The sequence below is a fragment of the Sabethes cyaneus genome, chromosome 2, assembly GCF_943734655.1.
Source record: "Sabethes cyaneus chromosome 2, idSabCyanKW18_F2, whole genome shotgun sequence".
NCBI classification, from domain to species: Eukaryota; Metazoa; Arthropoda; class Insecta; order Diptera; family Culicidae; genus Sabethes; species Sabethes cyaneus.
The window spans coordinates 136,510,642-136,638,046 of record NC_071354.1 but is presented as its reverse complement, the minus strand read 5'-3'; the positions used below and the strand labels follow the sequence as shown (position 1 = coordinate 136,638,046).

The window sequence follows — 127,405 nt, the reverse complement described above, 5'->3', positions numbered from 1 at the left end:
TCAAACGCAAGAATCATCTCGAGGGACATATTACATCGCATGGAGGGGATGTAAAGCGCTATTCTTGTGAAGAATGCGGTGCAAACTATGCAAAAGGAAAGTCATTGCGGGCCCATCGTCAACAAATGCATGGTTTACCACCTGTTGCACCTGCTAAAAAGTGTGGTGAGCTTACTAATGTATACGGACCGTATTCTTGCACCTACTGCTCCAAAACGTTCAAGCATCGCCCGTCGTTAAACTTTCATATAAAATCTCATTATGAAATGTTACCAGAAGCATGCGAGTTCTGTAATGCCCGATTTGACAACGAGAGAGGTAAGCTCATTCATATGGGTAAATATCACCCTTCAGATATGTATAAGAAAGTGCTAGCTCCCAAGGAAACGTTCCAGTGTGCCTTCTGTCCACGAAGTTTTGACCAGCGAAATTATTTGACACAGCACACTAAATACATGCATTTACAAAAGATTGATGAAGCTGAGGAGGGATCGGATGGCGATGAATTAAATGAGCCGATGAATAGCACAGAACCTCCTGTAACAATCAAATTTGAAGTAGAGGAGGACTCCTCGCTACAGTCTGATTGGAATTAATTTATTTTAATACTCCTAGTGAACCTCGAAGTCAGCGTAGATTAAGTAGGCTGGGAAGTCTATCGAACTAAAATTCCGAAATACGGCATGTAGCGCTATTAGGACTTGGACTCACGAGGGAGTAATGATTCGTTAATTTTAAATATTTCGTCTTTCAATAAAGGCTTATAGCTACTAAACATATAAAACTGTTTTTTTTATTATGTAAGGAACGGGGAGCTTCCCAGTTTGCTTCGAGGTATGATGATGGTGGCCTACTAACCCGAGCAAAGTTTTAGAGCAAATTGAAAACAAAATTGAAAAAAAATGATACCTTGATGTAACTGATTTTGATTATTCGGTCTGATTTCATTTTGGTCGACTTAGTGGTTAAAATATCAAAATTGATAGCAAAAATTCTAAAACCATGAAATGAAATTGAATACTACTTTTGCTATCAAAAATATCAAACGGAATACTAATTTTGCTGTTATACAATAGTAATGGGAAAGCTGAATTAGTTGTCATTTTGCTATCATATCATCAGGATATTGCTATCAGAAGATACTTTGAACTGACATTTTACTAGAAAAAAATTTATGTGAAAATAGATTAATTTAAATATTGTAGGTTTATTTACATCATAAATAGAATATGTGCACATTTTTTTCATTAAGAATGAAAACAAAATGAAAGCAAAATCTGATACATCACAAGTGCCACTTGGACTCGGTATCAAAACATGATTGCTAGTTGATAGCAACAGCATAATATGTAATAATTTTGATATACTTTTGTTGCCAAATCTTGTTCGGGTATCCAGTGACTCCACTACGTAAAAGACGTTTGATCAAAATGTTTGTCTTAATATTTGAAAGAAGTAACCGTAACTGCGTATTACAATGGTCATAGATAGGCACTGTGAAATAGAAATGATTATTGATTTTATGAATTTGCAGATCAGATTATTACATCGTGTAAATTATAAGCAATCTGGCACATGCTAAACCGTTATTTAGAGCAGCATGAGGTCGAAATCAGACATCATGATAATGCTGTTTATTTAAGTTTTCTGTTTGGACACTGTGAATTAAAGTAATGTGTGGTATATAATCTTAAATGACATTCTTTTTCTTACATCTGATGCTCGGTGGCAACATTATTGAGTTGGTGTCGCTTGTCCGAATATTTCAACTGGTTTGTTTAAAGGGTTGAAGGGAAGAACTCACATTGTCTCTGGTTAAGATAGTGGTGAATTAACACTACAGAGTAACAATTATTAAAAAAACCCGAATTAATCCACCTAGCGGTGTGACCTAGCCTTTCTACTGCCGCAATAATTATTTTTTAATTTCTCAGAAACATCTATAATTAGCTTGACTATATTTTTAAATATCCGTTCCCTATTTTTCAAAATCCTTATCCAAAAAAGGTAATATATGAATTTGAAAAAATAACTGAGTAGAGCATTAGATATGAAAAACGAAAAAGAGAAATTTTTTTTAGTTGGCGCTCTTGCAGGTAATTATTTTTGCATGAAAATCAAAACTTGAGCTTTTTTTGAATAAACTTTAATGAAAAAATAGTCTTTAGCTTGATCGTATCGTTTATACGATATTGCCCGTTAGATATTTTAGGCAACGATGAGATCAAAGAAACAAAAGCAGCGCCATAAACATGCTTGAGGATGGCCATATGATCGATATAATTTTTGGCGCTTGTTAATTTTTGCTGGTATGAGTGGATCCATATTTATTTATTTATTAAAAATGATACATGATACAGTGGACCCCCGTTCGTTTGAACGATTCCTCATGCAAACTAACGGGGTTCGTTTTTAATTTGAACAACTAGCAACCCTAAATATGCTGAAACTTATATGAACTGGTCGCCCTGCTTTTTGTTATTGTTTTGGTGGTTTGATTTAGTCTCGTTTAGTTGGTAATTGCAAACAGCGAATATGTTATTCTCCGATCGGATTTCTATCGTAATCGTTGGGAAACGAAATGTGAAACTGATTAAACTAGAATTAAACACGCTAGATCAGTACAAACAAATCGTGTTTATGTGCATTGTCTGCGAAGGCAAATGATACCATATTGAGAATGACATTTGAACCATTTTTAATTTGCACATCGTGCAAACCAGCGGGGTTCAAATTAAAAAGTGTTCAGATTAAAAACGGTCAAACGAACGGGGGTCCACGGTATATGATATTATCTTTTAAAATGTCACTAGCGAAAACAAATCGTACAGAATTATTAGTAACCTTTCTTCCTCTTTTTCATATAAAATTTCGAAGCTCTAGCATCTATTGATTGGAAAAGCATTTATTGATGCGCAAAATTTGTTTGAAATTGGTATAAATTTATTTGGGAAAATCAACTCATTAGTATTTTCAATACTATACGCCACTATACCTATATGATTAAATCAAATACTTTTCTTCGCTTTTTGCTTTGCTCGTCCGATTGCGAGTAACAGCAAGTAAAGAAAATAAAAGTTGAAATGTTTCTCACTCTTCTTGTATTTCTATGCAAATTTTAAAATTGCAAATCGCATGTACATACATACACAAATACACGTATACATACATACATACATACATACATACATACATACATACATACATACATACATACATACATACATACATACATACATACATACATACATACATACATACATACATACATGCATACACACATACACGCATACATCTATACGTTGGGGCGAACCAACCAACGGTTGAAAGCCCCATCAAATAGTAATAAATAAATAAATTCATACATACATACATACATACATACATACATACATACACACATACATACATACATACATACATACATACATACATACATACATACATACATACATACATACATACATACATACATACATACATACATACATACATACATACATACATACATACATACATACATACATACATACATACATACATACACGCATGCCTACACGCATGCCTACATACATACACATACATACATTGAATACAATCGACCATTGATTAATTTATGTCGATTTTATACTTTTTAACGGTTTAATATACGGCGCTGTGTTAATGTTTGAATAAATTTTGAATCAATCGTCCAATTTTCAGTAACTTGGTTTCGTTTTATAGATCTCAACAGTAACTTTTAAATGATAATAAATTGTAGGATGTTTCCTATTGAATTAATGCTTATATGCAACAAAAAGCAGTTTTAAATACATTTTTTCCACATTTCTTTATGTAACTTTCAAACCACAAGCCCATTCGTCATGAAATCTTTAAGTTAAGGATTTGAAAGACTCCCCTTTCATATGCAATCAATTTTGTTCAAATCGGTTAAGGGACCTATGAGATAATGAAGTCCCATATTTTTCGTATTTTTATACATAAGTTTTGAACTAAAAGTCCAATCAATATGAAATTAAATGGCGAACAATGGGACACCTAGACCTTTCATTTGACAAGATCATTAAAATCGGTCCAGCCATCTCCGAGAAATGTTGGCTCAATCAAAAGCGTTCCACACACACACACACACACACACACACACACACACACACACACACACACACACACACACACACACACACACACACACACACACACACACACACACACACACACACACACACACACACACACACACACACACACACACACACACACACACACACACACACACACACACACACACACACACACACACACACACACACACACACACACACACACACACACACACACACACACACACACACACACACACACACACACGCACACACACAGAAAATGCTCAGTTTTCGAAACTGAGTCGAATAGTATATGACATTCGTCCCGCTAGGCTTTCTTTGGATTTTCGGTTTTTCGAGTGATTCCTATACCTTTATACTATATTTTCATATAGTAGAAAGGCAAAAATTGATTTGGCTAATCAGAAACTTACTAACTGATCAAATCAGGTACATGGCACTAATGTCGATATGGAAATAACTTCATTACTGTCCATCCTTGTTTCGCTGAGCGCAAGGATATCTGCCTGTCTGAGAACCGCATCGGTTGAAATATCTGCTGAATGTGCGTTTAGACTCTGTACATTCAGGCTCAGCAGCACAGCAAAATGGCTTACGTTAGATTTAAATTCTAGAAGTCCAGTACCTAAAGTAACCAATTTGTGGTTTTCCAGGCACCTAAGTGCCGTCCGTAATTCCTGGATTCTCGGTGATGGGAACTGCATGGTAAAACTGAAATATGCCTCTATTATTCGTCAAGTACAATCCTTCAATCGATGTAACTCTTGGACATTCCCACGTACACCAACTGCTGTTCCTGTCCCTTGCCATACTCGTACACGATTTCAGGAAATATGCCGCCTTGACTCTTGTGTACAGTAAGAGCATTCGCACCTACTAAAAGCAATTGTATACGTTTGCACTTAATGCTACTACTTAGCTTAATATTTGCAGATCGCTTTTCAATAGGTGTCCAATCGAGCTGAAGAACGTCAGGCTTAGAGTACACAGCGGGCCTCGATTTGACCCGCAAGACCTTTCCAATGGAGTCGTTTTCAAATTTGAGCCAAATCTTGACAATGTGTTGCCGTGGATCATCTTCGCTGTATTCAACATAGTTTAACTCACCCATCGCGCCATTTACGATACCATCTTCTACGTCTACGTTGCTTCCCAAGTAACAATCCAAAAGCCAATTGGTCTTATTCATTTCTTATAGTAGTTTTATCAAAGCATTGCTAGGTGTATCAGATTTTATAATGTTTTTCCCCAAGTGAATTTTATATTATTTGATTAATATTTCTGAAGTATGACTGAAGGAGACTTGAAGAAACACGCATAAAACTGTATTATCAATAAGTGTAATTCACCTTATAAGCAGTTTTAAGGGATACTTGATTTATGCTTAAAAACGACGCTCCTTAAAGTTTAGCAATAGATTTGACAAAAATTTATGACATTCTTCTGCAAGATTGGTTTATCTCAACAATACTGCCATAAAACTCTCTTAAAACCGTGTATTCTTGAAAGAGAAATCATACTCTTAAGAAAGAACATTCTAGCGTAAACAACTGATCTGTCAAAACGGATGGCTGAACTAGAAGAAAATTGAAGAAATATGGATCTTTCAAACGGAAATTAAGCAAAAATCGGCCCAATATTTTGAAAACTCTTTCATATAAACAATCAGCGGAGTCACAAAATGAATGACGAGAGCAGCAGAGCTGGGGAACGGTGCCGGTGATGATTTATCAGTGGTAGATTTGTACGTAATTAAATAAATTTGTGTTTTGCCGGAGACGGTGCGGGTTTCCTTTAGAGTTGTTTGTGTTTTTTAAACTGAATGACCTCTATATCACTAGTTAGTATCTTTGTTTGGAAAATGATTCAAGGGATCGAAGCAATTGAAGCGTATTTTGTAAAAGCGATGATAACGATAAAGTGTATAAAACATTCTGTAGAATAAATTTTCCTCATGGTACTGTCGTGCAGTCCTCTTTTAATTTTGAAAATCACTTTATATTGACAATCAACATGTCTGCTGTAGGGGAACTGGGGGGAAAATGAACGCCCTTAGCAATGTCGCCATTTGCTTCCCCAGGAACCAACCAAATGCTGAACGCACTACATGAATTGAAAGCTGGATTCATATTACACGTAGCAAAATATAAAGATGTTTGAAAAAGGACGATTTGTCATGAAAAATTCCTTATTTTCGAAAGTGTCACATTCGAGCCTGATTTTTTTCGTGTGGGTAAAATGAACATGCAATGAGGGCAAAATGAACATGTCATAGAAAACTAAAGTTAACATGTAGTTTGGATAAATTAAACATTATTTTACCTTATCATTGTTCTACATAAGCTGTAGATATTCAACAAGGCTGCTAAAATTAAAATAGGACTCCACAAAGTTAACATAATGTATCTTCGCCACGTTCATATAATGCTTGACTTTCAACTCGCTTCATCGGTCATTTTCTGTTATTTTTCGAGAGACTCGATCATTTTTATTGATTGAATTGTAATTAGGTTCTGGCTGCTGATATATGGAAAATAAAACATCATTGTACACATAGTTCATTTTGCCCCCATAGTGAAGTGTTCATTTTGCCCCCAAAACACCAATTGTTTTCTAGTGTTTATTATAAACAAACAGTTGATAAAAATATTTGGAACTTTCGACAGATCCGCAGGACAGTGATAAGCAAACAACACTAAATGATACCAATAGTCGAAATTTAATTTGTTTCGCCAAAAAAGCTTATATACTATTAGTGGAAATTACCATCAGCGTCAGATTTCAACAAATATTTTCTCCTTTTTCAATTTTTTTCACATTAGAAAACTTATGCTCACCACGTATTGTCTCAAACAGCTTGAAATACTTCTAGGAGAAGATACCTATTAATCTGGTACAGATTTTAAGCGGTTTACTGGCAATTTGGCTACCTGTTCATTTTACCCACAGTTCCCCTACTTTGAAATTATCGCGCTAAAGGGCTAAGTATATGCATCTCCAGCACAAACATCGACACGTTGACGTTTTCTTTGTTTATACTAGAATGGTTGTGAAAAGCTTGGTTCCCTTAAGTAATACTAACAATTCTTATGCAAGCGCAGCTTGTCTTCTTCAAGAATGCAATAAGTATAGATGAACTTATTGCCCTCTTGGAAAAGTTTTCTTTGTCTTATGCAAGAAATGTTAGTCTAAGAATCGCTTTCTGGTTGACTTAGATAAAACCATTGAAAAAATGGCGAACAGGACTGTTTTGACTGCTTTTGAAATTGTAGCCTATTGAATATGGGCGTTTATAAATATAGTGTTTTGCAATACCATAAGTGATCTTATCTTTTTAAATAAATGTTTGAACATATAAAAGGCTTTTCGCCGCAATTTGTTAAAAATTTGGTAGCTATCAACTTTTTAATGAAACTATTGAATTTTTTTTATTAATTATATTTTTTAAAAATCTAGCAAAAATAACCGGCGCGTTAAAATTTTATAACTTTCATGTCACAAAAGATCGACAAACTGAGCGTGGCATGAATTTTTTTTTATTTATGGGCAACAAAGCAGTTGCTTTTGTTACCATTTTTATTTTCAATTTTCATTTATATCCATTTTGGAAAAGTAATATCCGTGAATGCTTTTTTCTCTTAAAGCTCTCAGTCAATTAAAAACTTTACGGCTGCGAAAAGTGTATGTTGTCTTGCAAGCGTTCTTTGAGAAGACAACCATAAAATCAGCAACACTTGTGGTGGTTTTCTTTTAGTTTCAAGCGACTCTTGAAAGTCACTATAAATAGGTATCGATAAAAATTACAAGTTTTAAAAGGACCTTTGGAATTATTCTTAAGAACCTTCTTTAGTGTGGGCCTCCCTAGTTTTATAAGGGTTTTATGACAGTTTTATCGCAATTTTGTAGAATTATAAGATTTATGATCGGTTTTAAGAAGAAAATGCTGGAAACCTCTTCAAGTGCACCTTAAAATGAATTTTGTTACTTGGGAATTGTTATCATATATGGCATCCCTACTGCAAAATTCAACAAATAGTAAGTCACCGGTCTCTATAACGCTCATTTTATGAACCTTCGAGCGCGCGCTCGCCAACTGCTGGTTGTCCCTGTATCCGGAATATATGATTTGTTTATTTGTTTATTTGTAAAAAAAATCATCGGACACAAGGTGGTCTTCATGATTTAAATACATATGACAGTAAATACATACAATAGTACAATTACAAATTTATCGTCTACGAGAGAGTCGTCGTTGAAAATTATTAGGCGTCATGTTGAAATCGAACCAATCGTAGAGTTCGTTGAACCGCATTGCCATAAATCGGATAGGGTCGTACAGTCCCTAGTTTGCATTCCGTCCCTGCAGGTGCAGGAAATACCTGGTTCTGAGGGGTCGTACAGGAGCATACAGATTTAGTTGACTCAGAAGAGTGGGGCTGTCAATATCTCCTAGTAGCAATCTAGCCAGGAACGTGGCTTGAGCGTTGGCACGTATTCTTTCAAGAGTCTCCAAGTTAAGCAGACGGCAGCGTTCGCGTTCCTCATATGGCGGAAGGTTTCTGGGATCGCGCCATTGAAGACTGCGCAAAGAATTCCGTTGAAATTTTTTCTGCACTGCTTCGATTCTAGTGATCCAAATTTGTTGATATGGACACCAGATCACTGATCCGAATTCCAAAACAAACCTTACAAGTGCATAGTACAAAGATCGAAACCAGTACGGGTCACGGAACTCCTTGGCGATTTTAAAAGTAAATCCAAGTGGCTTATTGGCTCTGGAGATAATGTCGTTGTAGTGTATACGGAAAGTTAGTGCGCTATCCAGGACGACACCAAGATCACGAATGTGATAGACGCGTTGTAACAAATGTCCTGCCATGTTGTAGCTAAAAGCTATGGGCTTATTTTATCGATGAAAGGAGATGGCGAAACACTTTGAGATGCTGACGGTAAGCATGTTATTCGAGCACCAATCTTCAAATTTATCCACAAGGTATTGCAGTTCAATGCAGTCGCAGTCCCTTTTAATTGCTTTAAAGAATTTTACATCGTCAGCATCGAAAGATCGACAGCCAGGTGGCAGAAGAGCTGATAGTTCGTTTATAAAAAGAGAAAAGAGCAAGGGTCCAAGGTTGCTCCCCTGTGGCACGCCAGAGATGTTGTTGAACGAGTCGGAGATCTCTGATCCGATCTTCACACTTAGCCTACGGTGTGTTAGGTACGAACGTAGCCACTTGCAGAACGGTGCGGAAACTCCCAGCTTCTCCAGCCTAGCAAGGAGGATGCCGTGATCCACCCGATCAAACGCATCTTTCAGGTCCGTATACACTGCATCAATTTGCACCCCTTCATTCATGTTGCGCAGGCAGAACGAGACGAAATCGACGAGATTCGTGGAGACTGAACGTTTTGGAAAAAACCATGCTGGTCTGAGGAAATGTAGTGTTGGCAGCTAGCGAACAAAGCGTCGTTCACGATTATCTCGAGCACTTTAGAACTTGAGCATAACGATGTAATCCCTCGATAGTTTTGTACGTTGCGCTTATCACCCTTCTTGTGTACAGGGAACATTACTGATTCTTTCCATAGAGTAGGGAACTTACACTGCTGAACTGAAGCATTAAACAACAGTGAGAGAGGTCTAGCGAGAACAGTAGAACACTTTTTCAGGGTGCAAGATGGAATACCGTCAGGTCCGGCCACTAACGAATATTTTAATTTTTCGATGGCAGTTTTCACAATCTCCTCCGTTACACGAAAGACGTTGAGGTTGATGACTTCGTTAGGTGTGTTTCTCACAGCATAAGCAATTTGTTCTGAGGAAGCAGGAGCACGATTAAAAGCCTGCTTGAAGTGAGTAGCAAAGAGGTTGCATTTATCGCGAGCAACATTGGCTTTACGATCGTCCAGAAACAGATCAACAGGTAGGCCGCCTACCCTCCACTTTATAATCAACTGCTGAGGTTACATTAGCGGCTGGTTCAAGTTTAGAATTTAAAAATCAACTAATGTTCGATTAGTTAAAGTCTTTACGTTGTACCGCTCTACATCGGCGTTTCGATGAAATAGACGCACTGCGCCTGGTAGGTTCTGCTTACACCATTCTGCTGTGCGGAACCTATCCTCTATGAGCTTAGTTTCATCAGGATCGAGTTGCTCTCCATTCTCAATTTTGGTTAAAATAGCGGAAAATTGTTCGTTGGTCTGACGCATTATTCATTATCTCATATGTCGTCGCAAGCATTGAAAATACATCCAAAACGTCCACGCAAGAACTCGCGTTGAAAAATCCTTTGATTTGATGCCCCATTTGCCATATTACTGAAGAGATTTCCAAACAGTCAATTTTCAGTTCCGGTAGAACCGATACCGGATGTTCCGGAGTGTGGGATAGAAACTTACGCTCTACAGGATAGTGCAAGATTCATTCTTATTGGCTTCAAATGAAATGGATAACTTTCGCGCACTCTGTTAAGGGGGCATAGTACTTTTTCAATTCTAAAAATCGATGTTTTTATTGTTTATATCAAAAGATTAACATTTTTAGCATATGTATTTGAAACCGTTTCGATGAATTCCAAAAAATGACAAAGTTACAGTTATTTGTACCGCGCATGTCTAGAACGATTGCACAGCGCATAAAAACTTCAATGTCGTTTTTCTCGGAACCAGGTTTTCAAAGTCGGTACCATAAATATCTCAAGAACGGCTCAAGCACTTTTCATGATTCTTGTTTTGTTTTAAAACCAACAAAATTATCTAGTGTTTGACCCATCCTTTTTTCGATATTGCAATTTTTGTATTTTTTAGAAATGTTTAAAGTTAATTTTTTCGACGAAACCCCTTACTTTTATATTTGAATGTCCGCCATTTTGTTATACTTTCGAATTTTAAAAAAAGGATAGGTCAAACACGAGATAATTTAGTATACTTTCATGTAGTTTTGGAATTTTTCAATTCGGATAAGCCCCCGAGCGCCAATCCATGGTAACGCAATTCATGTTTTTTTTCCGAATGATCATGTTCAAGGAGCCATAGGGGAGGGGGGAAGAGGTCCCCATATGTAAACAAAATTGTAAATATTAGTCTAAAATACAATGTTTAGAATGCAAAAAACCCGAATCGATTCGCCTTCTGCGTTATCGAGAAAAAAATATTTGAAATAAGGCCAAAAATATGGTGTAAAAAGTACTATGCCCCCTTAAGCACATTTCTAGTTTTATTTCACATGTTACTTTATTAACTTATTTTTTTTATTAAAGGCCAATCTATTGTGGTTCTTTCAAGATGTATTGCATAAAAATCGAATGAAAATAAGTGGAGATAGAGCCAAAAGTGTAACTTCAAGTACCATCATTTTTTAACTCCGCCAGTGACGGACCTTCGCTGATGAACCGCCACGGGTGGCTCCCTAAAAAGAGTGAACAAGTGATGGGGAAATTGGATCGGGACCCGAGCTGTCTGTCACAAGCCAGGATAAAGGAGGAGTGTTGAGATTTGTCGCTCGGTGTGCAGCTCCGGATGGCTCCATGGTAAGTTTATGGTGGATCCATCCGGAACTGCACATCGAGTCTCTTCCGCGGCAAATCTTGTAAAAATCTTTTGCTCTCAATGTAGCAAGTAGTCAAGGAGCATGCTACATTCTGAGCAAAGTGCGGAGGAGGACCCCAATCCTCGGTGTAACGCGACCCGTGCCTAGGGATGAATGCTTGGGGGGGTCTAATAAAGTTTCCCAAGGTCGAACGGAGCCTGCATGGTACCAGAGCACCCTGTGCAGTATATTGCTCCCTCTGTTCCAAGCTGGTAAAGAACCGTTGATTTTCTCCCCAGCAGAGTACAACCATCGCCATGGATAACCTTGAAACAATAATTGATGGGGCAACCAACGACCCCCAAGAGTTGGTGATAAACACCGGAGTAGGTGTAGAGGTGGCGCACGACGGTAGACCGGAAGTGCGCAGTCCGATCGGCACGGACAATACTGGCGAAGTAATGGATACAGGGATGGAAGAGGACTTTAACCTCGACAGCATGTCGCTGGAAGGAGGACTCTCGGCTTCATCTCTGATCCTGAATTCACCATCAGGGAATGCGGAGAGCGACGCGGATAACCTTCCCGATCCGGTGACGCTACCTGAAGTCAAGGGGCAACCTGGGACTTCCGGAGTTGTAGCCAAGCGTCTCTCCAAAGCGCAACGGCGACGGCAGAAGTGGTATCGGAGCAAGGGCTACTCAAAGGACGAAGCGGAGGAACTTGCCCTTCTGCCGGCCGGCCAGCCTAGCCAGCGGGACCTTGTCGTTACCAAAAGGCAACGATCCGCTGATACGGCGTCGCCGAACATCAGCAGCAAAGGTCCCACTAAAAAGAGACCACGCAGTCGAGCCTGCGCGGGTCCTTCGGCACCAAAACCATCCTCGGGGTGCACCTACAGGGAAATGGTGGATGCTTTCAGTGTAGCCATAACTACGGCTGATTATCCCGTTTCCCTGCTCACTACGGATCAGCTCCAGACTGTCCGCGCCGTTCTTCTGGATCAAATAGCTGACCAGGAGACTCCAGCCATTAGACCCAAGTTCAGGAGCTGCCAGTTCAAGAACGGCTACTTGATACTGGCTTGCTCTGACCAGAACACGGTCAAATGGCTGGAGCAAACGGCATCTACTCTCGTCCCGTGGGAAGGAGCACAACTACGGGCCTACGACACGAAGGACCTGCCGAAGGCTCACACCTTCATAGGGTACTTCCAGGACAGTGTCGGTACCACGGACGAGAAAATCCTGAGATTCCTCCAGAATCAGAACGACGGCTTTTCAACGCAAGCGTGGCAGATACGCCGTCGCATTGTGCGTGGAAATACCGTGGAACTGTTAATGGAGGTTGACCAAAAGTCGGCAAGTCAGATCACTGAGCAGCGCTTTACGCTAAATTTTATGTTTGGCAAAGCACGCATGCGACAGGTTGGTAGAGGTCTGATCAACACAGGCGCAACAGTCTCTGCTGCAAAGTCGAGGAAGGTACGAGCGGAACTCCCTTCTGGGAGCGCCCCGCCACCACCAAGACAATGCAATCCTGCAACGTTGAAGGTGGAAAGTGCAGAACTTCCCACTGGAAGTGCCCCGCCGCCACCTAAACAATGCAATCCTGCGAAGACTAGGCGAGCGCCGCGAAAACCTCGCAAGAGGCGTACGCAGCAATCACCAGTCGATAGCAGACCTCAGAGGCTCAATCCGCCGTTAAGTGCGGGTCGGACATCTGTGGCCTGTCGCCTGCGGCAACCGAAGCCTGCCGGTGTGAGCGACCCAGCCGCTCAACTCAGCGAAAACGCTGCTGGTACCCGTTCGCCAAGGCTCGATCCAGTACTGGATCAAGCTGAAAACGGCAATCCTGCCTCCAAATGAGCAGCTTTCGCTGCATTCAGGTGAACCTCCACCATGCCAAGGGCGCGTCTAGTGTCCTATGCCGGAGGTTCACCAAAGAGCAGCTGAGTGCTGCTCTGATCCAGGAGCCATGGATCAACGATACCACGATCCTCGGTCTATCCGGCGCTAATGGTAAGTTGATCTATTGTAATACACAGTCCAAGCCTAGGACTGCCATTCTGTTAAATAAGAGAATAACATTTTCTCCAATTACAGAATTCATCCAACGCGACGTCGTTGCCATTACGGTGGTAGTCCCGACGACTAGAGGGAAGCAGGAGATAGTCGTTGCGTCCGCCTACTTTCCAGGGGACAAGGACGAAATACCACCGCCCGAGGTTGCTGAACTTGTGCGGTACTGCAGAGCAGTCAACAAGCCGTACGTGATAGGCTGCGACGCAAATGCGCACCACACGATATGGGGCAGCTCGGACACAAACAACAGGGGTGAGTACCTACTTGAATATCTTACTTCTAACGATGTCAATGTAATCAATGTAGGGAATGACCCCACCTTTATAAACGCTATCAGACAAGAGGTCCTAGACCTTACTCTATGTAGCGCCTCTATAGCTGAGAAAGTCAAAAATTGGCATGTCTCTGATGAACCAAGTTTATCAGACCACAGACATATCATTTTCGACATCGAGGCTAATCCTCTAAAGAGAGAACAATTCAGGAATCCGAGGAAAACCAATTGGAGTTCCTTTAGGGATCATCTGATTGCCTCACGTAATTCCTGTCACAATAATATACGAACTCCAGTTGAGCTGGATATCGCCGCTAGTGACCTGCAATGTAGGATCACAGACGCGTATAACACAAACTGTCCCGTAAACACGCGAACAGTTTGCCGTGATGTGCCCTGGTGGAATGAGACGCTTAGCAATCTCCGTAGGAAGGCAAGGCGTCTGTTCAACAGGGCCAAAATCACGTCTAACTGGGAAGACTACAGAGCTTCCCTCACCAAATACAACGCTGAGCTACGCAAAGCCAAAAGGAAATCTCGAGTTAAATTTTGCGAAAGCATTCAAACTCTGCCAGAGGCTACGCGTCTGCAGAAAGCGATGTCCAAGGACCATTGCAATGGTCTAGGGCAATTGAAAAAAGAGGATGGGAGTCTCACTGTTACCACCAGGGAAACTCTGGAAGTTCTGATGAACACGCACTTCCCTGGTTCGACAGTGACCACTGGGCAAAACATAGGCGGGCAACAGTGGAATGGGTCATTACACAATGTGCCAAATGATTCGGTTCTACTTGCACGCCGATTGTTTACGGAGGCCTCGATCAATTGGGCACTCAGCTCTTTTGAACCAATGAAATCTCCAGGTCCGGATGGTATTCTACCCATTTTCTTACAAAAAACGGACGGTGTTATAATGTCCGAGCTCATCAACCTCTTTCGAGCCAGTTTCACTTTGGGGTATATCCCAGAGAATTGGCGGAAAGTAAGGGTTGTGTTCATACCTAAGGCTGGCAAAAAAGACAAAACCATGCCTAAGGCTTTCAGACCGATAAGTCTGACTTCAACGCTTCTTAAGCTGATGGAGAAAATCACGGATAACTATATCCGCAATGAGTTTTTAAAAAACTCTCCGTTACATGTAAATCAACATGCATACCAACACGGTAAATCTACGGAAACCGCACTGCACTGCTTAGTGACGTTAATTGAGAAATCGCTCAAATATCAAGAGACGGCACTTTGTGCTTTTCTTGATATTGAAGGCGCTTTCGATAACACGTCCTTTGCGTCAATTAATACGGCTCTCTGTCAAAAGAGAATCGACCACACTACAATGAGCTGGATTCAAGCAATGCTCTCGAGCAGACAAATTACAGCATCATTGGGAGATACGTCGGTCACGATTTCGGTGATCAAAGGATGTCCACAGGGAGGAGTTCTCTCCCCCCTGCTCTGGTCACTGGTGGCCGACGCACTCCTTCACAAGCTGTCACAGCTTGGTTATGAGACCATTGCTTACGCCGACGACGTTGTACTTATCGTCAGAGGAAAGTTTGACGCAGTACTGTCAAGTCGCTTGCAAGGAGCTCTAAACACCACCATGTTATGGTGCTCACAAGAGGGACTTAATGTAAATCCCACCAAAACAGTCGTTATACCATTCACTAGGCGAAGGAAACATACCATTACTCCGCCTATACTGAATGGTGTCAGACTGGGCTTCAGTAATGAAGTCAAACACCTCGGAATAATTCTCGATAAAAAACTGAACTGGGCTGCCCACCTAGATTATGCTGTTAAGAAAGCAACTTTGGCTATCTGGGCATGCAGGTCACTGTTTGGCAAAACCTGGGGATTGAAACCTCAACTAGCCTTCTGGTCATATACTACTATTGCACGGCCTAGAATAACCTATGCTGCAGTCGTATGGTGGCCAAAGGTGAATGAGGTGACAGCCCAAGCCAAACTAAACAAAGTTCAGCGCCTGGCCTGTCTTACAGTTACCAGTGCCATGCGTACAACACCTACTGCAGCCATGGAGGCAATGCTATGCTTACTGCCTTTGCATCTTCATGTGAAGAAGGAAGCAGAGCTCGGCGCACTACGGTTGCAAAGGAGTAAAACCATACTCGAAGGTGACCAAATCGGTCATCTTCGCATACTTCGGGAATTCAATCTGACACCCTTAGTAACTTCAGTCTCTGACTGCATGGAAGCCAGGCCCAATATGGACGTTCCATATGAGGTGATTGAAACAGATCGCTCAATGTGGAATAATGGAGGGCCAGATCTTCCATCTGGAACTATCTGTTTTTTTACAGATGGTTCAAAAATGGGGGCCTGCACAGGCTCCGGAGTCTACGGACCCGGCATCAGGGAAACTATCTCATTAGGAAAGTGGCCCACCGTTTTTCAAGCAGAAGTATATGCCATATACATCTGTGCGACAATATGCTTGAAACGAAAGTACAGGCATGCGAAAATCGGTATCTTCACGGACAGCCAAGCAGCACTACTGGCTCTCAAGTCCGCCAAATGCGTGTCCAAATTAGTTTGGGAGTGCAGCACAGCATTGAGGGAACTCTCCCGCCAAAACAAAGTTTTATTACTTTGGGTGCCCGGTCACTGCGGAATCGAGGGCAATGAATTTGCTGACAACCTAGCAAGACAAGGATCAGCTCAGCAATTTATTGGTCCTGAACCGTTTCTGGGCACCTCCACATCCGCCGTGAAAGGCGAACTGATGACATGGGAAAAGCTAGAAATAGCATCCCGTTGGAATCAAACACAGGGTTGTAGACAAGCTAAACAGTTTATCTACCCAAACCCTGCAGTAGCTAAAAAACTACTCCATTTAACTCGTAGTGAACTACGCACGATCACGGGACTTCTAACAGGACACAGCCCCGCTCTTTATCATTTAAAGAATATCGGCAAGGTATCATCTGACACCTGCCGCTTTTGTAACTCTGAACCTGAAAGTTCAGCGCATCTGCTCTGCTATTGCGGAGCTCTTGCATTATCAAGGCACAACTTCTTAGGAAGTTTCCTTCTTACTCCATATCAGGTATGGAGCCTAAATCCCAAAACGGTCATTGGCTTTATAAACCATGTAGTACCGAATTGGGGCACAGGATTACAACTATTCCGCTCAACTCCATCAATGGGTATGAGCGATCCGTAAACTGTGTACAGCAATCGGGGCCTGCCACAAAAGACGATCATTAAGACTGTCGCAGTGGCCTTTTAACCCAATGCCCTTCTGGCATACAAAAAAAAAAAAAAAAAACCATCATTTTTAAAGTCGGGGACGTAAAGGTTAATATGTAGAATGTCGTGGTTCGAACCAAGAAAATAAGAAGTGCCGTATTAAGAAGTAAGAAGTATTTAGGTTCAAACACGCGGCATTGATTTCTGCGATTTCAAAAGCAGTTTTTATGCTCAAAATAAGAATTATATTCGTGAAACACTTTTCACCTCATTCTTTGCGTCTGTCAGAACACAATGACAAATTTTTGTGTACATATCTTTTGTGTTGAGCATAAAAACTGCTTTTGAAGTCCCAGAAATCAATAATGACTGTTTGAACTTTAAGGGGAAATAAGCCATGTCATTAACTTTTCGTCGGAAATCCCAATTTCGGAAGCAGTTTTTGGGCCCAAACCAGGGGCCTTGTTTTTAGCCATGCTTTCACTGAACACAGAGAATATATTTTCATGAACAGAGTTTTTGTTTTAAATAAACAAACTGCTTTTGAAATTTGGAACATTGTCAGAGTGATTCTCGCAAATGACAACACGAAAGAAAAAGTCAATGGCGGAACGCGAAACTAGGGGGCTAAATCTCTCCTGGGCAGGAGGAGGATCTCCCTAGGCCCTTATACGAAAGTAGAAACATACGGAAAGAAAGAAAATGTATTATAAAATCATTTTATATTACAATCATGTTTTAATCTACGAGTTTTAAAATAAAATCGACAATGAATATTTTGAATTGTGCCAAAAACATTCCGCCAAAAATAGCACTCGGATTAGAGAAACCTAGTGACCGCATAATAGAAAATAGGTTCCCTTAGTGCCATAACAAATTTATTTAGAGGCAACATAATACTAGACTGCATATATTTTTCAGTAGAATGTACTTGTTTTTAGAACTCTGCTCAGAGCAAACTAGCAAACTGCAACTCCAGCTAATGCCATCGTCATTACCGACGGCATCATGGATTACTGTTGTTAATGCGAAAGCGAACCTGGAGAGAGCTTTTATCAAAACAAGTTTGCCATGAGATTGGTGAAAACTTTCTAGTGTCGGTTTATCCAATAGCTAGAAAGCTTCGGTTTGGTCGATAAATATCCGAGAATGAATATGAATCATACAGTGGCAGATTTCCTAATTGTATGCAAGATTTAGCTACTTTTAAATAAAATGTTTTAACATTATTGACGTTTTTTCTTGCTTCAAACTATAGGTAAATATAATGATACATTTTTGCTTCAGATTTGGTGCAGGTAACAAGTTAAGGCGTTAATCTTTTTTTATGAAACAATGCGTGTAGCAGAATATTGTCTACTGCTCCCACTCTTCTAGGGTATTTGAACCAAAACAAAGTATGTGTGTATGCGAGATGTTCGAGGTGTAACCAATATAATGGCACTCTAGGAGAAAGTAAAGCAAATAGAAAGGAGAAACGGGGAAAAGCAGTTTTCGACTTATGCGAACCGAGGTATGAAACCGGGACAGAGGCCACAGCCGAGTTAGTGTATATTTTCGTTTCAAGTTGAATAGACATTTTAGGTTTCTGCGTATTAGAAACGGATGCTCGCAGGTTATTTTGCTATTGCTACTGTCATTGTTGTGTGGTGTTTGTGAATGTGTTTCTATGTCGAGAGGATAATAACCAAAAATAACGTAGAGAAGGAATTCTGACAAAAAGGGACACGGTAAAGCGAAGGAAAAAGGGATCGAGTCGTAGTAAAGTTTTAGGGCCCGATGATACATTTTATGTTGTCCCTTCCTCGGTGATGCAGATGTTGACGAGCATATATTCAGAAGCTAAAATACGAGCCAGATCGACTGAAAAAAAATATATTTGTTTTTACTTTAATGAACAGTGAGTGTCAAACTAAATTAAGACAGTATTCTGAATTATGAGATAACGTTAATCTTGTGCGCTAGCAATAGATTGAGAGAAGATATCTGTAAGTAAATCTATCTTCCTCTGGTAAAATAAGCAAAGTGAAAGTGTGGTCTTTGTTGGATAAAATCTTTGACTGAAAGATAAGACTGTAACGTATCGAGGCTTGAGCGGGTGATAAGGTAAGTAACGAATTTCATTTCCAACAATGATAGTTACATAAAATTAAAGTCTGTTTTAGGCTTACAAAAAATCGTTTCAAACGAGAAAATGTACAGTTCCCAGTAGTTCTTTATCTGTAATTTTATGTTTCTCTCTTCATTCGTGGTCCGTCTATTCTACTGTGTGCTATTCTTCTATGAATGTATCACGAGCCGTATATCTACACTCGCTTTCCGCTCTACCGTACCCACAAAACTATGTTTTCCTTCGTTTAAGGCACTTTGCTTGCTTTTTCCACTCTCTCACCACGCACTTTTATAGTGTAAACACACACTCACAAACCTTCGTATACATAAATGATTAAAGCGGAAAAAGTCAGATGAAAAAAAAACTATCATGTAGGCAGTTCAAAGAAGAGGTACCTACTTTTATCATGACACGGCGTAGAAAATGGTAGGATGCGTTTAGTACCTTTTCGTTTGCAAGCTTTATGCCTACGATGCAGTACACCAGAGCTAATCGACATAATTCGATCTAATGTTAAATCATAAATAGTCTGCAGTTAGCTGATCTACACAATTATCACTGTTGTTTTTTTGCTTATATTTAAAATATTTACTTATATAAAATATTTAGCTTATGAATGAAAATTTGTCATGTTTCGTGATCCAGTTTTCACCACGCATCGACTATTTTATTCAAATAGCAACTTATTCAACTCTTATAAAGCTGATAGTCGGGAAATAAGCGCTTGATGAATTTATATACAACAAAAATGTTTATTAAGCATGACTATTGCATGATAGTTTTTACTCGTTAATTTGTAAACACTCACCTCTCGATCAAATCACGCATAACTTTTCAAAAGGACCAATACATATATAATACAGTCCGGACTCGATTATCCGGGTGTTCACTTTTATTTTCAGGATTATTTTCCGGATAATCGAATCATATTTTTGGTACAGTTGGATTTCGATTTTGGCATGCCTCGATTTTGGCAACAAAAGTATTTGTTTTTGGCAACACAAGATATGTGGTTTCCAAAAATATGCTTAAATATCAATCAGTTTCTGCATAAATGCTTTAAATGACGAAGAAATGATGCCCTTAGTATGTTTGTGAAAAAAAGCTATGTGGGTTTGAACAATAATATTTTTATTGCCGTAGAACTACGTCTTAGCGCAGCGTATCAATAACTTATTTGCATCGGATGCACAGTGGCGTCAGTCAGAACAAAACTGAGACAAAACTAATAAAATTGGTAAAGTAGCATGGAACTTACATATTTTGTATATAACTGTGAACCAAATTGACTAATAAAACTTAAAGTTTTCAAATATTTAAAAAAATCAATAATAAGGGTGTCTCTAAAATAATTTTATAAGAAAAGTTTTATAATATGAATATGAATATATGGTACTACCACCTGCCTTAGCAGAAAATCCGTTCATAGCAATGAGCCTATCATGTCAAAAAGAGTTGAGCATATTCAACGATTGGTCATGCTTCCCAACTCTTGTATGAAGGGCCAAAAGGGAATTGGTCGATAAGCAACCTCACTTACACGTACCAGGGATTTAGAGAATCTCCTTCCAAGGGCTAAGTCACCTGAGTCAATCGTTGAATAAACCGTCTTAATGCAGAATGACTCCAGCAGGTGGGGAGAAGAGCCCGCTCATTATCCACGATGTGTTGTTAATCGGGCCAAGATTAACCCTAGAAAGTTGACTGTTTCACTCTCCCTAGGCCCACCGCTTCAAACAAGTGCTCTGATGGTCCCTCCCTCTTCCCGATTCTAGTTTATTTATGAAATGTGGTATATATGCGTAAAAATAGAACAATCTCACCAGCAGTCCTTCGAGTGGAATAGAGTTGCGTCCTTTTAGTTTCCATAAATGCTTCTAATAATTAATTTGATTTTTCTTCTGGTATCCAATATCCATGTGCAGTATTAACACTCGTATTGGCCAAAGTTTTCACTATAAAGCAGTAAATGCTTCATAAGCTAAAACGAAAAAAATAATTAAAATAACTTATATTATGCTTACCAGATCGTGTGGCTCCACCTTCTGCCCAAAACCTCGATTATGAGATCAGGCAGCCGGGAACCACACAGTATCGCACCTCCTAGCTTGGCTACTCAATAGAGCATTACCGGGTATGGCCACGTGGAGGCGCTAGGTAGGGGCTTGGGATAGCTAGAGCTATATTGGACGCTCCTCATTTGCCTTCCCCATTTCATCCCCAATTTTATAAGAAAAGTTTTATAACTGCTTGAACTATTATTTTTATTTTGTATTATTTGCATTGGGTAATTAGTAGTAATGACCTTGTAACACTCAGCAATCCATAACATTGAGCCTCATTTAAAAATAAATTTTGAATTTTAAAAATAGCACTTTCTCCAGTCAATAACCACGTTTATTTACTAAAATTTGAATATTAAAGTGTCACTTCTGCTCTGCTGACCTGGCACTAACCTTTAGCTGCTAAATGCTCAAAGATTTACTTTAAAAATATCTATAATAGTATTGCTAGAAGTAATTACAAAGCGGAGTTGCCTAAAAACATGGTTCTGTAAATTTCAATATTTTAGTCTTTGCGCAAATCTGCGCAAAATGCGGAAATGATTTTTGGAAAGTAGACTAAATTCTACATAAAATATGAAAAAATGACGGTTACCTTCCGTTCCCAAAAAAAGATGCTCAACTGATGCTTGAAAATGCGAAGTCACATGTGTGTTACTATTTTGAGATTTGAAGTAAATATATTTTAGAGTGTACTTGATTTTCGTCAATCTGCAAAATGAGTTGCTAATCTATAACCATTTCTATACCAAATCACGGTTTCTTTGGTTGCAAATACCTAATAGGATACGATTGAAAACAGTTTTTAGAAACTTGCGTTGAATGAAAAATATGGGAAGTTGTCACACAAACCTCAGATATAAAAAATTCTTCAAAAAGCTGTATCATTCCCAGTGCTCTTAAATTTTGCAATATAGTTATACTGTCTGTATACTTTCACAGAAAAATTATACTTAATGAAAAACTTCAACTCCATTTTGGGTGTTTTGTCCCAGTATTTTCCACGTATTTTCTTAGCGGACTTTTTAAACATAAAATGGTTGAAATCGATGATTAATGATACTTAGTTAATTTCTAAAGCATTTACATTAAATTTTTTCATATCGAAAAAGGGTCTCGATTTTGGCAACATAGGCGACACGCATTTGTTGCCAAATTCGAAATCCTACTGTATTTTTATCAGTGAGTAATGCAGACTTGACTTAAGTGAACATTTGAAATGATCGTTTTTATTGGCGATGAAATGAGGCTTCAGTATTACGTCTGTTAGTCTGTGCTTTCTTATTTCGCTAATCAGCACTTTTAGTATTGTGCCACTTCGAATCTCATTTACTCTAAGTATCATCAACATAGTCAGCAAATGCAAAGACATATGTATCTCCTCATCAGCCCCCCTTTTTCTCCCCGGACGACTGACGAGGCAAGGCGTGTATTTGATAGGCTGATGAAACAGGAACCGATCTGCATAGTAGGATCGCTGGAATGGGTCCTATATCTCCAGGCTTCCGTCACCAAACTTCCCTCTAAATTGTGATTGAGTTATATTATTTCAGATTGATTCCGAGCTCACGAAGTTTTTAACGAACTACCTATTTAGTTTACTATATTGGGGTGCACTTTAGAAATATGGAAAATGAACATGTAATGAAAAGTGGTTACCCAATATACAGCCAGCCAGTAACAGCCTTTTGCTTCCTAGGCCCGGTACGATAATATTATACACCTGCGATTTCATTTACTTCGATTCTGGAAAAACGTAACAACAGGTCAGGAATCATTTTTATTTCGGTAAAACCTTAACCAAGTTAATATCCTGGAAGTAAACCAACTTGTAAAAGTGTAAAACGATTTCTTTCCTTCGATCGATTTTTTTGTTTAGATTATAGACTTTTTAACCAGTTTTGCGTCATTCGTGACTTCTGCGGGGTTGGGATTTGAACCCTGGTCCTCGGCGTGAAATCTAGCGACTACGCCGGGACTTCGATCGATTTTATCATCCAAATATTGAACCTAGACGAACTTGATGTCTTAAAAGTAATCAAAAGAGCGCATCCACTCCTTCCCTTCAACCGATTATATCATGTTCGTGATCGTCGTTAGGGTAGTCCGGTTACTAACGGGACTGGCTTCTTCACACAGTAAAATAAAACACTAGATTTTCTGATGGCAACCATCCGCCAGCGGCGGTGGTTGCTAGTGCACTGAAGGCGATACTGTATCTGTATCGAAAAAATCGATATTTTTGAGCCCATACATCGATATTTTGGATCGATACTGAGCGTCCCGATACCGGCCAGTATCGATGCTAAAACGACGATATTTGTATCGATACCTTTATAGTAAATGCTAGAGAAACTAAAATACTTTACTTATCCTAATGCGATGTCCATTAGGATTTCACCTGCATAACAATGTTCCGCCAACAAACTCGATCCATGGCTGTCCGCCTCCAATTTCTCGAATGTCCCACACTTTCCAGGACTTGCTCCATTTGGTCTAATCGTCAAGCACGCTGCATACCTCTGCGCCTGGTACCAACCGAATTCGAGGCAAACATCATTTTTACGGGATTGTTTTCCGGCATTCAACATGTCCCGGCCATTGTACTCTTCCAGCCTCAGCAACTTTCTGAATACTGGGTTGGCCGAAAAGCTGCGCCAGCTTGTGGTTCATGTTGTTCCTCCATAGACCGTACTCACATACACCACCAAAGATGATCCTAAGCACACGACGTCCAAAAGTGGCCAGTCTCCGTCGAGCATTGTCCACGATTCGTGCCCGTAGACTATCGGTCTTATTTGCGCTTTGTACATGGTACATTTGGTACAGGGATAAAGCTTGCCAAATTTTAGGGTGTTGTAGAATCCGTAGTAAGCACGACTTCCGGCAAGAATACCTCTGCGTATTTCTCTGCTGCAGATATTATCCGACCACCTCGAACTCGTAGAAATTAAAATAAGAGGTGTACCTAATTAATGCGGCAGCTAATTTTTTTTTCGATAAACTCTGCAAAAATAGATGCATTCCTAGTTCCAGTTGTAAATCAAATTTTAAGTAAAACTTCAATTTCAATTTGAAATCTAATTTAAAGTCGGATTTCTTGGGCGATGTAAAAAAATCAAATTCAATTTCAAATCCTATTTCAAGTCCAATTATAAGTCCGATTTAACTCCAATTTCTGGCAAAGTTGTAAGTATAATTTCTAGTCAAATTTTACATCCAAATCACTATTAGTTACTAGTAAAATTTCAAGTTCTTTATTATGTCCTATTTCAAGTTCAATTTCATGTCTCATTATCCTATTTCATGTGTAATTCCAAGTCCAATTTATATATTCTAGTCTGAATTGGTCCAAACTTGAGTTTAACTTCGCGTCCAATTTTAAGTGTGATTTGAAGTCCAAATTCAAGTACCCTCCCATGGGTAGGTGGTTTGACGCGTACTTCGGCCAAACGACCTAAAAATTCTTAGTTCCGCATGTAGAATGTTTATAGTTTAAGTTGGATATATGTGTAGTATGTAGTATTGCATAATTTAGCTTTATGTGTAGCATGTGTCTCGTAAAGCGGAATGGAGCGAAATCGAACGGATTTGATTTTAAATTCAATCCGTTTGGGCCGAAGCACCGGGAGGGCTTACTCGGTTCCCTAGATGAATTGCTGGTATGCACAGAAATTTCTCTAGAAAACTGAAACCAAATCCTACCCACCATTCATGAGATTTTGACTTACTCATGAAAATTAAAATGTATCGCTAGTTAGAACGAACGAGTGTTCAAAAATGATGTGATGTCTTTATTTGCGTAATCGAGACATTTTCTATGAGATTGCCATAGAATTTGTGGCTGTTATGCGATTATGGACAGCACAGCACTGAAAAATATACACACACGTACATGTATACATGTGTATGCATGTATGAGTGTGCATGGGTGTATAGGTACGAATGAATATATGTTTGAGTGTTCTATGATGAGTCGGAAATTCTTCTTATACCTATGCTGCCAAATTACAATTATTAATGGGCAGGAAGTTATAGTCAGTAGCTGTGTTTCCTGTATCAGTTTCCTATGCTATTACTATTATTACTAATATTGCTATCGTTGCTGTTACTATCACCTCTATTGTATTGTTTTGGATTATAAATTTTTTTTTTTTTTTTTTTTTTATTTCCCTCCTGTATTAGAATGATTTGCATGTCTTGTGACTAACCGCGTTAACGGTATTCAACTAACAACATAAAATGATCATGTATGACGCTGTTTGTCTCCCAAGGGCCTTCCTAATGCTGATGAGCCTCTGTCGGAGAGTCCATCAAGTCGAACGGTGGCAACTCACCGGCGGCCTGCTCCTCTCCATTCTTGCGGCTGTCGTCGCGGTCGGACTTAGTGGATCACTCGAAAAGATTTATAGCCTCGATATATATCTTGTTCTGTCCATTGCCCAATGCTGGCAGACTTCAACTAAAATTCCATTTCTAACTAAATCTTTTTAGAGTTAAAACTTCTTCAAGTAAAAACAGGTATTCGATTCTCTGGCTGATTCAAGCGATAGCGAAGGGCTGTCCTCAATCATTTCCACTTCCTAAAATGGGGTCATAGTACATAATATATGGCCGTGGTATGAGGATTTATTTTTCGATTCAATACCATCCTCACAGAATTATCAACGTCGTTAACATCTTATTAAGTCTTGCTTTAGTGACAGCTTGCACTTAAGACCTAACACGGCATATATACATATCTCCAAGTGAAGTTCTTTTTGATCCACCTCATCCCTTCTTAGTTACAGAATCATTTCAATTGACCACGGTCTGAAGAGCATACCGACAAATCGGTTGACTACCGCTACAAATATGCAATTAATGCCACCGGGAATAATACGAGCGAGTACCATTCCCCATTATATCGCATCTGCTCTATTTTTCGGAAGTTCAAGTAGTTTTTCGATAGTTCTGAGCGATAATATTGCTCTTGAATAATATTCCGCACAAAATATTCGAAAATTTACGCCATCAGCTACAATACTGCAAAGATGGTAGATAAAGAGGCGGCTGTGGCTTTTAATGAGCATAGGTTGTGGAACAGCGCTGGGTCAATCGTGATGACATGGGTATTTGGGAGATGAGTAGCGTCCAGCCTAGCGAGTAGTTAGTCGGTAGTAGCATAGGTGATGGACAGACATAGAATTCTCGTGATATTACTAACTTGAAAATTGCAATCAACATGTTGACTAAAAAATTCCTCTTTTCTTTTCTTTTCTTTTCTGCCTGATCTCTATCGCTTCTTCTCACGGCAACAATAATGTTGCCGTGAGGGGAGGCAAGAGACCAGCCACAGATGACCACACTGGTGACAACGATGGAGAGGACGGCCGGCGTGGAGCCTGCTTCAGGTTTAATCAAGATTGACTACGAACAAGACGAGGAAACAAACAAAGGAAGGAGAAAACAAGATAAGTACAAGCTATCTTATGCTATATTGACCAAGCACACAATTATATCAAGCCAAGTTCTGTCACTCTTCTTCCGCCCATTAATCCATAATCACCAATACATTATGGAGCTAGCGTAATCCGCACGGATTCTTTTAACATTATCACAACCACCTTATCTCAGCCCTGGACAGACTTGGCTCTAACTGCCCCACCTTGTGCTGCAAACAGAAACAGAAACAGAAACAGATTTGAAGTCCAAATTCAAGTTCCACTTCAAGTTTAATTTTAAGTTAAATTTAAAGTCTTACTTCCAGCTCAATTTAAAGTAAAGATTCAAGTTGAAATTGATTCAAACTGAAGTCCAATATCATTTGATCACCAATATCAATTTGAAGTTCAATTTTAAGCATAATGCCATGCTCAATTCTAAGTTAAATTTCAGTTCCCATTTCAAGTTCTATATCAAGTTTAATTTCAGGTTCAATTTTAAGCAAAATTTCAAGTGCAATTCCAGCTCCGATTTTAAAATTAATTTCAAATGCGATCAATTAGACAAATCGCAAGTTGCTGAGTGAAGCTCTGCTTTCCTCAATGGAGGTAGCTGTCTTGGCACTCGAAGATGGATGTGGTTGGATACGCTTGACCGTCAATGAAGCCGCAACTGCGTTGTTAAGTGAAGAAACCCTGAGTGCATGAAATGACTTTTGACGGAGATGAACTGGAAGGGGTTGATAAATTCATAAATTAGGGATCTCTGGCAACCGCCGTCAATCATACGAGTAAGCAGATTCAACGACGCATTCTAGCTAAGTCAGGTCTACTTTTCCCTTCGTAAGTCATTTCTATCAAGAAGCATAAACCGTACGCAAAATATAAAAGCATTTGCTAGCGCTTGGCTGAGTGGTCGATTTCTGGTCGGCCCGGCCGGTTTTTCACTTGCAAAGCCGCTGACCGATCAATGTTTCAATGGCAAAAAGTCGGTTTACCGACTTAAGAAAACGGATTTGTACTTTTTGTCCGATTTTTAAAATTTATTTTTCATTTCCATCATTCCACTAGATTTTCTAATAAATTTTGTAGCAATCCTGAGCAATTCGTTCCAGTTTCCGGTCAAAAGAGTTTAAAACCGCAGGCCTGACCAGTCCGACATCAGCCATTATTTCGTTCCTAACGAGATTTCGTATGAGAACGAAAGCACACGCATATAATTTTCTAAAAAATTAAGCTAAATAATAAACAAAAGTGTGGTTTTCGTTACACCCTGTCAGTGTATCGATATCGATACCATTGGTATCGATACTTGCCGCCCGATATTTCAACGGGATCGATACCTTTACAAAAATTGTATCGATATTCGAATATCGATGCTTTTCGCAGTATCGCCCAATGCTAGCACTGATACTGATTGCTATTTATTGATCACCTTTTATACACTTGTAGTAGATTTCTTCCACGTTCAGAACAATAGCTCCTGCATATCACGTTCGGTCGAACGGACAATAGTCTTTTGTGACTAGATTCGGTTGGACGATAGAAGCTGACTGCGAGTGCGAGGGAATATTACAATGCGACTTTCTGCCGCAACATATCAATATACTGCAAGAGTTTATTCGAAACTGAAGTCTTGTATGAAAACTTGACAGACGAAATATTTGAGCATGTGACGTGATGCAGGACCTTTCAAAGTGGAGAACTGCACTCAGAGACTAGTGACGAAATTCTTTGTATACTGTCGTTTGTATCGCTGTCAAGTATAAAAATAACTGAAAAGCAGAGTGCCAAGAGCTTGCAAGGTACAGATAACTATAACTATGGTTGATAAACTTTTAATCAGCATAATTTTTGACTGGCATTCCACATGTTAGTTGCAAGACGAGCATGTCTGAAATCAATCTGTCATGATCATTTATTGGTACTATCAGCTATTGTCGAAGAAATTGACGGGAGTCAAGTTTAACCAAAATTTGTGCGTTTATTGACAAACATTTTATGTTTTAACAAGTTTCTTAAACCAATAAACATACAATTTCAAGTCAATTTGAATGTCCCATCTTAAAGCTAACTTGTAGTTCAAGTCCAGTTTTATGTCCAATTCCCAATCTAATTTCAAAGACCAATTTAGGTCTAATTTCATGTACAATTGAATATCCCATTCTAAGTCAAATCCTGAGTCTAATTTAATTTCATTTTCACCTCCGATCTCAAGTCTAATTTTGTCTCTCCAGTTTAATGTCCCATTTCAAATCCAATTTTCAGTCTAATTCAGTTCCAATTTTATCTCCGATTTTGGATCAATTTTCAAGTGCTATTCAATGTCCGATTTTAAGGCTAAATACAATTCTAAATTCAATTCAGGTCTAATTTCAATGCCCTGTTTTAAATCCTATTTCTAAATAGACTAGAACTTGTTTGTAGCTTCGAAGTCATGTTATATCTCTGAACTCTGGCGGTTTGCAAAATTCATGTAATATGAATAGAGTAAAATGTAGTTTAGGAAATTGTTGATCGCTGTTATTCACCCATATTCTGCGAGGCGAGTGACGTGACCATTTTGGATTCACCGCGACTGAAGTGACAATTGTGACCTAGGTGACTCGCTTTGTCACCTAGATGACTCGTGCGACACCTAGGTGACTTATTCGATTCTGTCTTACATTCGATTCGCATAATAAGGGTGATTGACTCACTTTTTTAAATTTTGCGAGTTGATCCGGTCTGACTTAACACCGACCATTTAAATTTTTATTACAACACCGATTTCGAGTCCAATTTCAAGTGCATTTTCAGATTCCATTGAGGTGCAATTTCATGCCCAGTTGCAAGCCTAATTTCAAATCAAATTTCAAATTCAATTTCACCTCCGATTTCAAGTTCAATTTGAGTCTAATTCCAAAGTAATGTCCGATTTTAAGTCCAATTTCATGTCTTATTTAAATACAATTTTCACTCCAATTAGAAGTGTAACACCAATTTTAAGTGCAAATTCAAGCCCAATTTAAAGTGCAATTTGAAGTTCCATTGTGGTTTTCAAGCCCAATATAATGTTCCGTTTTAAAGCTAATCCCAAGTCGAATTTAATTCCAATTTGAGTTTCGATTTAAAGTCTTATTTCAAGTTCAATTTTATGTCCGATGTCTAGTCCAATTTTAAGTCAAATTCAATCCTGATTTCAAGTCTGCTTTCAAGTCCAATTGCAAACCCAAGTTGAGCTCAACATCTAGTCTAAATTAATTTCAATATGCTCGACTCAAAGGTCTATTGCAACTTCCAACTCAAGTTCAATTTAAAGTCCGATTTTTGGTTCAATTTTGATCCAATTTTGAATAAAACGTAATGTCCGAATTCAAAAAGTATCATCCGCTATCTTACGATTACCTACTTAATTTTCTGTCCAAAATTTACTTTTGAAAGTTTGCTTAGGCCTGGGCACATTAGTGTGTAAAACATAGATTAGATATCTCGCGTAACTTTTCAAAAGGACTAAGTAACAATGAGAGATTCCCTTCGCGCTTCTTCTCTTTCGCTTCTCGCAGCGATGCAAAAACAGCAGCCAAATTGCATGAAACGGTTGCTTGTGTTGCGTCATTATTTAGTTAAACGTTAAGAAAAGTTTCGTCGAAATGCATTTGTCGCTGAAATAATCGAAAGAGAGGGGCAATAAAGAGTGTCTCTTAATGTTACTTAGGTCCTTTTGAAAAGTTACCTTAGATATGGCATTTTGGGTAATCAGATTTACCATTACGGCCATGTAGATTTTACAAATCGAAACTTGAGAATAAAACTCATGCCGTCGGCGTTGCATTGTTACCTATAGAGCTTCTTCTGTAGACAGGCCGTTCTGAAGAGAAGAAGCATGTGTGCAAGCAACTGATATCTACCTACAGTGAGGTTTTGTTCTTTTTCACAAACAGCTACATAGTTTGCTGCGAGTGCTCGTTCAGTAGGCTACTATGTTGTAATGATTTTATGTTGTCAATATGCTTTGGAAATGTCTGCTTGGTGTGATACAGCATAAAGCAGAGAACCAATGAATTTCTAAAGAATCAAAAAAAAAAAGAAAAAAAATTACGCAGCGTAGAAATGCTAACGTACAGTATAGAAAAAAGCTTCGCAGGCGGATGAATGCTGCACACCATCTGTTGTTTACGCTATTTGTTAGTTTCTCGTATCGTGTTCCTTCGTATTTTCACTCTGCATTGAAAGAATAATTAGCATTTTCCTTTAACTTGTCATTCGTTAGTAAAGATAGTGTGTTACTTTGGAAGTTTTATCATCTATAAGATTACATTTATTACATAAGTCGATGCTAAAACTAGAGGGCCAAAAATTAAAAATATTAAATAAGTATTCACCTAAATTTGTTATTTTAAAAATATGTTTGTTTCTCTAATTTACTGTAATATAAAAGTTGAACTTCATTTGAGATATAAATTGTGCGTAATTTTTCAGCTAAATATTAAAAAGGGCATTTTGAAATTATCAACTCTGTGACAGGCGGACAAGTTTTGCTACCAACTTGCTTAGGGTGTGCATAAATAGTTTTATTTACTGGTTAGTACTGTCACGCTTGTTTTCACTAACGTACATTTGGCTCCTATTTGCTCATAAATTAATTTGGCCCAAGGGTCTATTTTAATTCACCATTTTTGGTGTAGAAATGTCAAAGGGCAGGAAATCGTAAAGCGCGTTTACGAGACTAGGGGTACTGGTGCCATGTTCCAATACATCGAAGCGAATTGGTTTCACAAACGGAGTAGAACTAGAAAGGCAGATGCCGGACAAAACGTTGGAAAAGGTGGAAAGGTTGATGAATAGGATAGAAACGTTTGAAAAATGGATGCTGTTGTCATCGCTGGAAAACATGACACAGCCTTGCAGTGCGCGTTGCAACACTGTGTAGTAATACTGAACTTTGCAAAAAGTTATCGAAGGGAATTAAAATCCTATGATCTTGGCGTATTTGTCCAAAATTAGGCACGATTTAAAGGAAACACCGCGCTAGAATTGCTGTCAGAATGTTGTTAACAAACGTGTTGTTCATATAACGGTGTTGTCAAAAGCAACTAAAATACTTCTCAAATTACCTAGTTTATGTTGTTAGTCGCACCTAGTACATTATAAAAATATATTAAAAATCTTTCTAACACCCTGAAAAGCTTATAGGACAAGCTTTCTGGATATGTACACATTCACGATAGTTCTACAAAAGTCAGAAGAGATTCTTTAATTTAAATATAAAATTTAACTAAAAAAAATGAAATTTTTCTCGCTTTAGGGGTCCTTAAAGCCACCTTAAAAATTACCCACATTCTTCAATCCTGAGGCTTTGGCCAAAGTTTTAGCCAAATCGATCAACATTTGCAAATTTAAAACCATTTTTAAGAGTTGTAGTTTTTTTTGTTTGTCATATTGTGCCTTGCAGCAATTTTACGAGTTCTACGAAATTCATGTTTTAATAATGATTATCCTGTACTCGCCAAATACATTGAAAATATATTTTTCAAGCAAGGAGGGGTACTGTGGGGAGGCAATAATGAAAAATTGATAATTCAAATTGCTAAATTGCAAACATGTTTGGGGCACGCAGAAAATAAACACGTTAATAATTTTCGCGTGGGAGTCTAAAAAGGTGGAATTTCCGCAATATATCACCCGCCTAATCTTACAACTGAGCATCTTGTACACGATTCCTACCTAGATACCTAGTTGTAAGATTGCATTAGAAAAAATCAGAGGAGTAGTGTACAAGACACGACCGCATATATAGGTGACGCAGAAGCACGTAAGTCTCTTTGTAGTGATCTGATAGTAGCATGTATCCATGCATGTAATAATTCGATTCTTCATGTATACATGTTATATGCAACATACATATATGCTACATGGGTTGTATCTAACATTTATCAACGTAGTAACATTGCATACGTTCAATCCTCAAAAGATTTCAGAGTTATTTCTATGTGCATTTGGAAATAATTTAACAAAATCATGAACACAAACTATTGCTTTCCTGTTACCTTACAGAAATTAAAGATTGTTTTTATTACCCATGGTTTTTATTACCCCATACAAAGAGGCGAACCAGCCGCAGGCTGAAAACCTCTCTAATATAGAATAAAAAAAATTACCCCATACCCATTATTACCCAAATTCGCCTAGGTTTAATCGTCTCGAAGTAAAGAATTTGCGAACTGTTGGTACAATGAGCTTGTGTCATTTTTTCTGACATACTTCCCTTACACAGACTTCAAATCGGACTAGGTTTAATCGCGTTCGTAAGAAATCTGTTGGCACGAGGCGCATTCCAAGATTTCCAAATTTGGAAAAGCAAGGAAGTAGATATTTCCGGTTCGTCTTTGTAACGACTCCAGAAATTGCCACTTTTTCAGACAGCAAACAAGAAAACCGAAGTTTTTTGCCACAAAGTTCCATATCGATGAGAATTGTTTAGCCTACATTAAACAGAAACATTTTTGTTACGTTTTCAGCATAAAACTTAAGCCCAAATATTTGATAAAGTCGTTGTTAATGTCAAGTTTGAGATGCATGTTGAGGCACCAGTTTTCGACCCCCGAGACCCAGTTTTCGCCATTTCTGTGCTCCAGTTTTCGCCACCTCCAGAAGCAACGTTTGTATCTTGTACTAGTCTAAAAATTCATTAATATTTATATTTTTTACGAAAAATAGAATTAATTTTCAGTTGAACAGAATGGATTTCCGTTGAGAAACAACCCGTGGAACGATCCATTGAAATTCGCCAATGGCGAAAAGTGGATCATGTTTAAATCATTTCAATATGACGACGCCAACTAAAAATAATGCCAATTTGAGTTATAGAACCATTAAGGGTTTGGAGTCATATTATGTTGGTTCAGTACATAACTATGTTTCTATTATTGAATATTTTGTGCTAATTATGGCATTCCAAATTAACACTTTTGAACTCCTGGGGTGGCGAAAACTTCTGCCCCGGCGGAAATTGGTGCCGTTACCCTATATCTTAACCCTCTAACGGGTAAGACCGTCTGTAGACGGCCTTCGCTTTTGCAGCTCTAGAGCCACATACGAAATTTGTCCTGAATTGACAATATGAGAAATATGTTCAGAACAAATTTCCAGACATGTTGATACTAATATCACAACATTCTTCAAAAGTTATCATCTTTCAAAAACAAGAATTGCGAAAAATTCCGAAAAATATTATGGTGCGAATATATCCTTTTTTACGTTTTAAGAAAAAGAACATCCAAAACAAAATGTTCGATCTCAAATTTTTCCTATGAGTAATTTACATGTTTTTTTCAATTTTGTGTTATATTTGAACTAAAAAAATATTTGGGTAGAGCGTTAGGCATGAAAAGCTAAAAGAGAAATTGGACTATTTCAAACCTAGCAGTCCTCCAGATAAATATTTTCCCATGAAAATCAACACTCGAGCTTCTTTTGAGTGTACTTTCATGATAAAGTAATCATTTGATCGATCGCAACGTTTTTACGATGTTGCCCGTTAGAGAGTTAAACAATAAATATATCTCTGTCGACATTTCATTGCAGACAAAAACCAACACGTCTCCATTTTATTCTTGCACATTTATTTCTATAAAAAGTATTCTGCACTGTGGTCTACATAGCATGAATACGCAAAAAAAAACAAATGTTTTTATTGTTTTGGCAGCCACTGAAAACCTTGTGCTTCAGCCTCATATTTTTCTAAAAAGTTCATTTGGTACCAAAATAATAAAAATCAATACAACGGATCAAAATTATGAATTTTTAAAAATGGAAAGCTTGGCAAAACCGGCGATTTTTGGGATCACCCTTACTCCTAGGCGCTAAATGAAAAAACTACGCGTGCAAAGTTTGCTAAAAAGCTGTAAGTGCACAATACTTAAACAAAATTAGAGAGCTTTTAAATTTCGATACATATTTTTGGAATAGAGGTTTTCCGTCAAAAATTCGTTTTTTTTTTCGTTAAATGTTCGGTTTTGACTCTTAGAAATGATACCCATATAAAATTTTAATAGAGCCTCTAACTACTGTGAAAATAAAAATACGTGTATTTCAACCCGTCACTTCTCCTATGTATTACATGCCTTTTTGTACCAGTGTCCTCTATTTTCACCACTTCGGAACCATTTGTGCCACTTTTTACTCTTGGGGCAAGCAACACCCGAAACAAAAAAGAAGGTAAGCATTAGTTCTTCATTCGTTTTGCCCACCTCCTCGACATCGCTATCTTGGTCTACAGAGTTTGACAGTACCCCCATTAAGTTGGACCCCTCTGTATTGTACCCCAAACAACAATGGCCGTCGCATTGATTTTCTATTAAGTGATTTCCCGCCCAGTGTTTTTGACGTTTCAGATTCAGTCACAGAAAAATGGCGACGTGCCGGGGGGTCGGTTTTGCCCTTTTCACTCATCCGCTGATAAACATATGTCAAAATCTATTGTGCAATACTGCCAGAAAACCTGAAAATTTTGATAAACAGTGCAGCCGAAACGCAATTTTTAAAACTCAACATTCGTGATTTGGTGAAAAGAAATTCAAGAAATTGCCATTTTGCATTATTTAAAAAATCGTATTAAATTCTAGAGTCAATGAAAAAAAATATAGTTTTGAACCATTGAGTGAGTACTTTCGAGAAAAAATAAGAAAAGGAGGGATATGATCTGACGGAAAACCTCTATTGCTGTTTTTTCATATGAAAATAGTTTTCTCGTTTAATACTAAAATTATTGAAATAGGTAGTAGGTCGGTTAAAATCAAACTAATGCAACTTTAAATGTTTTTTTTACGAGATTGCTCATAATTTTCTAATTGAATGTCCAATATAAAAATTAATCAACCGCCCAGTTAGCTTCGAGGTACGATGCTAGTCTAACAAGCCAGTCGTCGTACGTTCTAATCTCGGCTAGGCGTTGCTGCTCGATAGAGTTAGTAAGATTGTTGCACTAGCCTTGTAATTGTTCTGTACTCTAGCAGCCGGTCGATAAAGAAGGATCAAGTCTTAGAAAGACGTTGACTGGTCACGGCAGACTAAATTATCATATGGCTACGACTCAGCGAGCTGAATCGTTTCATAGTAATTTATGTGAATCCAACTACGGTACACCATATCACGTAATTTGCAATGTTTCTTACCGAAAGCGGTATTGAGCTATAAGCTCTTATTTATCATGAGTATACCCCCAGGGGGTGTACTATTGATAAGTTAACTACCAAGGATTGCAGTACCCCCTCGGGAGTACAAAAAACTCTCGGTATGTATGTGTTTGTGTTTGTCCAAATTCCTCATCAACGCCTTCCTATTCCTCCTGTTTTCCTTCCCGCCCACATCAGGTAAATGATGACACGGGCAAGATGGGCATGGCACAAATCTTCCACATGATTGTAAGGAACGTGCTGCTCGAGCCAAAGATGCTGATACCTGATAGAAAGACGTTTAAGCCCAAGGCTAGTTTACCGAAAGTTACAAAAAATGCGTCAAAGTATTATGTATCAGTGTACCTAATTCCGATCATCAATTTTAAGGGGTGATCCTAATTCCGATCACAGGTGTATCTAATTCCGATCACGACTTGAAGAGTCGTTAAAGTATAAAACTATTGTCAACTTGTACCAAATGAGTCTGAAATGTTTTGCGTTTATATAGTCTGAGACAATCCCCCTACCAGTCATCTTCTGGTTGCGTTAATGATCATTATTATCATTAGATTAATATTCATAAAATTTGTGTACTCGAGAACGGATTATGAGACATTCCCCTTCTTTTATCTTTGTTCAACTGTTACAATTACAATAAAATTTGACGCCGCATTTGACGTTTTCATAAAGTTTTGATCATAAATAATAGTAAAAATCAAACCAGAAATCTTGTGTTCCAGACATGACCGCATAGTTAGCGTAGTACTACGTTAGGCTGGTTTTCGCGAAAACTCGAATATTAAAGAAAACTTTTTACACCATATTGATATATGTGTAGTGTAAATAGCTCAAAGTGAGATAAAACAAGTAGCATAATAGTAATATTATCTTGCTTAATAAAGTGTATCGTATTTTTGGTAGGTGAGCTATTTTTTTTTGATATCGAAAACGAATATTTTTATCAGTGCCAAAATCGGAGTACATTTCAGTATAGAAATCTGCCTCACGCATCTAGTTATTAACAAAGTTCTAGGAGAAAATTTAAGTCCTCAAAATAATATGTTATTGTTATAATAAAAGAACAGGCACTAATGAGATATTCCATAACTGTACTGTCGCTATTAGGATTGGGCAAAATTCTCGAAAGTATCGATAATTGAATATCAATATCAAATCCGCCGCTTTATCGATACCGTCGATATATCATTCGCGAAGCATCGATATTAGATTTATCGATACTATTTAAGGCGGCATTCTGGGATTAGGAAATGCTGCACAAAAACAGGGATTCATAAAAATTAATCAATAATAAAACATGTTGAGCAAAGAGAGTGCCCCCAAAACACGCACGTAACACATCACTCGCTCCATGGCAGCTCTATTTCGGACACGTTGCTTTGTACGGAAAACCGCACCACCTGCCAGAGCTGTTCGCATCCGACTGAATTGTATGTTGCCCCAGAATCCACAAAAATATGATGGGTTGTACTTTCGACACATCTGGATGACCTGCCGAAGAGTAAAAATTTGATCCGTAGTAGCACGGGCCTCCATAAAGCCCACATGGTACTACCCTACGAACTTTCCTGCCACTGGGGACAGACGACGCAACAAAATCTGATGATGGCTTTGACCATCGTTATGCTACGGTAATTACAGCAATCTATTCGATCGCCTTTTCTGTAGATAGGACAAACTACACCCTCAATCCACTCGTCCGGCAGCCCTCTCCCAAACCCCTGAAACCATCCAGTGATGTGTCGTTGCTGGCGGTTCTTGGCTATTCCTGCAGAGTTCCGCTGGGAGTTGCTTCTTTCCAGTTCTAGTTCTTCTCGATCTCTGTCCCACCTCTGCCACTTTCACTACTATTATGGCGCTAAAAAGCTGGAAAGTCTTTGTTAATGCCGCCAACGCCCAATACTACTCTCTGTGCTCTCTGGTCAGTTCTAAATTGCTGAAAATCGCGTATCGTACACTGAAACAAGGATCATGGTAATTGTTACCATATTAGAGGGTAAAATTAAGAGGACACACCAGTGAATTTTTGCAGAAAAGAATTCTGTTTAGCTTAAGCAGTGTTCTGGTCAAAATTACTATGTGTTACCTTCGGCGTTACCCCGAACACAAAAAATAACAGAATCGTAGTCAAAATTACTAGACATTACCAGGAAATGTGGTAAAATTATCTGAGAACATGTTACTTGTACAAGAATCATGGTAAATTTCAATACTTTTTCATGGTACTTACAAAAAGCAAGCGTTTTCTGCAAAATGGTGCGAAATACCATGGTTCTTGTTTCAGTGTATGCACTTACCGTTCAATAAGCGTTAAACATGTAGGTGACATTGTTCAAGGTTTTGCATAAGAGTCAATTCCAATAAAGTAAATTTGAGAATTAAGCTTAGTAGATACCTGAAAAGAACACAGCGCGAGAAAAAATGCTTAAAATATTGCTTTCTTGAGCATTTCCTGGCCTAGTTTTAGTCTATATTTTTTCAGCATGCATATCCCGCTTTATCAAAACAGTATCGGGATTAAATTATCGATTTAGCATAATATCGACGCCGTAAGTATCGATGAAATTTATGGAAATATCGGCCTTCGAGTATCGATATCGCGGGTATCGATACGGTATCGCCCAATCCTAGTCGCTATCGCTTGTGTTCAGCGTTAGAAAAGCAAAAAGTCTGAGCCTTTCAGTTGGCCTCAAAACACGGCACTAGTCTAATAAGCTAGACGTCGCATGTTCGAATCTCGACTAAAAGAGGCTGTATGAGTCGAAGGATTTGTAGCACTAGTCCTACAATTGTCCTGTTCTCTTTCAGCTGGCTGCGAGGTCTGTCGTATAAAAACAGAAGGTCAAAATTCCAAATCGTAAAGTAGCACCTAGACCTTACTGTGCTTTGTAATAAGCAAAAAAACACGCATGTTTATTTTGCTTCTCTGTCTTGAAGTAGCAGCAGCCATAGCTGCCACAGCTTGGTGTGTGTAATGGTTGTCCGTGCCTGGGAAGCAAGAATCCTACAGAAAATGTATGGAAAAATTTTAGCTTGAAAGTTTTCGTTAATTTTCAACATTTAGCGATTGGTAAATAGTCTTTTATAGAAAGCCATACAATTGCTGCATCTTTTATGATTAAAATCCGTTTTAAATTGGAAGAGCTATAAGCGTTCAAAATCTTTCATTCTTTCGTGACGCTGGCTTGACTGCAAATTTCGGATTGACACCCTGTCGTAAAACGTAGTTCTACGACAAAAAATTTGAATAATCCTACCATGTTATCATGTTGCGAATAATCCCAAAATCCAAATAGCAACTTCGTTAGCATGCATTTTGCGAGTTTATAACCTTGGATCGGAATTAAAAGTAGAAAAAAGGTCACGTTCATAATTCCGACCAGGGAATTAAAAATCACTAACGTACAAGAAACTAAGATATTTTCTCTAATTCAAAATGTTGCGACAATGTATGATGAAAGTTTGTCCCTATTGCATGGAAGTTAGGACAAAGACAAATTATCGTAGCTGTTTATCGTGGATACAGATGTTTCATGACAATTATGTTGTTGCCTGCGAAAAAGGCACACTGCTTTATGCAATACGTATTATACGCAACAAAAGCAATCCTAATCATGTGTCGGCAACGGCAGTGTTTACTAGTTACCAAGATAACGTTGGTAACTTTTGTACGCCAGACTTTAGGTCAAAGCAAGCTAGTCTTTTTCTTAACCTTCCGTTGCTCGTGCCAACTTTTGTAACACGGATACTCGCGCGTTGTATTTTGGACAACACTCTTTATCTCGGAATATCTCGGAATCCTGGCTATATAGAAAGTTACAGTCTTCAGCCAAGTTAATCAGTAGGTTAAGACCTTTCGTTTGGGGGAAAGAATTTTATTGTCACCAGGCCGCGCCAAAACCCGCTGTAAATTGTACATCTTACAATTGCGGCCATATACAAGTTGCTGCATTCGGAAAGATCCTTTTATCGTTCCTAAATGATGTAGCATTCTATTGATTAAATTTTTTTAGCAGTTATCATGTTTTCTTAGTTATTTTTCACATAAAACATCTCATCATATATACATAAAATATGATAACATGTCTGCTGTTGGCAGAAAGAAGGGCATCTGTGGTTAGAAAGTAGGGTTGATGTGGCGTTTTGATTTACTTGGGCAGGATGTTATCAAGTTTTTTGCACAGTGATGATACATAGTGTGAATATTGGATACTTCCATTCATCGGCTTAGCATTTTTGGTCCACTAAAACATTTTCTGAAAACAGGATCTTACAAATAAACAGATTCCGTAGATAGAACACATTCAGAAAACTAGCCCATACACTAGCGTCGTGAAGTCGCGAAATTATGAACTTTTGCACACCTGCGGAATGACCATCAACTGCTGAATAACTTTGCGGTATACATAAACCATTTTCTCTTATGAAGAAATAAGAGAAAATTCCAGTAGGGACCAAGTGCGGTACCCCTCACACGCCGTTGCATCGGTTCTGCGATTTCGGTTTATGCTCATCTACTTTGCTGAACAGTTTAAAGCATTAATGTATTGAATAATTATGTCATTTTGTTCATAATAAGTTTATTTAAGAATACATTTTGGTTTGGCATCGATCTGTTACTTTAAAACAAAATGGCATCCAAAAATCTACAAGTGTTGTACAAAATACAACAGCGCTAATAACGGAAGGTTAAGGTTTTTGCTGTTCGTCCCTTTCGTGCAAGTTGCTGATAAAGTATTGTCTTTAACCAGTCGATTGGCGACAAAGACATATTTTATTGTATACCTGAATCACCAACAACAAGCGCTTGTGAGAGCGAGTTTGTATCAAAATATAATCTCATCGAAAGTTGTCCTGCTTGCTGGTTTGAAGGGACATTTGTCCTAATATTTTGTTATCGTGATACATTCTGGTTGCTACGTATGTTTGTTTTATAATGCTGCTATAATCTTAGCAAATATGATCGTGCGCTTAGCACTTCGGCTAAGAAAATACATTTTGATGGCGTTTTTTGCTACTGCCTGTCGAATTTAATAACAATAACTGAGCATGCTCATTTACTACAGGTTTTGGCTCAATTTTTAAAAGTCGACTATTTAGTTTAAGTGATCGGAATTAGGAGCTAATCGCAATTATGTGCGGTCAGGTGTTCGTTTTTGGCAACACGAAATATTTCACTTGCTAAAATATGCTTGAACATCAATCAGTTCTCGCATACATGTTGTAAATGATGAGTTTGTAATTATCGAATGTTTCGAAAGATAATTTTTTTTATTGTCGTAGTATTACGTCTTACTGCAGGGTGTCAACAACTTACTTTCATCGACCGGACAGCTCATGCCGGGCTTTTCTAATATAATATGTTTACATTCGAATTTTTCATATCAAAAAAGGATCTCGATTCTGGCAACATGGGTGACACGAATTTGTTGTCAAATTCGAAATCTTACTGTATTATTATTGTTATAAGGTTATAAGGTGAAAGTGTTATCCGGAATACAATCTGCCTGCAGATTTTTTTTACTACTTTTGTGTTACAGTCTCTGCCGAAATATCGTCTCTTCGCAAAATTTAAGAAGAGTTGTTCGTCCAAGCAAAAAAATCTAGGGTGTAAAATATTCTCCTATATTTTTATATATACTCTCTTATATAAGTTTTCCATGATGTTTTCATCAAGAATAGATTTTTTAGATTCTTTATTTCAGAGGCTTTCAGCTTGCGGCTGGTTTCCTCTTTACATTTTTCAAGAATTTTTTTTGAATGTTTTATCTATCAGCATCTTTGGCTTTGGCTTTTTATCTAGTTTATTCAACACTAAATTATATTTTTCTCAATAGCTTTTCGGTTTCACGCGCGCGGTTATACGATTTACTCGTGCACGATGCATTTATGTAATAGACGCAATTACAAAGATATGGGAAACAAGTGAAAGTAGTATCTTGATGAGCAGTTTCTAAAGCTAGCTTTAGGCATTGAATACACTGGTAACAATACTGTTCTTCTAGAGGTTACATGTAAATGTTGCGGCATCCAATAACTTTCCTGCATTCTACAACCCGTAACGATTTTGGTATTCTCCTGTTATGAGCTATTCGCCTTAGGGTGATGACAAGGCAACAGGAAGAAATCGAATTGTAGAGGTGCGACGCATGCGCTTCTTATCAGCCAGAGGTTCTTGAACTCTGCAGAACAGCAGAAGATTCCAGGATTCATTGACCCCGGTATGTTTCTTCGAACGACTTTCTGCGATTTGCCGAAATGGCTAGTACCAATATTGAGTGCACGAGCCGCAACTCTGCCAGCGGCTAATATCGTCACTGTGCCCCTTTTTCGGAGCACACTTTTTCTTATTTTCCCTTCGTACGCACTTTGGCAGGATTCCTAAGTTTTATTCATCGTCCCGTCACCCCAAATTTACCAGGCCCTACGTTGGATATTAAAGTTTTAGGGAATATATGCTTGACGTTCGGATTATAACTTCTTCACGACGTGTGTTGGTGCCACTGGTGGTTTATTTTTTGATTCAATAAAGGAAAAGGCTAGCTGTTTTCCAGTTGAAAGCAGTAGCTGATATGAGCAAATAATTATTTCTGTTGAATACCTCGAAATTTCTGATTTTTTTTTGAAAATACATTGAAATAATAAATGCCCTTTTAAATAAATGCCTTTTATATTTTTAATTTGATGGTTTTAATTTACGGGTGGACTGTGCAAGTTTGATTGATCAAATGATAGAGGATAACTTATTGTACGTCGACAGGATATTTCTACGAACATTCATTCTATTTTATTTTTTGTAATTCGGGGATGATGTTTATATTTTTGATTGGCTTTTTTAAAGGTATTATTCGATTCCAGTCGGTTATCACGATAAATCAAAGTGCTGCTATCGACACACTCAGCGAAAATAACTGCTGAAAGAGCAGTGCGTTTCGAATACGTATATTCGCGATTAACTTGTTCGTTAACTCAATTGATGACAATAACAATTGTGTGAATTTTTCGATACAATATTGCCTGCATCCAAATAATCAAATACCTAGTTCCAAATAATAATAGTTCAAGAAAGTTGGTGCGAGTCGCAGCAGTAGTTGCTTAGATGCATACCTTAATAGAGCAAGTTTATTTTCATATAAGTTTTTTCTTCAATTTTTTTTACTTCATGGTCGTAGTGTATCTACATATATATGAGTAAACACAAAGAAAATTTCGTGCCAATCTGCTAATATACTAGCAATTTTTTTTCCAAAGTTAACACAAAATCGATTTTCGCATCGAGCCAGCATTTTGTCAAAAATTATTATTTTACTTATTCTTTCGATCAATCGCCAAATAATAAATCTATACTTATAAAAATGGATTTCTGTCTGTCTGTCTATCTGTCTGTCTGTCGGGATGTTCCTTAAAAAATCGAAAACTATTCAATTGGCGTGAAAATTTGCATGTAGAGGGTTTTGGGGCCAGGAAAGGTTCTTATGATGGTTAGAGACCCTCATAAGAGGGGGGGCTCCCATACAAATGAAACACAAATTTCTGCATAACTCGAGAACTAATCAAGCAAATTTAATAAAATTTGGCATGTGGGTGTTTTTGGAGACAAGAATTTTGTCTATGGTAATTTGAGCACCTCCCCTCTTTAGTAAGGGAATTATGACTCCTCTCCCCTTTAAGAGGGGGGCCTTCCGTACAAATGAAATACAAATTTCCTCATAACTCGAGAACTAAACAAACAAATGGGACCAAATTTGGCATGTGAAGGTTTTTGCAGGCAAGAATTTTTTCTATGGTGAATTTGGACCCCTCCCCACTTTAGGAGGGGGGAGGGGCTTCTGTACAAATGAAATACAAATTTCCTCATAATTCGAGAACTAATCAATCAATTGGAACCATATTTGGCATGTGGGTGTTTTTGGAGGCATGAATTTTTTCTATGATTAATTAGGACCCCTTACCTTTTTGGGAGGGGGGCTCCCATACAAATGAAATACAAATTTCTTCATAACTCCAGAACTAATCAAGCAAATGGAACCAAATTTAGCATGTGGGTGTTTTTGCAGGCAATTTTTTTTTCTATGGTGAATTGAAACCCCTCCCCTCTTTAGGAGAGGAATTATGACCCCTCCCCCTTCAATTGTGTGGGGGGGACTCCTATACAAATGAAATACAAATATCCTCATAACCATGGAACCATATTTGGCATTGAAGGCGGAAATTTTTTTTATGATGGTTTGGGACCCCTCACCCCTGTGGTAGGGGGAGAAGGACTCTCAAACAAATTAAACAAAATTTTTTGCATAACTCAAAAACTAATCGAACTCGAGAAATTTTAGACTTTTTCTTAAAACAATAGTTAATAACAAGACCACCAGAAGCTATCAACAGTAACCAGGGATGGTTCGATCACTTTGACTCAATTTTGATTCATTTGACAGTACCGTCTTAACGGGGTCAAATATGACAAAGTTATATATGAGACATTTGTAGAACAGGTTATTATCTATAATTTGGCTGAATAAAGTTTTGCTGTATCTTTTGTAGTTACGGTGCTACAATGCTAGTATCTTATTAGTGACTAAATGAACGTTCATTTAGTCACTGATGAGTTACTAGCCTTGTAGCACCGTAATTACAAATGATACAGCAAAACTTTGTTCAGAAAAGTTGTAGATTAGAACTAGTTCTACAAATGCCCCATACATAACATTGTCATATCTGGCTCTGCTGAGACGGTACTGTCAAATGAATCAAAATTGAGTCAAAGTGATCGAACCATCCCTGACAGTAACATTAGATGATTCAGGGCGAGACGGACACAGGCCGCGAATGTTGCCGGCAACCTGCCGTCAGAAGCGTCGGCCGCTGCGGGGGGCAGCCCCCCGTAGAGATAACCTCTGTCTAGGTTTATTAATTTTCCTAGATCTACTGACTTCTATTCCTTCGCTTCAGTTGGGTCACTCCAGCGAAATGGTACATTCTACGAAAAGATTTTCCGTGACAGGTTGTTCGCGAAATGGTTTTCTGCGAAACTCTATATTTCGCGTTATGGTCAACCAAGAATTGGTGTTCCGCAAAATGGTATTCGGCGAAATGGTTTGTAATGATGGCGAATATTTAAATGCGATCCGGTTTATTTTATCAGGCTAAGCAATGGGAAGAGTTGTTTTCTATTTTACTGTGAGGAAAATTTGTATATTAAAACACCCACGAACTCCGAAACTTGCAATACTTGAGATTGTGACAAAGGTCATCCGAGATTCAGGATTTATGTACAACACAGTTTAATTTGAGGCAATACGAAGTTTATCGGATAGTATACATATATTTACATAGTAGAATTGAATTGGAAAGCTTTCTTTTTTATTTAATTTCAGATTAAAGGGTGTCCACGGTAAAATTACAAAACATTCAAATTGTTCCAACTTTTAAACCATTTGGTAAAATCAACTGAAAATTTGCCTGGAGAAAGTTCAAAGTGCATTGTTTGTGCTCTGTGTGTCTTTTTATTAGGTGCGCAAAGATATGAAAAATGCCGTCGAAAGAACAGCTCGAAAAAGTTCTGCACAAGTTAATCGAAAATCAGAATCCGTGCCATCGGTAAAAAGTTGGGAATCTCAAATTCTATCTACTGCAAAGGATAAGTTTGATTTTCCAGAGAACCTCCGAAAACAGAAAATGTCGAACTTTGCCAAAAAATTCTTGATTTGGCGATCAATTTGTTAACATTTTTTTTTATATATGCCTGACCGCATTTCAAGGTCAAGACTAATACGCGAAGTTGGTCTATAAGTAATTTGTTTATGTGGAAAGCGGAGTACACCTTTCGCGACCCCAGGTACCATGAACATAGACAGGTGTGTTTGAAAGAGTGTCTCCAAAAGCGATTTATTCTTCTTCTTCTGAAGTCTCACAACTGTCCTACGATCTTCTGGTAGAATTTGACTTCATTCCATTGTGCAAAGGCCGAGCCGGAGTGGCATAAGGCATATAATGTCGATTTCGTGCCGTAAGGTTATAACCCCTCAAATACACCGGTGGGTGCTGCGACCAATCGACAAATACTAGGCTATTATGAAGCAGAATCTTCTGAAACATCCTAAAGTAGTCGAAACAGTTGAAGTATGGGTAAATATGCAAACCATATCGATTTTGAGGTTGTGCAAGATTTCATGGATGGGGTTAAGGCCAAATTATGGGTATTCGGATACGGAGGCGAGGTTTAATAAAATAAAAACGCTAAAACTAAGTTTATTTGTTTCCTTTGATGCCCTGAAAGTTTGATGACAATCGGATAAAAACTCAAATTTTGGGAATTTATTTTGTGTGTTGCAATTTTACCATGGACACCCTTTATATACGATTGAAAATCAACTTGGGCGCAGGGATGGTTTGATCGTTTCAGACGAGCAAAATTTAACAAAGTTGTATATGGAACATTTGTAGAAGTAGTTATTATTTACAATTTTGCTGAATAAAGTTTTTCTGCATGTTTTGTAGTTACCATCCCTGCTTGGTCGCACTTTGTTAAGCTTTAGTTACGATTCCGAATTTGTTAATAGTTATTTACGATAATTTTCATATACATTGTTGCTAGCTGGGTTCTATATTGCATGGTTTCAGGTCAGGTAACAGCTGCATTAAAAAACTGTTTGTTTTAAAATTCTTCGATGGTTAAATTTAATTTTCTAATGTTGCCGTAACAAATATTTTCGAGTGTTGCAGCATACTGAAAAGATCATTCTTATTTTCTTACTTTGTTGTACTCACACAAGCTCAAAGTATACATGGCGATGCAGGATATCGTCCACAAAGGTGGGTTGCGATAAACCGATCGTGGAAGAGGAAATAAAATTGTTGAGGCAGTCCCTACATTATTCCCAGTGCTGTTCTATCGGCTTCTTCAAGCCCGCATTTAGTTTCACGAAGGTTGCATATGTGATGTAGAGAGAAGGATCAAAGTTATGCTATGCAGCGAAAAGTTCATTTTAATGTGTATGGTTCTTTGTTGGTACATATATAACGGCAAGGCATATTTCAACGAATGTCCGTAATGAAGAGAAAATAAATAGGCATTTGGGGTTTGCAGTGTTTGAAGAGAACTAAGAAATGTCCATAATTTGTGTTCCACTAAATTTCTCAGCTGTAAATCGTAATAGTTAAATGCAGCTTTGCTTTGCTTGACGTAATCAGTAACTATGTATGTATGTACAGGCAAAAATCGATTTTTTTTGTTTATTCAAAATTTTCCAATATCTAGAATTCAATATTTATGCTGATTTGGGATTTTATTTTATGCTATTACTATTACATTTATTACGAAGCACATTCTGTTTATGTAACAACAATACAACGTATGGTGTTAGTTAAACTTTGATTACTTTTCTTTGGGAGAATATAACATTTATTATAACCCTTATTTCTATTTGTATGTGTCATCGGAATTGTTAATTTGCATTGTATTTGATATTGTAGAGAAAGAATTAATTTTTTTTTTCAAATAATTCTTTATTTCACAGTTTTTATTTTATTCAGAAAAGTTGTAGATAATAACTAGTTCTTCAATCGTCTTATATATAACTTAGTCAAATTTTGCTTGGTTGAGACGGTACTGTCAAATGAATGTGAATTGAGTCAAAGTGATCGTGCCATCCCTGGTGACCATAATTTAGGTTAAAAAACAAAAATGCATCTTGGAAAGTGACACTCAACAGACTGCATCGGCTTTCATAGAATTGTTATTGCATTTCTTTTCATTATACTGCAATCCAGCTTTTGATATGTAATGCTAGAAGCTTCTAAGGGGACTCTTAGTTAATGCTATGTGATATAACAGGAAAAGGATGTTTAATGTCGATAGGAAAAAGAATAATGATGGGGTAAATTTGATGAAATAATACAACCATAGAGGAATTATAAACGAGATGCAATCTGTTTCGCTTACTGGCTTTTTCGTTTTTCTCTTCTACTGCGCATATCTAGTTCTTCTTTCGTGTATTGTTCCGAACTCTAATTCATGCAGTTTGGTACCAGTGCCCTTTGTTTTGTTCTTGGAGCGGATGTAGTAAATTGAATGTATTATTGATCTTCTGTCAAGTTTACTGCAATATTTCATGTTTAATAATACAAAGGACAGCAAGGTCACCAAAGTCACAATCGCATGATCTTTTTTCGCAAAAGCTTTGTTTATAACAATATGGTTTTATGAGGCAATAGAGGAAATATCAATATTTAACTTTAAGTATTTTAACTTTTACCTACTCAATTTTATAGTCTCTTTTAAGGGGAAATAAGCAGTGATTAACTTTTTTTCGGAAACCCCAATTTTGGAAGCAGTTTTGTGCCCAACTCAGGGGCTCTGTTGTTGAAATGTTCACTGCGTTGTTCTTGCCAATCTGAATACAGAGAATATATTTTCATGTACTAAATTTTGGTTTCAAACCAATAAATTGCAGAATCAATGACGACTTATTTCTACCTAAAGCACTAAATTGTTGAATTTTCAATTTGTTGAATACACAGTTGATTCACTAAATCATTAGCAAATCCATTGAATCAATAAATTGTTAGATAATTAAACCCTTAAATCAAGAAATCATAAATCATACACCATTAAACCATATTATTAAATCATAAAATCATTAATTTTTTATGCCAAAAACTTGAATTATAATAAAAATTTAGAATATGTTTATGGCAATATAGTTCAATTCAATACAGTGCATTGGAATCCATTGAAACTCTAAATCTCCAGACTTCATTGTTTTTATTTGTCTTTCAGAACCGCTATGGCACTTTTATCAAATGGTGCTTCATCAATGCAGATAACACCAGCGTCTGGTAACGCAGCGCCAGCAAAAAGTGATAACAACACTGACTTTAAATCCAATGACCATATATTCTTCTCGAACCTGTTTGGTGGATTACCACGTTGGGATGCGTCAGGAAAAGTTAGTACAGGACCGGTAACGGTGCCACACAGGTATTTATTAATTTGCTAGAAGTTTCTAGAAGTATTTATCACTTATTTAAACATATATTTTTAGTGGTAGTAGCAGCAATCCTAGTTTTAGTCACAATCTTTCATTGGATCGTGATAGTATTAGTATGTCCGATAATGTACTATTTTCTAACGTGCTTGGTGCGATCGGAACTACCACTGGGACCATCCCAGGCAATGATATTCTAGGTGCAATAGGAACTCAGATAACACCGAGTACTTCACCTCACACGAATTCTTCCAATGAAAGCTCTCATACGCCTGGTGTAGCATGTGGTCGCTGTGACACGCACGCAATCAGCCGTTGTTTGGACTGCAATGATGTACTGTGTGAAGATTGCGCTCATATTCACAGCAAAAATAATTTTGCTAAAGATCACTGTGTGATCCCAATTCACACGATCTCGCCGCTAGGATCGACCGCGGGAGCACTAAGTGTTTCAATGGCAAACGAGCCACATTGTGACGTGCATGGAGAAGTATTACGCTATCTTTGCGAAACTTGCAAAAAGATTGTTTGCCAGGAATGCACACTATGGGATCACAAGGATCATTCCTGTATTCCAGTATCCAACATCTCACAAGGTGCATCGGAGAAAATAATTTCTATTTTGGAGAGTGGAAAGCTTGGAACTAAATATATCAAAGCTAGTATTGATCGAGCTGTAGCCTATTCGCAAGCAGTTGAAAGAGATGCAATGGAAGCTTCGGCAAGAATTCGTAAAGCAATGCGTCATTTTGTTTTGGCAGCCGAGGATCGCGAGCGAACACTGTTAGAGCGGGTAGAAAAGTTTCGCCAACAAAAGTCTACCTCGCTTTCCGACCAGATGGCGGGTCTGCGAACCGCATTGGCAGGTCTTGCTCAGACATCAGATATGTTATCCAAAGCTCTTGACTCAGTAGGCAACATGAGTACTATGGACATAGCCAAAACCCTTACAAGCGGTGAAAGTCAGATGGAACAATTTGCTGCCATGTACAAAAACCTTCAACCAAAGGAGGAGTTTATCACTTTTGTCCCACCGAATTTCGAACTTCTTCAAGATATACGCATGCAAGGTGAAGTATTGCTAGTAAATCAACGAAGCAATCCAATTTCCAATGTTTCAAATATGTGTATTCAACCACCAAGTGGTAATATTTTAACTCGACGTCCCATCGTTAGAAGCACGACGCCTGCACAACGCCCCAATTCATCTTCTTCTTGGGATCAAATTCCGCCAACGAAACCTGTTCTTGGAACAACATCTGGACCTATTGGGATTGGTCCTATTCCAGGAATGCCAATCTTTGGACAATGTATTCCTGGTTGTACATCCCATGTATCAACTAAACCAGCTGTCGGGCCCAGCCTGACATTCGGATTTGACGGTCATGAAGATGGCCAAGTTTCACGTCCATGGGGTATTGCCGTCGATAAAGAAGGGCATATCTTAGTTGCTGACCGTCGAAATAATCGCGTACAAGTTTATTATCCAGACGGTACATTTAAACTTAAGTTCGGTTCTAAGGGCACCGCCAATGGTCAGTTCGATCTGCCTGCTGGTATTTGCACCGATGCCCAAAATCGTATAATTGTCGTTGATAAGGATAACCATCGTGTTCAAATTTTTTCTCCAAATGGTCTATTCCTGTTGAAATTTGGTGTTTATGGTAAAGAATGTGGCCAGTTCCAGTATCCGTGGGATGTGGCAGTTAACGTAAAAGGAGAAATACTTGTTACGGATTCTAGAAATCATCGAATCCAACTGTTCAACTCGGAAGGACAATTCATTTCACGCTTTAGCTTCGACGGAGTTAATCATAGCCGTTATTTGAAAGGCTTAACTACACCACGTGGTGCCTGTTTCACGCCACAAGGAGATATTATAGTATCGGATTTCGAAAATCATCGGCTACTTTTGGTAGATTCTACTTTGACAAAGGTATTTTTAAATGTATTTAACAAATTATTAAAAAATTAATATTTTTCGTAAATACAGACACTCGCTACAAAGGGTCATGAAGGTTCAGCAGTACACGAATTCAGTCGTCCATCGGGAATTTGCTGCGACGATGATGGCAGAGTAATAGTGGCAGATTCTAAAAATCAAAGAGTACTCATCTTTTCGGCACAGCTGGAGTTTTTGTGGGCCGTAAGTTTATTTATTTTTCATTTCAACGTTGTAAATTGTCGCGATACATGCTCCGAACCATTGTATTGTACCAACCTTGAATTTGCGTTGCATGTCAATAAATAGATCTTTCTGTGTTGCTAATTGTCGCGAAAATCGGTTCTATTATTGTTTCGAATCAAATACTTTCAATAGATTAATGTGACTTTGATACATGTGATAGGTTAACGTTTGTGAAAGTTACTTTAAGAATTATACAAAATAGTCTCGTTTTCGATTTAGTTTCAGTTTTTGAACAAAAATTATGAATGCACAGCCATAGCAAGCAGAATCGCTTAAACAGTAACTTAGAATTAATTAGCACTTTTCTTGTTACTTCTTTCAATTTACACTTCTTCATGACTTAATTGCTTTTCTTATTTTCAGGTTGAAATACGCCCTTCATCGCATAATCTACTTGCAATAGGCATGGATGAGAAGGATCGACCAAGTGATGTTGCCTTGTTACCTGATGGCCGTCTTGTGGTGATGGTCGAAACTTCGCCGGATGCTCGTGATCAGTGCAGTCCACAAAAAACTTTTATTCAAATTTACTAGAAAAATCTAACTGTTTATTATGTTCTGTTTCTCTATTTTATTTGCCAGCGTTCGCTTTCGAACGAAGTGGCTTCCATTTTAAAATTTTTTTAATGACTAGACCAATTTTACACGGATTAACGTTGCTACCTCTCGCAGAATGAAAATCATATTTTTTGTGCTGAGCGTTTTGACACAAGTATAGTGATATTGAGCAAGCACTCACATTTTATACACTTTTATCACGATATAGACAAGGAACCAGTTTTGGTAGGTAATCCTAATAGTACAAGGACACGAGCATGATTGACTAAACCATAGTACAAGTTAGTAAGTAACGAGTTGTGACTGATAGATATGGTTTAGCAGCTGGAATAGTAATTTCCGACGTGCAACCAAAAGCTAGGAAAATGTTTTCCACGAAGACTTTGCAGCACAAAAGACTGAAAAGAGAGGAAGAAGCCAGTTCACGTCACTTACTCCTAATTTTAAAATACTGCAATCGTATCCTATAACGGAGTGAATTTTCTGTTTTCCGTCACATTGTTTTTGTTTCCATTTTCTTTATTCATCACATCGTAAAAATAGCAGATCTAAGAGATTAAGACGATTATTGGTATAATGTTATTTAAATCAGATATTTTCCAAGAAAATTACTAGTTTGCATGATGCAGGCATTTAAATATCGCTTTTATATCCAATGAATTGTAACATAACTATTACTATGGATGCTGTTCATCTAATTGTATGTTTTGCAGCTAGTGAGCAATATTTTTAATTTTATGAGTATTATGCCAAGCAGGTTGGTGATTTAGTTTAATTTTAAGCTGAAAAATTTACTTAGTAAAACACTGTGAATGTAACCGTTGCATGTTAAAACATGTCCCAGTCAAAATTTATTCAAAGCAGAGCATTAAAAATGACTTAATTTGATTTTTCATTCACACACACACCTATACATCACACACACCATTAGTCGCATCCATTTTCTTAAGTATAATTACTTTTGATCCAGTAACACTGAAGATACTTCAATAGAAGATTCCTCATTGGTGCAATGAAATGTCACAGTTGTTGTTATCAATGCAGGAGCATTCTCTAAAAACACCCAGTAGATAATAACGATTATGAAAAGCAAATTATAAGCAGCAAAGCCCGCTTTTTAACAAAAAGCCGCTGAACTTGTGATTCTGTATGCGAAGCAAAGTTAAACTGACAACAACAAAAAAACGTGAAACGAAAGCGAAAAAGGAAGTGAAGCTAGTGCCAGTAGAACAGGTGAAAAGTTTTCTTGAAAAGAAAGAAAAAAGGAAGGATGTTTCGATTTACAATCGATTCAACTGCTGCTTGAAACGTACCTATAACGATGAATACAATTCGCTGTAAAATGGAACAAATCAAACATGCAAGCAAACATGCAAGTGTTGCCATAAAATCTCAAAGACAAGAAATGCATTAAAAAAGGCAATTTGATAATATATCGGATCGCGGAAAATAATGAACTAATCTCAAACAAAAGCGAAGTGGAAACAAACGAGCAGACATAAAAAATTAGCATAACATCATGTTTCGTTCGAGTACCGTAATTTAATCAAATTAACACATTGGCTCTGGAACAGCCAGATCTGCGATTTCCACTTTACTGAATATTATTTAAAAAATAATACAAAATATACTTTAGTGTAAATTATACTTAGCGCATAAACATTGATAACCACCATTCGACATGTTGAAGCGAAATGTATGTGTTCCCGTGCTTTGATGTGCTTTTTAAAATTCCAAAATAGTATAAATTAGTTTGATTCTAGCCGAAGCCAATTCAGTAAACAAACGGATAAGTGCGTGAAATTTTGTTTAAATATAAGATCAAAATTATTTCTACCATTTGATTGGATAATTTAGATTGGATGCAGTAGATTCAAAATGCAATTGAAATGCAATTTAGATATGTAATGAATGTTAACATAACAGCAGAACGTAAAATTTTCGCTCTTATGGACGGCTAAAAAAAAATAACTGATATATTAATGAGAATGAAAAAATCGAAAATTTAATTTTAAGTTGACTGATCGAAACCAGTAAGACTGAGAAGTTCGACTGAGGATGTAAACGGATGATACAAAGAAAATGAAAAAATCTCCAAATTGTCTAGCATCAAATTTATTGTGTTCGTAAAATGTAACTAGATTCGATTAGAGCAGAATAAATCATCGACAAAACAGCGTGCAAATATGGAGCAATACTAAAGTTAAATAAGCGCGAACTATTATTTTACGGTTGGATATTTAGTACTTTTCGTAAAGCTCTATAACAAGTTGATAAACTAATCCGAATCCTCACCGAAATAAATTTACCCAAAGAAGAGAGGAGTGCAACTGTAATCCATAGTTTATGATAAACTCAACAGAAAACAAGCAAAATAGATATTCGGTCTGACCTGGATGAAAGTTCCTGCTTGGAAAAAACTATAATTCACTTAATTGTGCTATTAATTTCACTAATATACGTATAGTATGAAAAATCTTTTTATTTTTATTTTTCTCTTTAGTGTAAGAATGGCTTCTACTTTTGAAACGCCAAAATGTGTTCGACGAAAATATACACACCGAATTCACAATTTAGATCAAATATACACAATAGCGTAGATAATAAAATATATTAAAAACAACACGAAAGTACAACATTTTCATTAATATCGATGAATATATACATGAAGAGGAAAGAATAATGCAAATTATACCTAGAACACTACAATGGAACATAGTTGAATAATTGCAAATAGTTACCATAGAAGAATAATTTTTTAAGAAATATTTTAAAATTTACAACATAAAACAACAATTATTTGATGAAAACTCTAAAACGCACTTTATACACATGGAAATATGCTACTATACTCTAATAAATAAAAATGGGTTTCAACCAAAAAAAGCACGTCTTGTAATATGTCGTTTCTTTAAAATCTATTATAACACACAGCAAAGTGCTCAGAAAAATTAAAATTTTTGTTGTTGTTGGTAAGCGAAATGATGTCTGTAACCCAGTGCTAATCGATAAAAAAATCCACGACAAAAAGTTCTTTGACCTGATACTAGCCTGATTATTAGTTGTTGATCCGATGATCTGACAATTTTATATTGACCCGTTGAGACAAGGTAAGGCTCATCTTGCATGCTTTTCAACATCATTCTTGAGGGGGTGTTCCGACGAGCGGACAGCAAAGGTAGTCAATTTCTAGGCTTCCCAGATGACTTCGATGTTATAGCCAGAAATTTGCAGAGAATGTCATTAACTACCTGACCGATTTGAAAAAAATAAAATAAAAACACGCACAAGTGAACGAATACAGAATACTTCATTATCTGTTTGTAGAATATTCAAAGAATTACCGGCGCTATTTTCGATATTCATGCATACTTTTATTAAGGTTCAAACGCATGTCATTGAAACAGGTTTTTATTAGAATAATCAAGGCTGTAATTTTGCAGCACGGCAACACGGCTAAGTACAAACGGAAAACGGGGAATGGTATAGGCGTATGAACCATGAGCTGCAGGCACTACTTGGATAGTTTCCCATATCGATATCTGGTAAAAGTCAAGAGGCTACAGTGAACCGGTCACGCTGCAAGAATGACGGACAACTGTGCAGTGAAATCTGTTCTCTTCAAGAGCCCCACCGGCACTAGGAATAGAGGGGCCCAACGCGTTAGATGGCTTGACCAGGTTGAAGCCGACTTGCGTGTGTCGAGACGGTCAACGAATTAGCGGCGAGTAGCCCAGGATCGTGTCAGTGGAGAGTAACTCTAAATACAGCTCGTGCCATCCCGGCCCTATGCCGCTAAAGGAGGAAAGTGTTATGTTAATCACTTATTTATTTAATATTCAAAAGCAAAGCCTTAGGTATAACCGTCTTTAGATATTATCCTTCTTTATCGACAGACTTCGCAGCCGGTTGTTAGAGTACAGGACAATTACGGGGCTAGTGTAACGATCCTACTGACTCTAGCAGCACCGCCCAGCCGAGATTCGAACATAAGACGTCTGGTTTATTAGACCAGTATCGAACCTCGAAGCGAACTAACCGGTTCACATTTAATACTCTAGTTTTTTAATGTAGCCGTAATGCCGCCCACCTTAATGTGGCGTTCCAAGCAGTTTCTTGTTTTGCTTAAGGGAAGCGCCGGCCGTGCGCATAACAGTCCCATTTATATAGGAAACTCCATAGAAAATGGGACTGTTGTGCGAGTAGCGGCAGTCTTGTGCGTTGAAAGAGAAATGCGAGCGTCATGTCAGTTCATCAGTGACTTGTTCTCCTGATTTCTTGGTCGACAGACTTCGCAGCCAGAGTAATTCCTAGATCCTATATGTTAGATAGCGACCGGCTTGTTTGACCAGTCTCGTACGTCGTGGCCAACTGGAAGGAAACAGTTAGCAATTAATGGAACTCTCATCTTCTGTTGCGAACCTATCATTTATTAAGTAAGGCTGGCAACTACAGCGAGACAGATGCTATTCGGGATCACTTAGTTTATAGCACTAGTTACCGTGAACCCAGGTAATTCCGATCAGTACCTAATTCCGATCACTCAACCAAAGTAGCCGACTTTTAAAAGATTGAACTAAAATTCATAGTTCAAGGGCTATGGGGATTCTCATTAACTATGGTTTTTGATTCAATTTTCAGAAAATCGACTACTTTAGTTGAGTGATCGCAATTAAGAGCTGATCGGAATTACCTGCGTTCACGGCACCCTTCGGCGACGAAAATTAGATGTTCTTGGACAGCATGCTTTTTTTAAGATTGTTCCGTTTAAGATTGTTGTTTAATGTTCCGAGATTTTACTTTCCGCCTTACAGAAGTGGCAAATATCATTTTGTACAAAACGGAGAACTCGGAGGTAACAGGCCCTATGAATAAAAGAGTTAAATACCCGTCTATTTTTGAATATCAATAGGGTAAGAACCCCACAATTCGCCCCCTCCCCAGAATTCGCCCTCCCATTGGTATTCCCGTGATTTAACTCAATATATAGTTGAAATATAAGTTGTTAGTTTAATTTATATTCATTTTAACTCAGTTTTCAGTTATTTGAATAGAATTCGTTGTGTTGTTTTATGTATTTTAATGATTTAATGTGGTTTGAAAAATAGGTAATGTATTTAAGAGATTTAAGAGTTTTCGCCCTCATCTATCAAGTTCAAATTCAAAAAATCAAATTCAAAATCAAATCTATGCAAATATGCCACACATAAGCAAATGCAAGTCACAATCGATTAGTTTGTTCGCTGATTTATGTTTATCAAAATGGTGAGTAAAAAGTAAAGAATAAATAATATTTTGATGCAGAAAGCACATCATATCTTCATTTGAATTCGTCTAACAAAAGAATTATCTGCTAAACATGGGCTAATGGGGTTTCTACCAAACGAACTGTTGAATTAGCAATAATCGACATCGAAATTGATAATAAGATTAAAACCGCACGAATTAATAAGACGCGCATAATATTCTCAAAAATCACAATTTTTCTTGTCATGAGAATAAATCTGTCATGAATAAAACTTTGAAAAGTATTTAATGTGCAATGCAGACAACAAAGAAATAATCGTGTTGATAAAATAGAATATTTCGATAATATCATGAAAATTCTAATAGCTTAGCATTACAAACCCGGTCTAACCAAAAATGCTAGTTAAGAATTCCAAGTTATGTCAAAAAATATCCTAGTTGAGTAGGTAAGATGGGTATGCTTACCAGTTACCAGGAATATTTAATACTGTAAACCGACATACCCATTTACAGACAGTGATTTACTAAACAATTTTTTTTCTTCATCTTTTTATTGACTATATTAAGCAGTTAAGCTTAGTTATTTCTTGGGGAAGAGGTTAGGTTGTGGACTCGAGTCTCACCTTCGATTAGTCAATATATATAGCCGAATATCAAGATTTTCCAGTTCAACTAATTTTTTATTGTTCACAGTAAACATTTACTCTTTCCCAAAAAATTACTAAACAATGATATAAGTAATCAACAAAGGACCAGAAAAAGCACTATTCATTTTAAATATCTTTGACGAGTGTCAAAAGCCTTATTTTACTGCAATGAAAATAAACATTTAGTAAAAACCCACCTTCTCTGTGTTTTTTAGTTTTACTGAATCAGGTATCAGGAGGTGATGATGATCAGTTTATTTCAATTTAGATTAACATTTAACGAATTCCTGATACAAATTGATTGCCATATTAAGCACTGGATAGACATCATCTTAAAGTTAAATAATAGTAACAACAATTCTAACAAAATAATTGAGGTTATTTGGGAAATTTGCAACAAATAACAAGTGGGCGAAATCTGGGTCACATGGGGGACGAATTTTGGATCGCTATGGACGAAATGTGGTACTAGAGGTTCCTGCACAAAATTGGCTTTTTTGCTATCAAATTTCAATTTTCGCGATTCCTAATAGCCAAAATAGATAGAATATTAATATATAGTCCTACTTGTCTGAGTTCAGGGCTGATTTTATAATAATATGGCGATTTATTCATTTTACAGCATAAAAACCTGATAAAAGGGGCGAATTCTGGGGTCGTTACCCTATACCGGTGCACAGTGGCGCTCCTCCATACAAAGCTTGGCCAAAAGTTACTTCAAATCGGCTGAATATAACATCTTTAACTAATTTTGGATCACTGATTTCAAATTTGGGATCAGAGATCGAAAAAACTGATTGGTCATTAGGGTGGTTCACAAAATTAAAAAAAAAAATAGTTTCGTTTTTACTTGTTTCATTGTGGTTTTTGTTTTTGAGATGGCAAATTTTGTATTTGCCGTTGAAAGCATAAAAAACTTGTATCATAATGCATTAGGATGGTTCACAAACCATAAAAAAAACTATTAAAAGATGTGGCTTTTCGGTCTCGGGTTTCTTACGAAAACTTTATTTTACGTTTTCGGCTGACGTTTTGAAGGTCTATGCCTTCATCCTCGGAGCAACTATTGTTATAAAACATTACAATTATTTAAACAATCTTCGTCATTACAAATTACTGACCAACTTACAATTAATTTTAGAACTGATACGAACAATTTAAATGTGGCATATTCGGGTATTTTGCATTCACTTGCTCAGTAACCGTCTAATTTTTGCTCTCTTTCTCTCCGTCTCTCAAATTAAATACAGTATAAACTTCGTTTACAGCAGCATATTAGAAAGTTCATATTGGATTAATCGGTCTGGTTGTGATTTGCGTGGAAGGTTATAGTGTAAGTTAGAATTTTAAATTATCTTATACAATAGTTAGTTGTAAAAAGTCCGTTTCCGTTCATTTTGTTATACTTTCAGTATAGAGGGTTAAACAAAATCAACATTCTCACGTTTAAATGTAAACACTTGACTAAGAAAACATTTGTTAACGTTGTAAGTAATTGTATGTGTAATGACGAAGATTGTTTAAATAATTGTAATGTTTTATAACAATAGTTGCTCCGAGGATGAAGGCATAGACCTTCGAAACGTCAGCCGAAAACGTAAAATAAAGTTTTCGTAAGAAACTCGAGACCGAAAATCCACATCTTTTAATACAAATACAACGGTCTATTATAATTATCATAAAAAAATTATTACAAAAAAAAAAACTTTGGTAAATTGCGATATCTACTAAGCCCGTTCAAACTATAGAATTAGCTCTTCGAAGCGCCATCGTAAGGTATCTTCACTATATAAAAATAAATTCAAATCGGTTCAGTAATTCAACAGTTACGAATTTTTAAAGAAAGAAAATTGGTCAAAAATGATGATTTTTGGCATCACCCTAACTCAGAAAAAGACACCCTAAGCGCCAACTAAAAAGTCAGGGGTCTAAAATTTTCCGAAAAGAAACAACTACACAAAATTTGATGCCCCCGAGCATTTCTAATTAGGACTTTCGTGGAATTCTCCTATGGAAGAGAAAATCATTCCTTCATGTAAGAAATCACTTCTAATATACCCGTCAAAAAGTCGACATTACTTCCTTAGCTCAGCAAAGCGCAGAAAGCCACCTTGATTTCCAAAAAGTAGAGAAAATTTCCTATAAGATACATTTAACGTGATCGTTTTCTGACGTTTCCCGCCATACTTTCTTGATCGCTGAATATTGGTGTTGAGTTTCCCATACATTTTGTATGGAAGAACAAAATATCATTCTTCAACATGTTCAACTTCAGACATTTGTCAAACATTCATTTTAACTTCAAATTGGCTAGAATTTTCAGGTTAACCTCCCAAAGTATTCCAGAAAATGATAAAAATATAATAATGGAAAAAGCTTGAAATTGGATTTTTGACTTTTGGCCAGCCTTGCGCCATAGTGCGGTGGTATACTGTAAAAGGGCAAAAAATATATTTTTTCGGGAATAGTTTTAGCTTCAAAAATATGTTGGCTCCAATATCGGAAAATAACCAAGATTGAAAATTCGTAGAAAAACAGCTTGCAATTAGTGCTGATTTTTTTTAATTGAATGGATTGCTTGATTTGAATTGTAACGCGAAATACAACGAGCGAGGACGAGTTTGAAGTGGCCAATCAAACAATTGTGGCACTTGAATTTTTATTCGCAAAAAATTTGCAGACATAATGCTTCAATTCATGTTGGAACAACTTGATACTCGAAGCTTTGATATTGTTATCGGATTATTAAAAGCTATCAAAGAATGAATTGAGGGAAAACGATCGAAAGACGAGGAGCTTTTCGTTTTCTGGATCAATTATGCTTTCAAAAGATCTGATAGCAGGAAAGCTTTTGGTTGTTGGCCAGTTGATTATTAAGTTCAACTTAGAACTGTTGACTTACAGCTATTAATTATTAATTTTGAACTTTTAGTTCGTAGCTTTTTGTGCCTTCACACGTCGACTGTTAGATCTAGAAAATTTGATCCGGTTCCTTAGCTGCTCAGTGTGGCATCCTGGTATTTATACCCATTGGTAAAAATACAGGGGGCTAAACCTAGAAGAGATCGACTAAGTTTTTTTTTGAACTTAAAATTATCTTACAGATAATTCCAACTAATTGCTAATTTGCAGTTAATTACCGACACGAAGAATTTGAATAGAATTTTGGATGCTAACTTACAACACCTATGCAGTTAAAAAGCTAATATACAACAACGTGCAATATAAAATGCCAGATATGCTGATTTGCTGGTTATGTTAATGCTTATGCTTATTTTTTTCACAGTAAAGTAGAAAACAACTCCCCTCATTGCTTAGCCAGAAAGCGGATAGCAATATTCGCCGTGATTGTATTGCTGTTGCAGTTGAAACCGTAATAATCGACTTGCGACTTTCGGTTTTATTCTTGTTCTGTGTGTCGCAACTATGTCGCACGTGGTGCGCTGTATACCGCATCAATGTGCGAACACAGCGCAGCACGTGCGACGTAGTTGCGACACATAGAACAAGAACGTCGTCGCACGTCGATTATTACAGTTTTCAACTGCAACATCAATACCACATTTCGCCGAATACCATTTCGCGAAAAACCTTAAGTGGAATGAATATTTTTTTGGAATGGAGAAGAAAGAGCGGGAAGGTGAGGGGGGGAGCTTTTTGGTAGCTACACTTAACAAGTAGTCGTTGTGATTCCTACCTTTTGTCCAATGCTGGACATGCGCATGACGGGTGTTGTGGGTTCAAATCCGGTTATAATCTTAGATTATAACTTGGTTCGACCCATGAACCTTCTAGCAAAGGTGGGAGTCACAACGACTACTTGTTAAGCGTAGCTACCAATAATCCCCCCCCCCCTCACCATCCCGCTCTTTGTCACCCATTCCAAAAAATTTTCATTGCTTTCCCCTACCGTTCCTCAATCAATTGTAGAACCACCGTTTCAAAAGAAATCTTTTTGTTTATATGCTTTAAAAATGGTTGAACTGTTAATTAGAGCAGGCAACAGCATCTAGATACGGCCATTGGAATGTGTAATTATTGGAAATTTTGCTTTTTATTTTACAAACGCATTTTCAAATATTGTATAGGGGAGAGTAGTCAACAGTGAGACAACAGGAACAGTGAGACATCGGGAATAGCTTCGCCATAAAACATACAAGATCCATGATATTTTCCTGCAAAGTAAAGTTTGTGAATCTATATCACATAATACAGTTTGAGAAAAACTTGGTAATTTTTTAGTATATTTTTTAACAAAAGTCGTTTTTGGGGGGGTCAAAGTAAATTTTATTGCGATCATTTTCAGGTGATTTTTAACGGCAAATCGCATAACTACTCCAAATTAAATTTACTACATGGCATCTCATAGGAATGAGAGATTAAAATAAAAAAATATAAGACCATCGAATTGTTTGCGAACACCACTATTTCACTATTTCTTATAAAACATTCCTATTGGGAACAGTGAGACAAACAGATGTGGGTAATTTGCAAAAAAAAAATTTGTGTTGAATTGTAAATCAATCCATATAAATTGATTGTAAATGAGTTCTGAAGTGTAAGTTGAAGGTCAGATAACCAGGTTTTGACCTTTATATGAATATTAATGTAGATGTGAGAAAAATCAGAATTTTCAATAATGCACAACAATAATGTATCCTTTATGCACAAAATAAACAGTACGACCTCTAAACTATTTTTTGTAACCAAAAAATATGGTTTAAGTTTAATTCTAATATGTGTCTCAGTATTCAATACTCGTTGTCTCACTCTTCCCACCTACTGGGGAACAGTGAGCCAAAAACACACCTTCACATTTGCGTTTGTAACTATTTTATCTTTCAACCAAAAGGGCTGAAACTTTTTTTCAGACAACTAGAAGGATATACCTTTCAAATGGATTGAAGACCTCGTTGGTAACTATCACCAAAAAAATTTTAAAATTTTTGGAAAAAAAGTGTCTCACTGTAGACGTCTCTCCCCTATGCGTAAATTGTCACATTTTGTGACATTGATTAAGTATTAAAATTAAAATAAGTAATTGTAAAGTAAAATTTAATTGTTAATAAAATTTTGAAATGTACACATTTGAAAAATACACAAAATACTGAGGCATTATCGTGCCTGCACGATTGTTTCAAAGTTTAAATTAGACTTCTTTAAGTAAGTGTAAAAACAAACCGAAAATGACCTAACAATCTTTATTTTTAAACCTTCAAAAAGCAATTGATAGGTATTGATAGAGATAGAAACCTGATCACAAAAGGCAAATGTTCACACGGTCCACTTTTTGCAGAAAGAACATGGGAAAGAACAGATGGAATTTTCATTTTACTTTGAAGTTTAGTTTTTGCTTGGTTCGTTGGTAACAATTAAAGATGTTGAATAATAAAACATATCGATTGATGGTACCCTTGACAAGAACTTTGCTTTCAATTATGCATCAAGCTTTTACACTTTTAGTAACAGGATTTCACCTTTTCGACTGTTAACTTTGATCAATGATAGACGAACGGCTCACAGGTTATGCAAATGCACCGATTCGCAAGAAAGAAAGCTTGAGCGAATGATTCTCGAAGAATAAACACGTGGTTTGAGCTACGTGGCGGAAACTACCGAACAAGCTTCGGTCGTCTAAATTTTTTTGAAAAAATCATTAGTTTTTATTTCAGGCTTCAATTCTGCAGTCTTTTACGCTTATTTTGATATTAATTTTGTAATGATCCGACCACGCGAAGTTGCCCGAAAACGATTACATACAGAAGCGTTCCGGTGCAGCGTGGAACAACCTCTTCGGAATAAAACGCCGCACTGTGGGATGAAACCCAAATCTAGGTGGACAAAAGTAATTACGCTAAAACCGTTAGTCCTAGGTATATAATATGTTCGGAGTAAATTTGTTATTTTAACGCCGCACTGAAACGCTCTGTATACGATCGTTTTTCGGCCACTTCCCGTGGTTGGATCATTACAAAATTAGTATCAAAATAAGCGGAAAAGACTGCAGAATTGAAACCCGAAATAAAAAAATAATGATTTTTTCAAAAATTTTAGACGGTTTATGTCCCCTTAATGAGAAGGCAAGGCTGGCACACGCTATGTCCGAAAGCAATTATTATTTAACTTCCATGCACCTCAGATTTTTCTTCACAGGATGTTAGTATTGGCCAAAACAATTAATTTAGAGAAGGTCTTAAAATATTCTACCTTGGGTTTTTAACAAAATTCAATTTTCAAGGTTATATAGGGGTCATTCCCTCTCAAATGAGCATATTCGTTGTAATCGACCACCTCCGATTTCAACCAAATTTGGTATAATTGCTCATTCCGACCCCACATTCAATTTCTCAAAGTTTTGTACAGATTGATCAATCCCCCTTGCAGTGACGCTTCTCTATTTTTCTTAGATTTTCGAAAAAACTCATTTTTCATTGGATGTCACTGCAAGGGGGATTGATCAATCCCTACAAAACTTTGGGAAATTGACTGTGGGGTCGGAATGAGTTATTATACCAAATTTGGTTGAAATCGGAGGTGGTCGTTTACAACGGATATGATCACTTGAGAGGAAATGGCCCCTATATAACCTTGAAAATTGAATTTTATAAAAAAACCCAAGATAGAATAATTTAAGACCTTCTCTAAATTAATTGTTTTGACTAATACTAACATCCTGTGAAGAAAAATCTGAGGTGCATGAAAGTTAAATAATAATTGTCTTCGGACCTAGCGTGTGGCATCTTCTATATATTTGGAGCATAAGTAATATCTTTAGCATTGGATTTCGAAAAGTTCAATTAAGAGTTCTTAACTCTATTGATTGTTATCTCGTAATATATTATTTTTTCAAAAAATGTTATTTTGCTGTGATTTTTTTTATTGTACCTACGCATTTATTTACAAATTCGTTTGAAACGTTATTGATATTGATATAATATTTGAAAAAATAGAGCGTATAACAGTTCTATACTGCAGAACTAAATTGTAGAATTAAAACGGCGTGTTGGGGTTGTTGATTTGATAGAGTTGTCTCGAACTTACGTTTAGATACACTAATGCGACATTATTTAAATAGATAAACAATGTAAACACAATAGAATAATAAAACAACTTTTGATGGCATAAGTGACTGAAAAAATGCAATAATATTAAATTGAACTGCAAAGACAATTTTAACTGTTGTATGATTATATTCTATTTTGATAGGTTATAAATTTTCGAATTGTCATAAAATTTGGATTTGAACAGACATTTTCATTCAAGAAAATCGATAAATTTCAACAACCGAAGAAAAGAAACATTCTTGAACAGAACGATGGGCACGCTTGATACAGTAGTACGAATGAAGCATACGCAGATTATAAACCATTAATATTTTTTTCTCGGTACATACCGCTCAATTGCTGAGGTGTCATAAGGTTAATCACTTTGAGAGATTAGTTACTCTTAAACAAGTATGTGGGAGCTATTATTAAGCACGTTTGATTATCCCACAAGTATAAAAACCATTCATTTACTCATTGGCATACTTGCATATCTGAAGTACCACCATCTAACAATTGTCTAAATTGTACAATGCAAAAGAGTCAAGGAAGATTTTACTAAGCAGATTATGAACATATTTATACGGTTTATGTGGAATGATGCGATACAGCATTGCCATATTGAGTTTGCTTGTTTAAGTTTTTTTCTTATCCACTGGAATTTTAATTAACCTACATTGATGCACTTAAGGGTGGTTTTATGAGAGACTGGCTTTCATTTTCTAATACAATACACAAAAATTGCAAATAGTACATGAACCGATTTGCCATGAACCATTTGATTCGATAAATTGGTGTCTGTCATTTATTTTGAGATAATATTATCCAAATGTTGGCTGTGACTACGCTTGAGGTGGTCCAGTTTTGCATCACATTGCCGAGCGTTTAGAGCCTCTCACAAGTGATCCGTGTAATATTGTATTCCAAGGCCTGTACCGTTATTGGTTGGGGGACTGGGGGTATAATGCCCACGTTAAGAAAAATATCGTATTATTCGTCAATGCAGAATGCATTCAAAGAAATTAAAAAATAAGCCCTAAGGTAAAACACATGCTACAACATGCTCCTCCTAAAGCATAAAAATCAATAAAGCACGTTTAAATCGTGAAATTTTATAAGGCATTTGAAAATTTGTTTCAAAATTTGAATTAACGTCCTCTCATTTTACGTCCGAAATTTGAATTAGCGTCCTCTTGTTTTACGTTCAAAATTTGAATTAACGTCGTCGTCAAAAATCATTAGGCGGTTTTAGAAAATTCGAAATATTATCTTTTCTTTCTACGTCTAAAATTCGAATTAACGTCCACTTTTTTACGTCCAAAATTTGAATTAATGTCCTCTCGTTTGACGTCCAAAATTTGAATTAACGTCTTCTCGTTTTACGTCCAAAATTTGAATTAAAGTCCTCTCGTTTTACGTTCAAAATTTGAATTAACGTCCTCTCGTTTTACGTGCAAAATTTTAATTAACGTCCACTTTTTTACGACCGATTTTTTACGTCCCCCCAATAGTGGACGTAAAACGAGATTTGAGTGTATCTAAAAGTTATAAAAATCGGTCAGCACTGAGCTTTTAGAATACGTTAAAACTTGTTCTTGCAATCAAAGCCTTATCTAAATATTTTTTTTAATCTCTTCTTTTATTCTCATATTTTGTATTGTCAATTGCAAGGAAAATTGTACCATCCAAAGTGCGATATCGCTCATAAAAGTGCTATTTTGCTTTAAATCGTCTCGGTATCTTCGGCGCACTTTGTCGTTATCTTCCAACCAATAAGTGCGCCGAAGATACCGAAACGATTTAATGCAAAATAGCACTTTCATGAGCGATATCGCACTTTGGATGGTACAATTTTCCTTGCAATTGACAATATAGTCTTCATATATTACATTCTTGAAGAATTCTCCGCTACTGAATAGGAGATTCCGTTTCATATGCCGGTCAATTTCTATCATTAGTCCACTATCTATTCATGATGCATGTTACACGCATACGTACATACGAAATAAGTGCTTATTAGTGAAAAAAATAAACACTGAACAATATTTTTTAAAGTTTAACGTCTCGTGGGCTTGGCAGAACTTCTGCCGTTTCTCTCATTATTAAAATTTCTCCTTCAGGGCTGCTAATGCAACTCTACACTCTTAAATGATTCTACCCGTAAATAAGTCAGATTTAGCACTGACAAACTGACATGACACATAGAAGAAAATCCTTTAAAAACCATCGTCCTATACATTTTGCTTGCACACTAGCACCCTAGAGTAGCTTGCATTTGCACGCTTTTATGCTGTAGGGTTTTTACATTTGTATGGTTTTATACTGAAATTGTATACTACGGTAAATAAACTCGCGGAAAGTTAAAGTGTTTAACAGAACGGTTTTTAAACGAATATGAACGCGTGATTTTAATGAGGTCCTCGCTATCATTACCTTGAATCTGCGAGAAAATATCAAATCAAATTAAACCACTATGAGTACCCAGTGACTTTGCGGACGCTTTCATTATCTATCGTGATAAATCGACAAACTTATTTAACAAGACCGACGAAATCGTTTCCGCTTTCGGTACAATGGATTCGCGCGGAACTAGCTTGTTTTGTTTGAAGAATAACTGGCGGTAGCATAATATTTTTACCCGATACAGTTGCGATATAGTTTATATGTGCCGAATTAAGGCCCAGCTATGCTCGACGGATTTTGTTTTTTTTTTGCTGACATATCGCGTTGGGTCGACGGATAGTGGACATCAAACGTATTTCGATATCAGGGACTTGCCGTGCGCGATTTTAAGTCGATCAAATGGACTGAAAGCGTTTTTCGTCGGTAAACTGAGTGCTCGTGTATCGATGCATCAGAATTTCACTGTCTTGCGATGACTAGTCAAATCCGTTCTGACACCGTTCGCGTGTTCAAGAAATAATGATCGCACCTCCTACCTCGGTGGATCCAGATCAGTACCTTTTCACTAACATCAACTCCTTCCTGTGACACTTGTGGACGATGCAGAGGATTCCTCGGTCTCTAGTAGCAACAAGTGCCCGATTAACATTCCTTCCCTTCCTTAATTGACCTGCATGGACGTGGCCAGCTTTGCTATTGATCACTATAAAGGCTTGGATCACCAGTAGTTGCACATTGAGAATGATTCGCTATTCCTGAGCATCATTTTGATGGTTCTTTGTGCAATTTCAGCTGATCTAGATCAATCGCGGGCAACACACGGGCGGTCAAACTATGCTATGCTTGTATGGTTTTATACTGAAATCTCGAAGCAACACTCGCGCGCCGCGGTGTGGTCATGTTGCGAAACATGCTTTTTTGAAAAATGAGTGGTTTTTGAATGGACGATGGAATTTACGCGAGTGTCTCGTCTGTTTGTCTGTGGATTTAGCTAAAGGTAGGTTGAAACTACTCAAAATGTCCTTAAAGTGTACAAACTCAAATTTTGGGTGAAAAATTCAACCAATTTTGGCTACTTGCTACCGATAATTGAATTATTCTCTGTGACAAATAACGCACTTTCAAGTTCCTACTACAAATTATTTGGTTGAAAAACTACTCAAAATCTGAGTTTGTACACTTTAAGGGCATTTTGAGTAGTTTTAACCAAGTTTTAGCTAAATTCAACCAATTTACGGGTAAACTCATTTAAGAGTGTAGATCTAGAGAATTAAAGTCATCATAAGGATGGTCAACATCGACTGTCCTAGAAAGTATGGATGCAGGATCTATTCCATTTTTGTGGCTGCGTCCTCTCAGCAATTGTGCAGTGGACTTTCAACAGAAGAATGTCAAAAAATTGTGCACAAATTATGTACAGAACCCCGATTGTCACTGAGAAACTAAAGTGAAATGGACAAAAATGGAAGGTGTAAGTAAGAAAGCAATGCGAACAACGATCGTTTCACAACAAGGCGAACAAGGTTCGTTTGGGATCGTATAATGAAGACGTTTGACGAGCAAAATAAGAAGGTATCAGTACGGAATGTGGCCACAAAGATGGAGAAAACAAACGCTTAACGCGCAAGAGAACGTCTGATTCGGCGAACCCATGAGGCGCAGCAGTACATTGTTATACGATTTGGTACCTGTCGATAGATAGCAGAAATTGACAACACTGAATTGTTGTACTAATCTTATTTTAACGGTAAATAAATAGCAAAACCTAGGTGCTACATTCCGTTTTCGAAACTTGAGCTTCGGTTTTTATACGACAGGCTTAAGAGACAGACAGCTGTAAGAGTACAGCATAATTGTGGGGCTAGTGCTATGATCCTATTGCCTCTAACAGCCTTTCCCAGCTGAGATTCAAACATACATTTTAATCATATAGGGTAGTCGTACCAGTAATAATAAGTGTACCAGTAATGGTGAAAATTCGAGCCGTTTCATTATTTTGTGATCCCGACGTGAAATCTTCCTTAGAATCAATACTATGTGTTGATAAGACATTCGACAACGTCATGAAACGAATTCAAGTGAAAAAGAGCACTGATGCTGGACTTTTTGTCTTGATGAATCCGCTGTTCCAGCGGCTATTGATCCCGTAATCTCTATCTACTCAGATTTAATAGACTGATATTACAAATATTGAAGCTACAGAGGTGATAAAAGTGAATTAAAATAAATCTCACTACCGAAATTACGCTAGCTATTAGAGCAAATGTATGTTATCTCATATACCTGTACGACGGAATGTCATGAAGGTATTTAATCATTGATACTCAGGTGTGTTTTAAAAGAATCCTACGACACATCACGTGGATTAAGCTAGGTACGTCTATTTCTAAACATTAATGCACGCAGAATAGCGCTACACGATGTGTTATATTTGTGATTTGCAAATATTACTACTCGTTGTTTCTAATTAACAACGTCACAAAATGTAAATTCCACAGGACTTGTCTCAAGTCGTTATTATTGACAGCTCCTCTCTCAAAGTCCCTGGTCAAAAAGCCATTTGTTGTGGCGATATGTGGTGAGGGGTGCAACGTGAAGTCAACAAGCGTGCGAATAACATTGGACTTGAATTTTCTTTCCTCATACGCCTGCTCGCAGCCAATAGACATCAGTATCAGTCTCATAGTGAAGTGACTAGCTGAACCGTGCCGTTTTAGTATCAGCTATGGTCTCGATTGAGGCGGTCTTTTGTCAGGTTGTCCCCATGCGCGAAGAAAGGCGAATCAGAATCGCGTTCGTGTGAAGCTTTCTGTTATGGATTAATTTTTTTATTGTCTTTCGGTTGTTGTTCAGCTTGTTGGCGAATTGCGGTTTTGGTGGTGAATTACATTGTTCTGATAGTTGGAGGGAGAAAAACAATTTTGGCAAACGAACGACAAGTCAGTTTGGTGTTTGTGAAACAACAGTCAATTTCGGTTGAATCTTTAGAGTAAATCAGTTGAATAAATCGAGTGTTTGAATTCTCAGACGAAGTTAATAGTGATTTGTGGGGAAGAATATTATTTTGTTAATCCGGTATTTTGAGCTTCTGTTGAGCTAAATCGCTCTTAGTATTTAATTTACACGGAAGCAGTGTATATACTACAAAGGAGTGTAGCAATCCATACCATTCTAAAACATAAAAAATACAATTAATTTATCAACAGTAAAAGTGATATCCGTCTGCTGCTTATAATGTCAGTCCACAAAGTGGAACACGCCGGTTAGGTTGTGCAACACGTACACAGTGCGTAAAGCCGATTTATAGGCCAATACGGTGACGATTCGCTGTGCTGGTTTCAGACAACAATACATTTAAATTTAACGCACCTTGGTTTAGCTGATTTGGAAAGAAAGGACCAGTAGCATCAACGTAAGTCGTGCAGTTAGTTTACACTTTATTTTTAAGTTGGCTATTTGATATAATATAATGTATTTTATTTAAATTAACCACCTTAACCGGTTCACATGAAGAATTCGGAAATGGGTTGGTGTGAGGAACAACCATGTTTTAAATACCAGTTTATTTTGACGACTAATCAATGCCATCCCGTTTGTATGGTCCAAAGCTGATAATAAGGTCGAATAAAAAACAGGTTTTTGATACCTTATTTTCTGTGATTGGAATCAGTAATTCGGCTAGGCTAGCGCGGCTTTGAAAACATTTCACTCTAAAACAACAGCATGTTATTCACATGCGTGGTGTAGTGTTTAGTTGATATATTTTACGACGACGCTAATTTTAAGTTGCTTTTGATATGTTTCATACAATTGGAATTGGTCGTTCAGTCAATAGATAAATGATGTAGAAGACGTTTGGTATTGATTTTCACAATAACCTGTCGATCCCGGGTTTGGAACTCCTTCATGGGTTTTCAAAATGTCTTTATAGACTGTTGTGATATGAAGAACAATATGTTTACAAAGTGCTGATAGTCTTTGTCTCAATATTTTAGCCAATACATATTGTTGTCTTGTTGTTATAAGTAATATTATTGGATTAGACGAAAGTAATGATTCAGGTTCTTTGCCCGCAAGGGAAAATTATCATTGTTTTTTATAGAACAAGGATCTACTATTAGATAATAGCGAAGACCTCTATAACAAGAGGGGTCTTCGATAATAGTTGAATATAATAGAAAAATTCTTTTACTCATATTTGAGATTCTACTAAGCACTCAAAGATGACTTTAAATTATTTTCATAAATTCATTTTCAAAAACGGCCGGCCAACCGATAAATAGATATTATGATATGGGAGGGTATTTTCAGCCTGGTTCTAAATTCAACCTACATTCTTTTTCTTTTTTTACTGCGCTTTCCCAAAATAAAAACTTTGCCGCCATATAACAATACTGAAACGATTGTAGCGCCCTTACGCTTTAATGCGTTATAACTATTTTCACACAATTTCACTAATTTGGCAGGTTTTTATTAAATGAACATTAACCACTGTTTCTCCACTAGCACTGAATTAGGCTGAAGAAATAGAAGCAATCGCTTATGTGTAACCGTTCTCGATGATACGATAAATACAGTATCACAGAACAATTTTTCTTCTTTTCATCAAGGAAGAACGGAAAAATTACAACGCTTCTACCATATTGACTAAAAATCCATAGTAAATTAATTATTTTGCTGGACAGCACTTGAAAATACCAACACATACCCTATGTGTATACCCTATTTTCCGGCAAATCGCTTGGTGCCTACTCCTTTTCCGTTTGTCAAGCCAAAACCAAACAAAATTTTAAGCGAACAAAACTTAAAGATCTAATTATTTCGTTTAAGGAAATCTGTAGAATCGAATAGGGTTTATACCATTCAGTTTAAACCACCTTAACTTTGTTTGGCTGAGTTCCCGTTATCAAACCAATCATACTAATTGATCTGTTACACGCCGGTAATCCACTATTCAAAATATAAAATAGCGTTTCGTAAGGGACGGAGTTGTAAGTTCATTGAAATCTGCCTAAGTTCACAGTGATCACTTTCGAACTAAGGAGTAATTCTCGTTGAAACGGGGCTACTACGATTTTTTGATAAAATTCAATATGGCGACTAAATCTAAGATGGTCGCAAAAAATTTTTTACTCCATTTGAAAGCTTAATTCTTCTTATTTACAGAACTGTTCCTGTTGGTTGTTTCATTGCAAATTTAGCAAATATCACATGATATAGATCTCGAGGTTTGCTAAAATTTCCATATTTTTGTAAACTGTTGGGCCCCTTGGCGAACGAGGGGTCCACTGTTTCGAGGTATTAAAAGTGTAATTATCATTTTTTTACCATTTTCAACAATCAAGTGCAAAAGTTCCAATATTTAAAGACCTCGTGTCAGTTTAGGCTCATCAAAATAAAGAAAAGCTCTAATTCACACTCACTATCATTAAGGTGCGTTTAAACTGGGCAATTGTTTGACAACATGTGGAATGCAACATGTGGTATGCGATATGTTGCTAGTTGTTGCTCAATGTTGCTTCTATCGCCACCTGAAAATTTGTGATACGTCGCCATAGTTGCTTGGAAACATCGGGTAACAGTTTGGAAAACGTTGGATGCTACATGTTGCCAATCTAAACGCACATTTAGGCTCATAAAAATAAAAATAAAAATATTATGCAACTTTTTCTTACCTCATTTGTTATACCGCATTTGCAAAAGTGAATGTAATCTACAATTTTTCTATATTGATTGCTGCATTATTTTTTCCATTTATGCCAGGAAAGGTTATTAAACGTTGTTATATAAATTGGACATTTGTTTGCTAATGATAAAGTTATTCAGCGTACGTACAAAAAAATAATGCAGTACTCAATTCAGCAAGATAGTAGATTGCATTCAGTTCTACAAATGTTTCATACATAACTATTAACGAATTTGCTTCTTTGAGGCAACACAGTCAAATGAGCGTGGGTGAGTGAATTCAAGCGCATCAACTCTGCCTTAAAATTATATTCTTCATATTTTCGGCATCACATATATTACCGCTATTCGCATAACAGTTCCATTTATATAGAGAACTCCATAGAAAATGGAACTATAATGCGAGTAGCGGCAGTATAGTTTTTTTTTTGCAAAACATGGGAGGGTTCACATTATTAAACACAATTGAGATAAAAAAATTGATATTTCAATGTAAACTACCATTCGAAAATTTCTACTGCTGTATGCCTATGTTCAAGTTTCAAGATTATTCAATGGTTTTTGTAAGAAAAATGGACGTGATGGTCATTTTTTGTCATGTTTTCTGAATTCAGTGGACAAAAATCTATATGAATCAGTCGAAAAATCTTGTGCAGTTTTTTTTGCAAAATGTATCAACAAGATATGGTTTAGGACAGAATTTTTTATGTTGTGAGCTGAAAAGAATTTTTTCGATATTTATGTCTCCTATAAAATTCACTTCATCGTTCATTGACAATTTTGTTGCGAAACGGTTTAAATACAAACAGCTACATTACAGACAGGGTTTCAAGATCTTAAAAAATGTATGCGATTGAAAAAATAACAAAGCAGCAATATGTTATCCTGCAAGCTTCACTAGTCATACCTTTTCGATATTGAAAACCACCTGTTTGTCACTTATGGTAGCGGTCAAAGTCAGACCGACAAATCAGATAGCCTGAACGAGCTATAAAAAATGTAAGGGTGCTTACAGGGTTAACGCGACTGTGACGCGACTTTCATTACAGTAATTAAACATGCAACTTTTTCCGCCGACAGCAATTTAAGTTGTGTCGTAGTTTAGCTTTAGACAACTTCACAGTAATCACAGTAATTAGAGTTCCAAAAACGTATTATAACTGAAAAATAGTTCAGAGGCATTGGTACATATCAATACAAAGCTGGCGAACATCGTATTTTGTGTTGTCAGGAACTACTGACTTATATTTCTCGGCTGTTGAATCGATTTCAACAGGTTTACTCTTTTCCGTGACATTTTTATCGTGAGCTGAATGTGCCAACTGGCAAATTTTAGTTGTTGCTTTAATTTTTTTAAGCAAACAAAATTAATCCAATTAGCCTTCTTCTATCAAGATTCTGCAAAAATATCGTCATGAATAGTTATTTGGCGTGCACCCGAACATCCTCTATATATCCGACATTTCCAATCCAAACATCGACTTAAAACCGGACCATCCATGGTAGCAAAAATTTGGTAAAAACGGTGATTTTTCATTGTTGTGTCACCGAACGCCACTATAGCAAGTATGGAAGCACTTCCAACCAAAATCAAATGTAAGATGCTGGTTGAACAATCCAGTCATCGTATGTTCGAATCTCGGCTGGGCGATGCGGCTAGAGTAAAGTGATTAGATTTTTTTGGATGAATGCGGGACATATTGTACGGCTTATTTGCTAAATCGGTTAATTTAGATTGGATCATTTAGAAATTGAGCACTTCATTTTAGCGATAGTGGCGCTCCCAGTGGTCGTGGATGCTAGCTTTTGGTAGCGTTGTGTTATTTGTAAACAGTTCTGCTCGGTATATTTTTTTCGCAGTTTAAAGGTAACGTGGTTTCGAGATATTCATCATGCAGGAGGAGAAATGAAAGTAATTATGTGCGGTCACCTGCAGAATCCATCAGCGTCGGTTCGGGAGCTGGTGGGACTGACTGATTATCCTAAAAGAGCTGTGGTGTGAGTAATTGAGGGTTGCAAGGAAACTCTCAGTGCTGCCCGCAAGGTGCAGACCGGACATTGAACTTGATCTCTTGATCGTCAACTGGCTGAAGGTCATTCGGAAAGTCAAGGCTGATCTCAGCATCACGGAATGACCGCTGTACTGTATGGCGAATCCGTCTCGGAATGACGACAAGTGTTACCGAGCAACTGGGGAGCCCAACAGAAGCCTCAAACAATCAACAAAGGCTAGAATCCGGTTTCGTGGGCTGTGCGGCCGGGTGGTGACGAAATGCGATGCATGTGTCTGACTCGATGATGGATAAGCTTCAGAGAAGGCCGATTTCAGCCAAACCCACGGGTTGCATTCTTCATACTCCAGCTCGCGGCTGGGGTTGTAGCAATCGTGGCGAAAATAGCGATTTTTTGATAAAATCCAACATGGCGGACAAAACCGTCAATTTTTTTTCGCTTCATTTGAAAGTCCACCTTCTTCTTAATAAAACCGTGTCGTATGTTTTTTATTTCATAGCAAATTTTGGAAATGTCACAATAATTATGTAAAATTATGAGCCTTGCTACAGATTATTGGTTGCTTCATTTAGTTAATGCAAATGCACACTTGATTTTATAAATGTTTCTTGTACCTTTTTTCAGTTTTCCAATGGTAAAATCCAATATGGCGTTCAAATCCAAGGTGGTCGACAAATTTTTTTTACTCTATTAGAATGCCCTGTTTTTTTTCTTCACAGAACCATGCCATTTGTTAGTTGTTTCATTGCAGATATAAGGAATATCACATTATATAGATCTCCAGGTTTGCTGAAAATTAATTTTTTTTGAAACTTTCGGACCCATTGGCGAACGAGGGACTTACTGTTTCGAGGTGCATGTGCATAAGTTCAAATATTGGAAGACTTTGTGTCAGTGGTGGCCCCGTTTCAGCGAGAATTACGCAACGGTAGTTTTCCACAACGTCTGGAGGGAACGTCCGGAGGGGAGCTTTACCCCTAGCTTGGGTAAAGAGGAACGGTATCCAACTTCTTAAGTGTTGCTTCAATAATTCTCCCTTACCTAATTTTACGCTCTTTCCCCTTCACGCCTTGTCCCATTCTATCTCGATACTATAATCTGTAGAACAAATATCTGTTATGAAAAAGGATCGGGAAATCGCTCAGTTATTAGCGCACAAAACCTAAATAATTTTTAGTGAATGTATTAGGTAGCTCAATAAATGTTTCATCGTAACTTTCAACGAATTTGCCTCTATGTAGCAGTACTGACGAATGAGCATAAGTGAGCGTATTTGAGTGAACCATTTCCGCTTTAATTGCTCTGCTTCTTCCATCATGTATAGTTTGGGCAATGGGCATTTTTCATTATTTTTTCTACATTCAGAGAACAAAAATCTGCAAGAATTAGTCGAAAAATGTTATACAATTTTTTATGCAAACTATAATTTTAACACGCACAGCATGTACACAATTTGATTCATGACAGTTTTTTTATCTCACTGCTATTAAGGTTATTCACGCTAACATGCTAGAGAAAGAAGTTTTCTAAAATTTTAAAGCTTCAAACAATAAACCTAGTAAATGATTTCAAAACTTATACAGCATGTCGAGTCGTGTGCCGCACGATTGAGCATTCAATTGAGCATTCAAGTATAATCACTGAATCGATTATTAAAAGCTTTTCTTCTCACTGGCTGCTTTGGCCTTAATTTATGCTGCAGTTATGTGAGAATAGCGATAAGATGATGAATGTAATTGTAAAATGCCAAATTTTGCATCATATGGTTCATTTGGAGTGCTTTGCAAACAAGAAAGTGTTGTGAATCGATGAAAAATAAATTTATACCGTTCTGATTCCAACTTCGAACACTTAAGCTATGCTGAAACTTTCTTCAAAGAAAAATGTTCGAAAACATCTATATTCTACTCCCATAAATGGTTTAATAGCATGACAATTTAATTATTTTCGTGTTAAAATTTTAAAACTGAGGATAAAATGTTAATTTACATTGAGAAACACTAAAAAACTGCTGTACGGTTTTGATTCAAACTTCGAACACTTTCATGGTCGACATTCAAAGCTCGAATATTTCAGTCTCAGACATCGAACACTTGTATTACTTTGAAAAGTATTAATATTTTTAGTGTCATTCATGTTAAATAAGTGAAATTTCATCCTTTTTCTAAACACTGTCTTTTTAAATCCACCTAACAGTATGATTTAAATTTTTCACACAATAATTAGTTTCAATCCGTACTTCTGCAGTCATTTGCTAATATTTTTAAACTCTATGTACCACATCTAAAGCAAGTTAACTTTGTACAGCCTTACAATGCAGATAATTCATGTTCCCGAAGGAAAATCCGGAAAAACCGGATATTATTCATGGGTATTAATCCGGATATCAATCACGTTTTGAGGTGTGATTCAAACTTCGAACACTTTTTATTTATCTAATATCTTGGAAATAATGTATGAAATATTGTATTTTAACTATGCTTTAGTACGTATATATCTTGCACTCCCACTCGCGAAGTGGGAAGGTAAATGACCTAAAATTGGTAAAATAATGCAAACGAAAAAACAGCTACTTTTGCACCAAGCGCTAAGAGTATGCGAACGAAGTTAAAATCTGAGTTCTCACTTTTTTCCAGTGCCTGCTGATTTCTTACAATGAGTCCTACAGTTCAATGTCATACCTCAACGGATAGAGGACATTCTAACGAACACGGTGGTGTACAATAAGCATAATATTTTATCATATTAGCGACACTACGAGCATTTTATTCTGAAGTATTCGAAGTTTGAGACTGTTCTAAGTTTGAATCAGAACGGTATTTTCGTTTCTATAAAAACTGTTCCATCCTATGGAGTACATAATTTCACAACAAACGCTACTTGTTTGATTTGATTCACTTCACATTCATGCTTTTAATATTAATTTTTATTAGTTACGAGTTAGTAATCTAAATAGGTTTCATTCCTGTTTTCTACCAAAAACACGGTACTCAGAAAGTCACACAATATTTGTTGATTAGGTACGTTACTTTGCATTTACTGCATTTACTTTGTATTTACTGATATACTGAACAATAGTGTCAACTATTAAAAAAATACAAAAAGCACTGCAATAATACTGAATTACATATATTTTCAGATATTTTATTCTAAAATATGGTAGAATCTTCAGCACCTGCAGCTGCGAAATCGGCGGATTTGAATGAAACGCGCCTCTTCGGAGAAGTTCCCGTCGGGGACGTATGCCAAAATTCGACCCCTATTGGTGGATCTGTGCATGAGGTTTCACAGGAAATATCAAAGCTCAGTTTGCGATCGTCTTCTCCAGAAGACGACAACGATAAAAGTTCCGGATTTGGAAGTATTATGAGTAGCATCGTGAACATCGATAGCGAACAAGCGAGCGGCAAGAATGATAACTCAAACGGCGACTTTTTCGTTCCACCTCGTAAGGCAGCGGACTTTGCCAGCGAGGTCAATGAATCCGAACAACACCAGAACACCAACTACCAACCAGTTGTGATCGACATCGAAAATGGGGCAGGTAAGTTTCGATAGCAATAAGTGGCAAAATCAGCACCCAAAATTATTCTTTGAAGTTGATAGCCGATAACGTGTTTTAATCAAATGCCATTTTCTTGCTGTTAGTTACCTTAACATAGTATACAACAAACATGCCGGCTGTCTAATATATAATGTAAGTATAAAGCAGCGCGAGCTTCAAATTTGTGAGATTTATAAAGTACTGAGCAGACGTTAGAAAGCTTAATACATATGTACCATGGAGCCAATAACATGTGCTTTTTACCGTGGAGCATGAGCTTTTCAGCGTGTGTTACCACAAGCTAATGAAAAACTTTTATGTTACTGATACGAGGCTTTATGTTACTGATTATTTCAGTCAAATAGTCACATCTTTAAAATTTCAAAATATCTGTTTGCAATAATTGTACTAACACTGGTATGAATTTGCATATTCGCTGTGTTCAGATTGGCAAGAAGAATGTACTGAATGCATTTCGATAAACAGAACCTCGCATTTGGGCCCAAAAACTGCTCCCGAAATTGGGCTTTCCGACGAAAAGTAAATGGCTGCTAGTTTCCCGTTAACTAACAAAATAAGCATTCAGTAATCGAAACTTGACCTTCTATTTTTATACGACAGACTTCGCAGCCAGCTGTTAGAGTGCAGGACAATTGCATGGCCAGTTGTTACGATCCTATTGGCTCTAACAAACTCTAATAAAAAACATAGCACATAAAGGGTGTTACGTTCAAAATTCGATCCAGCAAGATTGTGTGTTGTGAAATTATTTAAATTTTCTATTAAAGTTATTTAGCTTTTTACAGTACAATTGGAATAAAATCCAGAAAAAATATTCAGTTACGAGATTGGCTGAAGTTGAGCTAATCTGGATTGCCGGACCTTGGGTTTAATCCCTGTCATCGGATCTTGACAGCCGCCTCGTCCATGTTGTTCGCCGCATAATGCCAGTTTGCCTTAAACTGCTTTTCGGTTCCAACAGGTTTTGGGGTCTTCTTTAGATACCGCTTGACGATGGTCCAATATTTTTCAAGCCACATATACATTCAACCTTCCAATCAGATACTTCTTAGCGAACTTAGACCAATAGGTTGCCAATAGATTTTCCTTGAAACCTGGCAAACACGAATGAAAGTGCCTGGAAATAGATTTCGTCACCTATCACCACACAATTGACCCTCATCAGTGATCGTCATATATAGCTTCCGGAATCGTGTTACGGTTTTATTTATCGTCGCGATTTTGTGTCACTACCTTTTTAGAGGTGCACAATTCTACATAGCACTCCCAATTTGTTTGCGAAATTTCGGATGGAAAGTTTCGGGTTCTGCTTGAAAGCGCTGACTTGCTCTTTTTGTCGTCGTTGTGGCTTTCGACTTTTGATTTCCTTACGATCCAGGGTTCCGACAGGGCTGTCGACAAATGTTTCTCCGACACGTTTATTATGGTGGTATAGTCGTTTTGGCTGCTTTTAACAATTTAATTTTAGCGCAATACGCAAGCAAAATTTGCGTTAGGAGTTATTCCTAGTGGACTCTACCAAGGAGCCATACTACGTTGACAGGAAAATACCAATAATTCTGAAAACGTAGTGAATAAATAAATTTTCAACAACCCTTTCCCCTGTGTGGACAATCGCAGGCATTAGTTCAACTCCCACTTCCCCTCCCATTTTGTCCTCGTGGACATTTTTTTATATAAGACTAGCTGACCCAACAAACTTCGTATTGCCACAAATTAAACTGTGTTGTACATAAATTGTGAATCTCGCATGACCTTTGTCACACTCTCGAGTTTTGCAAGTTTCTGAGGAGTTCATGGGCGGTTTAATATACAAATTTTCCTCACAGTAAAGTAGAAAACAACCCTCCTGCCCTACATTGCTTAGCCAGATAAAATAAAGCGGATAGCATTTAAGTATTCGCTCTGATTATATAACATTTCACCGAATACCATTTTACGGAACACAACTTCTCGGTTGATCATAACACGGAATATGGAGTTTCGCGGAATACCATTTCGCGGAAAACCTTACGCAGGATGTACCATCTTTTCGTGGTCCTTCCACGGCCCCAAAAACCCCTACATGCAAATTTTCACGCCGATCGGTTTAGTATTTTTCGATTCTATAAGGAACGTACAGACAGACAGAAATATCTTTTTATAGGTAGGTATAGATTCAGCAAATGTGCATGCATACACACTTCGAAAAAGTTTTGTATATTTACGTCCTTTGACATGGCTTTTGCCGTATCAAGATTTCCTTTCCATTGCACTCGGTCCTGGGCTACTTGTCGCCAATTCGTAGCGCTTCTCGACACATGCAAATCGGCTTCAACCTGGTCGAACTATCTAGCACGTTGGGCCGCTCTATTCCTGGTGCCGGTGGGGTTCTTGAAGATAACGGATTTCACTGCACAGCCGTCCGGCATTCTTGCGACGTGGCCGGCCCACGGTTGAAAAATTACATACTCTTACTGTGACAGCATATTACTAGAAGATTTGCCTGGAATGTGTAATGTGCGTTAATTATTATTTAGGTAGTCGTCGAAATCGAAACCACAACGAACATTGCATGGATTATTGAAGATACTAGAAGACAACTAGTTGCTTCTGGTGCTGGTGGACAATTTAATGTATATTACCGCCAGAAGCAAAATATTGTCACTGCAAAACTGGCAATCTTCAATGATCCACTGCTCAGGATTGCTAATAAATTTTTCAGAAAATTTAAGAATTTTAAAAAAATAGATACTACATAATGCACTTTTATTGCGTTTTAATAGAAATATTCCTCCCAGTTGGCTCCGAGGTATGACGCTGGCCTAATAAGCCAGTCGTCGTATGTTCGAATCTCGACTGGGAGAGTCAATAGGATCGTAGCAACTGGCCCTGCAATTGTCCTGCACTCTAACAGCTGGTTGCGAAGTCTGTCGTATAAAAAAACAGAAGGTCAAGTTTCGATAACGGAATGTAGTACCTAGGCTTTGCTTTTTAATAGAAATATTCCAAGCTTTTTAATTCGAAGGTTTAAATAGAACTTGTTAAGTCGTACTCATCGCACGATCTGTTTAAGGATCGACTTCCCTTGCGAGTTGAAGAAGCAAGAATGAGCGTATTCTGCGGTTGCGCATAGAAACAACATTATTTCTCCCAAGGCGTCTGCTTCGCTCAATTTGTACTTTGCGCACACTGCTGCGAACGGTAAATGTATGAACGAAAATTGAAAATAATTGATTATATAGTACACAAATACAAAACTATGAATATGGACAACGCAGCAAACCGGAGACGCAGCAGTTGAGTATCGAAAGCTGAGTAAATCGCATGTCGGCGGGAATTGTTTAGCTTGTAATTTCAAATCGTATTTAACAGACTTACTCGACGAGATATCAAAACTTTCGTTGGCTCAAATAAGTCTCAGAATAAGTATCAGTGCACATTTTGGAGCAGAATATTAGGTATGCGCGCAAGTTTATAATGAAAAAAGCTGTGTTGTTATGTCAGAGTTTAATGTGATTCTAGTATTTGGTTGGAATATTTTCATGTGATATCAGTCGTAGGTATACACTACGCTATTCCACTCGTTATGTATATAGCCTCGCCAATAACGTACAAGTGTAGAAAAAGTGAAGAAACATAGCCAGTGCTGTATATGCCATGAACACAATAATCCATTAGAGGTCAATTGCCAAAATATCCATGACGTTTGTACGTGAACAATGATGTTTATTGACACTCAATAATTTGCTATAAAAACAGAGCTGACGGGTATGAATTGTCAGTTTAACAAAGTTTATACTCAAACACAATAGTGATTTCGTAGTTTTTATAACTTTGAGAAATTATCATGTTCGCAATAACAATTAGTTTAAATAGGGTAAAGCATCGCAAAGCGTGTCACCGGCAAAGGGGTGACCGGACGAAATGGCAGTCGTCGGACGTTTGTCATACCGACAGTTGCCATAAAGACGATTACCATAATAGATGAAAGTCGTAATGTTTGGAAATATTCAATTAAAAAGCGTGTGATGATTTTTAATTTATGTTATAACACGGTAATATGAATCTTAACGATAAACGGTCTTCAGATAAAATGTGTACTTTAACATCCTGAGTAAATTTGTAGAATAGGAAAACGGCACCAGGTTTTTTTTATTCTATATTAGAGAGGTTTCCAGCCTGCGGCTGGTTCGCCTCTTAGGGCACCAGGTTTTGTCACCCTAGCAGTTCACATATGGCGAAAACTGGAGTCTGGGAGTGGCGAAAACTGGAAGTTGGGGGTTGAAACCTGGTGCCTCAACATTCATCACAAATTTTACGTTTTCAAAATGTCCTTTTTTAATATTTAGTCTTAGTTTTTGTACTGAAAACGAACAGTCCAGTCGAGCAGTTGAATCGAACAGTAGATAGATAGATAGATAGATAGATAGATAGATAGATAGATAGATAGATAGATAGATAGATAGATAGATAGATAGATAGATAGATAGATAGATAGATAGATAGATAGATAGATAGATAGATAGATAGATAGATAGATAGATAGATAGATAGATAGATAGATAGATAGATAGATAGATAGATAGATAGATAGATAGATAGATAGATAGATAGATAGATAGATAGATAGATAGATAGATAGATAGATAGATAGATAGATAGATAGATAGATAGATAGATAGATAGATAGATAGATAGATAGATAGATAGATAGATAGATAGATAGATAGATAGATAGATAGATAGATAGATAGATAGATAGATAGATAGATAGATAGATAGATAGATAGATAGATAGATAGATAGATAGATAGATAGATAGATAGATAGATAGATAGATAGATAGATAGATAGATAGATAGATAGATAGATAGATAGATAGATAGATAGATAGATAGATAGATAGATAGATAGATAGATAGATAGATAGATAGATAGATAGATAGATAGATAGATAGATAGATAGATAGATAGATAGATAGATAGATAGATAGATAGATAGATAGATAGATAGATAGATAGATAGATAGATAGATAGATAGATAGATAGATAGATAGATAGATAGATAGATAGATAGATAGATAGATAGATAGATAGATAGATAGATAGATAGATAGATAGATAGATAGATAGATAGATAGATAGATAGATAGATAGATAGATAGATAGATAGATAGATAGATAGATAGATAGATAGATAGATAGATAGATAGATAGATAGATAGATAGATAGATAGATAGATAGATAGATAGATAGATAGATAGATAGATAGATAGATAGATAGATAGATAGATAGATAGATAGATAGATAGATAGATAGATAGATAGATAGATAGATAGATAGATAGATAGATAGATAGATAGATAGATAGATAGATAGATAGATAGATAGATAGATAGATAGATAGATAGATAGATAGATAGATAGATAGATAGATAGATAGATAGATAGATAGATAGATAGATAGATAGATAGATAGATAGATAGATAGATAGATAGATAGATAGATAGATAGATAGATAGATAGATAGATAGATAGATAGATAGATAGATAGATAGATAGATAGATAGATAGATAGATAGATAGATAGATAGATAGATAGATAGATAGATAGATAGATAGATAGATAGATAGATAGATAGATAGATAGATAGATAGATAGATAGATAGATAGATAGATAGATAGATAGATAGATAGATAGATAGATAGATAGATAGATAGATAGATAGATAGATAGATAGATAGATAGATAGATAGATAGATAGATAGATAGATAGATAGATAGATAGATAGATAGATAGATAGATAGATAGATAGATAGATAGATAGATAGATAGATAGATAGATAGATAGATAGATAGATAGATAGATAGATAGATAGATAGATAGCTTTACAATTTCCTTACTAAACATATTTCAAATTCCACTAACAGTAATACTAAGAAGGCCGAACATTTGATGCAAAAATGCTTCAAATAAAACTCTCTCATCTCCAAACTTATATAAAATTTGTATCTCTAAATTATTGCTTCGAAATTTTCGATATGTTGTCTCGTGCTTTCAGAAAAAATTATAAAAACTGCAAACTTTTTGAAAACATCAAAATTGAATGATTTTGAAATTATGCAAGGGTTTAGTTTTACTTACTTTTCATTTGTTATTAACATTAGTTACTAAACTAAATCAAAAGGAAACTCTAAACGCCAAATAAGCAAATACACAATGTTTGAAAAAAGTCGGAACACTTTTTATTATGGAACTAGCTGACCCGACAAACTTCGTATTGCCACAAATTAAACTGTGTTGTACATAAATCGTGAAGTTCGCATGACTTTAGTCACACTCTCGAGTTTTGCAAGTTTCTGAGGAGTTCATGGGGTTTTAATATGCAAATTTTCCTCACAGTAAAGTAGAAAACAACTTCCCCCATTGCTTAGCCTGATAAAATAAAGCGGATAGCATTTAAATATTCGCCATCATTACAAAATGGTATATGAAAACTCATAACTTCTAGAGTTTTCATTTTTCCATTTCCAAATTTTGCATGCTTCTTCGAGAAAGATCAGCAAATATTTTAAAATAAAAAAACCGAGAAAAAAAAGTTCCGACTTTGAAAAAAATGCAATTGTTTATAAAAATGCTCTATTTAACTATTGAAAAACAATCGAGAGGAGGTATGGCATACCAATTTTGAAAGCTTGTGAAATAGTGAACACATCTGATAGAAAGTTATTTTTTGATAATACAAACTATGTTTACAATCAGCATTTAAAAAAAATGCTGTAAAATCGAAATAAAAAAAATACGTGTCGTTTTTTTTAACAAAGAATGTAAAAAAAATATTTCTAAGAGAAAAAAAATTTTGACCGTAAATTTCCCGTGGAATGACCCACATATGCTATACGTCGTTAAAAGAAAAAAAAAATTAAAAATTATTGTCTGTTCCATTTGGAAATAGATATAATATGTAATTTATTTTCAGTCAAAATAATATACTCCTATTTATCTACACTTCGACTGAAGCGAAATAAAGAAAGACTGATGAAACATTTATCTCTGATCACTTTCCACCATATAGTTATATAATAAACCTTATATTTTATTTATGTTGCTAAACAAGAAAACATTTAAACGCGATCTTGGCATTGGAATCGGTTTCAAAATACATTTTTTAATAAAGTTGCATAGCTTGTGGAATATGTCATACATTTATTTTCCCAATTTAAATGACGTATACAAATCTTTAAGTTGATTGTTCCTGTTCCATCACGCGTTTTCATACGGTGTTTGCGAATATTGAGACATACTAAAATTAAAATATGTATTTTACTATGTAAATCATAAAGCTTGCATTTTATAAGCAGAACATTTTTGTAAACTTTATCGAAGAATGTCTTTCTAAATCTAAAATTTAATAATATAGGTAGTCAACTCCGAGTGTCTGAACCTCATGATAATCTACCGACCGACAAATCTACCGTTTTTGTCAAATCCCCTCATTTTCCTTTGTTTGATCACCTCACATAGAATAACCGGTATTCATATACCTAGAAATCTAAAAAAAATGCTTGGCAGATAGGCAAAGTCACACCGCTAGGTGGATTAATTCAGGTTTTCGAGTAATCAATTCTAGATAGAATTAACAAAAGGGCGAATGTCGCAAATGTAAACAAAACGGGTGAGAGTTATTTTTTGCTGGGCCAGCATAGGAAAATCAACCCTCACTCGGTTTGTTTACACTTGCGACATTCGCCCTTTTGTTAATTCTATCTTCAATTGAGGGTTAAAAAGCGCACTGTTAAAAATTAAGTTTTCTGTAAAGGTGCGTAGAATATTGTTGTATGAATATTGAAAATCAAGCATGCAATCGGTGATCAAAACCTAAGTACTTTTCAAGACCGTCGCATTTTTAGATTATTTAGAATGATTCGCGTTGACGAACGTAATCTGCTGCCACCTCCAAAAGTTTACTGTAGGGGTGAAGCAAAATAGGAATTTGTTAAAGAGCGTAACATTTTGGCAGATTTTCACCCGCACTCACTTATGGGACTTTTTATGCGTGTGCAAGAGATCGATTAATGCTGTCAACGCGAATATCCTACCTCCCTGTTAGATGTAGTTCTACGTCAAAAATGTTCTAGCTTAGTATCGTATAGCTTAAAATAAAATAAAGCCACTGTTTTTCGTTTCACCCAATAATTACATTCCAAAAGATGATGAAGTTTTTGTACTGAAGCTTTATGCTGGACCAGCTTTAGGACGACCTTTCAAAACTGCTGACAAGCTGTACAATGTTTGTCATTTTTTGTGATTATTTTTGTATTGTATTGTATATAACGCTAGATGGAGAAATTGTAGATCCAGCCGCAAAGCAGGCACAGCAAAAAGGCAAAACACCAAGTGAAGTGTATTTACAAAAATTACTCATTGGATTACTTAATTCATTTCTGCTGGTATCCAGCAACTCGTCTAGATTGTAGTCTGCGCCATGCGCCCGCCGCACTGTTGTGTATATCATCGTCATATGGTGGAAGGTGGAACTCCTAGTTTGGACCGATCAAGCACGTTCCACAGCAGTGTGTGCATGTGTTGCGTGTTGCTTTGACTTCATGTAGGTACTTGCGAAGAGCCGCTTGTACTCTCGTACATCGCCGGGCAGACGGCAGAATTACATTCAGTTGCGGTTGAGAATTTGTTCAGTGCGCATGTTCCCGTTTCACTTTCATATTGTGCAGTGGTTGTGTTGTCGTGATACAGTGTCAGCTTAAGGCATAAATGAGTGAAGGTTGAATTTTGTGAATTGTTTCGGACGATATTACTTATTAGCAAGTTTTTTCGAAGGTGAGACGATAATTTAGTTTCGAACATCGTATTATACATAACAAAAATAATGTATGTAAAACAGTGATATACTTATTCTAACAGAAAAAAAAACTTGATTAGCCAATCGAAGCTTGCGTTCATCGTAGGGAAATTATTGTCTCGGTTCAATAAAAACAGACAGGCAATAATGTAAAAGATCATAGTATTTTACGTAACGAAGTAATTGCAATCCATATATACAATCTTGGCTCTGGCCGTAGCCGTGTTGTCGACATTGCTGCATATGAACGGAGCTAATAAGTGTACTGAAAGTGACGAAATAAGCACGCAATCACGTCTTCTGTCCGGTGGTTATAGCTATAAATAATGAGGCTGCAGTTGTATGTAGTGAGTGTAGCGAAGTAGCATTACAGTATAGTCGAATGCGGTTTGTTTATGTTGCTTTGTTTATTTTATGAACTAGAAGCATTAATGCGTGTTTGATTTTTTCCCTAGTTGAAACATGTTTAAAGAAAAATATAACTTCCGGACGAAATTTTGATTGAGTTGCAAAGTTTTTTATTACAAAATTTGTAATGATTTTATTTAGTAGAACCGGTTACTACGGAAGGAAATGGCAACCAGCAAATTAAATTTCTTTGGGAAACAATCCCAAATAAATTCAGTTTGCTGATTAGACAGATTTAACAGATTTGAAAGTGTTGAATAGGAATGTGTAAATTATAAAACAAGATTTCTGATTTATGAGATCATAATTTTCACTAGTAGCCAGCCACTAGACTGAAGAACAACATTATACCGTTAAGATGCAAGTCATCGCACATTTAAATGTTGCGTTGAATAAACTTTGTGGCATATATTTGAACCGTTGACATTGGTACAAACCGGGGCAGTGCCATATCTATTGAGTATTAACGGACATCAACGGCTAACATTTTTGAAAAAATCACAAACTGCTTCTTACGATACAAATTTTGTAATGATCCAACCACGGGAAGTAGGTGAAAACGATCATACACATAATCCTTCCTGTGCGGTACACGCTATGTCCGAAGGCAATTATTATTTAACTTCCATGCACCTCAGATTTTTCTTCACAGGATGTTAGTATTGGACAAAACAATTAATTTAGAGAAGCTCTTAAAATATTCTATCTTGGGTTTTTTACAAAATTCAAATTTCAAGGTTATATAGGGGTCATTTCCTCTCAAGTGATCATATCCGTTGTAATCGACCACTTCCAATGTCAACCAAATTTGGTATAATTACTCATTCCGACTCCATATTCAATTTCCCAAAGTTTTGTACGGATTGATCAAACCCTTTCAGGCGGAAGTAAGGTGGGTACTGACTTCCTGAAGGTGACTGAAGCAGTCGGTGCCCAACAAACCTTTTATTTGAAGAGCAATTTATTCAACCATTATACAGCTAAGATCCACTAACCAAGCGTTTGATCAGCAATTATGCAACAAAAATGTTTGTTGGGTGTACCTTAACACGTTGACCTTCGGCGACCAATGTTACGTCTACTAAATCGTCTGTTTGAATTTGCATCTGGAAGGAATACATTAGAATCACTTAGAATCTCAGAAATATTATTACAGAATTACGTTCCTTGGTTTTAACCTTCGTCAAACAAAACAAGCATTTCACTATCGATCAGCCAAATGATTTGTTGCTGCAGCTAGCAAACACTAAGTAGCAACGCATCGTTGCTAGGGTGGCTGTCTATAAAGCCAAAGTAACGAGAAAAGCTACGAATTCGCTACGTCACAGAACACCGTCCTGCCCTGCTCAACAAAAGCTTTTACTCCACATCGCCTACTGTTTGTCATATTCGTTTCAACATGTCTATACTCACCATGATTCTAATAGGATTTCTTAGGTCCACGATAAACCTAGTTCAATTTGATGTCCTGAAAGTGAACAGTTATAAAAAAGTGAGCGACCAACCGCTTTCGCGCAGCTGTACCCATATATTGCAAGAATTTATTCAAAACTGATATGACATGATGCAGCAATTTTCAAAGTGATGAAGAATTACCAATTGTTTGATCCGAAAATAGGTTTTGGACAATTTATTTGTGCCTCTACAATTAGTTGCATGCAATTGCTTACATATGTACTTTCGCTTGTACCAGAGTATATCCGGAATTTAGCAAATTTGAAGTTGTCTTTTTGTATCAAATTTATAGGAAAGTATTTATTATAATGCAGTCAATTAAAGATCTGCGTGAAAAACGCAATTTCTTTTCGGTGAGACGATTACGGTTAGACGAACTTGTTATCTGTGTTCCAAAGGTGCGGAGCAGCTGTAGTGTTCAATTATAATATGATTCTGTGTGGAGGCGTATGTCTGCCGTTTCATTAGAAATAACTCTGAAATCTATTGAAGTTTGAACGTATACAATGTTGTTACTTTGATAAATGTGCGCATACAGCAAGTATATATGAAGGATCGTATTATTACATGCATGGATACATGCTACTATCACTTTAAAGAGGATAGTCACTGTCACAGTCACTGTAGTCACGTCATCTATGCGGTCGTGTCTTGTACATAACCGCTCTTTTTTATTTTTGGTAGCTTTTTATGAACTTTATGAACTTTATACTTTATGTATTTGAAATAAAAATTTCAGAGAAAGGGTCCTTGAGTCTGTTATTCGCCTCGATTCTATATTCCGATCGGGCGCGTTTCGATCAGAAACGTTCCGATCGACGCGTGTTATAGCATACGTTGTATTCCGATCGAAGCGCAATTTATGATCGGATCCGGTACCGATCGTTATGTAGAATAGAGGCGATTATTATTTGTAGCATCGCATAATTCAAAATCTCTAATGGTTCCAAAAAGAATTAGCAATAAAACGACAACACCTGCATAACTATTTACATTACAACCATTAACTACAGTAAAATGATCAAGATAAGGAATTTTATATCTAGATTCTATAAAGGTAATTTATTCCAAATGTCTGTTGATCACAGAACAATCCGTGCATGTGACAACATTGTAGCAGCTGCATTGTTACTAGGTTATTTTTTCAGTTGACGACTCTCTAAGTCTCTCTAGCCGGTCTAATAGCAGTGGACAATCGTTGATTGTTTACATTGAAAAAGTGGAAGTAAATAAAACAGTTTCTAGAAGCGTCGCGCAGTTTCGGATTATTTTATCAAATCAAATAAGAATTACAGGTAACATTTCTTTATTAAAATTGTAAAACCTGCGTAAAAATACTACCGGTGTTCATGTTGATGAACGGTAAAACTTATAGCGAATTTGTTCTTTCAATCTGGGTTGGAACTGGATGAATTTTTTGTGTTCATTTGCTCTTACCTGACAGATAAAATTCATCCGGTTCCAACCCAGATTGAATAAACAAATTCGCTTTTAGACAAACGTTAGTAAATCAATTTAATTATCTACTTTAAGTTAGTGAATACTGAAAGCCAACACAAACAGATTCCTTAAAGTTCCTTAAAGAAGTAACTAGAATTGTGGATATAGGTCATGACTAGAATTGTAAGCAGTTCACATGCACAATTTTACATGCAAGCTAGAAATACCTACATAATATGCGTATTTTGAAACATATTAGGGGTATTCACGCAGCGCTTTCTATGTTGTGTTTTGCGTATTTATACTGCCGCTACTCACATTACAGTTCCATCTCCATAAAAACCAAAACTGTAATGCGAATAGCGGCAGTTTATACACGGAATACACCGTTTACGCAACATAGTAAGCGCTACGTGAATACCCCTATCGATTTGCAACTGATACCTACAACTTTTTTTGTTTTGCTAAACCATTTTTTAAATTATTGTTAGCAAAACTATTTTTCCAAAACTTTGAGTGCTCTACCAACGAAGTAAAACATTTACCATGTGTAGCAAAGTGTGTACGTGCGATTGGATGATTTAATTTTTGGTGGACAACACCTTGAAAAAATATATTTGCCTTGTATTAATATCAAATAATAATCAATAAATTAGAATAGTCAAAAAACTAAAACTGAATATTATATCTTAAGTCACCATTTCGTACATCCCATGCGGGTGTGTATGCTAACAGGAAAGGGGGCACAGTGGCTCCCGCCCACATTAAGATGGCAGCCCCATCAGCGGGATAAGGACCTTAGGTTAACAGCCTACTGTACCAGAACACACAAAAAGTTAATGAAAATGAAAGAAGAAATCTCTCCGGATTATTGGCAACGACCTTTAGCATGAAAACACGGACACGAATCGGAACATGGAATATACTGACCCTTGCCCAGCAGGGCAAGCTGGCTCAACTTGCAAGGGAAGCTAGCCGCCTGAAGCTTGAAATCCTGGGGCTAAGCGAGGTCCGCTGGCCGGGTACTGGCGAACACAGGACATCATCCGGGCAAGTCTTGCTCTACTCTGGCATACGAGGTGAAAATTCTACTCGAGAAAGAGGAGTTGGATTCCTACTGAGCCCAGGGGCACGTGCGGCCCTGATGAAGTGGGAACCAATAAATGAGCGAATAATCGTTGCCAGATTTAGAACACGGGTTAGGAACCTTACGGCAATCCAGTGCTATGCGCCAACAGATGCTGCCGACCTGCAGGAGAAAGAGAGCTTTTACAGCCAGCTGAACAGCGTGGTTAAGAAAATCCCGAAAGGGGACATCCAAATTCACATGGGCGACTTCAACGCGAAGATTGGCTCAAACAACGCGGACCTTGAACGCGTCATGGGACGCCATGGCCTAGGAGAGATGAGCGAAAACGGGGAGCTGTTTACAGAATTCTGTGGTAATAACGACATGGTCATTGGTGGATCGCTCTTCCCCCATAGACCAGTACATAAAGTCACGTGGGTTTCCCGCGACGGCCGAACAGAAAACCAAATCGACCACATCTGCATCAGCCGGAAATGGAGAAGGAGCCTTCTTGATGTACGCAACAAACGCAGCGCAGACATTGCATTCGACCATCATCTTGTTATCGCTGAGATACGTCTGCGCGTCGCACGTGTCCAACGACGGGAGGAGAAAGTTGGGTGCCGCTACGACGTCCGCCGATTGGAGAATCCTGAGGTGAAAAGGGCCTTTGTTGAACAACTTGAATCTCGAGCCTCGGAGTTGCCATCTGGTGGAACCGTTGAAGAGCAATGGACCGGCATCAAGAACGCCTTCATCACGACCAGTGATGAAACCCTCGGCAAAGCGCGCAGTGGGCGGAGGGAGTGGATTTCGGATGAAACTTGGAGGAAGATCGACGAACGAAGAGAGGCGAAAGCCGGCATTGAGCGAGCGCGGACCAGATCGGCTAAGACAGCTGCCCGTCAACGATACGCCGAACTGGAGAGGGCTGTTAAACGTGCTTGTAGGCGGGACAAGAGAGCCTGGACTAACTCCCTAGCCGAACAAGGAGAAACCGCCGCCGCCAATGGTGATATCCGTTTGTTGTACGATATTTCTCGCCGCCTTAGTGGTGTCAGGTTGAATACAAAGATGCCGCTAAAGGACAGAGCTGGTCAGCTATTGACTGACCGTACAGAACAGCTTAAGCGATGGACTGAACATTTTGAACAACTCTTCCGAGTTTCAAATGTCAGAGACCAACAAAACCAGCAGCGTACGACGCCTACAGTTCGTCGAATAAATCGCGTGAACTCGGAGGCGCCATCGCTGGATGAAATTGTAGCAGCCATCAAGAGTATGAAATCCAATAGAGCGCCAGGGATAGATCGTATTTCAGCCGACATGCTCAAAGCTGACCCATCTTTGTCAGCCCAGATGATGCATCAGCTTTTCAGCAATATTTGGGAAACCGCAACTTTTCCGGTGGACTGGATGCAGGGCATATTGGTCAAAGTCCCTAAGAAAGGAGACCTAATGGAATGCGGTAACTGGCGTGGCATCACGTTGCTCTGTATTACTCTCAAAGTACTCTGTAAGGTAATCCTCAACCGGATCCAGGAGAAGATCGACGCTACTCTCCGGCGGCAGCAAGCTGGATTCCGTGCTGGCCGATCATGTGTAGACCATATCACAACGCTCCGCATTATATTGGAGCAGATCAACGAATTCCAGGACTCTCTTCTGCTGGTGTTCGTTGACTTCGAAAAGGCGTTCGACCGACTCAATCACGAAAACATCTGGGGCGCACTTAGGCGTAGAGGAGTTCCAGATAAGCTAGTCCATCTCATCGAGGCTCAGTACGAGGCGTTCTCGTGCAAGGTTTTGCACGACGGCGTCTTGTCCGACCCCATAAGGGTTACTGCTGGCGTGAGACAGGGCTGCATTTTATCACCGCTTCTGTTTCTCATCGTTATGGATGAGATATTAGTTGGAGCAATTGACAGTAGACCAAATCGAGGATTGCCTTGGAATCCTCTAACGATGGAGCAGCTAAATGACCTCGACCTAGCCGACGACATTGTCTTGCTCGCACAACGCCGAAACGATATGCAGAGCAAGTTAGACGACCTCTCCGAGAGCTCCCAGGCAGCAGGTCTCACAGTCAATGTAGCGAAAACTAAGTCTGTGGTAGTGAACACTGACAATTCCACCAACTTTACAGTAGCGGGACAACAAGTTGAGCAGGTAGCCGTCTTTCAATATCTTGGTAGCCAAACAACGCCCGATGGTGGTACCAAGACTGATATAGCCACACGGATCAGGAAAGCCAGGGGTGCCTTTGCAGGTCTGCGAAACATTTGGCGCTTAAACCAGATCACTCTACGTACGAAAACCCGAATCTTTAATTCAAACGCTAAATCCATACTGCTGTATGCCTGCGAAACGTGGTGCATCTCAGCGGAGACAACGCAAAAACTGCAGGTATTCATTAACCGGTGCCTGCGATATATTATTCGTGCCTGGTGACCTGATAATTGGATATCCAATGAGGAACTCCATCGTCGGTGTCATCAACGGCCGATAACCACAGAAATTCGTGAGCGTAGGTGGAAGTGGATCGGACACACCTTGAGGAAAGGAGCGAACGAGGTTTGCAGAGCAGCACTCGACTGGAATCCACAAGGACAGCGTAGAAGAGGCAGACCCAGAGGCTCATGGCGACGGAGCTTAGCCAACGACATCCGGGCTGTAGACGAGAACCTGTCCTGGCGACAGGTAAAAGCCATGGCGGGTAACCGTCAGCAGTGGAGATCTCTGATTTCATTCCTTTGTTCTGCCGGACCGGCGGACATGGACACATAATCTAACCATGCGGGTGTGTATCTTGAAGTTTTATTTTAGAAAAATGTCGAGTCAATGTTTTCGACTAAAACACTGACTTTTATGTTTGAATGTCCGCCTTAAATTCACACGCCAAACTTACGTAAAAATATACGTGATTCTCATCCATCGCACTTCTCATAACGGTCATGAATCCGTTTACGTGCGACCTTAGTAAATTTTATCAACTTTATCAATTTGCGTGAAATCCATAACTTCACGTAAAACTAGACGCATATCCGTGTAAATTCCTAATAAAAAATCCTTCGCGTAAAAAATAAACAAGGTAAAAGGTGTACAAGCACACTATGAAAATCGATTGTTTGAAAGTTCTAACTGTATATAATCCCTTAAGAGTTTCAACTATTTTATAGCTAATACTAGTGAAACAAGCGCTTGATAAACTTTACAACAAAAATGTCCGTTGGGATGAAATTTTGTAAAGAATAAACAACCTGTGCGTGAACGGGATACGGCTCATATATGCATAATGCGATACATGTTTTGAATGCTTTTCCTTTTCTTTTGGATTGCTGCTTTCAGTAATAATTATAAATGTTTTTTTTTTATTTTTTCTACAATGCAGAAATAGACGATAGCGCCATGAGTTACGCAGATGTAAGTGTACAGTTTTAATTTCAAATTTTAAACCGTTAATTATTTTATGTTATTTCATTAACAAGGTAGTACAACAACTTCACACGACTTTCGCTAGTGGAAAGACCAGAGATGTCGAATTCAGGTAAATTTATTTACGACACTAGGCAACAAGGCTGTGGTACGTGTGGATGTTTGTACACATATTGCTGTATGTGCAAATAATCATACATACACACATGTATGTAAATATGGATACATACATACACACATACATTATATCGCACAAGCACGCATATTAAAAATTCACAACTTTTGAACCAGTGAATCGTTTTAAATGATTTTGAAACCTATGCGAACAGGCATGAACTAATGTTATTTAAATTTTACTTACTCATTGTGCCATTGTGTGCCACACAATCACGTTGCTATAATGCTGTATTGACCTCATTGACTGTTGTCTGTAATTAAGTATCACTACATTCTACGTCTCACTCACGCGCATTAATTTTAATATTTCCTGTATTCATTAACCGGCAGAGAGAAGCAACTCAAAAACTTGTTGCGCATGTACGAAGAGAATTCAGCCGAAATGGTCAGAGTGCTAGCTGCTGATTTGAGGAAGCACAAACAGGAGGCTCATGTACTGGAGATTGATTTTCTCATAAACGACATTCGAAACACCATCTACAATCTGCAAGAATGGGTCAAACCGGAGAAACCGGAAAAAACTATGGTCAATATCATGGACGGAGTGTACATCTACAAAGATCCATATGGCGTAGTTTTGGTAATCGGTGCTTGGAATTATCCGCTGCAATTAACCCTTGTTCCAGTGGCGGCAGCAATTGCGGCTGGAAACTGTGTACTTATCAAACCAAGCGAAGTCGCGGCGACGACGTCTAAGTTCATTGCAGAAACTATTCCAAAGTATTTAGACTCAGTGAGTATCACTTCTATGGTAATTTGCCGTATATTCACAACCTGGTACAACCTGCAATCAGCTGAAATAAATCTTTGCAAAATAATCTAACTGTAAAAATTCAGCATTTAGAAAAATGGAATGTGTTACAATATTTTAATTTCGAGAAACTATACGGAGGGAGTTATATAATTTACGTATGTACTTGATTCATTCTCGCGTTTCGCATGAATTGTTCAGAACATGTTTTTAATGCAATCGCCTTTTTATGTAGCATCGACATATCATGTTAGCTTGAACAGTTCAGAGTCCAGCTCACGCTTAGCGAACTAAATGACCATCTAACTTTTCAAGCTACAATACGCGCACAAACTGGTTACGTAATTGCAGTTACACTCACCGGGTTGTAATCCAGCCGGCAAAGAAAGAAACGTGAACGTTGATATTACTTTCTATTGACAGGATTGCTACAAGGTAATAGAAGGTGGTGCCAAGGAGACATCAGAACTGTTGAGGCAGAAATTCGATTACGTTTTCTACACCGGTTCCGGCAGAGTCGGAAAAATAGTGCATCAGGCATGCAATGAAAATCTGACGCCTTGTACGCTTGAGCTGGGCGGCAAAAGTCCCTGTTATATTGACAGCACCGCAGATATTTCAATCGCCACAAAGCGAATTCTGTGGGGCAAATTTATCAATGCCGGGCAGACTTGTATCGCTCCTGACTATCTGCTCTGCTCGAAGCAGGTGCAAAGAGAGTTTGTGGAAGAAGCGAAAAAAATTTTAACCGAATGGTACGGAAGCAACCCGAAGGACAGTCCCGATCTGTGCAGGATTATTAACCAGCAGCATTTCCAGTAAGTTGAAAAAACATAGTTCCTTTTAGATAATAGAGTATTTTTTCCTTTTGAATAATAGAGTATTTTTGTTGGGTACATTCTTTGCTGTAACTAGTTATTTGATCTATTGTGGCGAGTATTTGTCTAATTATCGTGAGCCGCATCATGATTTTGTATCACTACTACTATGAGTGATTTCTATTTACTGACAAATGAAATTATATCAACAAGTTATTATATAACTAACAATGTTTACTACCTTATTGGGAGAGCTTATCCATACGGCTGAGAATTGTATTGAATCCATTCCAAAACATTCCTCTTTTTATAATAGGGTGCTACTCAGCTATCATAGTAGATTTTCGTTATTTTCCCAATCTAGGTACCAACAGAAAGGAAATGTTTACTTTTCTAATGTACGTGAGTATTTCAAGCAATATTTGTCTGCCACAGTTGTCAGGATTCAGTAAACGGTTTGATTTCTTTCTCCGCTGTATTAAACTGTTATGCATCTCATTTGGTTTGCAACAAAAACTAATTTCACCTTGTCTCAAAAGTCAGACTTCAAGTGAACTTCGAAACGTGGAATAAATGCATGATTTTCAATGACTCAATGCAAATGAAAAACGGTTGTTTCGTAAGAAGGTAGTTAATTATGGATACAAAAAAGACTATACCGGCCATCAATGGCGTTGGATTGGTTTAATTATGCTTTAAAATTGTAAGCGTATAGTCTATTAAGATTTTTATTTGAGTATTTTAGTCGAAATTTAAAAAAAAAATGCTTATTAAAAGGTAAACAATCGCTAGAGGCTAGAGATTTTTCGATGTTTCCGTCTTTTGGAATCAATAAAGATGATAAAGATGCTGATGCTTAATACAAAATACAAAAATACCTAAAATATTACGACGTGATCCGATCGGCGTGTAATCTTGATTTATACAGAATGTGACCGATAATAAATTTTTACTCTTAGCGAATAGACTTTGCTATCTTCACAGTTTTCTATGAAAATATGATACCTACCTGAACATGTCAAAACCCTTACAAATTTTGATAGTTTTATATTTTTTCTTTTGAAAACACCTCTAGCGCATTATGAATTTGTTTTGCAGATTCTAAGTAGATTCGACAATTTATTGACGCTTTTGTCGTACACTCTGACAAGTCTGCTAGTGCAGTCTATGTAGAATAAATAATTCTACATCAGAATCAGGCCATTCGACGTTCAGTGACATAAGCATTAGCTTATTCTCGAGTCCAACTATATCTTTCCTTGGTATTGAATTTTATATTATTAACGAAGTAGCTTCTTACTGGGCAAGTTATTAAAGTGGAATTGGCTCGAGGATACGAGGTACGATGTTGGTCTAATGTGCCAGTCGTCGTATGTTCGAATCTCAGTTGGGCGGTGCTGCTAGAGCAATTGTAATTGTCTTGTACTCTAATAACCGGCTGCGAAGTCTGTCGATAAAGAAGGGAAATCTCTAAAGAGGTTATTTCCAAGCTTTGCTTGGATCGAGGAACGTGCTGCAGTATTTTGTGTCGGGGAAAGTATAAGCAATGGTTGAGCTCCTCGGCCATAGGAGCATGATTGATATTGCAAAGTAGCAGGCACGAAGGTACAAAGTGGTATAACATTTATACCCAGGTACGGATAATAAACGAATCGGTCCCTCAATGTCGATAGTGAAAAAATAAAGTGCGGAATACTGAAAAACACTTGGGTCATAGCACAAATCAAATAGAAACTTAAGTGATAAGCAACACGTATTGAAGTTTCATGTTGATCTACTGAAATGGGTTTACGTCACTAAGAACCTTTAATCAAATATAACTACACCAGTTTAGAAAAAATACATGTTATAAAACTGTGTAGACTTAATTAATTTCTTATCTCATGAATTTATGCGTGGTCTTAAGAAGTTAGTTTGCTTAGATAAGAAGATTTAAAATATCGATCTATTCATATATATTCAACAGGCGTCTTAGTGCGATGATTAAAGGAGCAAATGTGGCCATTGGTGGAGAAATGGATTCACAGGAAAAGTATATCGCTCCAACGATCCTGGTAGATGTTAGTCCCAGTGACGCCGTAATGCAAGAGGAAATCTTCGGACCAATTCTTCCGATCATCAACGTTGAGAATGCTTATGATGCTATCCGCTTTATTAATTCGAGGTAATAGATGAAGTATTCCTGGTTTCGTAAGTTGCTCGTATGTATCCAAATTGTGTGATGTTACGATCGCTGTACATCTGTTTGTTATATTTTTGTTTTTGTAATGTTTCGTTTCGTTTTTGTTTCATTTTTTTCTACTCCATTGTCGAATCACATGATTCATCACCGATTGGTATTGATGCATGTTCAAAATTGTTCAGATCACCCGCGCTTGTTATGTATATTTTTACGCAAGACAAGAAACTGCAAGATCTTTTCATTCATGGTACGAGATCAGGAAGCATGTGTCTCAATGATACCATTATGCAGTATGCTGGTAAGACGAGTTAAAAATTTGTTTACATAGCTAGACAAATCTGTTCTAGCTGGTTGTGTACATAATTACGACTTGCAAAAGTAATCTAATGTTGTTTGTTGGTGATGGACTTACAATTTTGTTGGTGTATTGTTTGGAGGTTTCGGTACATGGAATTATAATGTTCAGCCTTATCGGTTGTAATTGTAACCAAACGGAAGAAGCTAAATTTATATCTATTGTTTTAAACGAATATTTTTGTGTGAACATAGTCACTCTATGTACGGTCAATAGATTATTTTTTCTTTCAGATAGTTCGGATTTACACAATTTCATTTTACTTCTTCGGTTTGGTTTAAACAAAGCCTTGTATACATTATTTGTACTCACTCATTTAATTTTGTCTATTTGTTATTTTTTCTGACTGCTACTTAATTTTTCGTTAAGAATTGCGTATCAGATTTCGATTCGATTGAATCGAATCGATAAGCCAATTGATCGATTGATAGACTGATACTGAATTTTTAACGTCGCGGTGATCGGTTTCAATACTTATCAACTACTCTTTTTACCTATAATAGACAAAAGGCACTCGCGTTGTATATCTTCAGCGAAAATAAAAACGACAGAAAAGCGTTAATTAAAGGTACTTCTAGCGGTGGAGTTTGTATCAACGACACTATGATGCACGCAGCAGGTTAGAGGTTGACTCACGTATAATACTTATATTTAATATACTGTCCGAAAAGTGGTTCAATGTGCTTTTACATACGGGGGAAATTTTAATTAACTTGATCCTTAACCAATTCAGACAACGTTTTAACAATACTAACTAACTTTAAGGGTTTTACTTCGTTTGATCAATCAAATAATTATATTGTGTCAACACATCGAAAGTAAACCAATTTAGATCTGATTGCTTCAACTTCACTTGTTCAGTTTTGTTTGGGAAAGGTAAATGCTTCCATTTTCAACAGAACAATCACGTTCATATTTAGTTTTCATTTTATTAGTGTTGTTTAGAGTAGAAAACATTAGAATTAGAATTTAATTTTTAGTTGGATATAATACCTACTCATAACTTAAGCAATCTAATATGCGTAGTTTCTTTTAGTGATCAAAACTAATGTGTTTACCTTTTCCTTATTAGACCAAAGGCTTTGTCGATGTACATCTTTAGCTGCAACAAATCGGATACAAAAACAATAATTACTAACACATCTTGTGGGGGTGTTTGTATCAACGACACTTTGACACACTTTTCAGGTTGGAAATTAATCGTAAAAATAGCTTTAAGTTTGTAACAGAAAATAATAACATATTTTAAACGATTGTTGAAAATAATTATGTTCTTCAGTTTTTTTCTTCAAATATACAGCTTGAGCATTTAGTAATATTTATTATCTATGTTCACTAGTTGAAACTTTACCGTTCGGAGGCGTCGGATCGAGCGGAATGGGGGCGTATCACGGAAAATACTCATTCGACACGTTTGTCCATAGGAAGTCGTGCCTGGCTAAGGATTTTAATATGATCGGCGAAAAACTGGCCTCGTGAGTTTGCTATCGTCTATCGCAGGAGTATTTGTGTAACCTAATGATGTTTATAGTTCAAGATACCCTCCGTACTCGGATACAAAGCTTTCATTCCTGACTACACTACTTAAGAAACGACAGGGATTTTCCACCAAGTTTCTGCCTTATGTATTGATGTTTGGAATAGGAGTTGCTACTACACTCATTGTGAGCTCAATCGTGAAGGTAAATATGCTACCGTGATTTTTAATGCAAACATGGCCTCTACTTTCGCTTAAATGGGTGCGGTGCTTAAGGTTCATTTTTCTTCTAACTCATCGATAAATTTGGCCAAAACTGTTGCTTAGATATGAAAGATAAATCATCAGATTCAATGGATTCAGTTCATTGCACAGGCGTTAATATTTAAGAGTTACTCTTCCTTCTCATGAGTGTGGTATTTTATCGAGCTAAATGCTCGATGTATTTTAGAAACATTACTTACATTACATTATATGTATTCAATAGATTAATGAAATATGTGTGTGAGATCAAATTATATACTTGGAAATAAATACTTGTTAGATGTGAAAAATGAAAATTTAAATGAATTGAAACAGTTCTAGTTTTTTCAGTTCATCTAAATTTTCACATCCAGCATTTACTCTTCCACCACTGAAAAGTAATCCTGACTGATATAGAGTAAATAAAAAATACTGTAATTCGTACTAAATCCTAGATAATTTTTTTTCTCAATCTTATCTTTACAGCGTGTAATTTCTTTTGATACTATAGTTCTGATAAGATCATTGGTATCAAACTATTTTTCAATATAGTGTCAATAACATATTTTGCCTCTTTACCCTCTAAAATTTATTTCTCGGTTGCAATTTATATACCAAATAGGAATGCTTCAACTGCAGTATTTTTTGAGAAATATTTAAAAGTCTACCTATATCCTGTGGTGCAACCAGAAGTTTACTGTTATCGGGATTGAAGCTACAAAAGCTATATTCAAAGGGGAAAAATGATTTAATCAATATATCAATCTGTAAAAACATTGACAAAGTTATTGTTTTTCGAAGCTTTTCTCACTTAGAAATTGCAATACATATTTTCTAGAATAAATACTGCTTTTGAGGTTCGTAGTAGCGACCTGTAGATTCATTTTTCATAGATATCTGCTATGTTCTGCAATCTGCTATCGAAAACTTTCCTCTGTTCTTCGGTTTCTAATGCACGTTATTTTTCATTTTCAGAGACGTATGCAATAAAATCAGTACAGACTTGGTGATACATCGTCTCGTTTATTCGAAAACATAGATATTCACATCAAATGATTGCACAAAATATACAGCTAAAGAACTGGGAACAGTATTTTTGTTAAATTACGCAAGTGTTTAACTGTAAAAATTAAATATATCTTAAAATTCCAAAAATAAAAGTTTACTCGGTCAAACCGCAATATTGAGAAATTAAAAATGTTTTATTTTGTCCTTTGAAACAGTAATATGTTTATAATGAAGTGCTATATAGGTAATATTTTTTTGGCAAAAAAGACGAGTGTTAGATTTGAAAAATATTGATGCACTGCATCATTGACGATTAATTTTCAGTTAAACATATATGCTACGTTTGTGTCCTTAAGTTATGTAATGGAACTGTAGAGGCTTCAGCAGCAAATAACGTTATTCATAATATATTTGTTTGATTTTTTAACTCTTCGTATTGAAAGCAAATATGAATGAATACCGTGTGTGAGTTATATCTTTTATTTCTAGAAAGGTTTGGTTGGAGAAAATGAGGTTGAAGAGAGTTATGAGCTCCGTTCCCATTTACCCCGTATTCCCACTTGCCCCGGGGTACCTTAGATACAGGATATATAAAAACTCAAAATATACGCACGAGAGTATGTTTAATCAAAATTATTAAGATCTATTTCAAAATATTTTACTTCAGGCAAACAAAGTGGAAATTTTGTCATTGAAAATACTTTCTAATTTTTTGCTAGTTATGTATAGTACATATCATTTTTATTTATTAAATTTTCTCTTTTTGCCTAATCGAAAATTGCAGTATATTCGCGATAATATGCTTAACAATTAATTGAAAAAAAAAAAGAAAAAAAACATGGAATACCAGAATAGCAAATATTATTTCAATACGTTCCGCAGGATTTGCATCTAAGATATATTTCTGTTTCACTGGGGAAAACAATAACAAACATGTATATTTTCTTTTAGGATGACGAATAAAGAGCTCAGATACTGTTTCGGCTAACAGTAGGACACTGCAATACATTCAACTAAAAGAGACTGTGAATCACTTTTGTTAGGACCAGATTTTTGAACAGCGGATACGGTGTCATTTCTATGCAACATTTGTGATAAAATGCTCTTTAAGCTGAGATTTTTAAATGGGTATAGGTGTCAATTCATATTATCTGCATCCCTTAATGATAGCAAACCAAAAGCAATGATTTTAATTGAGTTATTGTTAGACGTTTAAGTTTTAACCGTTATTTTAAGTAACATAATTACTTAACACTCGTAACGTAAGAGCGCTGCACTATGGTCCAATGGTACCTTGTTGGGTTGAGCGAAACATTCAGAAATCAGTTACAAAGAGAAACCGGGGCTTATGAAAAAATAAGCATTTATTTACTGTTGTGAAAAATATATAATTTGTAAAAAACACGCTTATCTTTTAACAAAATAAAATCAAATACAGTTTCACGTAAACAAGTCTTATTTCTTTCAAGTTATTGGTAGTGGTTAATTTGGGCACTCAAAAGAATCAATGATCTCCCTCGAAGAATTCCTTATCATCTTACTTGTATAAAAAAATACAAATATTGACGTGATATAGCAGAGTGCTTGCACGAATGCGAAGTGCCATTCAGTTATCAGCGAACACCACGAATTATAGACCGCATAGTGTTCATCGTTCCTGCTCAGTGAAAAAAGTGTAATTTGGTGACAGTAAGTAAACTGTGTGGTGTGTTTAGTACCATTATTTTATTCGATTTTTCAAGTAATCATGAAAAGGCAAAGATAAATTTGCCACAACAATTGAAAATTAAAAAAAAATTACTATTATTACTAATATTTACTATTGGTCATATTATTATGACAGTTTGTTTGCTCAAAACAATCATTATCTGGATAAAAACCAATGTATATTGTGTTATGGTTGGTAAGAAAACTGCAACAAAGTTATCGTTATTGCATTATTTTTTAGAAATGTTCACAGCCCAAATAAGAAAATAAAGGATAATAAATTATATTACCAGCGACTAAAATGACATAATATAAAAACAAAAATAACCTGTGTTGGTGTATGGATACAATACACTGTACTGTTGTCGTAAATCAATTGATAAGCCGTTAGACGATTAGCGGTAGGTGCCAGTTATAATTCCATCGGTAACTTGACCTTTGAACGTAGAAATAGTACCTACTCACTTGTTAATCTTATGATAGCCACATTTATTCTTACGAAAATATAGCGCTGATAAATTTTGCACTTTTGATAGTATAGATTTGAGTGACTGTTTTGATAACTAAAACAAGTTATGAGAATGTTCAGATCATAAACGGAAAGTGCATAAGTTATAAAAGGAGCAAATATCAATAAACAATTTAATTATTATAGCTGTGGAGTAAATTTAACACCTAAAAAATGTGTATTGCTATTAGGTTAATTTTTTGGAATAGATTTAAAAATGCCAAGTAGTAGGTCAGGTGGATGACCCGGATTGTTTTGTAGAGTAACCAGCTGATCTTAAACTATGTAGCATGTTCCTTGTAATAAACAATACGGGAAGTATTGAAGGTTGTCATATCCGTGCTGGTAAAGGTGAAATAATATTTTTTGAAACGCTACCCTGGGGTGGACAACTGGAATTTTCGAAAGATATTCGAAACGTCATTTGGTGTCATACATTGCATATGCTGAAATTTGGTAACTAAAATTTACATGAAATATTCACCGGTTTCTCCTGGGGTTATCTACCAAAGTTGCTTCGCTTTCGTTTATTTTCAAGCAACAACATTACATTGCAATGTAATGGCATCGGAGCAATAGCTATCAGCAATATTTAATAATGAAGTTTTTACAATTTCGAAAATAGTATTGTCATGTCCTGTGAAAATGCCATTGAAGTTTCAGTATTCGAATATTAAAATTTCCCAAAATATAAATGCACATGGAAGATAATAGTGTGACAGTAGGTCGCATGAATAAAAGAGTTAGAGCAAACTCTCCCATAAGATTTACAGCAATGCAAAAGCAATGCAAACTGTTTTATTCATACGGCCTAGTGTCTCAGTGTCTACCTGATCTCCAAATGGAACCTTTACGTCCCCGACATTGAAAATGATGACGCTTGCAGTAACACTTTTGGCTCTACTCCACTTATTTGCTATTTACTATTTTCGATTTTTATGCAATTAGTCTTAAAAAACTTATATTAGTCTTATACAACGTGCCCACGCATCATTTATTCATCGACTTCAAATCGGCGTATGATACGATCGTTCGAAATCAGCTATGGCAGATTATGCACTACTAGGGATTTCCGGATAAACTAACGCGATTGATCAAGACGACGATGGATCGAGTAATGTGTGTTGTTCGAGTATCAGTGGCAGTCTCGAGTTTGAATCTCGAAGAGGGTTACGACAAGATGTTGGGCTTTTATGTTTGCTATTCAACATCGCTTTGGAGGGTGTGATAAGAAGAGCGGGGATAGACACGAGTGGCACAATATTCACGAAGTCCGTCCAGCTTCTTGGTTTCGCTGACGACGTTGACATCATTACACGTACCTTTAAGAGGATGGCGGAAACGTACATCGGACTGAAAGCTGAAGCCAAACAGATTGGACTTGTCATTAATGTATCGAAAACAAAATACATGAAAGGAAGAGGTTCTGTAGAAGTGACTGGTGACCTCCCTCCCCGGATTCATTTAGACGGTGATGAAATCGAGGTGGTAGAAGAGTTCGTGTATCTGTGCTCACTGGTTACCGCAGACAACGACACCCGCAGAGGAATATAAAAACGTATTATGGCAGGAAATCGTGCTTACTTTGGACTCCGTAGGACGCTGCGATCGAACAAAGTTCGGCACCGCACGAAGTTAACAATCTACAAGACGCTGATTAGACCGGTAGTCCTTTACGGTCATGAGGTATGGACCATGCTCGTGGAGGACCAACGCGCCCTTAGTGTTTTCCAACGAAAGGTGTTGCGCACCATCTACGGCGGAGTGCAGATTGAAGACGGAACGTGGAAGAAGCGAACGAACCATGAATTGCATCAGCTGCTTAGGGAACCACTCATCGCTTACACCGCAAAAATCGGTCACCTGCGATGGGCTGGTCACGTCGTGAGGACGTCGGACGACAGCCCGGTTAAAAATGTTCTCAATAACGATCCGACTGGATCGAGACGGCGGGGCGCGCAGCGAGCAAGATGGATCGATCAAGTGGAAGGCGACCTGCGGACCCTACGTAGACTACGTGACTGGCGAATTGCGGCCATGGACCGAGTGGAATGGAGACGACTTCTTCGTACAGAAGAGGAAACCACGGCCTGCAGCTAATTAAGTAAGTAGTCTTAAAAAAACCACATTAGATTGGCCTTTAATGAAAAAATAAGTTGGTTAATTATGGTTCTATTTTCCCGGAGATATTCAAGATCGCAGTGGGATTTTTTTGACGTCATAAGTAGTATGTGAAATAAAACTAGAAATCTACTTAACAGAGTGCGCAAAAGTTATCCATTTCATTTGTGGTCAATAAGAATGAATCTTACACTATCCAGTAGGACGCAAGTTCATGTCCCACACTCCCGAACATCCGGTATCGGTTCTACCGGAACTCAAAATTGAAATTCAAATTCAAAGCAGCAGGTCGAGATTAGCTATGGTCAAATTCCGGTCGAAACTGAAACTAATTTGTTTGATTTGTTATAAAAAATCATCTGACATAGTATTCGCCCAAATCTCCGCTCCGCTTCGCTTAGCAGGCGCTTGCTACTGTGAACGCCGCTAAAAAGGGCGGGCGACATCGGTAGCAAGAAGTAATAGAGGTTCCTATCAACCGAGAGTCTCGAAGAAGTAGTGCACGCGATCCTACTCGAAGCGGAAGAGGCGAAAAGGTTGTTGGACGGGTTGAAATTGTTAATCAACTGCAGATTCAATGTGCATTTGAATGTAAAGAAGCTATCGGTGAGTATCCGCTCCACCATCATGGCTGCTGAGGCGGAAATGCTGTTGAAAAGATTTGGCGAGATCGCTCTTGCCAAGTTCGCAAGTGGCAGCGCGGCTACGGCCACGCTAAATCAGGTATGTACATCGCTTATTGTTAATCGGTAAGCGGTAACTCCTCTACCTACTCTACCAGCAAGAAGGCTGAAGAGATCCCGGGTAAAAACCTTTATTAGTCCAGCAATTCTTTATGGACTTGAAGCTGCAGCGCTACTCATGGAGGACATACGCACCATTGCCTTGTTCGAGCGCAAGGTACTACGGACGATATTTGACTAGATACAAACTGAAAGCGAAAAATTGCTCAGGCGTATGAATTACGAGCTTGGAGAGATTCCCATTCTAAATATGATGAAAGTCAATGGATTACGGCGGACTGGACACAGTCTAAGGATGATGGATGACAGTGGGCAAAAACGATTTCTTCAACAGCCCCATTTACTAATAGAATCAGGAACTAAGGGGCCTAACATGCGATGGCTCGATCAAAAGCGACTTGAAACATCTCAGACGCCTAGGAAACCTAGGATTGAGTTCAATGCAGACGACGATGACGATTAAAACAGTATTAATGACTATGATATTTTCTTAATTCTTTCTATTTAAAATAAATTAGAATAAATTGTTTAGGCATCGAAAGTAACAAAAATAGACTTTTCCTTATTTTTTCTTTCTAGATCTATACGAGTTGAGCAAACATACAATATTGTGATATAATATAATAATGCATATTTTTCAATCTGTTTTGCAGGTAGTAGCAGTTTCGAATAATGGCGCATTCAGAAGTAAGTAGATTAAGTTTAAAATTCAAACTGGTAACAATGTTGCTAGCTGCCTTGAAGTTTTGAAATATATGTACACACTTAATAAAAACCACCGAGTTCGGTAAAATTTTACCGAAATTTCAAAAGCAGATCGTTCGGTAAATTTTTTTATGATGCCAAACATTACTAATGATCCGTAAACGTCGATATGCACCACCGAAATTTTTACCGAACGTTCGGCTGTTTAGATTTCGGTAAATTGTACCGGATCGTTTAAGAGTGTACATAAGTGTTTGAGTGGTCTTATTAATCGAAGGCATCATTAAAAGTCGTTCACGTAGCCTCTTGGCAGCCAACTCACTACTTAGGTGGCTTGCCATTTTGAGATAAACCCTGTTGAACACGGTTTCTCCAATTTACTCGGTTATGGGCTACCGCTCTCCAATTCCTCGGATACCAAATACTCTCCGCCAGATCTCGCTCTGCCTGGTCCAACTATCTTGCTCGCAGCGCTCCTGTTCTTCTGGTTTCTACTGGATTTGAGGCGAACACCATTTTCGCAGGCTAGTTGTCCGGCATTTTTGCAACATGCCCTGCCTATCGTATCCGTCCTGCTGTAGCCACCTTTTGGATACTAAGTTGGCCATAGAGCTGTGCAAGCTCATGGTTCATTCTCCACCTCCATATTCCGTTCCTGAACGCCACGAAGATCGATTTTAGTATTTGTCTTTCGAAAACTCTGAGCACTCGCAGCCAACTAATTCAGCTTGCTTCGTTTTTCGTAAGGTGGTAACTTGCTTCCTTAGTTCCAGGACAGAACACAAAGCATTTTTTATGGACTTCGTTTTATTAAAAATTTCAGAGCTGGTAAGGTCCTTAGGGATGCCTAGGCTCAAAAAAGGACGGCGTACACTTTCTTATACATTTCTCCGTGCAAATTTTGAAGTGTACCTTCAGTACAAATTTTCTGTAAATTTTTTTAGCACACAATATATTGAAATATGAATGAATTAATTTAACGAGATGTTTTGATGTCAAGATTGGGTGCTCTATTGAAAATTATGATTTTCTTTTCAAACCTAGATTGTGCAACAACTTCACGCTGCCTTTCAGAGTGGCAAAACTCGGAACATAGGATTTCGGTAAATATGGGAGGCATCAACGGGATTTCTTTTCCAATGTATTGGATTGTTTTTGTTTGTAGAGAAAAGCAGTTGAAGAACCTGCTTCGTATGTACGAGGAGAATCATGCGGAAATGGCACAAGCGTTGGCTTCCGATTTGCGAAAGCACAAACAGGAAGCCTATGTAATGGAAATCGATTACTTAATGAATGATCTGCGCAGTATTATCTTTAACTTGCATGATTGGATTAAAGCTGAAAAACCTAAGAAAACGTTAGTCAATATGATGGATGGAGTGTTCATTTTCAAGGATCCTTATGGCGTAGTAATGGTCATCGGGGCCTGGAACTATCCATTGCAGCTCAGTCTTGCACCGGTTGCGGCAGCGATTGCAGCGGGGAACTGTGTTTTGATCAAGCCGAGCGAACTTGCTCCGGCCAGTTCTAAATTTATAGCCAACACAATTCCGAAATATTTAGACCAAGTATGGAAATTCTCAATTCACGTAGTAGAGGAAGCATAAAACGGTTTTTTTCAGGATTGCTATCGAGTGGTCGAAGGAGGTGCAAAGGAAACTGCGGAGTTACTGAAGCAAAAATTTGATTACATATTTTATACCGGCTCGGGTCGAGTAGGGAAGATTGTGCATCAGGCATGTTCTGAAAATCTAACTCCCTGTACGTTGGAGCTTGGAGGTAAAAGCCCATGCTACATTGATAGTTCCGCTGATATCGCAATCTCCACGAGGCGAATTTTATGGGGGAAATTCATAAATGCTGGTCAAACGTGTATAGCTCCAGATTACATTCTTTGTTCTAAAGATGTACAAGAACGGTTCCTAAAAGAAGCTAAGTCTGTACTAAAGGAATGGTATGGCGATAATCCTAAACTCAGCCCTGATCTATGTCGCATAATCAATCAACAACATTTTCAGTAAGTATTGATATGATGTGTAATTTTTTATGTTAATACTTTGTGTGTGAATTAGGCGACTGAGTGGTTTGCTAAAAGGAGCGAAAATAGCAATCGGAGGTGATGTGGATTCTACAGACAAATATATTGCGCCTACAATTCTGACTGATGTGAAACCAGATGATCCAGTAATGCAAGATGAAATTTTCGGACCAATTCTACCAATTTTAGTAGTAGAAAACGCTTATGAAGCGATCAAGTTTATCAATGCAAGGTAATTTTAAAATATATCCTATCGAATGGTAGCTTTTTTTTTAATCCTAGTTTTTTACTATTTGTTTTTTGTCTGGCTTTTCAGTCTGCTATGCTATGATTTAAAATATTTAATTTTAATTTAATAAAAAGCTGTTTTGATATCCATAGAGATTTAAAGGCAGACAAAAAGGTAATTTTGAACCATTAACAACGTATAGCAGTTACTGTTTGTAAAAATTCGACTATTCAGTAAAACTGAAAAATTTATGGAAGCCTCCCTGCAGGGATGGTTCGATCACTTCGACTCAATTTTGATTCATTTGACAGTACCGTCTTAACGAGGCCAAATATGACAAAGTTATATATGGGACATTTGTAAAACAGGTTATTATCTATAATTTTTTTGAATAAAGTTTTACTGTATCTTTTGTAGTTACGGCGCTACAATGCTAGTATCTTATTAGTGACTAAATGAACGTTCATTTAGTCACTGATTAGTTACTAGCGTTGTAGCATCGTAACTACAAAAGATACAGCAAAACTTTGTTCAGAAAAATTGTAGATTAGAATTAGTTCTACAAATGTCCCATATATAACATTGTCATATTTGGCTCGGCTGAGACGGTACTGTCAAATGAATCAAAATTGAGTCAAAGTGATCGAACCATCCCTGCCTCCCTGTTGGTTTCTTCTATGCTCGGCTACTATGAATAAATTTCCTTTTGGAGTGTGATGCACTAAATGGCGTTTGAAATAGTTACAGTTGAGCTAATAATCCTTATTTTTCGAAGAGTAGCTGCCGAAATAAGTAAAACCGCGGTAATTATTTTCTGCATTCGGCATTGTGCAGACGTCAAGAGAGGTGGACGCAGTAATGCTGCCTAGATCCCTCTCAGTAACCAGCAGTGCGCTCGGTGAAGCAAAAAGTGGAACTACATGTTACAGAATCAAACACAAAGCTTTCGTAGTCTTATGTGAACTAAATGTTAGTGTCTTGTCTTTATATGTCATATTCTGCAATGAATATGAAGAATCCATGCTAAAAATTTATAATATTTTTCGTATAAGATTTGCCTACTAAATCTTTGACTGAAGTTTTTAGAGCGTCTTAGTAGAATACGAAACCTAAAAATAAAAAATAAGAAAACTTATAACTTATACTTATAGTTTTCTTATTTTTTATTTTTAGGTACTAAATCTTTGTTTTCCAAGCTTGTGACAGTTGTTGTATATTACATAACATTAGCCAATTTGTAGATTTCGATGATTCCCAATGTGAAGATTTATATGCGCCGATATTAACCCAGAATTGTAATAACGGCAAACGTGTTATTCTAAATTTAGCACACATTCCTAGATTTATATTGAAGCGATGCAAATAAAAATTGCACATTAGGTTCAGTTAGGTTATTTTAATTTTATAAAGTTTTAGCAATTAATACGGCATGAAAATTCGTTCAATAGCTATATTTAATTTAGAGTTAGTTATACATTTAGTTTCTAACGTATCTTCTTTTCTATATTTGATTAGAGACAAGCCCTTGGCACTTTACATATTTAGTACCAACGAAGCTAATAGGAACCTAATAATAACGAACACTTCATCTGGTGGCATGTGCATCAACGACGTTCTAGGACATTTCGCGGGTAATATCATATTTTTTTTTGTTTCTGTTATTTATCAACACATTTTTTATGCTTCAACAGTCGAGTCTCTACCTTTCGGTGGCGTGGGCCCTAGTGGAATGGGAGCATATCATGGCAAACATGGTATCGACACGTTTTCACACCAGAAATCATGTTTGATAAAAAACTTTAGCTCCGTTGGCGAAAAGCTAGCCTCGTAAGAGAAACAAAAAAATAAATTAACACTTTACATTCATAAGAACTATTTCCAGCTCGCGATATCCTCCCTATTCGGATGGAAAGTTGTCTTTTCTATCAACCGTACTAAAGAAGCGTAAGAGTATTTCTTTCAAATATCTGCCATATTTGCTTATGTTTGGAATCGGTGTTGCAACCACAGTAGTAGTCAAATGTTTAAATGAGGTATGTATTTAATAATTAGTAAACTATTCAGTATAAAACAGTTAATTGTGTCTTTTCACAGGACCATAAATAGACTTTCTCTCAGGAATCTTAATTAGGTCGGCGCATTTTGGGGATATGTTATTTAAATAATATTTTGTTTGTTAAGTAAACGGTCATGATGAAAAAATAAAATAATTTTAGATTTGGTGTGAAATAAAAATAATTTGTTTGATGTACAAAATACAGTGCAATATAAACTGATGAATAAACTGAACTGATATGATCTTGATGATAAAAAGGACTTAAAAGTGTGGAGAGGGCGAAAGTCGATCTACAGCTCATGGCTCATGTTCATGGTTCAATGTCTTTACTCGGGTTATTGTTGACGGTTACTAGGGACCCTAAATATATTAAATCATCATCCATTTCATATTCATTGCCGTCAATAGTCATTGGGGTCAGTCAAGTAGCCAGGAATTAAACGAAGTATACATGTAACATAAGTAACCTTTTAATAATTTTCCAATGTTTGCAATATGATTTCTGCTAGTTTGTTTGTTGTTGAGAAGAATGTTTTACAAGCTTCTGGTACTTTTACATACGGTCGACAGACTCTTCCACAGACATAATGAGCACCCTAACTTGTTGGCTGATTTAAGCACCCAAATGACTGAATTTTTAAAGTGTCGTCATTGCAAAACATACATTCACTATCGATAATTAAAGGCTTACTGTTAACAAATTGAAAAATAATTGATATGATGACGAAAATTGCAATTTAAACTTATGCTTCAAAAACTAAAAATCGGTCAGGCTTTTTGCAGCTTTCAAACTGAATAAGCGGTGGTTTTCCGCAAAATAGTACATTCCGCAAAAATATTTTCCGCAAAATGGTACTTTCCGCGAAACAGTATATTCCGCGTTATGGTCATCCGCGAATTAGTTTTCCGCGAAATGGTATTCGGCGAAATGTTATACAATCATAAAAAACTGTATCTTTGAGTTTTACGTTCTCAACATCCAAAATTAGGGTATGCACTTGGACACAACAGAATAAAACGACCAATTTGGAGTACCGATAGCTGATATTCCGGAGTGTCTAGTTTGTCGTATTTCTATTTTTACCTTATCTAATATCTATGACCGGAAAAAATAATCCCACTGCAATTCGGAAAATCTCCGTCAAAAGCGATACCGAATTTTACTCATATATTGTTTGATTGATTTGTGCCTCAATCTAATTCGGTTCTTTTATAACAAATGGAACGAAATTTAAAGCAAATGGAGCCAAAAGTTTGATAGTAAGCACCCCAATTTTCGGGAACTTAAAGGTCAAGCAAAATAGTTGCCTGTGACTTACAACAGGAACCAGAAAGCTTAATTGGTAAAAGAAAGTTGATCAAGACTAACGGGTTAACTGCTTTAACATTGAACATATTGCATAATTTAAAGATGTAAACTCGTTGAACTATAAAAAATCGGCTTATCGCTAAAGAATGCAACATAATAATATAACACTTTATTTTTTTGCCCCTTCACATTTCGAAAATTTTTGAAGGGGGGAGGGGCGACATAAACTTTTTTTCAAATTTGTATAAGCCTAATTTTCGTCGTCCAAAACAAGTCATTTTCCTCGTATAATCTTTTATCAACCAGCGTCATTGGATTTTCAGCGTCAAAATCTGCCCTCAGTATATTCCGGGTCTCTTGTCTTCTTTTGGCACTTTATTCCGACTCTTTTTAATGTTTTGCAGATGTACCGGTGAGAACAGTTGAACTTTTTTGCGGCATCCCGTTGGTAAGGAGGAACGTGCTGCTCGAGTCAAAGATGCTGATTCCGTTGGTATGGTAAATAGTCGAAGACGTAACATTTTCTGTAATCTGTAATCTGTGGGGGGTTGACTAGCTGGACGCTGATGAGCGCATTACTTCTACACTAGGCCCGAGGGGTGATCTTATATCGGGGCCTCCAAGAGTCATTTCTGCCTGCCGAGACAGCCAATAAAACGCAGTAGCGAATTGACTCTGGAGGTTCCAAGATCAGACAGCGTCAAGTTTGGTCATATAGTCATGTATCATGTCAAATAGTCGTGTAGTTATCAATGTTATATAAAATGGCGGACGTTTGAAGCTAAGAGATAAAGATATACGTTTTTCATACCTGTTGTTCGGGTGCTCATACTCCGTTTCTCTTACCCTTTTATGATGAATTTTACCTCAATTCAACAGAAGTTCCCATTCCCATTAGAGCGGTCATTGCCTTGTCTCCATCAAGTGTACCCATCGTTGCCATGCTTTAGTGGTGGTTTCCCAAGCGAAGTCAGATCCTCTAGTAACACCTAGTTCCAGTGCAGGTAGTGTCTTGAGCCTAAACCTGAGTGGCGGTCCTAGTTTCTTTCCCTGGCGTACAAGGAATGGCGTGGATGGATGGCGTGTGTATTCCGTGTAATTCTTTTTGTTCTTTCTATTTTCGGGAGCTCATCTTCATCCGAAATTCTATCCTCTGTAATGACCTGTAATACCATCGTTGCCTCTCACACACATTAATGCATTGTGGAAGACGAGATTGAGAAGAGAAAATAAGAAAAAATGGGATTTTTAGTCAGTGGTAAGAAAAAGGTGGTCTGGTTGGCATGAGAGACAGAGTTCTCCAAAGCTAGAACCCAAGATTCACTAAAGTCATCTTGAGTGGATATAGAATCGTAAGAACTCCGCACACATAAGAGTCTAAATAAGAGGCAGGTTGACTCTGACTCTTTTTAGCTCCCACTCCCATCCGCGTACCGGGAGGTACAACGCCTACGACTTGCAGGCTTTATCAGTATCTGTTTTCGAACTCGAGTTCAACACTGATGAAGCCAAGTCGTAGGCGAAATACGTATCTGTCGCGAATAAATATAAATAGTATAATTTAATTTGGAAAAGTTTTCTTTATTTTTTAAAATTTTATTTAATATTATGAATAAATCGTGTCGTTTGGTACCATCCACTGGATGGGATTCAGTCGTTCATTTGGAATATTCAAGCATAGGCGCCGTAAATGGTAAATTGGTTGCACATGGCGTTCACAACGTTTTTAATTCATAACAGGTTTATTGAGTAAATGGTGTAATATTTTTGTTTATACGAAATATTGCCGTTTACAAGTAACCTATTGCAAAGATTTTGTATTACAATGATTATAATGTTTGACTTAATATAAGTATATGCTTAATGTGGCATGGTCTTACAGAGTACCAATATACTTTTCTCTTAATAGGTATGTTCTTCTAGGATAATATTAGCTTAGTACATGTATGGAAAAGATGAAATCCTTTGCACATAACTTTTTTTCGCTTCGATAATGAGAGCCCTTGGGATGTCTCTTTTAAAATGATACAGTTTAGATATTTGGTAAGAAATAATTGTGTACAGGAGTAGTAATTTAAAAGCCATTCTATAAAAACACTAATGACATGAACAGGTTGCCACACCTGGAAATGCTTTGTATAAACACTAACATTTAGGTATATTACAATTTTTAAAGCGATCGTAGGTAGTTATTATCGATAGTGCAAAATGCGAATCAAATAATTTTATGTTGATACAACTACTGTTTATCCCAAGAATTTATCGGAAACGGTTCATCCACGTTTTAATGAATCAACATTTGTTCTTGCTTGTACACTGCATGGTACGCATTTCGAATAAGGGCATACGGAAAACATGATTCGAGAAGGTCCATCGTTAGGAATGGTGATTCCTGAACGATTTGATCCAAAAGGAGATAAATAGATTCACGATTTTTTATGGCTTCCTTGTCGGATTCTTGTCCGAGACGCAGAAGCGAAGAGCTAGCCAATGCCAGAAATTCTTTCATTCGGTCTTCTATATCGTTTTGCCCGCAGATCGTAAACATTGCACCAAAGATATTGTTTATCGCGACTGCCATACAGTGCGTATTGTTAGTATGTGCTTCGAGAGATGCCCGGTAGAACGAATGCTCATTTTTTGCTAGCTTCGGAATTGAAACTGCAACAAACACCATTAGTAGACAAACTATTAAATGTTCTCCTTCGTCTAATTCTGGTTTTTGAGCTTTTAAAGCATTGGACAACGCAGGGTCTACTTTACATTTTAGACCAGAGGCAGATGCCATTTCTGATACGGTTTTCAGTGGATCACCGCCGGGAACGTGCTCCTGAAAATCTTTTACCGATGAAAGCAGGAATGGAATACGTTGATCAAGAACGTCAACTAATGCCTCTTGGGCTAGCTGGCGGAAGCTTAATATAACGCCAATGATGGTCATTCTCTGCAAAACATTGTCTACTTGTTGTAGTCGCTTAAACTGTTCTTTCATTATTTCTGGCTTGTCAAAATTGCTTCGCAAAATGATGAGTACTTCTTTGTTCAAGGCAACCATACGTTTTAGCTCTTGTACTTGGTTAGCGATGTGCCACATCAGAGACTCGTTCAGCAACTTGATGCCGTATGGGCCAATAAGCTCCGCCAATGCACGTAACTCGTTGAAGTCCGAAAATTCCTCTGGGTTGAATGGAATGCACCCTTCGGGTGTAATACTAACAAAGGCTTTCTGATTCAAGGAAAACACTATATTGCCACCGCTTACTTTACGCAACAGAACGTCCGAATACCAGGTGTTATAGTGCGCAGCAATAGTCTTCTCTCCATGACTATCCTGCGCCTGGGTTTGTTGCAATAAGCAATTGTTAAAAACTCTAGTGATGTCGATGTGAACATAGTTTTCAACAGTTTGCAAAACGTTCATGTACGCCCTAACTGAAGCCAGTAATTCCGATGGCTTGGCAATTTCCATAGTGTCCGGATTGTACATGACCATTCCTACGAGAGCACGAGAGAATCTTGTTTCCAGATGTTGACATAAATATTCCCTGGGAGCGAATGCGTACTCCCAAACGTTAACAGTTGGACAGTAGTTGATTGCGTAGCAAAGTTCTGTAAGTGCCATATGCAGTTTGTCCATAGTGGTCAATTCTTCTCGCGTCTTTCGATAGCTTTCATCGCCTGGCCTTCTAATATCATCCATATGCTTTTTATTTTTATCCTTCTTTTTCCGACTGGCGGCAGCTGATAGAATTTTGGCACAATGTTTAGGCAGTAATGCATCCGCCATCATACACTGTTCGTCGCAAATGGTGGTAATAATATTCTTAGCCTCTTTGGCCATTTCATCCAAAAACATGTTGACCACCGAAAGAGATCGTTCTCTTATGTGATGTCGCTCTTCTGGGCACATCTCGTGAGTACAATTCTGGAAGTGACTGCAAATCAACGGGAATGCTATGATGTATCGGTTTTGTGCTGGAAACTCTAAACACATGTGAAACTGGTCCTCAAACATTTTATTGTAGAAGCAGAAGATAGATAAATCCGATGTCTCGACCAGTATTTCATCCAAATTATCTACCATCTTGGTGTGGAATATCATTGAATCAAGCAACCTGGCTAGATCTGGATAATCTACGATACGAATAGCGGATTTGGCGCTCATGAATGTTTGCAGACGAAACCAGTCAAGCCGGAATGCACGAAAATCGAACGTTTCATTATCTTCTACTTGTTTCACTGTAAGCGAAGCAGCTGTGTTGTACAGTGCGGATAGGATGATACTTTCATCTTCCGGACATACCTGCAATGATATGAAATCTTAATTATTGCGCAATTTCAGTAATTAATTAACTTCTTTTACCTGCAGTTGCTGCATTTTAAGGTTCAAATCGATAGCGTCATAACCGGATAAATACTGCACATAATAGCGTTGCATAACCTGGCTGTATTTACGCACCAGTGCTCGTAGTTCTTCCATGTGAAAAAGCAATTCAGGAAGCTGCCTATCAACTAGGTCTTCAGTTGATTTTCCCTTACTTTTCACCACAGGTGGATTGTCGTTATGGCGAAGCAACCACAATATTTCGTCTCTAGCATAACATAAACCAATGAATATCAGTAGTGCTTTGGGTCCTAACAATCCCGGCTGGTCGGTCATAATTAGAGCTAACTCTTTAAGAGCCGTTCTTAAAAATTTACGTCTCTCACGATGTAGCAATCCGGCTTTCTGAACTGCCTGATTGTAACATTCTTTGACTTCGGAGATTCGCTTGCCGTACCCTTTCATCCCTTCAAATGTATTCTGGATGTACATGTGAATATAGATGACTTCATCGCGAAACAGCGCAACAACCCAGCTAGAATCTAGTGCTGATATCCACATGGAAGTGATTAAATCTTGATGTCCCAAGAGTTGATGATTTAACATTAATCCAAAAATGACCCAGCGATCGAGCGTTTCCAGAGAAATATATTCGCAAGACATAGTATCTGTTTTGGCCGCTTTAAGCAACGTTGCTGGTGTTCCAACAAGACTAAGTAGTTGCAGTTCTCTCCATTTCTCTGCGCTTAAATTTCGCATAGGATACACTTTTGTCAGCGACGTAATTGCGCTGGATAGCAGTCTCTGATGAGGGATAAACTCATCTGCCAATTTTTTCACCGGAACATCGTAATCGATAATCATTTGTCCCAAGCGAGGAAAGCTCTGATCACTTTGCTGATGTTGCATTTCATAAGCGGCATTGAAAAGCCCGAGGACAGCCTTGCGATCTTCGACTCTGGAAAGTAGAATCATTAGCGAAACGTAGGTCGTTACCAGGTCCAGATAATTTTTGGAGAGCTCGAAATTGAGAGTTATGTCCAAATGAATTTGGAGAGCATCCATAGTCGTTAGAATTTCACAGACATTGTCCTTGAAGTCCAGCAAATCCACGAAAGTATAGTAGTACAAGGAAAGTGATTTAATAATTTCCGTTTTGATGTTGGTGATTGCGGCTAGGCCTTTAACGTCGATGTTAGGAAACCGCTTGACGATAAATTTTATAGAAGATTCCAAGGATTTTTCCGAAAGAAAACCAGGTTTTGATTTGGTGTCTCCACATGCTTTTTTGATGTTGTAAATCCGTGTTAGAATACCAACTCCTCGGTCATTAAGAATGATGAGTTTTTCAGCAATTTTCTGCTGATTTGGATTTAATTGACGAGCCATATGTGATTGTGATTTCTACAAAAAAAAAATGCAATTTTATATTTGAATATAGATAATAAGTATTTACAAAAATGAACAATGCTTTACAAAAATGAACAAAGATGAACAACGAAAAATTAGTACTAAGTTAAGTTGGGGTAAAATGATTTTAGAGAAATGGACCGTTTATAGCCAGAGTTTTCTTTATCTGGATTTGTTACTGTTCCACATTCTGCAAATAGTTGAATGATTGCAGTCATTTATTTATTTGAAACCGGTTTTAATAAGATATATTGCGTAGTTTATTGGAATACGATACAAATTTAGAATTGAATCTCACATAAGACGCGGAGGTAAAAAAAATGTAACAAAATGTGTAGCGTAACAACTATCGTACCCATCAGTGTGAATTTTTTTTAAAATTTACCCAGTCCATGATAATGACAAATTATTACCCCAATCCAAACAACTCAACCAGTTTCATTAACAGTGGCGAGCTTAACTGCTGCAATATTTGTATACATAATTTACTATATCCGCTATACCTATGCATTTTAAAGTTGCGAGGGGGAGCGCGGATTGGTTGATCACAGTCTGCTGGTTCTACTCTAGTGATTAGTGAAGTATGTTACGCGAACACTATCTAACGGGATGTGAACAGTTTTGGGGCCCGGTAGAAATTTTGTGATTCATAATCATTGTTTTATACGTAACGTGTAAACATATTAGCTGTACTGCGATTATAATAATTTTTCGCAAACAAAACCGCAAGTAGCTTATAGAAAAAATGTAAAAAATGGGCGAGCCGTCTTCGTCTGTGATGTGCTATTTACAAACCAGTTTTAGTTATAGAAATGCCTAGTTTATATTCTAAACGAACTCTTGTACATGACATTACTAACCTGTCGGAACAATGTAAGAAGTTATCTGTGAAATAATATCCTGGGTTGTAATCAAATTTCACGAATTATTTCGAAATACAGCAGATTCCATGACGAACTTATGTGGCTAGAGAAAGCAATTTTTAATGTCAAAAACAGTAACAGCCTATGTGTGAGTGAGGAGCTGAAAGGATTGAGCAAGCGTAAGCGCAACGTTGCCAACTATTTCTGTTTTGATTCTTAAATATTTGTTTATCGCATTTGCCTTTCAGAGAATAATTGTGGTGATAGTTTGTCACTGTGGCCAAGGACCTAACAATTGCAATTTATTAAATTTTCGGGTATAAAATTTTAAAAAATTAGCTTATCTTTATTCAGCTATAGAAGAATACATTGTTGTCATAAAAGTGCAAATAATTAGGAAAATCTGCATCACTGCACACATCTAATTCAGCTGTCAGTACAAGCGTTACTTAGGTTACGTACGTTATATTTAGTTGGTGTGGGTACTTGCTAAAAACGTAACTTTACGTACACTGCTCTCTATACGACGGAATTCGTTGAATGAAGCGCTATAAAATCATTTAGGCCTTGGTTCATATATTCGCTACATGAAAATGAACACAATTTGTTCATCGAGAAAACTGGGATAGATAATCGAATTCCGTAACATACGAAACAGTTGTGCTTTGTATAATTACTAAATTTGTCATCTCGTTTTGCAGCGTAATCGATTGATATTAATGTGTATTATTATGACTAAACTTCTGAATGAACTTAAAACTTGCGTTGTTTCCTATAGAAGTCAAAGGAATTTGTTTCATTTCAAGACAGGTCATTGTCCCCTGTATTTTGACAGCAAATGCAGATTAATGCATAAAATATAGAAACGATATAAATAAAGATTGCACCTGAGATTTTATTAGGAACCTATAACACTTACTTACTTACTTACTTACTTATTGACTTACTGGTCCATATCGGCCGGTCCTGTAGAACAAAGAGATAAAATTAGAGATTTCCACTGCCGGCGGTTACCCGTCAAGGCGTTCACCTGTCGCCTGTCGGTCCTTGGTAACAGCCTGGATGCCGTTGGCTAAGCTGCGTGGCCATGAATCTCTGGGTTTACCACGGTTTTAGCCAAGCAAAGCAAAATGGGTTGGCAAGCGGCCAGTTTTTGTCTGAACAGGTTGGTTTTCCTGTTTTTTTTAGCTTAGATTTTTGAGCCACAAATTAAAAAGGTGGGCAGTCAATTAAAAAGGTCGGCTTTCCGACACCAGCAACCGAAAGTAGGCCAATTTCAACGTTTTTCAGTTTTTAACGAGTCTAGTTAATCCACAGAACCGCCCAATTAGCTTTGAGCTGGTTTAACCCATTAAGCCCCACACTTTTCCCAGCAGGGATAGAAAGTTGAAACTTTCAGGGAAATTCTCTTTTAGGTCAACTAAGAAAAAGCCGCTGATATGTATTTTTAATTTTGACCCTGTGTCCCGCAACGCTACGTTGCGAAAACGCAACGCTGGGCGTTAAGGGTATACCGTTTTTGTATACCTGCATTATTATGCATATAAATGCTTCATACTTTTTTACCGTTAAATCAAATTTGGATTTTTTTTTTTGTGATTTTGAGTATTAATAAAGATTAAATGAACGACTTAGAGTATTACATGTTATGTTTTATGATAGATATCGAAACATTTGGGTTGGAGACCAACTTTGCACTAGACGCATAGTATGCAGTTTGAATGCTAAATGCATATCATCGCAGATGATTAAATGCCGGCAACACGTTCCAGAAAGCTTGTAACATTAAATTTGGGTCCATGAAACTGTCGTTGCCGTCACTCAATTCCTCCAGATATACCGGAGGCACAGGTACTTTAACAATTTTATTACGCTCTTATCACAACGGCTTCTCCATCTGCCGTCAGTGTTTGAAGCTTCGAATTCTATGTTATGTAAACTTTTATAATGTTTCCGGAATATTTTAAATAAACGAAAAAAAATTCATTTGTTTACTAAAAAGCAACGATATCAAATGAAACACCGCAGCGAACGAACGAAAATAAACGTTCCCGTTGCAAATTTTGAATATCGTTACTTCCTAGCGTTGCGTTTTCGCAACGCAAAGCTTCAAACCTATCTTAAAATTACAAAAATAAACAAAATTATGAAAAAAAGTTTTTTTTGGCAAGCAACCGATTCTTACTAACACTGATTGATAGGTCAGGCGTTAATAAAGGTAAAATCGAGTTTTATCAGCATTTTTCCTTAACTGTCTGAAAAATAGCAAAACCTGTTGTTTTGTCACAGCTGTAATTATGTTACATGTAACCTCTAACCTTTGAGCAAAAACAGGTCGATTAGATTTTTTTCCAATCTTTCTTTGTTTCTCAGGGTCCAAGTTGATATCTTAAACCGGGCCATCTCTAGAATCGAATGAAAGTGCGTTGCGTTTTCGCAACGCTGGGAGGAAATGGGTTAACAAGCCAGTCGTCGTATGTTCGAATCTCGGATAAGCGGTGCTGCTAGATAGAGTCAGTAGCAGGGCCCGACAACGTCACCTTCAATTGCATAGCATCACACAACAATGAAGCAGTGAAGCTTTGGTTTTAACTGAAGCAGCACCGCTTCGCTTTCAGACTGGCTTCAGTCAGCGTCAGTGAAACGGGCTTCACTTCATCATGCCTATCGGGTTTAACTTTTCATTTGTACTTTTCTATCAAATATTCAGAAGCACGCTAGCAATTTTGACTGCAAATGAATTGAACTTGAGTAACATTTCCTAAAATGCAACGCATATTATGATTAACCCGTTCAATATCGACAAATCGTGTCTGACTTTCAGTCGTCGTCAATTGAAACTGCCACCAACTTCAATTGAAGCTTGTTCGAAAGGTTCTGTTCAACCAATGAAGCAAGTCGCTTCATGTATGAAGCGAAGGTAAGAGAAAGTCAGCTTCATTTATTTCTTTTGACGATGCCGGGCCAGCGTCAGTAGTATGGTTACACTAGCCTCATCGTAATTGTCCTGTTCTCTAACAGTCGGCTGCGAAGTCTGACGATAAAGTGGGGTCAAGTCTTAAAAAGGCGTTTAAGCCCAAGGGTCAAGGCCTTGCATTTATTTAGTTAATCCACAGACTAGTCTACTCAACAAATATTTTATTTGAAGAGCAGTTTATTCAACCATTATACAGCTAATATGCAGTAAGCAAGTGCTTGATAAGCTGTTATACAACAAAAATGTTTGTTGGGTGTCGTTAATCTATATATCATATTGGTCCAACTAAAACGTTTTCCGTTTGGACTACAGATGGTACAGGTCATATGACTTTTGCAAGTAGGGCGATCTTGATGATGCACCTCTGAAGCTGCAGAAAATCTCTCAAAGCTTGTCACCTCTATAAACTTTGCTCGGTAGGCAGGAAATTTTAAACATTTCTGATCTGGCTTTTCGTGGAGAAAATCTTAAAATATTTTTTAATATCGGTAGACTTTTTGCTGTATGGACATTGCCACTAAGCAAAACAGCACCTTGAGCTAATTCGTCTTACAGTCTTGTCCTTTTTTTACCGAAAGGAAGAGGTTCTAGAGAAGTGAATGCTGACCTCCCTCCCCGGAGTCATTTAGACGGTAATGAAATCGAGGTGGTAGAAGAGTTCGATTATCTGGGCTCACTGGTTACCGCAGACAACGACACCAGCCGAGAAATACAAAGACGCATTATGGCAGAAAATCGTGCCTACTTTGGACTCCGTAGGACGCTGCGATCGAACAAAATTCGCCACCGCACGAAGTTTACAATCTACAAGACGCCGATTAGACCGGCTGTCCTTTACGATTATGAGACATGGACTATGCTCGTGGAGAACCAACGCGCCCTTAGTGTTTTCGAACGGAAGGTTTTGCGCACCATCTACGGCGGAGTGCAGATGGAAGACGGAACGTGGAGGAGGCGAACGAACCATGAATTGCATCAGCTGCTTAGGGAACCACCCATCGCTCACACCGCAAAAATAGGTCACCTGCGATGGGCTGGGCACGTCAGACGACAGCCTGCTTAAAAAAGTTCTCAATAACGATCCGACTGGAACGAGACGGCGGGGCGCACAGCGACCAAGATGGATCGATCAAGTGGAAGGCGACCTGCGGACCCTAGGCAAACTACGTGGCTGGCAAATTGCGGCCATGGACCGAGTGGAATGGAGACGACTTCTTCGTACAGCAGAGGAAACCACGGCCTGGAGCTGATTAAACGTAAACAAAAAAACGGACAATTACTGTGTAACTAAATAACTGACTAAGCGGCACCGTCTGATCAAAATTCTAACATACGACGAGCGACGACTGGCGTATTGAACCAGCACCCTCGTAGCTACCTGGGAAGTTATCATGTGGTCATTAATTTGATCAGTAGTGATAACACTGGTAGATTACGGAGAGTGTTTCACTTATTTACTCACTTACATACTTATTGGTCTATGCCCGGTAGAATAAGGGGATGAAATCAGAGATCTTCGCTGCCGACGGTTACCCGCCATGGCTTTACAGCTGTGGCAAAGGACAGGTTCTCGTTGTCGATTGTCGTTGAACGTTGTCTAAAAGCTACGTCGCCATTGGCCTCTGGATCCGCTCCTTTTTTGTTGTTCTTGTGGATTCCAACCCAATACTTTTCTGCAGATCTCGTTCGCTCCTTTCCTCAAGATGTGCCTGATCCACTTGCACCTACGTACTCGAATTTTTGTTGCAACGAGTTCCTCCAACGAGTTAAATAGCCAGTTGTTAGGCCACTGGTCTCGAATAATATATCGCAGTTAGCGTATAATAAATACATGCAGTTTTTGCGTGCCCGGGATCTAATAATTGACTGGAAAGGTCGAGTTTTGATATGTAGGGTGAGCTAGTTTGAGCGCCAGATGTTTCGCAGACCTGCAAAGACTCCCCTGGTCTTCCTGATCCTGATCCCTGTGAATATATTAGTCTTGGTACCACCATCGGGCGTTGTATGACTGCCAGGGTGCTTAATGGCTTCCATCTGCTCAACCTGTCGTCCCGCTATTGTGAAATTGGTGGGATTATATGTGTTCACTACCATAGACTTGGTTTTTGTTACATTGACTGTGAGACTTGCTGGTTGGGAGCTCGCAGAGAGGTCATCTAACTTACTTTCTGTTGTGCGATCGATTCTGTCTTGTGAGCAAACAACCGTCGGCTAGGTCGAAGTCATTCAGCCGCTCAGTTGTTAGAGAATTCCAAGGCAATCCTCGATTTGGTCTACTGTCGAAAGCTCCAACTAGTATCTCATTCATAACAATGAGAAACAGTAGTGGTGATAATATGCAGCCTTGTCTCACACCAGTAGTAACCGTCATACGGTAGACGTCATCATGCAATACCTTGCACGAGAACGCCTCGTTCTGAGTCTCGATAACATGGAGTAGCTCAGAACGAGGTGTTCTCGTGCAAAGTGTTGTGTTGCAAATGGCAACACGGACGGGGGATTTCTTCCGTAAATGTAATATCAGAATCCAAGTTGAGATTCGTAGAGATATTATTATTTTCCTATGGGACATATACGTATATAATTTGTATTACATATTAGTTATAAGATTTCTTAATTTTAACGTGTTTCATTGTGTAGCATTTAGGCATTAATTGTTTATGTATAGTGTTCGATTTTAATTGCATGTGCATGATAATCTCTGTTGTATGTTCTTGTAAATTTGTTGTAAGTTATGTTTAGAAATATGTTAGTCAACTCGCGTTTAATCCCCTCAAGTATATTTTAATTGTAAAACCCGAATTAATCCACCTAGCGGCGTGACCTAGCCTTTCTACTGCCACAATAATCATTATTTAATTTCTCAGGAACATCTATAATTAACTTGACTATATTTTTAAATATCCGTTCCGTATTCCTCAAAATCCTTATTTGCCAGTAAAATTCACAACGTATTGCGTAGAATAATTATATTTTCTTTCCTAGGGTGCGTAAATACTTGTAAGCGTCATTTATGTTATTTGATGAACAATTTACACTTATTTACACGGTAAAAAATAGTCACGTCCATTTTAAGTGTTCTTGCATTTAAATCAATTTGTTGTGCAGCACTACAAATCGAAGTGATTTAGTATTGATTTTGGAGAGTTTTCAAATTTTTAAACAAGAAACTAGCTATTGAAAACTATTCAATGGATATCACCATCGAATTGTAATGCATATCTATAGAATTTGCAATTATTTTTTTCGTAATTTACAAATGTCAAAAAATCGCGAAACATGAAAGCAGCAATCGGAAGCAAAATTAGAAACCCAAATAGAGAAAATACGTTTTCGTTCCAAATTATTGCTCTTCTAGAGTGTAAGTATGACTAAAGTATACCTGTGATCATAATTAATAAATTACTAACTGTTTTCAGGTTATGGAATTGATCACACGGGCCCCGAATTGATAGCAGCAATCAACCCGAGATCAACTTTATTTAGACATCAGAGTACAGTGGACCCCCGTTCGTTTGAACGATTCCTCATTCAAACTAACGGGGTTAGTTTTTAATTTGAACAACTGGTAACCCTAAATATGCTTGAACTTGTGTGAACTGGCTGCCCTGCTCTTTGTTATTGTTTTGGTGGTTTGATTCAGTTGGCAGCTGCAAGCAGCGAATATTTCATTCTCCGATCGGATTTCTACTATAATCGTTGGGAAAACGCAATGTGAAACAGATTAAACACGCTAGATCAGCACAAACAAATCGTGTTTATGTGCAATGTCTGCATAAACAAATGATGTCATATTGAGTATGACGTTTGAATCATTTCTAAATTGCACGTCGTGCAAACCAACGGGGTTCAAATTAAAAAGTGTGCAGATTAAAAATGGTCAAACGAACGGGGGTCCACGGTATTAAACACAGGAATCCGGTTACTATCAGCGATTGAGGTTTTATTTGCATTACGTTTTGTATGTAATTATGTAATTGTTCAATTATGAGTAATAAATAAAGCAACTTTACGAAAAATCAAAATACAATCCTTTCTATCCATTTGACAGTTCAAAAGTTCAAAAGAAAGCACATTCGAAATTAAAGTGATTTTCTGTTGATTTCATCATACTTTGTGTTGATTCATTTTCAATAAATTTTCATTTCGAATCGTAATGTTTGGCAAGTAGTGCGAATTCAACGGTAAATCACTTCGCTTCAACGTGACAATTTTTTACCGTGTAGTTTTATAATCGGTCGGCCTTAACTTTTGGGTTTCAGAGCCACATACGAAACTTGTTTTGAACTGACAATATGAAATATGCGTTCATAGCATATTTTTTGATATTTTTTTTTGAGTGGTTTTAGCCCGAAGGGTAATTTTTTTTTGATATTTTGATATTAATACCATGCGTTCAAAAGTTAGCATCTTTGAA

The 127,405-nt window shown here is 37.4% G+C and overlaps 6 protein-coding genes across 11 annotated transcripts in view; 5 read left to right on the top strand and 1 right to left on the bottom strand.

The window, feature by feature from the left end:
* LOC128737659 (zinc finger protein 25-like) overlaps positions 1–762 on the top strand; it is a 1,910-nt gene extending 1,148 nt beyond the window's left edge. Inside the window, exon 2 of the mRNA XM_053832337.1 lies at positions 1–762. This exon is cut by the window's left edge and continues 587 nt beyond it. Coding sequence (XP_053688312.1) covers positions 1–596 — 596 coding nt within the window. The 3' untranslated portion in view covers positions 597–762.
* A 48,015-nt stretch (positions 763–48,777) lies between these two features.
* LOC128737728 (protein wech) lies at positions 48,778–51,703 on the top strand. The gene is given in 4 exon segments (XM_053832427.1): positions 48,778–48,995; positions 49,039–50,917; positions 50,975–51,127; positions 51,533–51,703. Coding segments are annotated over 4 exon segments (2,418 nt in total). The 5' UTR covers positions 48,778–48,780.
* Positions 51,704–69,883: 18,180 nt separating this feature from the next.
* Positions 69,884–86,797, top strand: LOC128736043 (uncharacterized). The gene is made up of 3 exons (XM_053830527.1): positions 69,884–70,479; positions 77,905–78,309; positions 86,661–86,797. The coding sequence occupies exons 2-3, from the start codon at positions 77,922–77,924 to the stop codon at positions 86,795–86,797; spliced, it is 525 nt and encodes a 174-aa protein (XP_053686502.1). The 5' UTR covers positions 69,884–70,479; positions 77,905–77,921.
* LOC128734022 (aldehyde dehydrogenase, dimeric NADP-preferring-like) lies at positions 81,627–103,437 on the top strand. 6 transcript variants are annotated; one of them, XM_053827987.1, is made up of 10 exons: positions 81,627–81,770; positions 94,944–94,975; positions 95,045–95,099; positions 95,495–95,897; positions 96,339–96,733; positions 98,700–98,897; positions 99,774–99,889; positions 100,610–100,745; positions 100,802–100,952; positions 101,966–102,148. In XM_053827987.1, the coding sequence occupies exons 4-10, from the start codon at positions 95,523–95,525 to the stop codon at positions 101,978–101,980; spliced, it is 1,386 nt and encodes a 461-aa protein (XP_053683962.1). In that variant the 5' UTR covers positions 81,627–81,770; positions 94,944–94,975; positions 95,045–95,099; positions 95,495–95,522; the 3' UTR covers positions 101,981–102,148. The 6 variants fall into 6 exon arrangements, with proteins under 6 accessions (XP_053683962.1, XP_053683959.1, XP_053683960.1 ...); XM_053827984.1 differs by having other exon boundaries at positions 95,041–95,099; positions 101,966–102,147; XM_053827985.1 differs by lacking the exons at positions 81,627–81,770; positions 101,966–102,148 and adding exons at positions 87,010–87,158; positions 102,950–103,437 and having other exon boundaries at positions 95,041–95,099.
* A 185-nt stretch (positions 103,438–103,622) lies between these two features.
* Positions 103,623–112,266, top strand: LOC128733655 (aldehyde dehydrogenase, dimeric NADP-preferring-like). Its single transcript, XM_053827395.1, has 10 exons — positions 103,623–103,687; positions 107,731–107,764; positions 108,827–108,885; positions 108,948–109,350; positions 109,405–109,799; positions 109,855–110,052; positions 111,565–111,680; positions 111,741–111,876; positions 111,932–112,082; positions 112,144–112,266. Exons 2-10 carry the CDS (start codon positions 107,750–107,752, stop codon positions 112,153–112,155), a joined length of 1,485 nt encoding a protein of 494 aa, XP_053683370.1. The 5' UTR covers positions 103,623–103,687; positions 107,731–107,749; the 3' UTR covers positions 112,156–112,266.
* A 2,902-nt stretch (positions 112,267–115,168) lies between these two features.
* On the bottom strand, positions 115,169–120,129 carry LOC128733616 (membrane-associated protein Hem). Its single transcript, XM_053827338.1, has 3 exons — positions 120,009–120,129; positions 117,778–119,142; positions 115,169–117,717 (listed from the first exon to the last, which is right to left on the bottom strand). The coding sequence occupies exons 2-3, from the start codon at positions 119,125–119,127 to the stop codon at positions 115,699–115,701; spliced, it is 3,369 nt and encodes a 1,122-aa protein (XP_053683313.1). The 5' UTR covers positions 119,128–119,142; positions 120,009–120,129; the 3' UTR covers positions 115,169–115,698.
* Between the last annotated feature and the right edge of the window lie 7,276 nt (positions 120,130–127,405).

Coding starts and splice junctions, on each gene's coding strand:
- LOC128736043 (XM_053830527.1), top strand. CDS start 77,922: ATGGTAGAATCTTCAGCACCTGCAGCTGCGAAATCGGCGGATTTGAAT. Junction 78,310..86,660: donor CGACATCGAAAATGGGGCAG/GTAAGTTTCGAT, acceptor ATATAACGCTAG/ATGGAGAAATTGTAGATCCA.
- LOC128734022 (XM_053827983.1), top strand. Junction 95,898..96,338: donor TTCCAAAGTATTTAGACTCA/GTGAGTATCACT, acceptor TTCTATTGACAG/GATTGCTACAAGGTAATAGA. Junction 98,898..99,097: donor ATCCGCTTTATTAATTCGAG/GTAATAGATGAA, acceptor AAAATTGTTCAG/ATCACCCGCGCTTGTTATGT.
- LOC128733655 (XM_053827395.1), top strand. Junction 108,886..108,947: donor ACTCGGAACATAGGATTTCG/GTAAATATGGGA, acceptor TTTTGTTTGTAG/AGAAAAGCAGTTGAAGAACC. Junction 111,681..111,740: donor CGTTCTAGGACATTTCGCGG/GTAATATCATAT, acceptor ATGCTTCAACAG/TCGAGTCTCTACCTTTCGGT.
- LOC128733616 (XM_053827338.1), bottom strand. CDS start 119,127: ATGGCTCGTCAATTAAATCCAAATCAGCAGAAAATTGCTGAAAAACTC. Junction 117,718..117,777: donor TTAAAATGCAGCAACTGCAG/GTAAAAGAAGTT, acceptor ATATCATTGCAG/GTATGTCCGGAAGATGAAAG.